Source organism: Hesperophylax consimilis, chromosome 3 (assembly GCF_061612785.1).
Source record: "Hesperophylax consimilis isolate HC1 chromosome 3, BYU_Hcon_1.0, whole genome shotgun sequence".
Classification (NCBI taxonomy): Eukaryota; Metazoa; Arthropoda; class Insecta; order Trichoptera; family Limnephilidae; genus Hesperophylax; species Hesperophylax consimilis.
The window spans coordinates 24,542,378-24,686,556 of NC_142838.1; the positions used below are offsets into that span (position 1 = coordinate 24,542,378).

At 34.8% G+C, this 144,179-nt stretch overlaps 4 protein-coding genes across 7 annotated transcripts; 2 read left to right on the forward strand and 2 right to left on the reverse strand.

Annotated features, from left to right (window-relative positions):
* The first annotated feature begins 10,868 nt into the window (after positions 1-10,868).
* tous (testes of unusual size) lies at positions 10,869-38,619 on the forward strand. The gene is made up of 22 exons (XM_089650699.1): positions 10,869-10,924; positions 11,479-11,628; positions 12,600-12,885; positions 22,188-22,304; positions 22,712-22,884; positions 24,615-24,730; positions 24,870-24,975; positions 25,228-25,367; positions 25,904-26,104; positions 27,097-27,314; positions 27,977-28,125; positions 29,065-29,479; positions 29,563-29,703; positions 29,802-29,942; positions 30,272-30,415; positions 30,613-30,844; positions 30,984-31,177; positions 33,400-33,496; positions 33,581-33,750; positions 34,297-34,479; positions 37,961-38,155; positions 38,488-38,619. Exons 1-22 carry the CDS (start codon positions 10,869-10,871, stop codon positions 38,617-38,619), a joined length of 3,756 nt encoding a protein of 1,251 aa, XP_089506825.1.
* A 216-nt stretch (positions 38,620-38,835) lies between these two features.
* Sc2 (trans-2,3-enoyl-CoA reductase Sc2) lies at positions 38,836-51,764 on the reverse strand. The gene is made up of 5 exons (XM_089650985.1): positions 51,625-51,764; positions 51,192-51,547; positions 49,674-49,890; positions 41,350-41,542; positions 38,836-39,434 (listed from the first exon to the last, which is right to left on the reverse strand). Exons 1-5 carry the CDS (start codon positions 51,628-51,630, stop codon positions 39,307-39,309), a joined length of 900 nt encoding a protein of 299 aa, XP_089507111.1. The 5' UTR covers positions 51,631-51,764; the 3' UTR covers positions 38,836-39,306.
* Positions 51,765-52,407: 643 nt separating this feature from the next.
* On the forward strand, positions 52,408-75,711 carry Hsf (Heat shock factor). 4 transcript variants are annotated; one of them, XM_089649490.1, is made up of 10 exons: positions 52,408-52,614; positions 56,677-57,132; positions 57,518-57,715; positions 58,385-58,595; positions 60,707-60,927; positions 61,311-61,705; positions 62,429-62,500; positions 66,309-66,414; positions 70,938-71,025; positions 73,617-75,711. In XM_089649490.1, the coding sequence occupies exons 1-10, from the start codon at positions 52,510-52,512 to the stop codon at positions 73,838-73,840; spliced, it is 2,076 nt and encodes a 691-aa protein (XP_089505616.1). In that variant the 5' UTR covers positions 52,408-52,509; the 3' UTR covers positions 73,841-75,711. The 4 variants fall into 4 exon arrangements, with proteins under 4 accessions (XP_089505616.1, XP_089505621.1, XP_089505639.1 ...); XM_089649495.1 differs by having other exon boundaries at positions 58,388-58,595; XM_089649513.1 differs by lacking the exon at positions 73,617-75,711 and adding an exon at positions 72,372-73,610.
* Positions 75,712-81,636: 5,925 nt separating this feature from the next.
* LOC149425154 (uncharacterized) lies at positions 81,637-86,378 on the reverse strand. Its single transcript, XM_089650988.1, has 3 exons — positions 86,189-86,378; positions 84,294-86,030; positions 81,637-83,868 (listed from the first exon to the last, which is right to left on the reverse strand). The coding sequence occupies exons 1-3, from the start codon at positions 86,204-86,206 to the stop codon at positions 83,617-83,619; spliced, it is 2,007 nt and encodes a 668-aa protein (XP_089507114.1). The 5' UTR covers positions 86,207-86,378; the 3' UTR covers positions 81,637-83,616.
* Between the last annotated feature and the right edge of the window lie 57,801 nt (positions 86,379-144,179).

Here is a 144,179-nt window from a genome sequence, read left to right on the forward strand (position 1 = left end):
ATTGCATGGGGTGCTCGCTGAGTGACAGGAATGTATTTTAAGGTAGATGTTTTTGGAGGCTTGGCATTGTCATTAGGTATTGTCATTGCCTTGGCTTCTTGGCGCATGGAGCGGACTGCTCCAATTGTGACAGGGCTGGTCCTGCTGGTATCTGCAGTTGCATCAACATTCATAATTATACACCTTTAAGTACTTGTATTAATAATTTTGATATTTCAGAGTGATAAAATAATATAAATTTTGTGTGTCAAAATATGAGCCTAATTATACTGTTGTGCAAGAAAAAGATACTTTATTTTCTACATATGAATTAACTATACAGCTAATAAATTAAAATAAGCGCTTTCATCGTGTACGCAGGGAGGATGGACTGCCACAATCCCGGGTTGTGGTTTCTTTCTGAATTCAGACGTGCATCTCTACATGATTATAATAAAACTAACTTTACCTCGCCACGCGTAGCTGCGGCTCAGTATATATGTGTAGATAGAGAAACAATAGCGCGTGTTGTTTTTACATCCAACCGATGAAGGTGTTTTAAAAAAATAATCATGTTTTACCTGTCACAGGTGACATCTATATAATATAGGTATATAAAAACACAGCCGTATTATATATATATATATATATATATATTGTTTGTTTAAAATCTTAAATCTCCAAAAGTTCTTCACCAATTGCTTTGAAATTTTAATTTAAAACAATACGGCTGTAGTATTTTAAATTGAGCCGCTATCACAGACATATGAATATTAATAGACGAGAAGATAATGGCGAGGGGTAAAATCAACTGTTGAAGAACGAAGGGGGTAAAGCTGACTGTGATTCGTCAATAAATCAATCTGACAGTAAATAGGCATCTCGCATTATGATATCACCATTTAGTTCTTTAAAGTAAAATCTGCTTTTGAATGAATAGACATTTTTACATGGGAGCGCAAATTACTCGCCACGTTATGAACAAATTTGCTAAGTCCAAATTCGGCAAAAAAAAATTCTTCTATTTTCAGAGTCGAATATTTTGTTTCCTTATTGAGTCAAGACACTTTTACGAATGTTCATAATTTACTTACCCCAGTAAACAGCACATCCCTGATTCTTGTGCACGCGGCTTTGTGTGTCGCGTCCATCGCGTGATAGTATATGTTTCTAAAACTGATCCATATTATACGATGTGAATCAGCTTACAACAAATTAAAATAATGCTTACCTATGGAATGTAATACGACAATTGGGTTTATTCTCTTTTTCACTTCTATTTTTACAAGTTTTCATAGCGCAAGCCATCATTTTGCCATGTTATTTCGTAAAATGAACCGATGATGCCTCGACCATAGTTCGCACAAGAATGATGACGTCACGTTTTCTAAATTTATTTGAGGCCATACGCGAGCCCAGCCGGCTCCAATGGAACCGGTATGGGGAGTGGGGAATAATACGCTTTTAATCACTTAGGGCAGGTCTACTAATATTCATATGTCTATGGCCGCTATCAATATTAACCCTTAAGTAGATGGCGATACGGTTTGAATTCCCGCTTAACACCATCCGCCTGTTTTGATTCATGCAAGAAAAAAACACCGCCAAAAAGTGCCTTTTATTTTATTTTGTGGATATTCAGGCATAAATATTTTTTTTTCGATCATTTTATAAATAACTTAATTTGCCAGATTATATAATAAAATAATAACCGAAAATGTGTTCGTGAGTAGGAGATTTTGAACTTTAAAGCAGTTTTCATAGGCTTAATACATTTTTTTTTCTGGGCTTATGAAAAGACTTATCTAAAAACTACTCGATTATTTCAAAGGCCAAGATGTATTCTACTCGCAGTATTTAATTAAAGCATCTGAAACATTTATAGGCGACCAAATTTTCAAACCAAAAACACATGATTTTGAATTACTACGTAGTGCATCGCCTTAAAAAACGAGAACTTATAAAAATTATAGTGCATCTGACATTTGGATGTGTTGTTTAAACATAGCTAAAACCATTAAAAAAATCTTTTCTATTTAGTGATCAGTCACCGGGAGATACCGAAAGCTGAAAGCATTTCTACATTTAAGTCTGACATTTGCACAGGGGGAAGCTTTATCTATATTTTCCCTGTGTAAAACTGCGAAAAGCACTTAATTATAAGCTTAGGTTGTATTTCAACGAGCTTGTAATTAGTCAAATTTTGACGTTGATATCTATAGGGTTTTCCAATAAGAGGTGTTATGTGTATTCAATTCCGGACATAAAATGATTTTTTATGGCCGGAATTGGATGGTATTCATCTGGACAACGTTTACTTTCAACAAGACGCTACGTGCCACACAAGCAACGAAACCATTGATCTTTTACGGGAAAAGTTTCCGGACCGTATTATCTCTCGAAAAGGTGATCACAATTGGCCACCGAGATGTGACTTCTTTCTTTGGGGCCACGTGAAAGAGAAGGTCTACGCCAACAGCCCAGCGTCGATTCAAGACCTCAAAGATGGAATTCGTGAGGCTATCGAGGACATAAGGCAGCCACTTTGCGATTTGGTTATGGCAAATTTCATGAAAAGGATATGGTCCTGTAGGCGTGGTCGTAGTGGTCATTTGACTGATGTTATTTTTCACTATTAACGGCATATTTTCCTCTTTATAATGAAATAAACAATCAATCATTTATATTAAAAAATGGAATTTTTCTTTGAATACCAAAATAACACCTCTTATTGGAAAACCCTGTACAACGCATTAATTTACGTTCTTCACAACAAATGAACAAATTTACTAAGGAGAATGCACAGCGGTTAACTTTATTTGTAGATCTCAATAAATTGATGGGAACGGCGCACTGTGTTTGGAAGACGACCTAATGAAATGCGATCTTAACGTATGAGCAATTAGCTACTCCTAATGAAGGTCTTCGTTACTAAACAATTAATAATAACACTTGATGTGCACGATTAATACCAGACCTGTTACTTGACACTTTATTCACATCGTTCATTTTGTAACATGATAATGTATTATGATGATAAGTCACGTAATTCAACGGAGTGATTATGAGGATTTGGTAGCATTGTGAAAGTATGTAGTACCTAAGTAGTAAGGTAAGGTATACCTACTTAGAATTCGTACAAATATGTGAAAATCTTGATTACAAAATAGTTTGACTTTAAACGCAGTTCGAATGGCATTGCTGCAGTAGTGCAGTACACGCTTTTCAGCCGGCCGCAGAAATCAACATTTTGAAGGCTTTATTTATGTCTTTGTTACTATTTTGTTACTATTCGGTATTTTCCGAAAATTCTAAAAGTACTATCCTCAACATGCTCTAATTACTATGATAAATTTGTAGATAACACCACAGACATAGGAATTAATAGACGAGAAGATAATGGCGAGGGGTAAAATCAACTGTTGAAGAACGAAGGGCGTAAGGCTGACTGTGATTCGTCAATAAATCAATCTGACAGTAAATAGGCATCTCGCATTATAATATCACCATTTACTTCTTAAAAGTAAAATCTGCTTTTGAATGAATAGACATTTTTACATGGGAGCGCAAATTACTCGCCACGTTATGAACAAATTTGCGAAGTCCAAATTCGGCAAAAAAACTAGGTTCTATTTTCAGAGTCGAATATTTCGTTTAAGTATTTAGTTAAGACACTTTTATAAATGTTCATAATTTACTTCCCAGCAACTAACCAGCTTTGTGTTTCGCGTCCAGACGTTTCTCGATGTGATAGTACCTATATGTTTCTAAAACTGATCTATATTATACGATGTGAATATGCTTAAAATAAAGTAAAATAATGCTTATATATGGAATGTAATACGACAATTGGGTTTATTCTCTTTTTCACATCTATTTTTACAAGTTTTCATAGTACAAGTCAACATTTTGCCGTGTTATTTCGTAAAATGAACCGATGATGCCTCGACCATAGTTCGCACAAGAATGATGACGTCACGTTTTCAAATTTCACTTGAGGCCATACGCGAGCACAGCCGGCTCCAATGGAACCGGTATGGGGAGTGGGGATAATACGCTTTTAATCACTTAGGGCAGGTCTACTAATATTCATATGTCTATGGATAACACGAATTTTCTTTGGACGAGACAACTCCATTAAATACAGTGTCAGTGGGATCTAAAAGGAACCACTCAATGTCCATATTATTTTCATATTTTCTGTTACTCCTCTTTCAAACTCTTTTGCTATTTTAAATATTGTTGGTCTATTTCATTTTTTAATGTTTTACTGTATGATATGCCAATGTGGATTACATTGCATTATAACCATTGATTAGTCAATGATTACGACCCTCGCATGTAGCCCGGAATAAAAGTATTTATATTATTACAGAATAATGAGGAACTATCTTTTCTGTGGGTCTACTGCTTTTGGTAGACCTTGGAGAATGTATTTTATAGTCGGGGCTCCATGGTGTTTACGTTCAGTGATATTCACTCCTCAAAGCAAGCTGCGTAGGAAGGCACTCCTATGTATGTAGATTAGAAGCAAGATCGGTCCAATTATACCTCAATGCCTCGGTCGACAAATAGACTCTATTTCCTCTAAGGAAACGTGTGTTCTTCATAAGTCAATGTTGTTGTTCCTGCCTCAGAGCAAGTTGTTCTTTTCCTGCTTTCAGGCGTAATAACCACACGAAGTTGAGCTATAATTTAAATCGTCATTTTCAACATACAAACTCATTTTTACCAATAAATAATAAATATTGATTTTAATATTTTTAGTCATTGCCAAATCGCTATTTTGATTAATCTTTACAACGAATTGGTGTACATTATGAATACCTAAAAATGTGCTTTAGATAAATTGAAGGTTTTAATATCGCTTCTCTTGAGTAGAATACAAATAAAAAATAAATTACTCAATAAAAAATATAAATGTAAACTACTAAAAAAAAAAAATATTTTTTCAATAGAAATGTATGAAAGCATAAAGGAAACAACTTTAATAAATACAATATTATAGCTAAAATTATCTGTGACAGTTTCACTTGATTAACTTTTATGCTTTCTTATAAAATTATTTACAAAATAAATAAAAACCAGTTATTTGCTTGAAATCTAACGTTTCAACCGATTTTAATGCCTATTACCTACGATATAAGGTATACCAAGAATATACACATTTTCGGCTTGTAGCTTCCTCTTAAGATTTATGCGAGTAGGTCCGTCAAAAGATGTAACCACGCCGTTTCCCCGCAGGGGTAGGCAGAGATGGCAGACCGCCAAACAACTCAGTCTTGGCACAAACTCCTTGCTTTATTTACATTCATACATCGTCTCATACATACTATTCTCCAAACTCGAGTATTTGGTTCACTTGATCGTGACATGTCTTCTTCTACCATTCGCATTCGCGTCATGTATTCTCCTTACTGTCCTTTCTTCGTTCATTCATTCGAGTTATCCTAACTAATCTTATCAAGCGTAATACGCTTACCTCAGCCTTACATTCTTTGTGAATCTCCGTATTTCACACACGTTCATATATGGTTTCATATATGAACGTGTGTGAACATACGCATACGCCTCAGGGATCTCGTTTCCACAGCAGCTAGTCTACTGATTTAAGTTCGACAAAATAAACTTTAATCACAGAAATTCCCCTTGCTTTCGTGCCCGAGGTGCTCACTTTCGAGATTTTAAAATAATTCGCATCGCGATCAGAGGCGGATTTGCCGGGAACTTTGTTGGGAACTCCTACAAGCCCATTTCACCGTCAAAAGTCTATCAACGACTCGTTGGTCAGCTCGTGCAGATGCATGCAAAAGTTTACGCGAATTGTGGCATGAAATCCATAAAGCGTTAGTCTCGATCGAAAATCACACAGAACAGAAGAAAGCCGTTATATGTGAAGCAAGAGGTATTCGTTTAAAACTGGAACGCTTTGAAACGGCCATCATGACTGTGTTTTGGGGATTTTTACTGAATCGTATTAACGCCACAAGTAAAAAACTTCAGAGTGTGGAAATTGACATCACCATTGTCATAGAACTGTATGAGGTACTTATACATTTTATTGGCGAAATGCGAGATAATTTCGATGATTTCGAAAACCAAGCCAAAAAACTGTCCTTTTTACAGGAATATGAAAGAGATTTTCGACGCAATCGAAAGCCTAAGCTACTTCCTGGCGAGAATAATACAGGTGAAGAGATGCAACAAAAAAACGGCCGCGGAAATTTCAGAATCGCTACTTTTTTAGTAATAATCGATTCCTTATCAGCAGAACTAAAAAAAACGACTGGGTGCTTACAAATCACTTTATAATAAATTTAATTTTGTTACTCAATTGACAAAACTAAGCCCGTCTGAAGTCGAAGAAAAGGCAAAATCATTGCAAATGATTTATTCTAGTGATTTAGAAGCCCATTTTTCAGAAGAATGTCTCCATGTTCGTGCTCACTGCAGTGTGAAAAATAAGGATCGAAAAAATGCTGTCAGTTTGTTAAAATGGTTACGAACTGAAGATCTTCAAACCATTTATCCAAACGTGGATATTGCTCTTCGAATGTGTGTGTGTACTCCCGCCAGTAACTGTTCTGGAGAACGATCATTTTCTTGTTTACGACATGTAAAAAATTATTTACGCACAACAATGGCGGAGCAAAGGCTGAACAATCTTGCTTTGCTTAACATAGAAGCAGATTTTTTAAGGAAATCGGATTGCGCAGATCTAATTAATGATTTTGCTGCACTTAAGTGCAGACGAGAATTGTAACTGCAAGATTTTTGTTTTGAGTTCAGTTTTTTTTATGTTAGATAATGCTTTACGTAAATTTTTTTACCAACGTTTTAATTTGTATTTTAAGTTTAGTTATTATATTCGAATATGTACCATAAGTTGATTTTTATTTAAAAGAGGTGCTGATTTCTTTTATTTGTTTGGAGACTTAATAATAACTTTTTATCCAGCCCGTATCTGGCAACCCTAATTATAACTGTGAAACACTTATATATTATTGTATGAGAATAAACCTGAAACTAGTTAAATAAATTAAACCTAAAACAGTTTTAAATGTTTTATTCAAATCCTTGAAACCTTAGAAAGTATTACAAACTAGCAGCTATTATAGTTAACTAAATTTCTGAATCGATTTCGATAAAAGTTGTCAATTATATAAAGTAAATTCATTATGTAGTCTATAGTCTATATCAGGGGTCTCCAAACAACGGCCCGCCAATGTCATCAATCCGGCCTGCGACAATCGACAATTATACAGTAATTGAACTAGCGAATTTAGCAAGCGTATTTTTTTACATTAATTCCACACAGGAGGCTTTGAGGAAAATATTTTTCTTCACGACCTATGTCATCTTAGGTGATGCTGTGTGGAGGGTCTTGTTAAGGAAGGGAAGGATAGGAAGTTCTGAAAAGGAGAATGTATGAGGGGTGGGTAGGAATCTGGGGATTAGTGTGTCCAGGAGTGACATACGTATGAATACATCCCTCCAACTGCGGTGCAAGGCGATCAAGATAGTCCGGCTGGAAAGGTCAAAAGGCCTCCCTCACCCAGTCTCTTTCGATCCGGCCCGCCACGCAGCAGGTGGGCAGACGTATCCGCCGCCAAGACCTGGACAAATCTCACCCCATGAACCATGAATGATAATGGCAGGAAAATTAAAACGGTTTTGACCCTAGGAACTTACTGAAAAGTTTGGATACTCCTGGTCAATATGATGGGTACTGAGAAAGGGGCGGCTACATGGTCTGGGGCCTAGGGCGGCCAAGACTGCAAATCCGCCTCTGATCGCGATCCATTCCTTGGTGAGATACTCATGTTGATCAACCATTTTTAACCCAAATTTATTTTACTATATAAAAACACAATTTTTTCGAAGACAAAATTTATTTATTTTTAAAAAAGCATAGTTTTCTTCCAAGTATTTATTTGTGATCTATGTTTTGAATTTTAAAAAATGCGTTTCCTTAAGAGTAAAACAACTAACCCATGATGAACCACAGTACTATGAGGGAAGATTCGGAAAAATGTAAAAAAATATCAGTTTTAATAAAATGTTTTGTTTATTCGAAACACCTAAATAATAAGATGATTACATTACCGGCCATTAAAACATCGTTAGTAATACATTTGCTTATTAAAATGCGAAAAGTTACAAAATAGAAACAGTAATTTGTAATAAAATTGTGGAATTGTGTAAATAGTGACTTTCAATTCATCTTGAACAATTATATTTTCATTTGAAAGGAAAATACATGATACAGGATTACCCAGTGATAACTTCGCTGACCCTTTATTGATAATGGTAATTTTAGCTTAGCGAATGATCATGAACGTTATGCGCTTCATCAATTATTCTTCATCAACATGCATAACTAGTTGCCATTTATCAAGTCAATAAAAGATGATGTTAACAATCGTTACTGGTCTAGGGCCGGATCAGAACCTTTAGTGGCGGATTTAGAATACTGTTTTGTGAACATGGGCTAATATTAATATTTATTGAAGGTAAAACATGTGTTTACAAGACAAGGTTGTATGCAAAGCACAAAGGTAACAAATTGTTATAAGTAATAATTATTAGCCTGAAACACAGATATAAATTGAAAAAATCTTCCGGGAAAAGACGGGAATTGAACCCGCACCTTCGGATTGCCGGAACCACTGTGCTACGTCGGTTTATTTTTAAATAAACCAAACCAAATAATCAATAAATACTAGTATTTCATTCAACCATTATTCCTTTTTTGATTTTTTTTCATCTGAAAACAACCACCTTTATGTTTGTAGGAAAGGTATTGTTAAATACTTAATTTCTCACTAGATGGCGTCGAGATATATTATATCTTCATTTAATGGTGAAATATTTTGACTTGTCAAATATTATTAATATTTATTGAGGGGAATCATATGTTTCCAAGATTTTTATTTTTTCCCGGAAAATTTTTCAATTTATATTTGTTTTTCAGAATCGATGCGTGGAACCGTAAATAAACCACTCACCGTAGATCCTTAGTATAAGTAAAATGAAAGCTAGTCTCACAATTTATTCCAGGGTTCATGATTATGCACCATGTGCAGTTTTGCACAATAATTATAGTCCATCATAAATCCTGCAATGCAAAATATCTGTGACGACCCCATCTACATAACCTTCAAAATATCGATCGGCCGTGAGTGCCCATCATCGGGATGCTTTAAAAACGTGCTTATTTTGCTGAATACTTAATCCAGCCCTGCACTGATCCTATGAACCGTGAAGAGACTTGACTTGACATCGGAATGAAGAACGGTTTTGCAAATAGGATTTATTATTACTGCTGAACAAGCTTTTATCAATCTAACCCGCCTATGAAAAATACGGGATGACGTAGGTATAACCTATTATTGACCCTCTCTCCTGCCGTTGGGATAACTTCATGTGATACTACTACATTATAATCTGTATTGGCCACGCCCCTAAAAAGCTTGATGGTATAGCGTAGTCTGACACAGGATTAAACCATGAATGACAGCATTACGCTAGCCTCACACGGTGCTATAATATTAATGGAGTATTTGGCCGTGGCCTAAATGGATTACATGTTCTAGACTCACACGGAAGATATAATATTCCCTTTCCCCTTAGCAGAGGGGGTAGAGGAAGTGGGGAGAGAGAGAGCTCAGAATATCATTTAATTTTACGACATCTGTCACCTTCACAGCTGATTCTATAATTTATTTATTTATTTAATTTTACGCCCAGAGGGCTTTTACATATAGGTATGTATACATAAAGGCAGTACAATTTAACATGAGAAAGAAATATGCATACATACGTGAATTAAAAATAAAAGCAACAAAAAATTTAAGTACATTGAAAAATAATAACAATAAATTTACGATAAAAAAATACATACAAGATATAAAATTACGGCAACAAAAATTTAAAGTACCGTGATCAGAGAATCACAACATTATTGTTACGGTATTGGTTCGGTATTGGTTTCGCATAGTACGAAACCGCTGTACCGGGGAATTAGCTAGTTGCAGGAATTCAGAACTGTCCGATTTGGATTTTAATATTTTATATACCTAAGTTAATTTGTAATGATGAAAAAAAATATTTTTTTTTATAACTACCTAACACTACAGATTATGGTGGTTTATAATACTTCTATGAATCATACATTATATAATGATTATATAACGATCCTAATTCATCATTTTAAAATATGAGCTCACACAGTTTATTCATTCGTATGATACTATATTATCTGTCTTGTGTGAGACGTTTGTATGGATTTGTATGCCGCGCGATAATATAGTTGTATCGGCCACGCCCGATACATATACCGCATTGATAGTATAGCGACGTGTGAGCCTTGAAAAAAGGACAGGTAAGAAAAACAGGTAAAAAACTGGACTGGTAAAATTGAATAAATACAATATTATTGATTATTTCAGGTTTGGGGAAGCAAAGCATTTCCAAACGGTAGTTTTAAATTTTTGCCTCTGGTAGCCAGAATTTTTTCCTCTGACTTATTTACTAATTTTTAATTAATTACGTCATGAAACATCAGTTTTCTATCCTAAGAAAATACAAAAAATAAGCCCAGTACCTATTACTTCTAGAAAATACTTGACAACAAATTTCTCAAGTAATGATAACTAAAATAGTCCTAAGAAAAGTATTTATTTATCCGGCTAATCCACTACAAATCAATGAAGACAACTGTTACCATGGTAAAGAAAAACTATTTTGTTTTGATTGGAGACGGCTAAGATTGTGAACGGCGTCCTTCTTGTCATTTTTTAAAAGAGAAACTAAATAATTTTATTATTAAAATAATGAATCTTCTGAAATTAAACTAAATTGAATTTCAGGACGATTTGTAGAAGAAAATGGCTCCACCGCATATTCAAGCACGCGTCTTTTGCGGTCTTCGGACTGATATAAGGTAAATATACCATAATAAAATTATTGTTTCAATGATTGCAGATCTAACTACATGTCTTTTTGGCCGCCTGCACCAATACTTCTATATCAGTGGCGGTCCGTGACTTTCAGTAAGCTAGAGGAGAAAGATTGCTAGAAGATTGAAAAAAAAAGCCTTTCAATTTTTTGAAGAAGATGGATGAAGACTTTGTAGTTTGGGGATGCTGCGCTTCCCTAAACTGAAAGAACCCTGAAAATCTTCATACAAAACATTTAAAATTTTGAAAAATGATCTGAATGTTCGTTTTTAAACGAACCGCCTGGCGTAGTAATTCTTAAGAAGATTTTACTTTCGAGGACTGAACGGTGATATGATAATTCGAGTTACCAGTACACTGTCAGATTTATTTATTGACAAATCACAGAAAGGGGGACGGTAACGCCTGCCGCCCACGCTCCTTACAACTTTGGCTTTTTCCCCTTATATATCTTTCCATATCTAGAACAGCGTTTCCCGAACTATTCTTTACTCTTCGAATAACACAAATAGCTACAATTAGGTTGTGATAATTTCAGAGGAAACGCACATTACGTGACCGATACCGAGGTGATCTACCCCGCTGGAGGGGTACTGATCCTCCACGACTATGAACAGAAGCACCAGAGGTTTATCAGACTGCCGGACAAGCACACGTCTGTGGATTCTATCTCCATATCGCCTAGTTGGTAAATATAACACCGTATCACTTATTCGATTCTTACGCATTACCTGACCTACACCGAGGTGATCTACCCCGCAGTAGGAGTGCTGGTCCACCCCGACCTTGAACAGAAACAGCGGTTCATCAGACCGTCGGACAAGCACACGGCTGAAGATTCTATCCCCATATCGCGTTGCTAAATATCATAGAATAAAGAATAACACGAGAAGTGCCTTGCCTTGAAGAATTGCCTAATTTGATTATTTAATTTAATCATGATTTCTAAATTCAAATGGGATGGCGATTTACAATTTCAGGCAAGTTTAAGAGAGAAAGACCGCGTGCAAAATGGTCTAGAATCAAAAGGTACGAAGTCAGTGGCATATTTGTTTCCATTCAAATTTACACGGAGGGCACTTCTAGTTTTCTTCTTTATTCTATGGAAAATATTAAACACCGATTTTTACGCGCAGCGTTTGTATCACAGATCATAGAACCAAATTCTGAGGATGGTATAGTTAAACCGGGCGTAATCCGGTTTACATAATATTTCTATACCACCCGTGGTTTTCCGTCAAAATTTTCACTATTCCGACGTTATGCCCGGCGTAACATTTATTTACGCGAGAAAGTACGAAAAGAAGCAAGATAAAATTGAAATTAGGACACTGTTTTGTCACTGTTCGATTGTGTCATTATTCTGTTATATAACAGTGGTTCTATTTTGATACTAATCTGTTTTATCACTGTTCTGTTTTATCACTGTTCTGTTTTGCCACTATTATGTTTTGTCACTGTTATGTTTTGTAACTGTTCTGTTTTTCCACTGTACTGTTTTTCCACTGTACTGTTTTGTCATTGTACTGTTTAGTCACAGTTCTGTATTGTCAGTGTTCTGTTTTGTCAGTGTTCTCTTTTGCCTCTGTTATGTTTTATCACTGTTCTGTTTTGTCATCAAACCTAAAAAACTTAATCTAAAAAAAAAACTGTTTTCAGCCAGTACATAGCCCTTAACGAGAGAGGAGAGGGCGACTCTAAGCCCACCATCAGCATATACGACCTGCACACGCTGAAGCGCAAGAAGGGACTCACCACGCCGAGCGATGGGGCCGGCACCACCAGCAAGGAATTTGTGGACGTACAGTTCACCTGCGACAACAAGTACCTGGTGGCCATCACTGGGGATCCGGACTGGATGCTGTATTATTATAACTGGGAGAACGGCAAGGTGGAGAGCCAGACGAAGGCGCAGAATCCCAATGGCACAGGGACTGTCACAAAGGTGGGTTTTTCTTCTTCTTCTTTCGTATAATTATAATTTCGTATTTCGGGAGGGGGGTCAGAGGGGAGCATATACATCGGTCTGTAGGGAATTAATGGAGCGGGCATTCGCTGACCACAACTTGGTAGTCTGCAAAGCATCGCATTCGCTCGTCGACTCTATATGCCCCACCTGTGCATCATGTATAGGGTTGCCATCCGTCCCGATATATCGGGACTGTCACCTTTATTGAGCTATCTGTCCCGACGTCCCGACAAAAGCCTTAAATGTCCCGATTGAAATTATGCAATGCAAATTTTAATTTTCCATGCGTCCCATAGCCCGTACGTGCCGTGAAGTGCCGTTGGACGGGCGCAGGCGGCCGGTAGGTGGCAGGTAGGGGGGAGAGAGAGAGGAAATCTGCCAAATTTATTGGCATGCAAACCAAAATCCAAATGAACAAACTTAAAAATGAGAATCCAACTCCTGAAACAACAGTTTTTATTTCAAGATTTGAAGAGGAAGCTGTAGCATTTTATAATACAGCTTCCGAGTATCTGAAAAAGTGGTCTGTTTCGTTTGATAAATATGAAGTGTTCGATTGGATGACACTATCTGAAATCCCAGAATGGGGAAAAATCGAAAACACTATTTTATACCTGATTAGTAATGGTGTGAAGACTTTCAGCGATAATCTCTTTGAGCAACATAATTATCTTAAGAGCTTTCTAGAGGCTAAGCTTGGTTCGGAAGAATTGAATTCGATCGATTCGGTTGCAGAGAAGTGGCTTTACTTTTTCAAAGAAACTGAAAATCCGGAAAGAAAATGCCTTCTTTTGAAATTATGCGAGTATTTATTTTCTATTCCTGCTCACAACGCCACAGTAGAAAGAATTTTTTCATTAATGTCGGCCCAGTGGACTCATGAACGAAATCGCCTGCTCCCAGAGACTGTGGAGTCGATTTTACAGGGTCAAGTCAATTATAACATGACTTGAACAGAGTTCTACAATTATGTTAAAAGGTACCCAGAATTGTTGAGAAAAGCGAAATCTTCTGAAAAGTATTGCCAGCCAAGTACTTCTGCTAGTACCAATTAAAGTAACCTATAAAACAAACATATTTACTTACTTATTATAAAATAAATAAATAGTTTAAGTATTAAAAAAAAAATTATTTGCTCCATCCTGAAACGTCCCGACGAGACCCTGACCGAATATGGCAACCCTAATCATGTAGGCACTATGGTTGTAGGACCACTTTTTTTATTCTATTCCACCATTTCATTAACGGAGGACCAGAGTTTTCGAGGCAGTGAGAAATTCAGCCGATTTTCAATGGAAAATTCAGAGGATCACAGATTAGGTTAGAATCGAGTGATATTGTGAATTTCAACGTGGTTGCGTTGACCGACAAATTCGCAGCACAATGTTCTGAAAAAATGTGTATTTGCCAGAGTGTTCTGTTTACAGATTTTAGTTTTGTGGGACAAACGAAAAATACAATTACTTGTAATGGTCGGGAAGATTGGCAATTTTATTAGCGATCGGTACCACTGCATTAAAATTTCTTGTAGTGGAAAATTATTCCTACCATTTGACAGGTAGGCAATCTACCTAACACGAAAAATGAATGTAATAGGTACCTACAGGAAAAACAATACATAGTCTCATATCTTTTGTACATTTGGGTGTTTTGGACTCTAGCGATTAAATAACTAGGCTCATGTCCGTATCTTGATAGTCTTAATATATAGATTTAATTGAATTATTGCACAAACAAAATTAAGATATGGATTATAGAACAAAAAAAGGCGATATTACAAAAAAATGTACCTAAAAGAATACATACTACACATATTACTAGATATAAAATAACGCTTAATAATAATTCTTGCTTGCCTTTATTTTATTTACTTCCAATGTTTTGATTTATTTAATACTATTCCTCTATTATTTTTATTAACTGAACAGACTATGCAACTCTGAACAGACTATGCAATAATTACAATAGCGTATTTTCCAAGGTTGATATTTTCAGTTGCGAACTTACCAAATACAAGAGGTCCATAAAAGACTATTTCTCTGATGGTTTGTGAATAATGTTTATGTCTCTATTGTTTATATCTCTATTATGATTTGATTTATATCTACAACCTCTCTCCATGGCTATAAAGGTGTTTTATTTTTATTTTTTTATTTAGTTACTTTTTTAAATAATTAGGTACATTTTTGTATGGCACATGAAATAAAATATATATATAAAATTAAAACAGATCATTGAAGTCCTCCTCACTAGGAGTTCCTGTGCTGAGGGGGACTATATATGTTAGTATACGTTTTCAGCAACTAAGATGATGTTTTAAATATATTAGCTAGTTCTTCTTCCGATATTTCTTTAAGCCAAGATTTGATGTCCTTAATGTAGTTATGTTTCGTTTTCCTTTGTTTGATGTTGAGAGGGAGTTTACTATATAATTTAATTGCTAAAAATTCAGAGTTTCTTTGACCAAAGTTGTTGTTTTGTTTTGTTGTTTTGTAAATTTTTCGTTTTATGTAATCTTTTGTTTTGTATAATTTTTTTAATTCATATTCCTTTCTCACAAATTTAATTTACTTATTCCATATTATGCTATCTCAGTAGAGGTAAAGTCACAAGGAGGAAATCCATAATTGGTTTTATTTTAGCTGTACAATACTTATGTACAAACTGATTAAATGTAAACTGTCGATTTTCCGAAAATTAATAAATAATAAATAAATAATCGGATAGTATTATTATGCGATCGTCTGGACGATGTAGGCCCTCTGATTGGTCAAATAAAAATTGTCTGTTTCGGGTAAATTGCGCTAACTTGAAAATGAAGACACGATTTCATACTAAAATAGGATCGCCTCATAATAATACGAGATTTCTTCAAAAGCATCGTTTCTGCTCATATAATTCTTGGATAATATCGAAGAAAATATGTTTTAGAAAGTTCATAATCCATTGGATTAATTACATTACAATGAAAAATATCCACAGTTACGTGATTATGTTTGACGTTTATAAAAAATCACGCGTTCCTTTAATATGGCCGATACGCACGGCTATAGATGGCCGACAGAGCGCACCTCTGGCGGTATAAAAACGAACCAAATGACTGGCGCGAATATTTTAATATGCAGCTCACAATACTTGACTACTTGACCATTAACAAGCGTTTTATAAAAAGATTTCTTCTGGAAGCTTATCACTTTGTAATGGCATTTTTCATTATTATTTTAAAAAAAATTGCTTATTAATTATATCTGATTTTATATTGACATGTTTTCTAATTTCTAAAATTTCAAAATTATTTATTTGCGATGCTTTATATCCTGAGTGAAGTATTTTTATCGAAAGTGTGATTATTATTCAAAAGATGATTTGCAAACTCAGATTTACTATTTCCATTTAGAGCCCTGCGATATTCTTTAGTTCTGACTTCAAAGTTTCTATTGGTTCTACCTTTGTAAAAGAAATTACAATCATCCCAATTGAGTTTTTAAACTCCTGATTTTTTTGTTTGAATTTTGCTATCTTTATTATTAAGAATATATTTGTTCATTGTTAATAGTGTAAAACGCCAGTTGAATAGTACCAGGATTGTTTTCATATATAATTTTAGAAGTATCGTTATCCACAAACAGAATTCTACGCCATTGTTTATTTCTATCTTTAGAAAGACCGTTTGAAGAGAATATGTTTAATTTTTTTATTTAGTATTTTAACTATCAATTTATTAGAATAACCATTATTAAATGTTATTTGTCTTATGAATATATTGTTTTATGGTTGTATGCTATTGGTTTTTTTCAGGTCTTAAAATACTTCACTATAAATAATTTTGAAATTTTAGAAATTAGGAAACATGTTAATATAAAAGCAGATATAATTAACAAGAATTGTTTTATAAACTCTCTTTTAAATATATTCCCACTTAACTGGTCTTTCCCGTCTAACGATATTGTAATTCCTAGTTATTATAAACCCAGCCTATTCTTACCCCTCCCTCCTCCTTCCACTTCTTCTTTCCAATTGCAATCAATATTTAATTTTTGACTTCGGTGTATACACAATAAAATGTAAACATTATATTTATTTATTTATTGGGCAATTTGCATAGCGCCGCTTTTGTGAGATATCACCTCAGGGGCGCTATGTTGTAATAATCTACCTTTATATATAGATTTTTACTCGCCTGATGAAGGTGTATATATAATCTAACTTTAAACTTTATTAGATACAGTAACAGTTGTAGGTAAAGAAATACCACCAGTTGGAGTAAATTTAACACCTTTTACTTAAATCGACTGCTAATCTCATCGCAACAATTACCCTCCTTTTATTCATAAACACGGGTACAATTAATCAATATGTAATAATCTATTATTTAAGTCTACTTTGTTATAACTATCTTTAATTGTGACAAACTATACGATATTGATTCAACTTATAGACATTGACGGTTGTAACACATATTTAAGCACTGCAAGTCTCCTATGAGCTAATTATATTAGGTACGATAACAGTTAATATCAGTTGTAGACATGTAGTCAATAATAGTGTTTCATTTGAAATAATCCATCACAAATAAGTAAAATTTCATTTATTCAAACAACCGTCATTCTTATTATGCGTAAATTTAGCATGTTATTATTAATTAACTCCTTCCTGTTCCGTGTTTTAACAATATATATACTCACCCTCTCTCTGTGAATGTCCTAATATTTATCTATTAAATGTAACTGTTGTTAATATCACTTAAAATGGGCGAAGCCCATTCAAGTGCCGCCCGCAGGGCCTAGCTTGAACCCCAGGGGTAATTTTGGTAGATATTATTTACAGACAACAAACACTTGTAGAGTATTTTTGGCAGATATATATCCCAGCCTGACACTATCTCGTAAAAGTTATGCCATCTCATTTTGCATTACGGTGAGACATATGATTTAAATAGTGCAGAGAGAAGTAACACGCTTTCAGTTTGCATTCAGACGTTTACAAGTTTGTTTCTCCCGTACACATTCCTATTATTAGTGTCAGGACTGATTAGAGAGTGGTTTGAATGGGAGAAGTCGGGGACTCTTGAGAAAGACAATGCATTATATCTGCATCGGAATGAGATATGGAGTCAAATTCGATATAATGTAGTTATTTTAGCAGTAACAATGTGATTTCATGATATTACACGAAGTGAATGGGAGAAAAAGTCAGATGCCCTAGGAAGACGTGAATTAAATTTGTGGTAAAATGAGATGTATTGATGATAGAAGAAAGAGGTGTAAGAAGAATGTATGACTTGGAGGTGAATGGTTGAAGAGGTCGAGGACGCCTGAGGAAGACATAACACAATCAAGTGAAACAAATACTTATGTAAATAAAATAATATTATTTTATAGTCAGGTAAGTACTTTATTTTGGAAACCAACAGACAGATCTATAAATAAAAAATAAGATAAAATAGAACAAGTGGGTGGATGTATAACAGTAAACTTAACTCTAATCACATAGCAATATTATTGTTTAACAAAGGGGTGAAATAATCCAAGATTAGATTTCTCCTCGGACCATTATTAATTTCATCATGATTTTGAATGATTCGATCCTCTATCTCGTCAGGTTCTATTTCTAACTGAAAAGGTTCATCTCCACAGCTACATTGTGCAACACAGCACATGCCACTACAATAGCTGTAGTGCGTTCCATGGACAATGTTATGCGCCTCCGCAGTACAAGGAATCTACTCTTTAGAACCCCAAAACACCTTTCTACAACATTTCTGCTGCGTATTTGGGATTCATTATATAGGTTTTCTGCTGGTGTATTTGTTCGTGCCAGAGGTGTGAACAAATAAGTCTTACTTTGATAGCCGCTGTCACCCAACAGAATACTGTTATTGAACTGGCCAGCCTCAAATATAGTCTTTATTAACGAATTATTAAAAATTGTTTGATCGTGACTGGATCCAGGCCACCGGGCCACAATGTCTCTAATAATTAAGTTGGCATCGCAGATCACTTGCACATGGAAAAGACACCTTTTCTATTGCGGTACACTTCGGCATTTTGTCCATCTGAAACAAGGATAAGTAACTTTAGTACTCCATTTCGCGTAATAGAATACTGTAATTGTATAGGTATAAAGTGAGGACCCTTTCTTGTCCACTACAACTTCATTAATAGTCTTCGTATTGATTGTAACGACTATCCACTATAGTAAGTACTAATGAAGGATGATATTCAAAGGTACACTTACTTGGTGTCATTGCAACATGCGTGCAGTCTATAGCCCCAATGACCCTCGGGAACCGAGCCAAATTATAAAATCCCTCTTTTAAGGGAGCCAGATCCTGAGGGAATCGAATATATATTGGACGGAGGTGGCCAATAGCCTCTGAGCACCTCTTTATAAATCTGCAAGCAGACAATCTGCTGACACCAACAAAATCTCCGGCAGACATCAGGTATGACCCAGTTGCGAAGTACCGCAAGGTCAATAATAATTGGACGATTGTTGGTACAGCATTAAGCCGGGAATACACATGCCTGTAGCTGGCACACTTGCATGCAAGCTCCTTGCACATGCCAGCTACTATCATGTGTATACGCTAACTTGCATGCCTGTACCTGCCTTGCAAGTAGATTGCACAACATTTGATTTAAGCCGGGAATACACATGCCTGTAGCTGGCACACTTGCATGCAAGCTCCTTGCACATGCCAGCTACTATCATGTGTATACGCTAACTTGCATGCCTGTACCTGCCTTGCAAGTAGATTGCACAACATTTGATTTACTGGCATGCAAGTTGAGGGAGGGGTCGAGGGGGGCTATGAAACCGGCATGTGTGAACGTCGTGACAAGTACGGGCATGCCAGTAGCTGACCTGTTGTTAGATTAGCCACACATTGTACTGCCAATTGCAATACGATGATATTTAATTCACTTTGAATGTTTTCTATTGCCAAAAAGCTTGAGACTACTCAGTCTCAGAGTGATTTGAGATACGTACTGTCTAGTGACTGGCATGTGTATACGTCTTGCAAATACAGGCATGCAAGGACGCAACTTGCATGCAAGTTTAACTTGCATGTGTATTCTCATTGCGCCAGTAACTTGTACATGCCATTAACATGCATGCAAGCTACTGTTCCATTTTACAGGCATGTGTATCGCCGCCTTTACTGGCATGCAAGTTGAGGGAGGGGACGAGGGGGGCTATGAAACCGGCATGTGTGAACGTCGCGACAGGTACGGGCATGCCAGTAGCTCAGTCTCTCATTAAATTAGCCACACATTGTACTGCCAATTGCAATACGATGATATTTAATTCACTTCGAATGTTTTCCATTGCCAAAAAGCTTGAGACTACTCAGTCTCAGAGCGATTTGAGACACGTACTGTCTAGTGACTGGCATGTGTATACGTCTTGCAAATACAGGCATGCAAGGACGCAACTTGCATGTGTATTCTCATTGCGCCAGTAACTTGTACATGCCATTAACATGCATGCAAGCTACTGTTCCATTTTACAGGCATGTGTATCGCCGCCTTTATTCCTGAAAACAAATTAAATATCAGTATTTATTTGGGTACACAATGACATTAGAAACGTAAAACGCAATGAACTGTTGTTATTTTTGTTAAAATATGATGTAAGTATAACTATTTTGTGATATATTTATATAAAATAACATACCGAGTGGTCCTTTGGGAGATTTTGTCTTTAATTTGGTCATGAATTGAATGTACAGCATTTTTCGTGAGTCGAAATCGTGATTTGAAATCGATATCGTCCAATACTTCTAAAAAATTTACGCGTTTTCTTAGAACTCGCGGTCTTCTCGTTCTTGCCGCACTCTCGTGTACTTCTGCATCTTCAATTGCTTCAATTATTTCGAAATCGTCAATTAAATCCATAATAAACACTGAACTCGGAAAAAATTCTGACTACTTCACAGGCAGCTGTCAAAATTGTGTTCGATTGTGTTTACAAGGTAGAAAACTCGGCTAACAAATCCGACATATAAACACTATTAGGGTGCGCCTGTTCTCACATTGCTGGAGGATTGGGGGCGGAGCTACGAAGTTTGCCGAGTGAACACGAAGGCTCAAAGCGGCTCGGAACTACGAAGTTTGCCGAGTGTACACGAAGGCTGGCAACAATCAACTTGATTTTGAATAATTTGTTTGAAGTCTTGAAGTTTGACTGTGGTTTGACGTTCGAAAATCTCTCAAGTATGAGGGAGATTTTGAGTTGAAAGAAACGAAACATGGAGAGAAACATTTTTTTTTAACCTAACCTAACCTAACCTAACCTAACCTAACCTAACCTAACCTAACCTAACCTAACCTTCTACTTCCTGGTTACGAAACCATTACTAGGATAGGTTATTGTACTTTTTATTACTAACCTCCAACTTACCTAGCTCTGGTAGGTTGTATTGATATTTGAAGGTTATGTTTGTATTATTTAAGCTTTCTGCCAGAAGCCTGACCTCACAATTGTTATTTAATCTTATATATTCTAGGTTTTCCGAATAAAATCACAAAGTAGAAGAAATTTGTGTTAAATCCGTGACCTATCATGATATTCCTTTACGATAGGCCTACATCACTAGTAACTCTTAAGATCATTTAAACTTGAATGCACTACTTGTATTTTTATGACAAAGTGCCTTCTTCGATGTAATTGTTATGCAGTCTTATGGAGAAATAACAACCAACCAAGAAAGCCAAGTTCTCATTGTCACAGGTTTAAATTTGCCGGGCAGATATGAAGTGAAGTTCGGATTTCGTAGCTCCGCCCCCAATCCTCCAGCAATGTGAGAACAGGCGCACCCACACTATTAGCTGCTTCAAGTACCCTATAGTGAATAGGGACTTTATCTTACATATAAACGTTTTTGAGCCTTGGTGAAATCGAAATAATACTTTATCCTATGTATAATGCTTATGACAGCTTATGAGCAGGATGGTGAAATACCCCGTAAAAATGAAGTCGTAGACTCCTTCCTACAACATGCGCACAATCATACACACAAGCGTACTAATAATTACACACATATTGCATATTGGCATATTGATAACTGCCTTTATTACTTCATCTTATTTCTTAACATTTAATTAATTATTAATTTCAATACATTCCATTTTATTTACATTCATATTTTGTCTTATAAAATTGTAAAATGGGGGCCTTAGCACTAGTAAGCACCCAGTGAGGCTCACATTATCAAATAATATTTAATATTAAATACTGGCAATGTATCAATAAACAAATGTTACTGTTTAAAGGTAACCTGCAATCCATCAGACCCTGCGTTGGTTGTCATAACAGGCCCCTACACATTTAAGCTGATGAATGTATCAGAAACAGTTTGGAGACAGTGGGGATGGACCAAGGCAGAAAATGTGAGCATGATCTTAACTTCCACTTGTTATAATACTTATAAACGCTAATATAAGTATCATGATAATTATGTCATGATTAGTTTCTTAGAACAGGCACTGCCTAGTTAGAAACTAGTGTTGACTGGGCCATTAAGTATTCACGCCTGTATCGCAGCTTATATTATTACACATCGTTGTGCATAAGAAAAATAATTTTAAGAAACCTAACATTTTGTGTAACAAACTTTCTGATAATTGAAGTTTATTATTGATATGGAGAAGGTTTGCATATTATTCCTGTAAGCACTCAGGCCATAGAACTATTGTGATATCTGCTTTCACATCATCCTGTCTTTAACAGACGCCTAGTTCCCAGGTATTCGTATTATGGCAGCGTAGATGAATTAATATGTTTTCAATTATTACAGATAATAATCACGAGTTGTATGTGGGTGACACCGGACCGAGTGATGTTTGGGACTAAGAATGGCATGCTCATGGTGGTAGAGAATGGAGAACTGAGAAACAATTGCGTGTATAAAGCATACGAAGTTACAGAAATGTGCATGAAGAAACAGCTGGAAATGGATGTGGTTGTAGAGTAAGCAATTTGTTTTTCGACTTTACTAAAAATAATATTTGCACACCTAATGTGATAATTTTGTGACTGGATTCATTGCGGAGTGTTAAATTAATGAGGGTTGTTTTTTCTAAATGTTGTGTGTAAAACTAGATAATGTTGGACTAATTAAAAGAATATAATACATATTGGACTTCAAATATTTGCACAAATAAAATAAACAAATATTTTTAATTGTTTGATGTTTTTCTAATTAATGTAGTTTAACCACAGACATAGGAATTAATAGACGAGAAGATAATGGCGAGGGGTAAAATCAACTGTTGAAGAACGAAGGGGGTTAAGCTGACTGTGATTCGTCAATAAATCAATCTGACAGTAAATAGGCATCTCGCATTATAATATCACCATTTAGTTCTTAAAAGTAAAATCTGCTTTTGAATGAATAGACATTTTTACATGGGAGCGCAAATTACTCGCCACGTTATGAACTAATTTGCGAAGTCCAAATTCGGCAAAGTAAATTTCTTCTGTTTGCAGAGTCGTAGTTAGTTTCAGAGTATTTAGTTAAGACACTTTTACAAATGTTTCATAATTTACTTACCCCAGTAAACAACGATGAGCACACTTGAGAATCGCTACATTGTGATGTGATAGTATATGTTTCTAAAACTGATCCATATAATACGGTGTGAATAAGCTTAAAATAAAGTAAAATAATGCTTACTTATGGAATGTAATACGACAATTGGGTTTATTCTCTTTTTCACATCTATTTTTACAAGTTTTCATATCACAAGTCAACATTTTGCCGTGTTATTTCGTAAAATGAACCGATGATGCCTCGACCATAGTTCGCACAAGAATGATGACGTCACGTTTTCAAATTTCACTTGAGGCCATACGCGAGCACAGCCGGCTCCAATGGAACCGGTATGGGGAGTGGGGATAATACGCTTTTAATCACTTAGGGCAGGTCTACTAATATTCATATGTCTATGAGTTTAACCAATGTTACAAACATAAGTTTAAGGGCGCCTGCAAACGAGAGACTTTAGTTGCAGCAACTATTTCATCGCAGTTGCCGCCCGTCTTCAAATTGAGTGCGCACCCGAGAGACTTTAGCTGCGGCAACTATTTCATTGCAGTCGCTGTCTTCAAATTGAGTGCGCACCCGAGAGACTTTTAGCTGCGGCAACTATTTCATTGCAGTCGCTGTCTTCAAATTGAGTGCGCACCCGAGAGACTTTAGTTGTGGCAACTTTGTAATACAAATACAAAAACACTAAAATATCACTTACATATGGGGGTAGTAAGTACTTAGAGGAAATATGGAAATTTGTGTTAAATTTGAATTTTGGACAGTCTACGAAGACCTTAGATATAATCGTTCAGCCGTGGAGAAAGTTGCTGTTGCCGGAAGTCGCAACTGAAAAGTCTTGCACCTCCATGGCAACACCATATACCGTAATGGATTTTTATGCCCTCAAATATTGCAATTCAAATGTCTCCGCAATCTGTAGGGGCTCTTACCCCTATCAATTTATATTTTTTTTATTGGAAATTGAGCAAGAAGTTGAAAATTCAGTTTTTGAACTTATTTTTAAAACGAAAAAAAAGATTTTACTGTTAAATTAAAATGTTTGAAAAATCTCGTATTTGCTTTTATCATATTATATATTTACAAAAATAGTGCATCGAAACGAAACATTTGCAAGTACTTAATTTGATAATTTAATGTTTGCTTTTAGGGAGAAAAAGCCAGGATCTGAACCAACGAAAGAGGTTAAACCGGAGCCATCTCAACAAGTAGTCTCTTCTGAAGATTATAAATATGAAGTGCGATGCCTCACTGTGTTTGCTAAAGGTTAATCTATTTTATGAACAAAGAAAATATTATTAAATAAAAACGCTATTTCTAGAATTTTTACCACATTAAAATGTTGCTTCAGCTAGTCCAACCTTTGATTTGAATGAAGTTAATTCATTTTTTTAATTTTTTATAGGTTTTGCATACTCTTGTTTGAATGGGACGGTTCACATGTTTGAAAAGGAATCTCCAAACGATTGGACTAAAAGAAACGTATTCACGGTAATGGATTCTGAATTCAGGTAAAAAATGTGCTTCATGCTTCCTTGATTCTTTCTTAAAATGAAGCTAAAAGCCCGAATTCTTCTTCATTGTGCGTAGATTCCAGCCAGTCAACTTAAGTTACTTGGTTCAGCACAGATGTATGCACACCACTTACTACCACAGCAACTATGACTACACCAGATGGGGATTAGTGAAGTCCACATCTTCCGAGGGAGAGAGGACCTTGGAAGTTTGATAGCCATTTACTTATGTATATGAACATTTTTCAGAATCGCCGAAGATATATACATTGACTTAAATACTGTACAGTTTCTGGCTGTGAATCCTAGTCAAGATGCTCTGATGATAACAACATTAAAAAGTCAGCTGTACTATGTGAAACTGTTTGAACAACATATCACTCAAGTACGTCTTTGTTACTACATATTTTACTATTTATTTATTGACTCCCTTTTTAGGGGCTTTTACATGCGAATAGTAATTTTACATATTATACATGGATAATAATTATACATAGTTATTATACATAACTCTATTGCTTCAGTAAAAACGTTTTGAATTTATCAGTGATAAATTGAAAATGTAAACTGACAAAAGTATAATTATTTCCCTCCATTAGTATTCTAGGCAGAGGGGAATACATATGGTAGTTAGCCCCAAAATTTCCGCACTGAAATTAACCTCGACTTCTAGCATTACGTAGTGGATTCCGAGAGCTTATCAATGCAAGCAACTCTGGGATATCAAATGCATCATTTAGAATTTTATATAGAATTAATAAGTCGACGAAACTTCTTCTGTCTGACAATATAAGCAACAAAAGAGTGTTGTATCTTAACAAATTCCCATTTAAAAGATAGAAAATGCAGTATTATAATGCAAAATGGTAAACTATTGGCTTCTAAAAAATGATGAATAATACTGAAATTTACAAATTGTAGATAGCTGAACTGCCATTTAAAGAGCTTGGACACAAGTTGCACCATGAAAGTATAAATTGTCTGACAGTTTGCTCGTGGAAGCCGATATTTATGACATCAGGAAAGTTGGATAGGAGCATACGCATTTGGAACTACGAAACTGAAGAATTGGAGTTGATTAAATTCTACCACGAAGATATTCACTCCTTAGCTCTGCATCCAACTGGTAAACATTAACCTTAAACATTTATATTACCTACATATTATTATACATATATAGGTTCTAATACATACAACTGAAGACCAGAGATGTGCAAAATGGGTACCCAAAACCATTTGAAATGCAAAATGGAAATGGGTCAAAACTTTTCCATTTGAAAATGCAAAATGGTTTTTAGAAAAGCATTTCAAATGCAAAATGCAAAATACCTATTTTCAAAATGCATTGAAAATGCAAAATGGTTTCTCAGGTCAAACAATTAAAATAATTAAAGAATTTTTAAACAATTTTGTCATTTAATGGACATCAATGTAGATCAAAGATATTACATGATGGTAAATCCAAAAACACCACGACTACAGATTATGAAACCACAAAAAATTTGCGCGGGACTAATGTTGCCAACGTAAAAACATAGAAACTGCTATCTAACATTTAATATTATAGCGTCATGGCCCCATGTTCAGTATTTGAATCGGTATTTTTTGTAATGGTATCACTCAATTATCAGGGCTCCTACCAGGGAGCAACTTGACAAATGAAAATTATCTCTCATAGAGAGGTTGAGGACCGACTGATATTTGGGGCTTATGAAAAAAAGATGAGTGGAGATAGTAGGAAAAATGTTCCAAAAAAGCATTTAAAATGGAAAATGCATTGAGAAAAGCATTTAAAATGCAAAATGGAAAATGGTTTTTAGAAAAGCATTTAAAATGCAATATGGAAAATACCCATTTTGCATTTCCATTTGAAATGGATTTATTTGAAATAAAGCACATCTCTGCTGAAGACGTTGTTAGATCTAGTGATAGATCCGTTGTAACTTCTTCCTCTTTCTCAAAAGCAACTTATGTTCCCAACAGAAAAAGAGGATACAAAGAACCTCTCCGTGCCAGGGTCATAGGTTAAATAATATTTATGCAAATTGAATTCATATTTCAAAGAAAATTTCCCTACAAGAGAATGTTAATACCAGTACCTCAAATCTTTAATTTTAGGGTTGTTTGTCATCATTGGGTTCTCTGACAAATTGAGATATCTGGTGATCTTAATTGATGACTTGGAGCAGATGAGAGACTTCCCAATAAGAAACTGTAAACTCTGCTGCTTCAGTAACAATGGCCATCTATTTGCTGCAGCCAACGGTGCTGTCATACAAGTGTTTTCCGCAGTGTCCTTCATCAATATATTCAACCTGAAGGGACACAATGAAACGGTGAGTTTAGTAATAACTTTAATTCTGTAATTAAAAAAACTATAAATTAATCATTTTTTAACATAATATAACCGGACATAGTTTGAGCAAAATGGCACAAGAATCACCATGAATTATGAAATCTATTTAATCAAAAAAAAACTGTTCAATATTGCGATCCCCCTTTAGAAACAGTTAGTAAACTATTTTAATTTTATTTGTTTAAAGGCACAGCAAAAGGCGGGTTTCCAATGGAAAAATGTTTTCAAAACATTGTACATTGAACAAAACATCGGGACCTGGCTACAATGTTCAATGTTTTATAAAACATCCTAAAAATAACAAAAACATTGGGACAGGGCCACAATGTTTTTGTTTTATATGAAAACGTTGTGGCCCCGACCCAATGTTTTTTTTTTGTCTGATGTTTTGAAAACATTTTGTCGCTGGAGACGCATGTGCTTTTAAAACATCAACTTTCAAGGTTTTGGTTAAATAATTATTGTAAAAGTTTATATTGTTTACGAATTTTCAAAGCATGTACTATTATTTTTCGAAGGGAAGATAGATACTTGTACTTACCTACTAACCTGATATAAAAAAGCTTTCATTAACGATAAACCTCAGCGCTGGTTAAAATTACTAGAAATAACACAAAAAATTGATTTTAAATCTCATGTTAGATTCGTTCCCTGTCCTGGACGGCAATTGATGACAAACTTGTATCATGTGGTTCTGAAGGAGCTGTGTACGAATGGTGCATGACTACCGCCAAGCGAGTTGGTGAGGTGATAATTAAACGAAATGACTTTACAGACTGCGCTGTAAGAAGGTAGGTGAAATCTTAGACGCTTTTAAATATTATGCAATGTGCGTGATTGTCATATAGTCATTGAAATTATCAATATTTATCCAGAAATATTGTGGCAAGTTCTGCATAGTAATTAAGCTACTAGAAGTGCCTTCCATACAAATTTGAATGGGAATAACTGGTCTCACTTAGGCTCAGTTGTTTTGCAGAAATTGCAGTGACCATGTAATCAAATGGCCATTTAGCGCCATTTTCTTTTTTGACAGCTGAAAGGTTCCCGTTAAATGCTGTTTCCAGTCTGTTTCAGCTGTTTAACAAATTTTGACTAGCAGAAGAGAGACAACTATCATGTTGCTAAGGGTTTCAGCTTATTACAATTTGTTAAGAAGCTGAAGAGCACCTAGAATCATCGTTTAACGGGGACCTTTCAAATGTGAAAAAAGCAAAATGGCCATTTGATGGCAATGTTACATTTGAATTTCTGCAAAACATCAAAACTAGGCCATACATTGTAGATCTCCATCCAGTTTGACTTTTGTAAATGCGGTTTTGTATTGGAAATTTAAGCCCCGATCGGGTAAATATTTGGATCATAAAACAAGCCTACAAGACATTTTTTATTTTCCTCTTTATTCTCAATTACGCTTATTTAGCAATAAAAACTTTTTAATTTACCATATTAATGTTCCCTTCGAGAGTCCTGCTTGATTTTTAGAAAACCTGCCGATCTCCCTCCAATCGCATAAGCATAAGGATGCGCTGTTCCCTCTCCACACTGTCCTACCGCCTTAGTTTAGACTTCCAACACTCCTTCATGTTTTATTTTTAAAAAGCCTATTTGGTGGTCAGATATCTTCCATCTACTCTACATCTCCTGCCCTTTAAAACCGTCCTTTCTTATTACCACTCTTAAATACAAATATAAATAAAATAAAATTTTGATCCATTCTATTTTTCCAGTGACGGTAAATCCATTTATGTGGTGGGGGTTGACGGAGAACTGAAAGAAATCAACAACAATGACGTCACAAGAAACCTCAAAATAATCGGCTGCAAGTTAGACAACATGGTGCTGGCCAGGTCCGATTTGATGATCTTTGTGACTGGTGGCAGTGGAAACCTTGCCTCCATCCAGTTTCCTCTGCTGGATAAAGCGGTGTTCTCAGAGTTCCACATGCACAACCAAAATATCACGGGCTTGGCTCTCTCTTATGATGATCAGACCTTGATAACGGTGGCTCAAGACGCCACCATGTGTATCTGGAAACTTACCAACATTGAAGGCAAAGTTATAGCTATGGAAAAGGACTTTGCATATTGTAAAGAAATACTCATCGATAAAGACACTCTACAAGACAGAATTTCAACTATAAACGTAAGCTCTTTTTTCATCATTTTATATTTCTCGTGTTTTTATCTTAGATTCCGTCCTGAGATACATACAAGTTTTTTTTTCAGATATTGTCCACCCGAATCAATGAGATAGAAACAGAGCATGCCTACCAAATGCGCCAAGTCAAAGCTGCCCATGCCGAGTTCTTACATCAAGTTCACACTGGGTACTGCAACGCCATTGAAGAATTGAAAGAGCGGAATGAGGTTGAGAGAACGTATTAATTACATCGGTTTTTTTAAATCTATGAAATTATCATTAAAATAATTTGTATTTTAAAACTATTTTGTTATTTATTTACTAGCAACTGGAGGTGGACCATGCTCATGAGATGAATGTTATCAATGATGAGATTGCTCAGATGAGACTGGATTTTGAAAAGGCACAGGAAAAAGTAGAGACAGATTTCAACGCAAAACTCATTTGCGAATATAACAAGTATCAGGCAAGTATTCGTGCGAATCTAGTCTATTAACAATATTAAATGTTCTTTTCTTCCTGAAAGATTGGGAGTCACTAAACAAATTTAGCCTTTTTGTGGCCAAAAGATCTCTTCATCCCAATTGTGCTGATCAGAATAAATGCTTTGACGCAGCTCCTACGCCAGTTGCACAGTCGACGTAATGCAATTAACCAAGGTTAGGGACACTAACTTGAGGAAATGGGAGCAGAGCTATATATAGCACTCACTTTACTGGCAGTGCAAATCTCTCATAGATTGCAAATTGATGTTTCTTCCTCGGTTATTTGTTAATTTTTTGCTGTACATTTTAGGCTCTCGAAGACAAGAATGCAGCAATGAGAGCAGACTACGAACAGAAGTTAGAGAATCTTGCACAGAGTAAACGCTTGGCCTTGCGAGAAATGAGCGATATGTACGAAGCGCAGTTGCTAGAAAAGATGAACATCATTGCAGATGTAAGTTGCAAATCTCAATAATGTTAGTTAATTCAGTGAAGGAGCATCCTTTACCCAGTTCCATTCTTCGACTGTGTGTTTTTAAAGAGGGTCTAATTATATTTCCATTACATGATCTCATTTTATATAGTTCTATTATAATATAAGCTGTTTGAATAATTGAACCATTTTAACAATTCTGCTTTTTTCATATCAAGCTCGAACAAAAAAACATGCTAGAGGCCAAAGAGCACGAATACATTAAAAGCTCAATTGAAAATGATGCAGACAGAGAAATTGTTGAATTGAAAATGAATTACGAAACCCAACTCAAAGATGAAAGAGATGACAACATCAAACTCAAGGGAGAGACGGGAATATTGAGAAAGAAAATGATTGTGGCACATAAAGATATTGAGGAGTATAAGCACCAGGTCAACTTGATGCGCGGTAAATTAATCATGCTCAAGTTATAAAAAAAATATTTGTCAGCCAAAGCTGAATGAAAGGATACCCAGTGTCTTACGAATTCCGAATTCCTTGCCATGGCAGATCAAGAATAGTATTTTAACCAGTATTTTGATTTTAGCTGAACACAAGCAATACCAAGGTATAATACAAAACTTAGAAAAGGATATCGTCGATCTAAAGAAGGATATCAGTGAAAGAGATTCCACAATAGAGGCTAAAGAGAGTCGCATCAACGAACTTAAATTGAAAACACAAGAACTTGAAAAGTACAAGTTTGTTTTGAATTTCAAGATCAATGAACTGAAAAATCAGGTGGGTTTTGGATATTTATTTAACTAATTAATCAAGTCAACTATTTCAATGTGAAACTGGCATAAAGGCAAATTATTTTATAATCAATGCTGAAGGAATTTTTTAATGTTATGTAGGTACGACTAATAAAGAAATACGAGTGTCCAGGGTGAAAGTGCAGTAACTTCGGGAGTTGATTCTACATGATGGTAGAAGTAAAAAAGATAAATAACTTCTTTTGAAATTTCAAATTTTAGATGTACTTTTCAGCTGCAAACGAAAAATTGCACCGGCGTGTGCGTACTGCATTATTATTGCTTTTGAATCATTTGAAATCGACCGGCCGATCCTAGAACTAACACCCGCTACCCCCCCTTCCCGCGCTTTACAGCTGGTAACAGAACAGCTGTGACCAGAACAGCAGCGAACAATACCCAGATAGTTGGATTGGACGTGGGAGTCATTCGGCATAGCCGGCGCGGTCTCCAGAATTGACGCCGTTAGATTTTTTCTTTTGGGGTACGATGAAGGAAAAAGCTTACACCAAAGAAGTAAATACTGTCGAAGAACTCCGGTTACGTATTCACGAGGCTGCAGATGAAATACGCAACAACGTACGAGTTGTAAATAATATCACTTTACGTTTACATACTTGCATGCAAGCTGAAGGTGGACATTTTGAAAATCTGTTAAATTTGTAAAAAAGCAATGACATTCATTTTTTATCGTTGTGTAAATTCGTATTATTATTTTAGTGCAGTTCTCTTTGTTCTTCGAATTTGGTTTAAAACATCATAAAATAGACGCTTTTGAAGCGCATTGTTATAACTTCAAACTTTCGGTTTACGCGTCACTGGGTTGGAATTTCGGAAAAAGTCATTTTTCTTTTTTACTTCTACCATCATGTAGAATCACATCCCGAAGTTACTGAACTTTCACCCCGGACACCCTGTATAATAGTATAATCACAGTCCTTCTCACTAAAGATTTCTGTTCTGAGGCAGACTGTGGGTTGCTGTGTCGATGTTACGTCATGATTTCATCGTCTTTATGTTTTTTAACTGTGTTTATTTTTATCTTCATGTTTCCAGACCTCATTTTCATGTTTTTTGATTTCCTAATCTTGATGCACAAGGGGGTACCCAAAAGAAACCGAACTGATTTTGCGGGGGCCTTAGTTTCTGTAGTATCAGGTTCTGCCGGTAGAACTGTGTTCAGCTACCTTCCCCCAGTCAGTATGCCAAGCACTGCGCTGGAGAAGTCGTCCTTTTGGCTGGTGTAAATTTTTTGGTGACTGTTGTTTTGTGTTCTCTTCGTTTTTGAGATGGCTAATTTTCGTGAACAGAGTTCCAAATGACTCAAACTTTTTATCCAAGGTCGTCACAGGTGACGAATCAAGGTGCTGTGGATAAAACCCTGAATCAAAGCGACAATCCAATGGAAGACTCCAAATCAATCAATTCAATGGAAGACTCCAAATTCGCCTCACCGGAAAAAAGCTCCTCAAAATGTATTTGGCTAGGCTGACAAAATGGAAGAGATTTTATTTCTTATCATAGAAAAGTTTTCACCGTTGGAGTCAAGTACCTACCTAAAGAGACATGGTATAGACAGCGTAGAATAATAAAAGAGTATGTATGAATGTGAATGAGGCAAGAAGTGTGCGCCAAGACCGCGTTGTTTGGCGGTCCATCCTCTCTGCCTATCCCTGTGAAGAAACAGCGTGATGATTAGTTAGTTAGGAATTTATGGTTTTTCTGGCCAAAAGATATAGGTACTTACATATTTAATTTTGTAATATTTGAGTATCTTTAAGGTTTGGTCCTTGTGTTGGTAGGTGTGTGATAGCCAGTAAGGTACATTTTTCCTTCAGTTGTGTAGACATTTTTTGAATAGAATATCCCAAGCGTTTAAAAAATTCTTTGTCTGTTACTCTGACTTAACTGATACATTTTCATCTTTCTTATTCACTCCTTGAAACAGATTGCACCAAAAGAAAAGAAAATCAGAGAGCTTGATACACAAATTCGAGACATGGAAACAGAAGAAACGAGATTATTAGTAGTTAAAGCCGCTATGGGTCTGTAAATATTATTAAAAAAATATTCTTGAGTAAAATAATTGTTTCACGCGAGATACATTTTGGTTCAATCTGTACGAGGTCTCATATTGCCCAAATAGAAAGTTAATATTATGCTAAACATGATAATTTTGAAACTAATTATCTTTTTTTACTTCATCAGATTGAGCCAAAAGCGTTGGAAATCGAAGATAAAAAAGGAAGAGTCTCCGACTTGGAAGGCTCTCTTGAAAAATTGCTAAAGAAAAACACTCGTTGTGGTACAATTCTATGTAGCAATAAAATAATACAATAATTTGTTAAACTCTTCATAAATTTATAATTTTTTTGAAAATTGATTTCAGAGTACAAAATGGTAACAATGAATGAAAAATTGTCAGCCGCCAATACTGAAATTGAAAAGGAGTTGGAAAGGTATGTCAGTTTGAAGAATGTGCTAAAAAAGATACAAGTTGACTTGTTCAGATTGTCTCCAATAATAAAAGACCCTGCAAAACTCAAATCAGCCATCAAGGTAGGTACCTACTTTAGAATTTTCAGATGTGAATATATGAAAGCAAGAACTCTTAAAGCAGTAGACCGCTTATTGTCCAACAAATAAGTGAAAGCCTTTCGAGAGCAGCGCCCCTGCGAGGCGAAGGTCCTTGGTGCAAGTCCTATATGTGATCGTATCTTTTTCAGATTCAAATTTTTGTTTAAAAATTGCTAATATTATCTTCAATAATTGAATATTAAAATTTGAGGTTTTAGTCATTATGTTACTCCGAAATATAAATGTATATATTTATACTCTTTAGTATAAGAACACATTAAACACACATAATAATTTTTCTAAAGCTGAAGATTTTGATAAAGGAGGAGAAACACGAAAACGACGAAGCCTGTATAGTACTAGTTTCCCAATTATAATTTTGACTGCTACCAATATTAAAGTATAAATTAAAATATTTTTGGAGATGCTCAACTCAATATGGAAATAACACGATCAAAAATTTACTTTGAAGATATCTATACAAATTGATTGACGAATATATCTGATTTGAATAGTTTTATATTCTAGGCAGTGCTGAAACAGAAGTACATGACGGACGTGGACTTTACGCATGAGAAGGCCATCGAGGAGGAGGTGGTGATGGAGTTTGCCCGGCAGAGGACACACCTGGAGCTAAGGATCGCCAACCTCACGCAGCAGCTGCAGGGGGCCGCCACCAGTTCTCGAGGCGAAGTTATTAGGATCATGGAGGTAACATAATTCACTTTTTGAGAGTGATGTGAACAAAATAACTATACTTCAGTTTGTCAAGCAAAAAGGCTGCTAGGAATTTGCAAGCCACAAGTTGGTGGTGGTTGCAAGTATCAAAATAGGTGAAAGGTCTCTTATTAGTCCATTAACCATATACAACAGACCTTGCGTCAGATCCGGTAGTTCTGAATTTTTGCTGAGTTGTTCATGATGTTGGCCCAATGAATAATCTCAGTTTTCGACCTTGAGCACTGAACGAAATATTGTCAAAAAATCCAAAAAGATAATAAGAAAAAAATAATGATAGAAAGTACATCATTTTAATAAATTTACTATCACACATTTTAACATTTTTATGCTAACTTGAAACAATATCAGTATGGCCCCTTTTTCGGCTAGTAGTCAATCAATAAGTAATCCAAGACGGTTAAAGAGATTGTAGGAAACCGAGCGTGACTTAGATCTTACGGCAAAGCCCTTTCCATAAAAATGCAACTTTTACGGTCCAGTTTGCAGCTTGCTGGATCGTTCTCGGTGGACAGCCGGCGGTAGGGATAGAAATGGGGAAATGTTAGCTGATGCTACGAAGCCGAGGTGCGGGTTGGGGATTGGCATTTTATACAAATTATTTAATATAGTACTAGTAATACAATACACATTTTTTTAAGATCGATAACCGAATAGTTTATTTAGAATTACCGTAATTGAATTAATTATTAAGTTATAGAGTATGTGGTGTAAAAAACAACTTAGATATGGCATAAAACTCTCGTTGGTGTAAGTGTGTTTCCCTCGACCGGTACTAACAACATTTTTTGCGACGCTCTTATTAACAACATTTTTTTGTAATTATTTGGCTAAAAATTGACAGAAAAGGGCAATATACAAAAAATTTCACCAGGAAATACAAGTCATAACATATATGTTTTTTGTTGGACAGTTGTACCCCTGGGCCAACTGGCACCACATTGTACTCGTAAAAAAAACTTTTTTTCTTGAGATTTACTGCTTAATGCTTTTAAACGAGTCACACTCGCACGCTAATTTCTGCTAGCCCGAGTGATGCTCGCCAGTTTCGACTTGCAGCGTTCTATTTTTAGCTAACACGAGTAACGCTTGTGAAAGTTAGCGATGTATTTTACTCAGTTTGAATTTGCCTGCAGCTCAACTGCATTGGTAGTGTTTTTGAGCTGCTTATTTCGTTCTTATTTATATTTTAATTGAAAAATGTATAAACTTTGAATAAAACATTTAAAAAAACCTGATTTTTTTTTAAATACTTTTTTTAGGGAAATTATTTTCTTCAGGGCCTCCTGTGTGGAGTTAATAAAAATAAAAATAATAAAACCTAGCATTAAGTGGTTAACATACATTTGTTGTGTCATTTTATTACATTAAAATAGTAAAGGTTCGTGATAACATTTCAACTGACGAATTGTATAAGAATTTACTTGAAGTCGGATAAATCATGTATTATGATAAATATAATTGTAATTTTAGAAACATAGAAAATAATTGTTTTTCATTCATTCATAAAACCGCTTGCAATTGGTAGTCAAAATAAATAAATAAGTAATGAATACCTGTACAAATGTCCTTGAGATGATTTTTCTCAAAAACAGCGCTATACAAATCATCCAAATATTATTATATTATACTTATTATATGTATGACCTAACATACATGGTGTCCGGGGGTAAAGTGCACTAACTTCGGGAGGTGATTCTACATGATAGTAGAAGTAAAAAAAATGAATAACTCTTTTAGAAATACTGTTTTTTTTCCAACAAAAAAATTTTTCCATTCAAAAAGAATAAAAACATTATATATTTGTGTTTATTTTCATTTTTATCATACTACGAGGCATATCCAGAAAGTAAGTGTACTGAGGCTCTCACGACAGAATGAATTATATTTTCGATATGTTGGCTACACTTACGTGTAGCCTGATTCTTCCCCTCCGCAACGAGACCTGTTTAAGGTCAGTACGTTGAGAAGTGTCAACGCGACAACAAGTTTCGTGTAAAATGTCAATCCAATCTCCCGCCAAATGCGAAATACGCGGCATCATCCGTTATCTCGTTTGGAAGGAAAAACCTCCGTTTGAGGTTTATAATGAGGTTAAAACTGCATATGGTGATAAAGCTATGAATTGTACGAGTGTGTACAAGTGGTATCGCGACTTTAAAAACGGTTTTCACCTCTTCACCCTCCACCAAAAAGTTCAAAACCACAATTTCAGCCAAGAAAATCGTGGCATCCATGTTTTGGGACTGTCAAGGCATAATTTTGATTGAATATCTGCCTCAAGTGGAGACCATCAACTCTGCAAGATACTGTGAGACCCTAAAAAAATTGCGGAAGGCGATTCATAACAAGAGGAGAGGCATGCTGACAAAGGGAGTCAGCCTGCTGCACCACAATGCCAGACCACACACGGCCAGCGCCACGAAGGAACTGCTTGCTTCGTTTAAATGGGATATCCTGAACCACCCCGCGCATTCCCTTAACCTAGCACCTTCAGATTATTATCTCTTTACCTCCCTGAAGCTGTACATGGGTGGAAAAACGTTTTTAACCGACGAGGAGGTAAAGGAGGAGGTGGAAAAGTGGACGAAGGTGTTGGCAGGAAACTACTTCGAGGAAGGTATCAAAAAGTTGATCCCCCGCTTCACCACCTGCATTGAGAGGAATGGCGACTATGTCGAAAAATAGCTTACATATATGTACTACGGTAACCATGTAATTTTTTTGTTTCAATAAAAAGATTTGTAACCTACAAAAATTCAGTACACTTACTTTCTGGATACGCCTCGTATATACATAAAATCCGATGTCCCAAGTGACAAATAACAACCTACTCGGTAAAAATTCTGTATCCGATTTAGAGATGGCGCTGTTTAAAAAAAAAACATGTTTGTACAAAAGATGGCCCTATTTTTCAAAAAAGCATTTTTTACCCGTAAAAACAAACGCATGAAAAGAATGCGAATGAAAAGTTGTGTCAAAATTTGAAAGCAATAGGTAAAGAACTTTAGGAGATTTAAGATTTTGAACAAACGAACATTTACATTTTTATTTATATAGACAGAAGATAGTAAATCAATTCATTTAAATGTTTTGAGTACAATAAAGGTGAAAGAAAAATAAAATATGTAATGCCATTTTAACATAAATCGACATTAATTTGCATTCTCTTAGCATTTTATTTCAATAATATCACTTTATTCAGTGCCATTTTACTTCTGTGTTTATCAGGATTATTTTCAATAGTGATTGGAAAAATCGGCAATACATTTTTCAGCCAATCAGCAATATTCGGCTTCACAGAAAAAGTTACAAATATTCCAATCCCCGACCGCACACACAGTCAGTTTTAAGTTGAGTTGAAAAGGAGTTTGCATGCGAGGAACTGTAAACAACTCAAAACCAATTACTAATAAAAGTTCTAATAAATAGATTTTTAAAAATTTTATTGCAGGAAAATAGCACATTGCTAGAGGAAATAAATGACCTTAGAAATGAACTGAGGGACACAACAGCCCAATGTTTAGAGATGAAAGCTTTACTTGGTATTTCCACCAAGCGGAAGACACCAAAACAGGCCAACTTGATCTTGCAGAGGGCCTGCGGTGATCATGATAAAATGATGGACGATTTCAAAATACAGTTGAATGTAAGTAAAATCGACTCCTACGTAATATTATAGAACACAGTAATTATGGTAAAATATTAGACTTTTCCCTGATTTTAAATTATACATATTATTGTTTGTGGCTTTGTAAAATCTGTGTTTTCAAAAATGTACTTACATAATAATATTAACTGGAATTCAATCGAAACCTGTTATGTAAAAGAAACGAAAGCCTTTTAACAACTAGAAATTCAGGGACAAGAGATCAACATCGGTTATATTATGTTTACGTTGCTGAACATATATAATAATATCGGCACAAACGATAATAATATTTACATCCCATAACTAATGAATAATTGTCTTGATTTAAGGAACGTGACTCGATTATTCAACAACTCAAAGAAGAAAATCAACGCATCTTACTAAAATTACAATGTGAACGGTCAACTGAAGCCATGGCGGTACAGTATGATCCCAAAGACTTGGGAGAAAACATTGAATGAAAGATACTGCTGAAATTTTATTGCACATTTATAATCTTTTCAATGCACCCCTCAAAATAGTTAGAGAATAATATACCTGTGTATTTTGATTATGATAAATAAAAAACGATTCAACGAATTCAACATTTTTTTTATTTTTGGAATGACACAATACATATTGATTCATTTTATTATCTTTTCATGGACCATATTCAATTATGAGAAATAAACTAAATTAATAAATAGTTTGGCCTGCATTTTGTACAGAAATAACAATACAAAAAGTATTTAGTTGAAATAAATTATTAAATGCCACATTATTAAAAAAAACCTGTGATAATATTTAATAATTAAATAATATCTCTAATTGAGCAAATAAAAAGGCAAGACTAGTCACACTGGTTGTGTATTATTTAAATACATAATATTGCAAATGTAAAGATGACAACGATATTGAATTATAAATTAATGATTAGAAAGAAATAGCCATTCGCCTCTAAATAGAGTGATTGTTTTTCTTTTGTATTTATAAAAGGTTGGCAGAAGCAGGGCAGCATAAACCTAATTATTTATTAATCCTTGACAACCACCAAAATATAATTTCTAATTGTTCTTATATTAATTGACTAAATAACAATAATTAAGTCTTGTAGCTTAAAAAAATACCTCAACAGGGATTAACAGAAAATTAAAAAGATTTAAAAGTAGTTAAAGCAAAAATGGGAAAATAGCTTTCCTTCCTTTGGGGTAGTTGGAAAATTCCTTTTTGTAATTACGATGCTTTCCAAGGGCCCACATTGACATTTGGAAAACTCCAGCCAGTGCGAAAATTCCAGCTGAAAAAAACAATTACATCAGTTCAGGTCATATATACAAAGGCAAAGTAGTTTAAAGGTAATTTAACTAGTGTTATTTTCTAGCGCCCATGTAATTTAACTTGTGTTATTTTCTACCGCCCATGTAATTTAACTTATGTTATTTTTTAGCACCCATGTAATTTAATTTAAGTTATTTTCTAGCGCCCATGTAATTTAATATGTGTTATTTTCTAGTACCCATGTAATTTAAGTAGTGTTATTTTCTGGCGCCCAAATAATTTAACTTGTGTTATTTTCTTGTGCCCATTTTTTTAAAATTTTTATTGTTGATACATTATTTTACAATATTTCATATTTTAATTCAGTAATGTTAGCCTCACTGGGTTGTTTACCCGTGCTGAGGCCCCCATTTTATAATATAAGAATTTATACATTTACAAAAAAGAAAAACAACATTAAAATAAAGATAAATTTAAACTAAAAATAAATATTAAAAATTAAAATATAATTATCACACTAAAAGAAAAATATTAAAAGAGAATGTAAATCGGCATTTATAATGATTTATGTGTTTGTGCGTGTTGCGTGTTTAATATTTTTTTTTTTGTGTTGTGTGTATATGTTTTATTATTTTATGTCATAGAATTTTGGTAATATTGTCTTTTTGTTCTTTAATCCATTTTTTAATTTTAAATTTGAATTTATTTTTATTTTCCTCAATTTTTGTTTCAAGTGGAAGACTGTTGAATGCTTTAATGGCGTGGTATTTATGGTGTCTTTGTCCAAAGGTAGTGTTTACCGTCGGAGTTTTTATGTTTTCTTTGTACGCTTGTCTGACCGGTCTATTAGTGATATTTTGTGTTTGTTGGGGTTTGTTTTTTTGGTCGAAAATGTAGTTTAGTAGTGTTTTAACATATAATTGGCGTATATCAAGTACGTCACAGCTTTTAAATATTTGGTCTGTGTCGGTTAGTTTATGTTTTTTGAGTATTACCTTTAATATCGTTTTCTGTGCGATTTCTATTTGAGTGATAGCTGCGTTTGTTGCTCCTCCCCAAGCAATTATTCCATATTCTATTATTGATTGGCATAGTGCAAAATATATTGTTTTCAATTGTTTTATTTTATATATGTTTCTTATATTTAGGAAAATGTGTATTGTTCTGAGGAGCCTATTTGTGATTTGTTTGATATGATGTGTCCATCTAAGATTATGGTCAATTACGATTCCTAGATACTTTATTTGTTCTGTTTTTTCTAGAGGGGGGCAATCGCAGATGTTGGTGTTTATGCATTAGTGTATTTTTATGGTGTTTGTATTGTTTTTTGGCTGTCCTGTGTTAGTTATGCTGTACGTTGTGAATTTTGTTTTCGATATGTTTAGTGTAAGAATATAATGTAATTTAACTTGTATTATTTTCTAGTACCCATGTAATTTAACTAGTGTTATTTTAGGGCGCCCATGTAATTTAACATGTGTTATTTTCTTGCGCCTATGTAATTTAACTAATGTTATTTTCTAGCGGCTATGTAATTTAACTTGTGTTATTTATTTCACAAAATTCGCAAAGCGAGATTATTATTTTCTTTTGTAGCATACTGGCCAAAAGCTTAAGATCTTTTTTTATATATCATGTTTTATTATTTGTAATGAATGAAAGAGACATCATGATTATGCCTACTAGTATAAATGGGTAGGTTTACTTTTGTTTCATGTCTTTTTAACGGTAGCTTCCTACAAAGTAACATGTACCAGTACCTACAATCTAGACCAATCATTATATTACACGAGACATCCACAGAATCTCTGCAAGAAGTATTACAAATAGGATTCAGTCCACCACAAGTTGGTGCACCAAACACTACATTATTAACTGGAAAACAGTGAAAGGATCAAATACATGTGGAAGAATTTAAAAGCTAGCCTTTATACCTGGAATGCATTGGGTCATCACGGTGAAGGAAGCCCAAGCTCCAAACTCATAGAAATAATTGGGGCAGGAGACAAAGTCGAATAGGCAGGTGAGAGGGTTCGAATCTGGCACCGGGATCTTGCGCACAGTGGAACCGGAGGGGCGGAGGTTCCTCAGCAGAATGTGGGTGCTGAGGTTTCCCAACTCACAGACCTAGAAAATAAATAAAATATTATTAAAATGCTAACTACACCTGGATCTTCCAGAATGCGACTTTTACATATTGCTCAATAAAATTTAGCCTTCAGGCCCATTCCCACAGTTCGTATTTGCAAAGTTAGTGTAGTTTCCCACATTTGCAGATTCGACCCTACAATAAAACAATTCATTGGCCTGGTATTTTTATAAAGATATTGTCTTGTTTGTGTATAATTTATGATTTAAGAATTCGTGACATTTTACTTCAAGCGGCGGCAGCTTTCAAATAGAGTTGTTCGCTCTCTATTTTATGATGACCCTAGTTAAACCATTATGCCTAAAAATATTTTCCAATATCTTTCCCACCCCTGTCCCATAGTAATAAAAACCCCAAATAAAGTTTCATCTCCCTTAAAATAATTCCTTTAAAATATTTGTATTGTTTAAGTCACGTTTGTATCATTTAGGATAGTTAAGTGCATTATTTTTTATGTTTAAGAATGTTGTTTTCCGACGAGCGGGTGGAACATCTTTATTTTTGTAATATGTCCTTCAAGAATTTAGTTTAAATACAGGCGTACCTACGCAGGAGCTAGTGTTGAAATAACTGGTAGGTACATGCGTACCTACGCAGTCAGTCGTGAGATAATTACTAGGTTTATGTAAACCTAGAGAAAACCATGAAGAATAAAAGAAACTTGACTTTTATTTCTTTCAGTTTAAGTTTGAGCAGAGGAAAATAAGATTCTCTGGAATTATATTGTGAATTAATAAATTTATATGTCAAGAAGAAGAAGTGTTTTCCTGCATTCCATCTGACGGCGTGTTCTCGTACCACGATAGCAGAAACAACACCCTCAGTATCCCTTTAAGGTGATGTCCGAGCAACAATTCTCATACATTCTGTTTGCATGCCACACTCGAAAACAACCAATATTATTATACATATTTTAGTACTAAAAATGAGATTGGCACAAATAACTAATCCATTGTCATATCACTGATAATAATCAAGTAATTGCATTAGCAAAAGTATTTATTATTCATCCCATTTATGTGAATGTTAGTGTCTGGTAACTGAAATACGCACCCTGCAATATAGGCAGGTTAGTGGTTCGCTACGTTTAATGACTTAGCAGGGATGAGGTTTGTCTAGGTCTTGGTGGCGGATGCGTTTATCCACCTACTGCGTGGTGGGGCGAATCGGAGGGAAACTGGTTGAGGGAGACCTTTTGACCTCTTCAGCCGGACTCTCTCGACCTATCTCCTTGTACCGCAGGGGGAGGGATGGATTCATATGTCCGTCACTCCTGGACACATTGACCCCCAGAATCCAACAACCCCTCATACCCCTTTCCTTCCCAGAACTTCCTCTTCTTCCTTTCTTTTCAATAAAAAGACTTTACACACAGCATTCCCAAAAATGACATAGGCCCTGAGAGAATTTTTTTTTCCTCAGGGCCTCCCGTATGGTGCTAATGTAAAATTAAACAATAATGCGTCCGACTCGTGATGAAACCCGACTCAAATATTTGGTTCACTTGATCGTGCCATGTCTTCCTCGGTCTTCTTCTACTCTTCACTTTGTGTCATATACATTGTTTCATAATAATATTATTGTTACTAGCAAACTCATTATTATTTATTACATATTATTAAATGCTTATGTACCCTGGATTGAGAACACGAGAAATTGTTTATAAATAAATGTGCCCCATAGAAATAAACAAATATGTGTTACTTTTTGACTTACAAATAATATACTGCAAGCAAAAAACTGAAAGGGCAAGGATCATTAGTTAGTAGGCATGTACCAACATAGCGTGGTGGTAAATATTGGATCTTGGTGAAAAAACCAAGCCCATTTCATATGGTAACATATTTTGTGTTTAAATTGTTAATTCAACCACGTAACTTAACACATTGTAGTCGGGCGCTTCAAACAATAGACTCTAGCCTATAGCAGGTGTTTTTCGCGATTAGCGCAAAAATATGTCGCTTTCTTGAAATTGACACAATTTCTAAACCAAATAATATTTTCGATTGAAATTTTCAAAGAAATCAGATATGACATTTGATCATCAAAAATAAATTATAATTGCTTTGATTACATCATAATTTCACCACATTTCAAAGCTGAATATAAAAACCTGATATTAATTTAGTAAATAGCATTCAATATTCAATATTTGAGTATTCCATGTAAAAGATAACATGTTTATTCATATCATATAGTTATATAATAAATAATAATATATATTTGCCATGCCCGCAATTTTACAATCGCTGGTTGTGTGAAATCTGATCGCGTAAATATTGAACAGTGTCGCCTAAGGCCGAAGGCGAACACTTAATAACTCATAAGTTTAATTGCTTCTTGTCAAAAAAGAGTCTTTTGCGGTTGCCTCGCCTAATTGAAGAGCCCATTCCACTTATGAATCATAGTATTTATTCTTTCAAGGAATCAGTACACTTCATATGTTGATAATCCATCACACACTGTAAGTGCATGTATCACATAAATTCCTCCAAGTATATGCTTGCATATAACAACAATGACAATTGAGTAAATAAAAATTAAAAATAATTTTTGTAGGGATAAAGTCCCATACAATGCTAATATATTCAAATAATAAAATACCAAACAGTAAACAAAACAGTGCGAGTGGTATGAAAAATAGTCCAATGCGTGAAATGACTCAAACTAAACTGGAGATTGAGATCGCACAAAAGCTCTAGATTTGTGGCGACGCCTTTACAAGCGGCACACTAGCCAATCTGGACAAGGCATATCAAATAACGTCAACAGGCTGTCGCCTAGCACCCAGGTAGCAAATTACCCTTCGAGGCGTTTTATTTCACGCTGATAACAAACCCGTATATTGCCGTTTCCCGCCAAAAACCGACAGTAGACAAAAACGGCATTTGCCGTGTCCCGCAATTGACCGACAGTCCGCGAAAAACGGCAAATGCCGTGTCCCGAAGACAATGTGTTAATAAAAAAATAAATTAGAAAAATACACTTATATTACTCAAATTTATTATCAATGATTGTTTTAAATATTTCGCTTTCATGCTTCTTCATTTCCTCTGCAAAACAATCAACGCATTATAACTATCATCACCTGGTTTAAGGCTTCCAAGAAAAATATCAGTAAATTGTCTATTTTATTACCTTGTGCGTACTTGTCATAAATAACTAGCTTGCGGGATTGTTTTGGTTTTCGGGTGTACAATTTTACTTGTCACAAACCAGTGATGCACAACCCGAGGCCCCATTCTAAAGACCCGCATGACAATTTCATACAGGACATTTGGCTGTAGAGAACAATCTAAATGTTTGGGGTAATTCTTGAAAACCCGGGCTGAGAACATTTTTTTATAGAGTTTTGGTTAATTTACGCTGCATTTCCTAAATAGAACCAAATTTGAAAAACCAGTTTGCATAACACGAAATTCAAAAAAATCAACAGAAACCTTAACTCTTACATTTCGCTGTCAACCCCCTCCCCCTCAATGAAAACAAAAAAACATCAATTGAAAAATAGGCAAAGCGGCCCCTCTGCTGAAAAAGCTGATGCCTATAAATAATAAAATTACCCCGTGCAGGGATGTGGGTACTCATAACTAGCTACCTACATGAATATGAATTTGTTCCTAATGGGATAGGAAATACCCGCCATCCGCCGTTGTGTGCCCGGCAGCTAACCGCAGCTCTATGCCGCCCCTTTGTTTGTCACTCACTTAGAGAATAATTCCTAACTATTTTTTCAGACCAACGTATTCAGAAATTGTGTTGACTAAATTATTTATTCGGTATTTCATGAAGCCTGAAATAAAATATGATTATAGCCATGAACTCACTATTGCCGTGATCGTTATAATCAAGTTCGACTGTATTTATGTTCTCTGCCAGTGTCAAGGTAAAAATAATTACATCCAGGCGGAATTTAAAAAAAATCACATTGTTTTAAGTATGAAAATAATATTCATTATTGCAAACGTATATGGAGTTCTTCAAAAACGGAAAGTCGTTTTCATTTAATTTATAAATAAAATTAATAATTATTAAAAAGTTAACATTTTTGATTTATGGTGATTTGATTCTCTAATTCTAATATTAAATTGTGATTGTGAATAATTATAATTGTATACTGTGTGTCTGGGGGGTAAAGTGCGTTAACTTTGGGGGGTGATTCTAAATGATTTTAGAAGTAAAAATGGAAAATAATTTTTTTCGAAATTCCAAGGTTTTAAGGTAGTTTTTAGGAAAAAATGTTGAATTTTTTGTCAAATATGTATACTTCTATGACAAAATATTTTTGTATGGGAAAATAAACAAACGGAATTTCTAAAAGATATTTATCTTTTTTACTTCTACCATCATGTAGAACAGTCATACTCAACCTGCAGCCCGCGGGCCGCATGCGGCCCGCCGAGCTATTTTATGCGGCCCTCAATACATTTAATATCAGGAACATGATTTACAAAATCTGGCATTCTATATCACGTTAATTTGAGATTAATTACGACTTTGAAGTACAGACATTGAAACCCGAAGAGGATAGTATAAGTATGATAAACTATCTATATAATATAAGAGTGTTGCTACTGCACACCATAACTGCACACGCTAGATCTATCTCTAAAAAACAAAGATTTGACAGACAAATATGATCGCAAATAATTTTGCTCGTGGCAACACATAAATTTTTGACAGTTCCAAAGTTAAATGGTTACCAGTGTTACTACCAACGAAGGCGATGTATCGCCATTTAGGCTACTAAACATAACAAAAACCTCTTGAACTTATATTTATATATCTATTTGATATAATTTTTTTTGCGGTCGGAAATTTTCGAAAGTGGAATTCCGTAGCTACCCCCCCCCCCCCCCAATGGATTTCGAAAAATTGTTTTGATGTTTTTGGCTGTGCGGAATTTTTTTTCAGCGAAGTTCTGTAACAACCCCCCCCCTCCTCATGGATTTCAAATATTTTTTGTGGGGAAGTATTATGTTTTACAGAAATTCTCTAACAACCCCCCCCCCCCATGGATTTCGAATAATAAAAGGGGGAATCAAGCTCACACCGTTGGCAACACTGACCAGTATAGTGTTGCGGCCCGCGTAGCTTAAGTTCAGATACGAATATTGAAAAGATTTAATTTGCCACATTGTACAATGAAAATATATCCATATATAAAAAGGCGTTCATCAGTATGAGATTTTGCAAATAAAAGTATTTTTTTAGGCCTGATGCTTTATTTTTTCTGATCTTATAAAAACACAAAAAAATGCTTGATTATTTATAAGGCCAAGTTGTGTTCTATCCGCAGTATTTAATTGAATCTTCTATAATATTTGTAAGCAATCAATTTTTCAAACCAACAACAAATGATTTTGCATTACTTCGCATTTAGGGATTGCAATCCCGCAAAACGGGATGACACATTCCTGCGGGATTCCGCTGCTTTCATTAATCTGCTGGATCCCGCACCTTCAAAGCGCGGATCCCACAAATTAAAAATTTGGCACTAAAACTTTCGCGTAAATTGAGAGTAACACGAGCACGACGTTGCCGTTCAGAACAGCGCGCCGCGCCGCCGACTAGCGGACGGTTGGCGGGCTGTCCTATCAGTTGTTCATAAATGGCACTGCGCTGCGCACGTCTTTCTGTAGGTGACGAGTGTTTTCATATTCACCGTCCGGCGTTTAACGTAAGTACCTAAATTTTAATGTTTTTGATTTAGTTTTGTTTTGTTTTATTTTAAAAGCAGATTGTGCCATAAATAGCAATATAATGTCGTAATGTTGCGTGAAACATTATGACTTAAAGCGGTTTTTGTTTTTGTTATTTGGATATGGTTATCGATGATAGAAATCAATTTTAATGGTGTAAAAAGGAAATAAATGAATCTAAATCTATACTTACATTAACCTCTTAAGGACCACGCCCGAGTATACTCGGGCGGCTAGAATTCGGAATTCATACTAAAGAAAATTTTTTATTATTTTCTCACACTATGCACCACAACATCAATATTCAGTCCCATTTTGGGTCCGAAATGGCTTTTATATGAGGATATATATTTTGAGTAAATAAAATTCATTGATAAAAAAAAGGTGTTTTTTTTTCCTTTTTTAATTTTTAAATAATTACTGAAGGGGTTAAACTTTATTTAATATTTGCAGGTAACAAGTAAATGAATCATGTCTAAGTCCATTGTAACTCAGAGTCCTGAGAAAGAGAGTAAAGGCGACGGTGATAGCGATTGATAAAGGCATTAATCGATATTGAATCTGAGATTAAATTCAGCGATCTCAGAAGATCTCATTGCTAACTTGCAGCCTTTTAAATTAGGAGTCGAGGCACTTTGTAGGCGAGAGTCAACGCTTATAACTGCGGACACAGTTCGATTTATTTTGGATAAATTGCAACAACAAAACACGGTGTTGAGTAACCAGTTGTCACAGACTTTACATGAACGTATTCAAGAATGCCGCATTGATTTAACAGGAGTTTTGATTTATTTGCAAAATCCGAAAAAGTACGACGAAGAAGTCAAAAATACAGATCGTACTTATACATTCTTCATGCCAAAGAAAGTTGCAATACGCCAAGAAATAAAAAAAATAATAGAAAGAGTCGTAGTTCAAGACGATGAAACATATGCAGATGACGTCTTCGAAAATACACCTATAGCTGGAACATCTGCTACTGATACAGATCCTACTCTAACGCTAAAAGAAGAATTAGAAAAACAGCTTCAACAAGAAAAATAAATATTTAAGAAAAAGCCAGATAACAAACAAAAGGATTTTGAGAAAATTTTGAAGAAAATAAATGACGTTCTTTGAGTCCGATGGTATCAGACCTGACGCTCGCCTATGAATATATCCTGACGGTTCAGCTTACTAGCGTAGAAGTCGAGAGAGCGTTTTCAGCATCAGGATATATTTGCAGTTCACTCAGAAGCAGGCTCGGAGATGATACAATAAATGCCATTTGCTTCTTAAGAGCGTATTTTCAAAAGTTATCACCATAGGTTGATATCAGAGTAATAGCATCTAAGAGAAAGTTGTGATTTGATTATTAGTCATTATATGAATAAGACTGAATTAAAAATATAAAACTGTTGTTAGGAGTAAGGGTAAAATTAAACAAAACTATTAAACTATGCCAAACATTTAAAGATGAATCTAAGAAAACAGATTACTAATTACTTATACTTAATTAATAGAAAACAAATAATTGCTGTTGCTTAATGTAAGAAATGTTTAAAAAAATTGATTTTTACACAAAATCTGTAGTTTCAATTTAATTTTATAACATAATTTCAAAGATGCGGAATCCCGCGTGATCCTGCGTGGGATTGAGTAATTCCGCATATCAATCCCATGGGATTGAATCAGCTGCGGGATCGCAATCCCTATTCGCATTGCATCGCATTAAGATTGTTTTTACTTTAAATTGGGTTAGTTTAATATTTTTCCTGTCCTAACTATAAAGCAAAAATAATAATGAATATCAATGTTTATTATATTTATATCCATACTTTTCAAATCAAATCTCGGGCGAAGTGAAATGTAAAATGCGCAAGTGGTTGATGTTCACAAAAACATCATTTTACAGGGGAGCTTATAAACTTTTTGCTTTGCTTATTATGACATTTATGATTATTGCACAAGTTTCCTCGGAAACGTTGAACCTTAAATAATGATCTTCGGCATTTAACACTAAAGATGGTGACTAAGGATCGAAGTGACACCGGGGCAAGATTTTTGGCTGCTATAAATTTTGTTTCATAGTTAAGATTATAAAAGCGGTCACGAATGTGGTTAAACTGTAGATAAGGGAGATATGGAATGGAATCGTGCCGACTGTCGGTGAGCTACAACCAAACTCATCAGAATATCAAAGCGGTGAAGCCAACAAAAGTTATGAGTTTCGTGTGAATGTAGAAAAAAGCAGGGCTTTGCTGGGCGTAGATGCGATTTGCAGTAGCATGAGTGAAATATACTTTTGTGTGTGCGGTTTCATACTAATAATGGTTCATGGCCCAACTCGACAACTTTGCAAGGATTGCTGAATGAAGTTAAAACCGTTTTAATAATAAACAAACCATAGGTATGTTGAATATCTTACCACGAAGCCGGCCAGACCAATATAGAACTGCAATTGCCCGGGGGGAGTGAATAGGGGGTGATTCAAATGGTAGGCCACATACAGGGTGAACATCCAGTAGTAGGAGCAGTTCTTGAACAGGTTCCGCAGCGGCATGGTGGCATGTGAGAAGCGATGGACGAAGATGGTTTCCAGCAAACGCTTTGCATAGTGAACCGTCCAGCAAGCAGCAGCCGCACTGCAAGTAAAGAATATTAATTCATCGTCAGGGCGCTACATTCCATTTCTACACGGTACTACTTCAACATTAATTTCATTGTTTAGAGCAAAAATATTAATTATTCTGCTATTTTTTTTTATATTACAGTGGATATTCTATTTTTGAAATACCCTTCGTTGCATAGATACAAAGTGACACAAAATTGTTATAGAAACTATTTCATATTCATTGGTTTTTCTTTGTTATCTGTTGTGCAATATAAAATACACATATAAAGTTAATATCATCGGAGGTGGATTTAAGAACATCACCTGTAGTGGCTGTAGTACAAATAACTACAGGGTAGAATTTACTACAAATTAACTACAGGGCAAATCGGCTTACCCGATTTAGCCACTTTTCTTGGAAGTGCAACATGGCACAAAAATATATGATTTAGGTGATTTAAAATTATAACTATTGGGATTTGTAAAAAAAAACAACATTTATTAAAACCTCTCTTAATATTTATAAATCTTGACCAAAACATTTTACTCTGTGCAATTTGTGTAGTGAATTATAGCCATTGGTATAAGTACAGCAAATAGTTTGAAAAACACTTTAAATAAGGTGCTAAAGGTCAACATTACATAAGCAAAGCATTCACTGGGTTGGTACTATCGAACAAAGGTGAGCCAAGGCCATGATTGGCAGGTTAATTACATTTAAGCTTCATGCATTATTAATACAGTATGATTGTACAAAATTTTTTCCTGTAGAATAATTGCGCTAAAAAAGTGTTTTAGAATATTCAATTTATTATTTTTAAATAAGAACTTTATTAGTTTTTTTGTCTAGTACCCACATATCTTGTAATTATTTTTGTATCGACTATCTGAGCAATAAAATACTTTCTTCTTGACCTAAATGAATGGATGGAAAATTCTTCCAAAAGATGAAACTATCCATTTAAGTTAAGAAAGTTGTTTGTAATCAATATTGATATAAAATGGTCAGATTGCAAGCATTGGAGCAGACAGGTGGAAAAATGCTATGCCTATTTTACCGGTATATCAACATAAGATGCCCTGAGGAACTAGTGTCATTGAGGCCATTCGACAATGGTGATATAGGAAGATATGGTAAAAGTGTACAGAGTGTAAGGTTGTTATTATATGTATAATAATGTGTTATAGCCATGACTCCCAGAAGTTTTAAAAAGACCTAGGTTTAAACATTCCTTTTAAATTTATGGGAATAATTTTTGTATGCCTTATTGAACCATATTGTCTGTACCTTCCTTACAAATAATTATAATGATGTATCTATCAACCACTTACTTGGCAACTGTGCTCATGGGGGAAGACACATCTCCATAGAAGAGCCACGGCCTCTGGTACATCCACAAATAAACAGCCAGGGGTCCAGCATACTCAACAAGAAAAACTGTCTTCCAAGAAATTTGTGGTCCTAGATCCTTCACGTATAACTTTCCTAAGTTTGAAACGCCCAGGGCTTTGAGGACGTCAGAATCTTTCAATGCTTTGCCTTTGACTTCCATACGAATGGATTGACGATCAGGTAGAAGGCTCTTTTTTAATACACATATTTTCTCCTTCACATCTTGAATAGTTTCTTCGGGGTGCACATGAATACGTCCGATGGATTTGGATCCAAAAACGTTCATAATTTCGATCTGTGTAAGGAAAAAGTTATATGAATTTTAACATAATAAACCGTGAAATATTCTAATAAGCATTGTCATTTATTTACCTCCATTTCCAGTTAGTTTTTTTCAGAAGCACTGACCAAATAACTTCACAACACAAAATAAGCCGGAAATATTATTGTGAAGATTTGTGAAGATTGACGATTTGGCATCGGTAGAGAACTTTGTTCACCTGTAGACTTCGTTGAATCCACTCTGAAGTAGGCAATGTCAAGTAAAAATCAACGGTATTTCAGGAAAAAAATAATCACCAGAGCATCGAAATCAATAAGTGCGTAAAATACCGAAAAACTTTTTGTGAGGTGTATATATTTTCACTATTATGAATATATTGATTGAGTTCTCCAGATATGGGGTTGCCAGTTGTCATGTTTATAAATTTATTTCTTCTTCTGATGACCTCTCGAGAATAGTTTATATATGCCAATTTTCGTCAGAGGTTGGCTTTTACCTTTCACATAAATTTATAGCTAAAAAAATACAAAGTTTTCTACTAACTTTAATGAAATTGAGAAAAATCGTTTTTCATTTCAGTAGTACATTGCTTGCTAAAAATTTTATAATTTTGTTGAATAATGCAACGTTACCGTCTAATATGAAATCTAAATATTATATAGTACACGATAGTCAAAAATGATTTGAATGTACTTGTTATTCATAAGTCAGGTTATTCGTAACCCGGGAATGTTTGTCTTTCTTTTTGAAAAAAAAAAAAAAAATTCTTGGGACCTTGGTAGGTAAGAACTGAACATTTAATTAAAAATAAACCCGGTGTTGAGTTCTCATGTTGGTCAACTTGCGTTTATATATTTTTTGGTAGTATTGCGTCAACCATTACGTACTTCATATTTGTCTAAATGTGTCGTGCTCTGCGGTGTTTTTCATAAGTTTTATTTATATTCCTGAATATATTTACATTTCCTTCAAATATGCGTTCTGTAGTTGAAATTGGTGCCAATGTTCCGGCATTCTTAGCCAAATTGTGGAAATTGGTTGATGATCCTGAATCCGATCATTTGATATCATGGTCACCCGTAAGTGCAAACATGTTTACCAAATTCTAGATTTTGTGATTTTAAAATAGTAATTTAACCACCTTAATTATTATTATAAAGCATGCGTGTTACAAATGAACTTACCAAAAAATGTCAAATTAGCGCATTCTATCGCATGATTATAAATATCCTGCCGGAGAAGTGCGTACATAGCAACATATACTATGTACCTATCTGTCAATAATAATTTATCAATACCCGTTCCATTTGCAATCCATTCATTTGTTATAATTGCAATTAATTATAGGTTCACTGTCTTTATGATATGAATAGACATAGTTCGCACCCAGTTGATATTTATGAAGTTTTTCACGATCATAATTAACCTGCTATGGAAGATATAAATACCAAATACCTGTGTTCGAATTCGGCGTTTTGTCCTAAATAAAATTACTATCTGTATAGCGTTGAATAAAGTCACAGATATGTAGAAAAAAACATTTTCCGGCGAGTCACTGCGACAGGAAAATTTCTATTATTTATCTCCATACTGACATGTTGTGACATCTTTTAAATTGGTATTTAAAGTTCTTAACACAATTTGTTTAGCATTAATATGCACCCCATGCGATCATTTAGTAAGCGTTTGGTGCATTAACAAATACCATTACGCTGTAATTCCATCTATCGCCATATTTGTATAGGTGTTTTCAAAAATGATAAAATAATGAAATAATCAATATCAAGGCCATTGAGATTCTGGGTAGGCACCTAATTGTATTTTATAGGCAAGAACTTTCAATTTTTAGATTTTGTTCAGCAGGTTATTCAATCAATAATAAATTGTCTAATAAGCATTAGTTCTTGTGTTGAAAAGATGCGCCTTCAGATCACATGACAACATGTGTAGGAATTGTCCCTTTTTGACAGTTGAATGGATTACCCTATTTATTTCAATTTAACCTTTTATGTTGCATATTGTTGATAATAGCATGTTGTTTTTAGCTAAACAAATAAGTAATATCTATTTCAAGAGTATTATCGAATGGACACTTATCTTTGTTGGTGTTTTACCCTGTATTTCTCTTATCTTTTTTTTATCAAGCTTTCTACCCACATAAATAATATCCTTTTGGGAAGAATTTATTGTTTCTATCAAGGTTTTAGACCTAAGAATAGCTAATTTTTGTCTAAAAATATAAATATGCGTAAGGGAAAAAAAACTTTATTATATTTTTTCCTGCCAGGAAACAATGTTTTGAAAAACGCGTCACTTTACAGATCTTACTAGCTTAATCATAATTTACTGAATAAATAGTAAATTGATCATTTTGGGAATATAGTATGTAAATTTCTACTTTGCTTGAAATAAGGAATTTTAATCTTGACTAGGTACTATTGTTTGTTCTAAAACAGTGATGATTACTTAGAATAGAAATTATTGATATTGACTATTGTAAGACTAATGATATGGATATACTCAGGTAGGCAAATAAGTCTAATTTATAATTTTATTAGTTACCTCCTGATGACCTCTGGCAATTTCCCAAACTTCCTTTTCCCCCACCCCTCCCCAATTCTTTCCGTCTCGCACAAAGAGTATGGATACTAGAGAGACAGCATGTGAAGTGTGCCCGCGCGCTCCAAGTGTGAATTTTGTGGAATTTTACGGAGACGGCTGACATTAGCTTTTACACCTCGGTCGCGTATTGAGCTCCTAGTAAAACGTTGATAAAACATAGAAAAATGGTCAACTGCGCCGTAAAATTGTGTAAAAGCAATTCTGTGAAGAAAATTAAGAAGAAAGACGGCCTTACCTTTCACATATAAGTATTTAAACACCGCTCAATTAGACATTTTATAGTTAATTTTTTGACGAGTCCATTTCAACTGCCATCAGCCAGCACGGACATCCCGGAATCACGCGGCGGACGAATGTCAATGGGCCGAATCAGTCAACTTATTTTATAATAATTAAAAATTACCAACAAACCTTTATTTTTTATTAATTATAACACACGTTTATAATGATTTGTCTTGTATGGTGACCTGATAAATCAACACATCGACGATTCAACACGAATTTTAAAAGTGGTATAAAGTCATGGAAAGTAATGAAACAAAAACTTTATTAACTGGGTTAAGTAGGTTAGGTTAGGTTTTTTTTTCCTTCGTTTTTAATGCCTTTATAATGTACTTTTAAAATGTGTGTTGAATTGTCGATGTGTTGATCAGGGAACCGTCTGTATATATATATACCTAGGTCGTACTTTAAATCCCAGTTTTGTGAACAATCGCGCATGAGCGCGCGTCGGTACGACGAGATGTGTGTCACTATTTTAGGTTTTTGATAAATAACTCTTAAAAGTTCACTTGTATCACATTTTATTTTTTTCCGGTGTAGATAAATATTCTAAGATATTCCGTGTTTTTTTATCGTATTTTTGGAACCATGGCTTGATGTTTATATTTATTCATTTTGTATCATGCCTATAAATTATTTAAAATTGTTATTCATGTCTCCTGTACTTATCTTTAATTTGATTTTTTTTCTTCTTTTTTTGTTATCACTGTAAAACTGTAGAGTTTTTTTCTTATATTATTTACGACCACTCCTTTTCTTAAAGTCAAGCACCAGCTTCCATAGGGAAATAATAATGCACAAAATTGTACTATGCAAATCTGTTGATTAAATAAAATAATACTACCTAACTCTATATTATCAAGTTATTCGTAATCCGGAAATTTTTGTCTTTCTTTGAAAATAAATCTTTATATATGTATATATAAGAAATCTCGTGTCATGGTGTTTGTGGTCGCACTCCTCCGAAACGGCTCGACCGATTTTTATGAAATTTTGTATGTATATTTTTTAGGTATGAGAATAGGTCGTAAAGTATATTTCTTACCAATAGGTGATTATGTGTCCCTCCGGGTCAGCTAGTATATATATAGTTGATACACTGTAACACTGTAAAGTTATTAAATTTGACTTTTATGTCGTTTTTAGTGTTTTTATTAGAGTTTTTTCATCGAACTCTTTCAGCCAGATTTTTATTTTTGATTTGTATTCATGAAACTTTTTCAATATTTTTTTTTATCTGGAGGAAGGATGTTGTCAATTTTTGTTACAAAATAAATTAAGTTTCTTCATCGCAATATAGGTTTATAACTTGCAATGTTTTCTGTATTTTTGATTCGTCTAGTGTGATGGATAAGTTTTAAGTTTTTTCTTATATTATTAACGACAACTCCTTTCCTAAAAGTCAAGCACCAGTTTACATTAGAAAAGAATATAATAATGCACAAAATTGTACTCTGCAAATCTGTTGATTATTTAAAATAATTCTACCTAATACAAAAAAAATCTATTCAAACTGATGAATTGCGCAATATTAGCACCAAGGAATGGCGTTGCGAGTTTCAGCAAGTTCATAACATTAGTTTTTCACCCAATTGCACTTGCTATACATTCCCTGAAGATTGATACCGATTTATTTGGACGCGCACTACACGATTCGATCATAATCTTGATTTAGCAAAAAAGAGTTACGTGAAATCAGATTTAGGTAATTAACAATAACATGTATGGTACAATAAATAAATAAACAATATGTATGTCTTTTTTTACTTCCCTTTCTGCACTAGTTAATTTTATATTTTTACCACCATTCTTTGTTTGGCAAATAATGCGTAATGCGCTGTATGCCCAAAATGTGATAAAAAATTAAGGATGTTTTTTTAATAAAAAATAAATAAAATAATCTGCAGCCCGTTCACAGTTCGGCCCTTAACTCTGACCCACGGCCCCCTCCGCGCTCGCTTACCGCTCTTCCCCGTCTCTATCCCCCCCACAAGGGCGTTGACAATTATGGGAGCTTCATTGGTTTTGCGTATTATTTAATACATCTCGACAAATTATGCCGCTTCCATTGATCCTAGTTCCATGGTCTCGCATATGCTGTTTTTATTTTGAAATATCAATGTTTTACTGGATCTGGGCAGGACTAACTGGGCTCAAGAGTCTTACAATAAAAAGCATTCCAAGCCTAAATACATTCTTTAGAATTGCATTTGATAACAATAATGTTTCACTTTCAGGGGGGAAAGATGTTCAGCATTCAAAACCAAGCCGACTTTGCCCGCGAACTCCTGCCCCTTTATTACAAGCACAACAACATGGCAAGCTTCATCCGGCAGCTCAACATGTACGGCTTCCACAAGGTCACCTCTGTGGACAACGGCGGCCTGAAGTCTGAGAAGGACGAGATCGAATTCTGCCATCCCTGCTTCCTGCGCGGACACCCGTTCCTCCTAGAACACATCAAGAGAAAGATAGCAAACCCCAAGCAGAACATCTCCACCTTTGGGGAGGAGAAACCCCCCTTGAAACCGGAGATCATGAACAAGGTTCTGGTGGATGTAAAACAGATGAAGGGAAAACAAGAAAGTTTGGATGCGCGCTTCAGCGTGATGAAGCATGAAAATGAAGCCCTCTGGAGAGAGATAGCCCTATTGAGGCAGAAACACATCAAACAACAGCAAATTGTCAATAATGTATGTAATGTTTATTCTTTTTTTTATTTTCTCGATCACATAAAGATAATTTAATGAAATTTAAAAGTCTATCTCAACCTTATCACATTTTAATTTGTTGTCCATTATGTAATTTATCAATTACATATTACAAACAAAAACAAGTTTCAGCAATGTTATACTCCTACCAATATATGTATTAGTGATACACTTCTCAAGATAAATTAACTGCATAGGTACATTAACCTTACTATTATAAAGCACCTTGAATTGCGATTGAAGGTTGCCTTCCAACTGATTTTATAATTGGATGCATCATACTGAAACTCTTACTTTTTCCAACTCTGGAGTTAAAATTCTTACAATATTATTTGAACTACAGTGTTTGCCCCCATTTTTATTTTAGCTCATCCAATTCCTGATGTCCCTGGTTCAACCTTCCCGCAATGGCCCCCTTAAATCCGGCATGAAGAGACGCTATCAGCTGATGATCAACAACGCTGCCCACAATGCCGAAGACCGAGGGAGAGACTCCAAGAGTCCTCGCCTCGAACCTGACCCGGATTATGAGCTGGATGAAAACGATGTTGATTTTGAAAATGTGGTAAGTTCTTCAAATACATACTTTATTTTTCTTCATTTTAAAATTTTTATAAGTGGTATATCAGATTGTGGCTTTATAAATATGTATGTAGTATTTTTCTTGCCCAGGTTTCACATGAAAAGCTTTTAAGGTAAGGAGAGATAAATTAGAACTTATCTAACCTCATTTTCCTTTGTATGAGGTGCTACGGTTTTCGAGATATCGACTTCTTTTCATTTCGAGCGTTGAAAGATTTTTCTGAAAGTTTATCTTGATGTATATAGCACCAATTCTACTTACGGAAGCTAGCAATGTACTAATAATCCACCCCTTTTCTGTTCAGGGCAAGGGACATGCACATGGTTTTTTGCTTTTGCAGCTATACATGTGCTGACAGATTATATGAAAATACATTGTTTATTGTCAAGTTTTAAATGATATACACCTGTATTGTGTCAAACTGGCTAGTCTAAAAATATTATATTCAAAAGATAAGATATATAAATTGTAAAAACATATTGTTGTACAATATTAGTTTTTTTTTTACTCAAAATAATTTGGCCTAATTTGAAATGTCTGGTCAATCTCTCTATGAAGACGTTTCAATCTGATTCAGAAAATAATTTTCACTGGCATTCCTCATTCTTAGCACTGCATGAATCAGAAATTATAGTTTTTATCTTTGCCCAGGAGAACGGTCCCACAATCCAAGAAGTGGACCACGAGCACTCAGAGGCCAACAAGAGGTCCCGTCTGTCGGCGGAGAACCTGGAGGCCTGCCCCTCCTACAGCCCGGCCACCATCCACTCCTACGCCTCCCCCTCCCCGGCCTACTCCATCAGCTCCATGGGGAATGAGAATGTGGCCGCGCATGAGGAAGTCGATGATCCCGGGATGCAAAGTAAGTTAATATAACTACACTTGCTACAGTAACAATCGCTCTCAACAAATCAAATCTGAGCCAAAAGAGAAGTCTAAATTTACTCTTAACGTTAAAAGATACTGAAAGTGTTATTAAAACTCAAAAATGTCATGAATATATGGCTTATTGGACACCTTACACAAACTGACATGAATATATTGCTTATTGGACACCTTACACAAACTGACATGAATATATGGCTTATTGGACACCTTACACAAACTGACATGAATATATTGCTTATTGGACACCTTACACAAACTGACATGAATATATGGCTTATTAATATTATAATACATTTTAAATTAACTTACCAATTAGTAATCAGAACTTAATAATAATGTGACTAGAGAGCAGTGTTTCAAAAATGAATAATCGAAAATTGTGCTAAAAATATTCTAAATTCGCTTAAGTTGAACTTGGGACGAGAATCGGTAACTGTAGGTACGCCAGATGTTTTCAATGTTATTCTTGGAAACTCTGAAAGCCCTAACAAGTGCCCAAGGTGATTTATTATCTCGTCCGCCGCCTTTTATTTCGGAACAATGCACCACTAACATAATCACCAGAAACAAGTGTACAAGGAGATGGAACGTCACAGCGGTGCTGCCAAGGTTTGTTATCTATGTGAGGATACTGTGACAGCACTTAATTAGCAGCAGACACATACCTGGACGGATGACGAACCTCGTGCTGGCACTGTTGGTGGCGCGGTGCACTCTTTCGCTGCAGTAGCTGGTCCAGTTTCCTCACCACCTGGGATTCTTGCTGCAGAGTCTCCATCCTCTACCTTCGTCGAATGTCACAGCGGTGCTGCCAAGGTCTGGAATCCATGAGAGGACATTGTGTCAGCGCTCTATTAGCAGCAGACACATACCTGGAAGGATGACGAACCTCGTGCTGGCACTGTTGGTGGACGCGGTGGACTCTCTCGCTGCAGCAGCTGGTCCAGTTTCCTCACCACCTAGGATTCTTGCAGCAGATTCTCCATCTCCGTGTCACCTGTTTCTGTACTTCATTTTATTTAACTTAATTTCAATTTCAATTTGTAATATTTATATATTTTTTTTGTAATATCTGCATTAACTGTACAGCGCCCCTGAGGTGATATTTCGCAAAAGCGGCGCTATAAAAATCATCCAATAAATAAATAAATAAATAAATATTGGACACCATACACAAACTTTATCTTAATCAAGATTACTGTCTGTTAATGAAGTTATGAGTTTGTTTTTGTCATAAAACTATAGTGAGGAAAAACAATAACCAATCTGCAACTTCAATATATAATTTTATTACTTTATTTATGTTAACACAATGCATAGACATTTTTTTTTTAGTAGATTTCTTGAATTCGTAGTGGGCTCTATCCCCATCGTCCCCTCGTGACGGACCGCCACTGCACATTGGCATAGAACGACATTACATGGAATGACAAAGTGGTCCATTCGGTCGAATCTTACATGTGAAAGAAGTCCCAAGATTTTTTCCAGTACCTATAGAATGTGCACCAAAATGCGGAAGATAAACTTTAGCGAGTTCTCTCCAAAATTCCAGATTCGAGACTTCATTGTGATTTTTCTGTATAAAAACCACATCAAATGCACCATTCAATATCCATGGAAAAATTACCCTGTACCATTTCTTACTGTGGATGCTAATCCGATAATGTGATACACCTTTGTTCATTAGATCAGTCTACCCATATTTTGACTGTATTGAGCAATACAATCTGGATGCGTCACCTGATAATGGCGTCATTTTGGAGAAAACCGTTTCGAAAAACCATTCTGAAAAATTCCATGACTTGTCGAAGCAATCATGATAACAGAGTTGTCAACCCAACTTGTTAGAAGTACCCTGTCCATTTGTGTTACTCCCTACGGAATGTTTCAAATGAACTGCCCGTTGAGTCAGATCAACGAATTCAGAAGTCAGAATTCACTCACCCTTGGCACGCTGATCGGACTAACCACAGCTTACTCCCCACGGAATGTTTTAATATGGTGAATCCATATTATTGCATATGCGTTCCCTAATGTGTTAAGTTGATATTGTGATTTTAATTTGATTATTTCACCTTTTTTCAGATGCTCCCATGGGTGATGAATTACCCATTGAATTCGACACAAGAATGCTGACTGGGGAGATGCCCATGAGCATAGAATGCGACGTTGATATATCACCAGAGACCTTGTTTGAAAGCACGAGGAAGGTCACAAAGGAGAACGGAAGGAGAGTTAGTAAAAAGAGTATGGAAGATGTTGCCAGCCCATCTAAATCTGTTCCCGCTTGCACCATTACATCACAGGTAATCAATAGTTGAATTAACATTTTTATTATTAGTATATTTAAAACTTATAACATTGTTATTCATATTAAACACTTCAAAGTATGAAGGCAGGCTTATAGCCTGGTGGCAATTTCTTTTTGCGGTTTTTAATAAAATAATCCAAATTGGTTAGTTTTGTCCTCCACTGAATGAATAGATTTGACCAGTTGTCAGTCCTTTCAGTGATGTGATGTGATTTCAGTGATGTGTATTTATGGTTAGTTTTGTTCTCCACAGAATGACTAGATCTGACCAGTTGTCAGTCCTTTCACTGATGTGTCCTGTATTTATGTTTGTAAATGGTTTGTTATTTTTTTATACCTATATTGTAGCTATTGGTAAATGGTTTGTTTTTTTTTTAGCCCCCATCTACTCTACCCACAAACATATTTGACAGCGACGAGACGAATTCCCAGGACGAAGTGGCGGTCTCTCTATCCGATGTGAACCAGCAAGCGGCCTTATCGGCTCTGCAAAATGCCTCTGATGTGCTCGGCAGCGAGGACAACATTGCCAACAGCAATGTGGACTACCTTACCACTCTGGCTTCTGGAAGCTATAATCCCAATGTCAACCTGATGAACTCCCAATCCAAGGGAAAGAAAACAAAGAGTGAAAAGGCGAGAGAAGAGACCTTGATAAGAAATATCAAAGAGGAGATTCTACACCCCGATGAAGAAGATTGGAGCAACATGTCTTTGGCTACAGTTTCAAATAATGAACCTACAAGACCGGCGCTCAACAGATTTCAATCAGTGTGAGTTTTCTTTTCTCTAATACATAACAGCATATTTATTATTATCTTATTTGATTTGTGGTAGTAAATCATGGCTTAGCTTCTTTTTAAACAAAACTAATATTATATTCTGATATATTAAACATAGTCTCTGTATCCTGAATTCATTATTCCTATACATTCTGCGGCAATATCTTATTTCTGTAGGTGTGTGTATTTCTTTCCTAGACGGTGACAGATTTCGATTGTGATTTATTTTCAGGGCAAACATGACATTTTGATAACGCTTATATAGTCGGTACACGGTTAAGCGAGTCAACTAAGATAATAAACAACTTGGACTTGTTTATGTTTGTTTTTTAAGTTGATTATCTATACCTCATCCCTACAGTTAGTTGGGTGTCATTGCCATGTTGTAATAAGCGATTGTATGTGATACTGCCTATGTACATTGTTACAAATAACCCTTTTTGAATAATTTATAATTATCGCTATGATGTATCCATTCCTAAGCCATTCCAACAGTCCTTGACTTGTTTTTTTCTTTGAAGATAATTGCATAAATCATTAATAACATCAAATTACTACTAAGTAGTAATAATAATACAGATGCATTATTATTTTTCTCGGATATAAAGCAATTTGCAATAAACATAGTTCAGTATAATTTAATATTTTTATTTATGTATGAATAACAGCATGAAAAAATGGGCGAAGATTTATAGTGTGAATTTTTATATTTAGGAGGAAGGATTTTGCATCCCTATGTCCAGACAGAAAAACCAAGAAACTGCAAGGAACACCTTTTCATCCCAAGTAATTAACATACAGTCCACCCTCGATTTATGTAAACGGTTCTTAGAAGACATTCCTGTCTGAGTCACATCAGCAGTAGGGCTTCTCTTCATTGTATACAGATACACAACTTTTGTTGATGTAATATTATTATTTTTGTTTCTCACGATTCATGTATTTTTTGCGAGAGTTTTTCTGAATGTTGTGAGTGGCCAAATCTTTGTCTCGTTTTAATGAAATCTTCATTGTAAATGTGTAAATTGAGGGTAGACAGTATTGAATCATTTAACTGTACATATATTATTTTTATGCTTTTTGGTTAATATTTTTGAGTTATTGACTACTTTTGTTATTGTTACATTCCGTTCTTCCTTTACATTGGAATTGAATGTACCATTATCTAACCAGAAAAATGTACTCAACTTATTTAATCAATCAGACGTATGTTTTTAATAAAGTATTTTGTAAAAATAACAACTCTTATAATAATGAAATAATTATTTTAATTTTCGTATTAAACTTTGACAAAAATCTTTTTCAATAATGTCAAATGTAGCAATTTATGTACTAACAACTTTTTGTAATGTATTATTTCTTTTGGTTTGGTGTTTGTGTTTACTGATTTGAGAGTGTTTTTTGAATGAAGAATTGATTGTACATAAATATAAACATTGTATATTTTTTAAATGCTTAGATAATAAACAATAAATAGTATGTATATACATATTATGACAGGAAATCCTTCATCAAGTTAATCGCTTCAATGCCGGCATATCCCTACCAAATATCTGGTATTTGTACCCGTCGAGTGCCGGCATATCCCTAGCGGACGTGTTAGCAGCTCAACTGCACTTCACTCGACTTTATGATATTTTTAACCTTAAAAAATTATCCTTTTAAAATGTATTTTATTCGCTTGGCAAGGACATGATATTTTTTAATATTATTCTATCTTGTGGTTTCGTCACCGTTGACTTGATTTTATGGTATTTTGAACATTAAAAAATTCTCCTAGCATATTAGCATGCTAAAATATATTTTATTTGTTTGGCAAGTAAATAATATGGCAACAAATACTTTTTTAAACAAAATAAGTTTTAAGTCCCTAAACACTTTACCCTTAAAATAACACCAAAAAAAAGAAACGTGTACCAAAAAGCGAATGCATAAAATAGTAAATCTGCATTGCAAATAAAGAAATATTTATAACTGATAAAGTGATGCTTGAACTTTAAAATGTTAACTGAAGCCAAATTGAGTAAATGTTGACCAAATTTACTAAACCCAATTTACGCGCTGACGCTACCCAAACAAACTACAACGCTTGCAATAAAATGTAGGCATAGGCCAAAACAAAACTTTTCTCGCCAAATGTGGATATACTCGTGGCTGACTATGTCCCTGCGCCCTGCCCCTTGACATCAAATTAAGTCAGGGTTCAAATTTTGTTAAACATTTACTACTTGTGAGAAAACAGTATTATTTTTGGTGTCAGGTACTTTATTTGACTACGTAAACTTACATACATATAAATGTTTAGTATAAAATAGGGTGTCAAATTTTGGTGAACATTTACCCATTTTGGGTTGAAAATGTATTTTTTTTAATGTTATTTTTTACTGAATTTGGTAAACAGTTACACATAAGCCAAATAATATTTCTTAATATTAATCTATTTTGTCGTTTCGTCATGCGCAAACACATTTATTTTATTTGTGAAAAGTGCATAGCCATTGTGGAAGCCTCTTTGACTTATTACTATTATATTATATGCAGTGGCGGTTCGTGACTTTTGGGTGTACTAGAGTGGTAATATCACAAAAATGGCATTGTTGATGTTGTAGCTGAAAAGGATTTTTTATTTTTTTTTCGAAAAGTCCGTGCGGCGCACGGCCAAACTGAAAATGATGTTTCGGTCGGACCTTCAACTTCAGTTATTCAAAGTAAATTCGTAAAAATTCCGCACATTTCAGCATAAATCAAATTTTCGTGGCCGATTATCGTCGCGGCCAGCCCTTTGAATTCTAATATACGACAAATAAATTCGTAAGAATATGATATATTTCCGTGTAAATCGAGATTTCGCGGCCGCTTCTCGTTGCGGCCGGCCCTTTAAATTCAGATATTTGAAAAAAATTCGTAAAAATACAATATATTATTATTATGCGTTAATCGAAATTTCTAGGCAGATTTTCGTCGCGGCTGACCTTTTAAATTCAGATATTTCAAGTAAATACATTATATTTCTGCGTGAATCGAAATTTTGCGCCGATTTCAGTCGCGCCGGCTTTTTAAATTCAGATATTCGAAGTAAATTTAGTAAAAATACTATATATTTCCGCATAAATTGAAATTTCGCGGCCGATTTCCGTCTCGACCGACCCTTTCAATTCAGATATTCGTAAAAATAAGAAATATGTATGTGTAAATCGAAATTTCGCAGCCAACCCTTTAAATTCAGCTAAAGGGTTAGGTGGCGATAAGCTTCGAATAACGTAAATCCAATAAGAAAAGTGTTTGGTGTAAATTCGTAAAACTAGACATTTTCCGTGTAAAATGAATTTTCTCAGTTCTTCAAACTCGGATATTCAAAATAAATACGAATTTCCAGTGTAAATTGATTCAGATTTACTAATTGCACTATTGCACATTGCGATTTACTAATTACAGATGCACTAATTAGGACGATGTATAACCAAGTAAAGATACATTTTTCGACGTTTTACCGCTACGCTTGTCTTTTAGATTCAGATTTACGAAATTTTATGATTTATTTTTGCAAAAATCGATTTTTTTTCAAATTACATGAATAAATTTTCATGTGCAGACAAAAATAAATTTCGAATTAAGAATTAACGAATTTCGAATTAATAACCCATATTGTGGGGATATTTTTTTGACGAAAATTTCGAATTATCGGGGTTTGAATTAATGGGGTTCTAATCTATAAGTTGGTATTCTGGGGAACAACTACTCGTGCAATATATGTAAAATTTTGATAAATACATAAACAAATTATCTGGTAATACAGTACAATTTACAAAAACAACAGTCAGTAATTTTGAAATTACTGTCGGCTAGCTAGCACACGGCACGTAAAATGTAATTTTACTGCTTGCACATGAGGGGTTTTGTATTTGATGGGAGCTTGGCATCCCAGTATTCAATTCATTTCGCTCTGGCTCATTGTGCTGTTGTCTTTCATGTGTTTTTGTCCTTAAATGATGTTAAATTAATACTAAGCTAACAATAAGATGGTTTAAAGCAGCCCTGGCCAACCCAAATTGCACCCCGGGCCGCATTGACGACCTAAAATTTACAAAGGGCTGCACGTACAGACATTATTTCAGAGGTAATCTGAAAGTACAATCAGGTAAATGTGAAGAAAACAATACTACAGCCAGATGTGAAAAGAAAACACACATTGAACAAACAAAAAATGTATTTTTATAGTAATCAACATGTTTAACAGGGCCGCACGTATCGGCCCGCGGGTTGGCCAGGGCTGGTTTAAAGTATACTAAAGTAGTTTCAAACTCTTGTAGATTCATTCAGATTCACTTTCAGTTACATGCAATTTATATTTAAATATTTTTTGTTTGTATAAATGTGCCTCATTGGTGTTGTTTTTACTAGCCAATGATGTATGCAAATACACCTTTCTGAACATGCTCATAATGACAAGAAAAAGCTTACCTAAAACTGTCTTAATTGCCAAAATAAATTAAATGTTTGAGAGGTATATGGATAAATTTTGAAGTTATTACGCAACTCTACTACAACAGCGTTTTAACTGCTAAAATCAACAAAAACTTGTTTTATTTTATAGTGAGGAGGTTGACGACCATCTGGAATCCATGCAGACGGACTTGGAGAGCCTCAAGGAGCTGCTCCGTGGCGATTCATATTCGTTTGATGCCAACACCTTATTAGGAGTAAGTTCACTTTGGTATTCTATCCTCTAATGGAGCCTTGTTACATTAGCTCCAGTATCTACAACTTATTTGATCCTCGGCTGAGCATGAGAGGCTTTACAGGTTTCACGGCGGGTTAGGTCAAAGGATAGGGATATCACATTTACATAAAATAAAAGAGTGTGGACTTTATAAGCTGGTTATGTTCGATAATACGAATGGTTACAAGGTTAGCATTTTAAATCTCCAGAACATCAAACACTAATCTGTGAATTTACAGCTCTATAAACTAATTTAATGGTGACAATTATATAACACGTAGCTTCTTACTGTGATTGCTTGGGGTATTTTCGGCCAGAGACTCTTCAGAAGCCTCTGGTCTAAGGGTCACTTCCTGGCCACGTCTGGCCACGTCCTCGTGGGTGGTTGACTGCAGGCATGGCTGCTGGTTCCCGACACTTGTAAGTCGGCACCATATATCGAGGGTGGCAGGCGACGCGGAAGGAGTAGCGACTCCTCGAAGTTAAGCAGGATTGTTCCTGTACTGCCCTAATGAAGGTCAGACCTTCCTATCCATTCTAAGGGAGATTTTTTCCTGCCCAAGATTTGGTTCAGCTAAAGACCGCAATTGTTCTGGCTCGTCTACCAAACAATAACTTTCAGATGATTATTCACCGTTTAGAACTCATTCAGTTGACATTATTCAGAAGCATTATTGATTTTAATGTTATCTATGCAACTGCCACATAATATAACATGGTAACCGGACAAATCACCACAATGACAATTCAACACACCTTTGAAAAGTGATGAAACAAAAACTAGGTTAAATAGGTTACGTATGTTAGGTTTGTAGGTTTTTTGTTTTTGTTTACATTAGCTCCACACAGAAGGCCCTGAGGAAAAAAAAAATCCTCAGGGAATATGTCATCTTTGGGGATGCTGTGTGTAGGGGCTTTTTAGAGAAAGGAAGGAGAGAAAGTTCTGAAAAGGAAAAAGGTATGTGTTGTTTTTATCTTAGGTTTGTCAACAGTGATTCATATCAAAGCTCTCGCAAATACAATTACATTCATTTAACATGGTTGATACTATCACTAATTAGAGACAAACACAACATTGATGACATAGTGCATAATATGATTCACAGTACAGTAGAACCCCGTTAATTCGAACCCCGATAATTCGAAAAAACGCGTAATTCGAAATTTTCGCAAAAAAAATTTCCGCTGAAAAATTTTTTCATACAAAATTTTTTTTAATTCGAAATTCGTTAATTCGTAATTCGAAATTTATTTTTGTCCGCGCACGAAAATTTGTTCGTGTAATTCGAAAAAATTTAATTTTTGCGAAAATAAATCATAATATTTCGTAAATCTGAATCTAAAAGTCAGCCGTGGCGGTAAAACGCCGAAAAATGTATTTTTACGTGGTTATACATCCTCCTAATTAGTATTATTATTTTGTAAATCTGAATCGATTTACACTGGAATGTCGTATTTTTTCAAATTTATTTCGAATATCCGAGTTTAAAGGGCCGAGAAAATACATTTTAAGCGGATATATGTCGTAGTTTTACGAGTTTACGCCAAATATCTGCATTTAAAGGGTCGGCCGCGACGAAACTCGGCCGCGTAATTTCGATTTACGCGTAAATATATCGTATTTTTACTAACTTTACTTCGAATATTCGCGTTGAAAAAATACGGCGTGACGGAAATCGGCCGAAAAATTTCGATCCATGCCGAAATATGACATATTTTTACGAATTTACTTCAAATATCTGAACTTAAAAGGCCGGCCGCGACGAAAAACTGCCGACGAAATTCGATTTACGCGGAAATATATCATATTTTTACGAATTTATTTCGAATATCTGAATTTGAAGAGCCGGCCGCGACGGAATACGGCCGCGAATTCTCGTTTTACGCGGAAATATATCGTATTTTTACGAATTCAAATTCAGATATTTGAAATAAAGGGCCGGCCGCGACAGAAAATTACCGCGAAATCTCGATTTACGCGGAAATATATCGTATTTTTACGAATATCTCAATTTAAAGGGTAGGGCGCGACCGAAATCGGCAGCAAAATCTCGATTTACGCGTAAATATATAGCATTTTTACGAATTTATTGCGAATATCTGAATTTACAGGGCCGGCCGCTACGGTAATCGACCGCGAAAATAAAGAAATAATTGGTATTAATACGAATTTACAACTAAAATACCACCCGGATTTGAAGAGGCGGCCGAGAAATTCGATTTTCGGCGTATTTTTTTTTTTTTTTTTTCATAAAATTTCGAATTACGTGGAAATTCGTTAATTCGAAATTTGATTTTTGATGTCCGCTGGATTTCGAATTAACGAGGTTCTACTGTATATTACAACAAAACACTGTAAGTAAAGAATAATGTACATGTATGCACCTATATGCATACATGTATACACACATACATGTACATTTCATAACAGTAACAGTAATTAGTTTTTAGAACAACACGATTGGTAGCTTTAAGTCTTGTTAACGTTTGATTTGAAGGTGTCCAATGATGACATTGACAAATCAATGGAATGAATTTGATATGTCTCGTTAAAATTACAGCACATTCTCGGTAAAGGTGAGTCCATACCCCAGCTTAGTTTGATATTTTTTATTATGTAACAGAATATAATGTATAAGTCGGGAACCAATTTTAGGAACGTTGAACATTATTTGATGGAGTAGAAAAGGGCAGTTTAATGTATGAGGGGTTTAAGGTATGAATGGTGGGTAGGAATCTGGAGGTCAATGTGTCCAGGAGTGTGCAGGAGTGTACGGACGTATGAATCCATCCCTCACCCTGTGGTGCAAAGCAATGGATCGAGAGGGGGTCCGGCTGGAGGGGTCAAAAGATCTCCCACAACCAGTCTGTACCGATCTGACCCGCAACATTCTAGGTGGGCAAACGCATACGCAGCCAAGATCTAGACAAACCTCACTCCATGAACTCAGACACTCCTGCTAAGTCACCAAACGTAGCGAACCACTCGGGGTGATCTATGGCAGGGGTGTTGGTTATCTAATAAATGGTTCTCGGAGTGGCGGTACCCATACCTGCCTCCCAAATTTAGGTTAAATGGTTAGTTTCATCGCTTTGAATAACTTTATATCACCTTTTAATGGTGTAATTGTGGTTTTCGGGATGTGCATTATCATTGTGTTGAGCTATTATGGAACCAAACACAGCTCTCGTATTTGAAGCTGTTTTGTGTTGGGTAAGTTTCCGGTGGATCTAAACTGTTACAAGTGCATGCAGATCCATATCTTGGGGTAATTGAATTGCTCAAAGTGTCACGTTACATTTGCAGAGGAAGTTTTGTATTTAAATCTCGTTTACCATTCTACTATAGTTTAAAAAAGAATCATTCACTCGAGTAAAAGCTTTTCCGTAGGTGTAATTTTAACATATTATGCTAATATCCCCAAAATAAATGATGAAAACCTCAGAAAGATTGTAGCAATATCTTTACCAATATTATTACTTCCCTAAAAGGGAACTCGATGTTACATGTGGGTAGAATAATTGTGTGCACCAGTAATTTCATTAACAACTAACTATTAACAACTTTAACATTTATTATATAAAATTCTGTTACTACACATATTGCTCTAGGAAGTTAATACTAAGCAAGAGACTCATTATAAAAGGTTTAATCCTCAAGGCGTGTCGAGTTAGATATTCTCGATAGTTGACAAAATGCAAGTCATGACAGTTGAATTTACGAATGGATAAAATGATGCTATAATGAATTTAATGGGCGCCAGCTCAGAATTACATAATTCTGAACAAATTTATATAATTATCAGAGTAATCCCTAAGATACTAAAGTATAAAAAATCAATCTCAATTTGGAAGGCATCTTACGTATAATCCTGAGTCCGCCAAGGTCGGCAAGCCTTCACAAACGTCCCGTGTCCCCGAGTATCTCGCCCTCACTGACGGAACAAATTCCTACGATGCACAGCGCTCTTCAGACTAGTAGTTCGCAAATCAAGACGGCAACTTGAGAATGCTGTCAGCCGCTACGGTAGGAACTCAAAAGCAAGACTGCTACAAGATCAATAACCAAACTCCATAACTTTATTATATTATTTGCCCTGATGCATTTTCTTTCATTTTTGCAAATATATCCACTCTGAGTTATGAGAGAGATAATATACCAATGAACACGTACATGCTTGAGAAGAGTTTCTGATTATTTTACCAGGGATCTAGCTGGAGGTATAATGCGATGACGTCCAACCTCTAATAAGGGAGACCTCAAGTAATTTGTTATAGGGTACCAGAACATGATCCATCGCTGCCTATCAATAAATACCTAAAACGTAATAAAGTAATAATATTAAAACAACTTATAATGCAGTTAAACTTTCTCATTATGCTGTTGATCGTTTATCAATTGCCGGCGTCGGTAATTCAATTTAATCATGTGGGTAATAATATCTGATTTACCAAAAATTCCGACCTAATCCAAGACTGAAATGTTTTCTCTTTTTATTATAGCTATTCACCCAAGATGAGCCGTTCTACAATCTGCCACCCATGAACCCGGCAGATTTGACTCTTGAAAAGAGTAAAGAAAACGTTGATGGTATGTAGATGATGAAAAAATTTTATATTTTCAATAATGTAGGCGCATTTGACTAATATTTATGCTAAAGGGGATTTATAATATATAGGTATATATATGTAGACACACATTTTAAAATTGCTTACTGAAAAAATATGTGAATTCACACTGTATTGTAAATTTTATTCTTACTCGCAAGTCTCTCTGATGGTTCGAATCCTTTGTTTTCTATTACAATTATTACAGCAGAAATTAACAAAAGTCTCTAATGGTTCGAATCCTTTGTTTTTCTATTTTTACAATTATTACAGCAGAAATTAACTATGCATATTTGAAATGTTTGAATGTCGTGTGAAATTTAAAATAATGTGAACAAATATAGTGTTTCCCAAATTATTCTTAGCACTCAATATTTGTAAAAAAACTATTGTTTTTTACAAGATTAAAAGTTTAAACCATTACAATTTACACATAAATGAAATGCCTGCTCAAATCATGTTTGAAGTGTGAATACACAATATGTGTGTCTGTTCCTGCATTTTGCAATTTGCTTGGTGGTGGTCACCTTTTCAATAATGTATGTCCCATACTGTATGAGTACTAATGTGATCAAGAGAGTAATAATGTTGCAACATTTGGGAAATGCTGTTTTGTAAATTATACATTAACCTCTTACTGCATTGTATATACATCTGAGATAATAGAAGCTGCCTAGGTGTCATGGTGAAACCAGTTTTTAAGTATGCAAACATTTTATTTCTTCTGTGAAATAATGCTTTATTTGTGTAGCTAAGAATCAATTAGGAATTTGGTGGGGCTGAAGCAACAGCAGAAGCAGCCCCTCAATGGGCTTTAATTCAACTACTTTATCCTATTCTTTACCCATTGGTTGCGCATTGCTAAGATTGTCACACTTATTGACAACTTTGTCGCTTTTAATATTGTTTAAGAATGGTTTTGTTTTCCAGAGATTGGCTTTTCGTACTTGCAATGTACGAGACAATTTCTTAGTTTGACTTAAAGGATGTTTGTATTAATAATCTAATTTGATGCTAGTTGAGTTGAAATATCCTACAAAGGCATACATATTGTGATAGAAACATTTGTTTGTTCAGAACTACACTTTTCAAACACTTCAGAATTTAATATAATCTATTTTTTCCAGATAAATTGGTTATAATGATACGTAAACCAGATAATGGCAATTTTCTGTACATTCCAGGAACAATAGGATAGTTAATTTGAGCCTCGCACCAACACAGATATAGAAATCATGCAGTAAGGGATTAAACTACTTCATTTTCCTGCATTTTGGAAACATGGCTAAACTTGCATCCAAAATTATACATTCTATTTTGTTTTTCTAGATTCTACCAAAGAATTGCCTCTCATAGATTTTGAGTGGCTGTTGAATAGCATTAACTCTGCGTAAGTCGAACCTACCTTTCCCCGAGGGTCACGGCTTTCTATACTCCCTTCCGAGGGTCGACTCGAGCCAAACAAGCAACCAAACAAACCACCTAAATCCATCCAAATCAACTTCTGATACAATTACATTAGATTTATCTAAATAAAAAATACCTCCTAATTATTAATAATAATAAAAAAATTTAAATTAGATTAAAATTTGATGGTATCATAATAATAATAAAAAAAAAAAATTATTAATAATATCTGTGAAGGATGAATATGTAGCGGCCGAATGTCAACATTTAAATTACCCTTTCAGCAAGCCGAACAATCTCATGGAAAATTGTAATTATTGATTTTTTATTTAAGCATTTAACCCATTGAGTGCCAATCAATGATATATTGTTGTTTTCTTAATTCGCGTTTCCACTTTCATTTTTTGGTTGGCAAAATGTTTTATTGGCACTCAAAGGATTAAGACACCTTATGAAAATATTAAGGTTTTCGTTGCATTCTTATCTGTATGTACAATCTATTATTGAAAGGTAAGAGATCATGTGATGGGAAGGGTAAGTGAAAACCTTCAAATTACAATTGTTTCTTTACTGTACGCATAGAAAAGGTTACTTTGTGAATCAGGCTATTTCAAAATCCCTGTTAGGAAGGTTTAGAACGTAATCATTGCTTTTAAATCACGAGGGAGTCATTTGAGACTGTATTCAGAAGTCATCACAGTGGGTGAACTACATATTTAAAGCTTCAATTTTTTACGTTGTAATATTTGTACTGAGGTTCTAAGTACTCGCTTAAGTACCTTGCATTATTTCGTAATTAAATTCCTCTATTATCTACATCGAGTCTTATTCAAACAAAAAGAAAAATGTCAAATGGGAGAATGTTTTAATTGGAAAGTAAAAAGGGGTCTTTGAATTAATTATTTGTAAGTTTGTTATTTCATAATTAACCTAGCAACTAACTGTCTTTTCCTTGATTGATTTTATTGTTAAGAAATTAATATGATTGGATACCTTTTTGGATTCTAAAACTACTGCACCATAATTGTTTTTTTAATGCATGCATCCTTTATTTAAGCTCCCTCAATCTCACTGACTGAAGGGAAGCAAACATACATGTTTAGCTTAATAACTGGATTGAAAAAACAACGAGAGTAAAAACGCTAAGTGGCACTTTAATGATTCCAGATTCTGCGAGTCAGCTGATGTCATACGTTCCCCCCTCGAATCTGTTTGATTTTGGCGACATTAGTCTGGACAGCGAAGCCGGAGGGGGCAGCTGGAGCCAGGGTCCGGACAGGCCTGCCACCACCCCCCCCGCCGTGGACGAATCAGCCAGCCTCAACACTCCGCAAGTTCAAATGACCGCCCCTGACTTCAATCGATCTTCATTCAAACCAAATCACAAATAATATTATACCTCGCCACTATCAAATAGAACCAACTACTTTGTTACTTTTCAAAGTTCATTGAAATTCAAGCGTATAATAACACAAGTGATTCAAATAGTTGTTAATGTTACGAAAAAGAAAACTGTATAATTTATGAACTCGAAAAGTTTAACTAATGTTTTATTATTGTTAGTTTATTTAAGCCGTGTACAAATGTATCAAATTATATTTTTCTGTAATTATTAACACATGATTGAATGATATTCTAACAATACATTTCCTTTACATTGCGAATGTATGCTTTTATTTTTCTATTATACACTAAAATCTTAGTTTTCTGCCTAATGAAGCCTTGTTTGATAAATAAAACAAGAAATTACTTAATTTAATGTTCAATATTGACATGTAAATGTTGCAATATTTCATTATCATAATATTAATTTTTGGATTGTGGCTAACTAAATAAGTATTGATGTGTAATAAATTAACAGTAAATATTGATATTTTTAAGTTCTCGTTAATTTATGTTTAATTCTGTATTTATTATATAATAATATGACACACGTCATTCTTTATTTTCGTTTTAGATATTATGTAACTCGAATTTTTTTGAAATTAAGATTGTAACAAATCCAATTCAATGTGTTAGGTTTATTTTGAAAGTGTATTTATTAATTAAATTTATAAGTATTAAAGACAGCACTTAAGTTCACTTAACCCTTTCAGACCTGAATTAAAGCTGGCAGTGGTAGGACATAAATATCTATACTTGATAACAAATGGTAGAGTTATTTTTAATTTTTTTGTACATTTATATATTTTTTTTCAATACTTTAGAAGTTATTGTTACTTTCATTTGAAAGAACATTAGGTTTCAGAGGATGTTTCACATAAAATGACAAATACACTACTGTATACAAAAACTATAATATTATATTACTAAAATATAAATTGCCTCAAATTTAAACATATCTTCAAACTTACATTAGTAAAATTGGCCATGAAGAAACACTAAAATCACCGAGCGATAGCAATAGAAATAGCGAGCAAAGCCAGTTATGCCAGCAATTGGAAAACAAAATCTGTTGAGTTTTTTTTCAATTTAGATAGGGTGCTTCTGAAATCTTGTGTGTTTTCAAATTTTCGTACAGTACGAAAGGGTTAAAGAATTTGAGATAATTTTGGAGAACTACGGATTGAATTTTGAAATAATCATACATTTACATAAAATTTAGAATATAAGTATTAAAATACATTTTGTCATCTTTTAACTCATTTTCATAAAGTTTAACCTTTAACATTTACCCCCTTATGAACGCAGAGTAAATGTTACGCGGCGAGTAAGGTTAGAACAGTGAACAACTTGACTTGTTACCATACCGCTTGTTTGGTTAAAACGGTCTTAAACCAGGCTCAAGGCCGGCTTTACCACACCAAAGTTGAACCTGCGTGTAAGAATCTATTTAGTAAGATGGTATGTGTATATTGGATATCTAGTTTTAAATATTCTTTTTTTTCTCCGAATAATTATAAGCAGAGAAGGTTCATAATACTTAAATGTAGCTAAGTATCTATCTACCCAAAGGTTTCCAGTGTTTTTTTTATACATAGATTTAAATTAACATAGTGTAGGTATTAATATTAAAATAAAATAAATTTCACCTGCCTACATAATGTTATGTAAATCTAAAGGTATTCACTTAAATCAATTCATGGTGTACTTGTTACAAATCAAATTTAACCCTGAAATGAACTCAATTTCTTTATGATCTGAGAAGATATGCAAGGACTGTAAAGGCGCATGGAATAGAATTTGTTTACTCAATTCCCTCCAGAAGGTGTGCATTAGGTCAACATTTTAAAATATATAAAATTCCACCTTTAACTACCAACTGTGAGAGCCCTTGTGGAAGAGGCCAATTACCGCAGTGTCGTGATACGGTTACCAACTGTGAGAGCCCTTGTGGAAGAGGCCAATTACCGCAGTGTCGTGATACGGTTACCAACTGTGAGAGCCCTTGTGGAAGAGGCCAATTACCGCAGTGTCGTGATACGGTTACCAACTGTGAGAGTCCTTGTGGAAGAGGCCAATTACCCCAGTGCCGTGACACGGTTACCAACTGTGAGAGCCCTTGTGGAAGAGGCCAATTACCGCAGTGTCGTGATACGGTTACCAACTGTGAGAGTCCTTGTGGAAGAGGCCAATTACCCCAGTGCCGTGACACGGTTACCAACTGTGAGAGCCCTTGTGGAAGAGGCCAATTACCCCAGTGCCGTGACACGGTTTCCAACTGTGAGAGCCCTTGTGGAAGAGGCCAATTACCGCAGTGTCGTGATACGGTTACCAACTGTGAGAGCCCTTGTGGAAGAGGCCAATTACCGCAGTGTCGTGATACGGTTACCAACTGTGAGAGTCCTTGTGGAAGAGGCCAATTACCCCAGTGCCGTGACACGGTTACCAACTGTGAGAGCCCTTGTGGAAGAGGCCAATTACCCCAGTGCCGTGACACGGTTACCAACTGTGAGAGCCCTTGTGGAAGAGGCCAATTACCCCAGTGCCGTGACACGGTTACCAACTGTGAGAGCCCTTGTGGAAGAGGCCAATTACCCCAGTGCCGTGACACGGTTACCAACTGTGAGAGCCCTTGTGGAAGAGGCCAATTACCGCAGTGTCGTGATATGGTTACCAACTGTGAGAGTCCTTGTGGAAGAGGCCAATTTTCTTAGTGTCGTGATACGGTAATAAAATGCGCGAGGGTTGCACTTACACTTGCGTAATTTATTGTAATAATTATTCCAATTTTGGATGTTTCCGACACAAAAATTTATTGGCAGCTTAAATAGTAATTTAAATACATATTATTAAATAGTACTAAAACACCAACATATACAATAATAATAATTCTTACATTATATGTATGTTATCTCTTGTATCATAAAAAATTGTAAAATAACCAATGTACAAACAAATAATATAGTATAAAATGCATAATGTACTAAAAAAATTCTATTATTTTGAAGTTTTTTCTAATACAGTACCATTCCTGAAGTAATGAGATAGAAAGAAATTTTATGTAACCTAAATATTTTCACAGAATTGTAATTGTATAATCCACCCACTGCCAGATGTTGAAAGGTTTCGAGTTAATACTAATAATAAATACGACATTTTGAAAAGCCGCATTCGGAAGCTAGAGATATAGATCTAGTTAGCTCTATGTGATCAGCATACACTTTGTGAGTCTTATTGTACATTTGCCAATGAGTTAGAGCTTGCGTGAGTGCCGACTTTGGCTATTTAAAAAAAACTTTATAAAAATCACCTATTTTTATCAGAACTGTAATGCAACATTACTGCTGTAAGTTTGTAAATAATGAAGAAAATTTATTAAAAAAAATGTACATTATAAATTGTGTAATGCACACATCTATATTTATATTCAAACCCTTTTTCGTTTTAAGTAATTTATATCTTGTGAAAAGATTTTTGAATCTGTTATTTAAATTGTTAATGCCGACAAGGATTTGAAGGCAAAATAATGATTGACATGTCAAAAAGATTACAATAAATTTATGAACCTAATGAATTGTTTCATCTTCAATTCACGTTTCTCACCTAATACCTAACACCCAAACCTGGCACTTATTTGATGAACACAGAATAAAGAAGAACACTAGAAAAGAAATACCATAGACATCAAAATTGATAGACTTGTCCTAACATAAAATTTTGGCACCAGGAGGTTTCCAGAATGCTTTGAATAAACTATGACATCTGTCGTACATAAGCTGCCGAAGAGCGCACATTGAAATAATCATATCCTGCCCAGAAAAGTAAGGCAGCGCATTGTGGGACTTTTTTGGGCAGTGTCTGAATGTTCATTTTTAACCGAACGAGCGACATAAAAATGAGTGAATTATAATTTACGTTATTTGTAAAAGCGTGTAACTAAATAATGTTACAAAATAATTAATTTTTGAAACAAGCCTGAACTTTTTTAACTCGATTTAGATTTTATAGTTTTTTACACAGCCAGTAATTTGAACGCCATTGTAAAAAGGATGTATGCAGATTTTATTTTCTAGGGCTAACTAGTGATATTACAATGCGAGTTGCCTGTATACTGTAACATTCATTTTTGAAGAAATCACAGAAGGGGAGACGGTCACGCCCCCTCCCCGCTCTGTGCAACTTGTTTTTCCCCTTTCCCTGATGTGCTGGTCTATCAATTGGGATTTCTGTGAGAAATACCTTCCACATAGATGGAAATCAATGTCGCCGCTGACATAGTACCTTTTGGTTCTAGCCGCAGACATATGAATATATAGACTAGAAATTAAAGGTGAGGGGTAAAATCAACTGTTGAAGAACGAAGGGGGTAAAGCTGACTGATTCGTCAATAAATCAATCTGACAGTATATAGGCATTTCGCATTTTAATATCACCATTTAGTTCGGTTAGGAGGAATATCAGGTTAGGAGGGTTATCGGGAGAAATAGGGCTTCAACACAGACATATGAATATTAATAGACTAGAAATTAAGGATGAGGGGTAAAATCAACTGTTGAAGAACGAAGAGGGTAAAGCTGACTGTGATTCGTCAATAAATCAATCTGATAGTATATAGGCATCTCGCCTTATAATATCACAATTTAGTTCTTAAAAGTAAAATCTGCTTTTGAATGAATAGACATTTTTACATGGGAGCGCAAATTACTCGCCACGTTATGAACAAATTTGCGAAGTCCAAATTCGGCAAAAAAAAATTTCTTCTATTTTCAGAGTCGAATATTTTGTTTACGTACTTAGTTATGACACTTTTATAAGTGTTCATAATTTACTTCCCAGTAACAACGATGCGCACACTTGAGAATCGCTACATTCGACCAATGTTGGAGGGTTGTCACAACCGCTCTGTTACTATTAATAATAAAATATTGAAATCTTTAAGAAAATATATAACATTTCACTTATAAGAAGATAATAGAAAAGTAAAACAACTAAAAAAACAAATGAAATTATATACAAACAGTTTTTACCAGCGATTCCTAAGAGTATTTGGAGTAAAAATTTGGACATCATTTTGCCTTCCGATGACACTTTTTCAATTAAAAACAAAAAACATGATTTTCTATCACACATCGCCACTCGGTATAACCTAGCGCATTACGTGATATGCACTCCTTCTCGTTCCGGCAGTACCGTACATACGAAACAAGCGCCTACCTAACACGTGGTACCTAAAGCGCAAAAGGCGAAGGCACATCCCTGATTCTTATGCAAACGGCTTTGTATTTTGCGTCCAGATGTATCTCGATGTGATAGTATATGTTTCTACAACTGATTCATATTATACGATGTGAAGAAGCTTAAAATGATGCTTACATATGGAATGTAATACGACAATAATTGGGTTTATTCTCTTTTTCACATCTATTTTTACAAGTTTTCATAGCACAAGCCACTATTTTGCCGTGTTATTTCATAAAATGCCTCGACCATAGCTCGACGCTAGTTTGAACAAGAATGATGACGTCACATTCTCAAGATTCACGGGAAGCCATACGCGAGCCCAGCCGGCTCCAATGGAACCGGTATGGGGAGTGGGGAATAATACGCTTTTAATCACTTAGGGCAGGTCTACTAATATTCATATGTCTATGGTTCTAGCCCATGATTCTAGCCCACGCTCTGATTCTCGATCAGTATCGATTGTCAATAGTTATGTCAATTTACATCATTGATGCTATTGAGAATTTATTGCTAATTGATTGTGAGACAATATTGACACTTCCCATTGGCCGTGGAAATGATATGTATTTTGATTGAGTGTATATAAGGCATCGACTGATGAATAATCATTTCACTGTGCGATTAATAACCGTTAGATCAATTATTCTATCGATCAAGCCTTTTGGAATTCAATTTCATCGCGAAACGAGATTTGTTTTACTTAAGCGCTATGCCCACTCAACCACTGACCGGTCACTTATAATTGCATTGATCGTCTCCGCACCCCTTCACAGTTGCTGACATTGCGTATCGCCATCCCATTTAATTTCATTTAATGATAGTGAAACGCAGTTCTGCATATGAAATTTAAGCGGAGAAACATGGCATTTTGTGTGTTATTTATTCTACATACATATTGATTACAAAAATATTGTTTTTCAGTTATGGTAAGTTTCAAGTAAGGTTTCAGTTGTGTCTAAAAGATGATTAACCCTAGATTCATAACCTTATCTAAGAGGAACATTATTCATAAACATTCATCTCACAGACGACTAAATTTAAGTGACGAGTTTTGGGGTACTTGTAAATAAAATAAATAAATTAATTAAAATAAATAATTTGATCAATGACTGTCTGGTGCAATTTGATGGGAGCACTCTCCCCAATAAAGACTCCATTGAAATGCTTGGAGTTACTATATCAGACCAGCTCAAGTATCGGGGATCCATAGAAGCCCGAGTAAATCAGGCCTCCAAAAAGTTGGGCGTCTTGTACAGGGCTAGGAGATTCTTCAACAGTGACCAGCTGCTGACCCTGTACAAGTCTCAAGTCCGCCCAACTATTGAATTTGGGAGCCACCTTTGGGCTGGTGCCCCAAAATACTTGATAAACCTGCTTGAGTCTGTGCAAAGGAGAGCGATCCGTCTGATTGACAATCCGTTGTTAACAGACCGATTGCCTTCTCTGATGCATAGACGCAATGTAGGCATGCTGTGTCTGTTCTACAGGTATTTCAATGGAGCCTGCTCCAAGGAGCTAGCAGCATTGATTCCTGATGCACCGGTGCACGTGCGCGAAACTCGACGGACACGAACTGAACACCCGTTCACGGTTGACGTTGGCTTCATGAGAACGGGCCGTTTTTACGACTCGTTTTTGTGTAAGTCGGCTCGTATGTGGAACGAGCTACCGGCATCTGTTTTTCCTCCCTCCTATAATCCGAGCCTCTTCAAGGCCCGCATTAACAAATCCCTTCCTACAGCCCCTACCTTACTCCGCCTCACAACGCCGCCCAACCGGGTGGTGACATAGTTCCCCTGTCTGTGCACTGCACAGGCAGGGACACTCTTGTGAGGTGTCACATAAAAAAAATAAAAAAAAAGTATGGTACTCTTTAATATGTTTAATTAGGTAACAAAAAAATAATAAACGATTTAAAATTAAATTTCATCGGTACATTCCACACATATGAGGCCGCGGTGGTCCATGCACATATACTTTTTGCATTGCTTGCATTGGAACTTTGTCATATGCCGTTTTTTATAATCACAATAACCACAAACCTTTTTTTGAGTACCACTTGGATCAGGTGTGGCAATGGTAGGCATTTAATCTAATACTTCGGCGATTTTCCTTTTTAGGCATCTCTCCAAAGTTGGCATTTCGTGTCTTTTACGTAACAATGTCGTTATCACTGTCGGAATCTGTCGGGACTATTTCATCTAATTCCACATGATCTTCGACATCACTGATTTCTACATCCTTTTGCTGACTGGTAAAATCATCATCACCAGAATCAGATAAACGATTCAAATAGTCATCAATTTGCCGATCATCCATTCTAAAATAAAATAAAAAGATTTGATGTAAAATACACACAATAATACATTTTGAACAATAAAATAAGATGTAACTATAAATAATAACTCATATAGAATAATATCATATACTTACTTTTACTCTGTATAACCAGAACTCATCAAAAACAATGTTTTCAAAGTAACTTGCAGTCTCGTCAAAAGTTTTTCTTTCCTCATGGTGGTTGGACGGTATGGTTTTAAATAAAAGAGTCATGTTTCGATAAGTATGATTTATTTGATGAATATGAATATTTTGCAATTTCAAGGGTTTCTACATCAACAAACGGTTTCTAATCCTTACTTGCTGCTTTTCAAAAATCATAAGTAATAACTTTCCTCAACTTCAGCTGGGTATGGACCGCTAGCATATCGTAATACAGTGTGACAATAATACTTTCTTCAACTTCAGCTGGATATGGACCGCTAGCATATATGGTGAGACAATAATTCTTACTTTGTTGTTTATTCAATCAATTGTAGTAAGAAATACTTTTCTTTTGTAGTGTTTTAAAAAGTTCTGTTGTCTTAAGTTTAAAAGAAATTATCGACTATAAAATACACTTACGATATACTTTACGATAAGGTTAAAAATTGGAATAACTCATGGATACAAGACATTGGCATAATTGCAGAATTATCATTATTATATATATGTATTATCATAATTCATTCGATATGGAAAATCATCAGCATTTTTAAAGCCCCAACAAATTTATACAATACATACGGTTTAAATTAATCACATTCGGTCAGATCCTTTCAGATCAACTGTATAAGCAAAAATAAATAAATAAAAATTAAGAACACTTTCAGCCATAATTACTTTCAACTTAATAAAATTTATGCATTTATTTGAATTTTTATCTCTATTATTTAAATAAAATTCTCATTGAAAATTTAAATACGTACAGTAGTTAATCCCATTTTATGTGATACCTACCAAAATTTAAAATAAAACTTCCATTAAATGGATTTTTAGTACTACATGGAACTACATATAAATACTACAGAAATCAAAATAAATACAAACTGTAAATGTCAAACATTTCAATTACCTACAATGAAGTACACAATATATTTTTAAAATGTTCATGTTTCAGTAACTAACATTAATAAACATCGAAACATCAATTAATTTTATTTCATATTTGCCCACCCTTTGAATAAGCTCACTAACCAAATTCGTTATAATAAATAGCTTCATCATTCAAGTTTTAATCTACTCTAAAATTATTACACATTTTTAAAATGTGCTGTAATATTATTATGTACAGGTGTTATACCATTTCTTGTATCATATTTCGGAAATAAACTTAATTATTTTAAAATAGCATAAATCATCATCAGCAATATTTTTAATGATCAAATAAATAAAAATTGTATCACAGAAAGCACTTACTTAATATAATATAATACCTACAAGATTTAGGTGCACATGAAAATAGTTCATTCTGAAAAATAATTCAGGTTTTGTTTTTCATAACATTATCCAAAATGCAAAAAAAACTTGTCTTGTCTTAGTAAAATATAAGTTTATACAAATACTCAATTACTTTCTCGATTTTTTTATTTTTTAACATACATTCAATTAATTATTCCTCTTGTCAAATGTAATGTGGGTGATTTATAATTGTAGATTTTACAATAATAATATCTTATTTATTATTATATTACAATTTATTTAAACAAATATTATTTGACTTAAGTAGGAACAGAAAACATGTATACTTTTATTATATATTTATTAATAATAATACATAATAAGTGTTTTATTATCATATATTTTTTTAAACAAATAGCTTTAATGGTATCCTCAGTGGGATCTTCCGTGCTGAGGATGTCATTTATATATAATTAAAATTTAGTAGTATGGATAATATAAAGTAATTATAAATATATTAAATAGATATACTATATACAATGGTAAAGTTGGCAACCAATTTTAAACAGGGTTCTTTTCAAATTTTTGTTCGAAGTTGTCAAATTATAAATAATACAAATTTAATAGATGAAAGGTGCCATAATACACGGCAATTTTTAATTGACAGATGTTCGCGCGACAAGTGTTGAGACATCCTCCTTAAGGGGTTCGGTCAATCACAACTGAACTGCTGTGACGTCAGCGTAAAATGGGTTAGTGAAAAATTTATACTTAACTGATAGAATGTTGTAATAAATAATTATTACAGGTGTTGAGTGGCATGTTAAAATATACGTTTTTTAAGCTTTGCAAATAAAGATTGTGACGGTGGAAGCGGCACACTTTTCTCCAATCTTCCATCATTGATATAAGGACTAGGCTTGGATACCAGAACAGTGTGGAGAGTGGGGATGCAATAGAGTGAGTTTGCAAGGTCCGGTGACAGCATGCGGCACCCTTGGACATCCAAAAAGTGTAGGCATTTGCATTCCAATTTTATAGCCCAAAGGCAACTGTCTGTTAGCAGATTGCAACCCTGTAAAGATATAATTGTATATTAAAAAAACATGATTATCACAAGAGATCATTTCAATAATCAATAAGATGAAATCAATTTGTATAAAACTAACGGTTGATTAAAAAATGTTTAGATAATGACATCAAGTACTGGATTAGTTGCGAGTCACATGACAAGCAACCTAATGACAATAAAGATATTTGTTCTTAATTCCATTACATGCTAGCCAATTTGGGCCATATATGTATAATGGTGAGGAATAAATACAAAGTGCAACTGCTTGTTGGTGACAAAGAAGGTTTTGGCACAGTTTTAGTATACAAAGGGAGTAAACACTGAAGTAAGTACTAAACCTAACCTAAGGCAGGCATAAGAGGAATGATGCGGATGACTTATCTAGAGTATTCTATGTTCAAAGGTAATAAGATAATGGTAATACTCACATTTAGATTAAGATGTTTCAGACGTTGTAATTTAGTTACAAGCACTTTGACAGCCTCATCTCGAGTGTTGAAGCAATTCCAAAGTTCAACTACTTCCAAACTAGGACAATTCTTAGCTACGTGCTGCAGACCTTCGTGGCTGATCTGTTGACATTCACTGAGGTTTAAGGTTATCAAGGACTTAAATGCAAATGCGTACTTCAGGCTGACGTCTGTCAATCTGTTGCACGCACTCACATCCAGCACAACCAGGTACTGAAGGCGATCTATCCCGTATCCACGTTCGGTACCATCCGTGAAGTTCTCACACAAGACTTTTACATCTTGCTTTCTTCGAGCATCCCTAACAATTTCTTCCTCGGCTCGAGATCTGAGCGAGATTTTATGTGGATTTTGGCCATAAAATATATAATCATCATCATCACCTCCGGCGGTAGTATTGGGGTTGACCGGAACTTGATTGCCCACCCCCATGCCCGTAAAGCCCACGTCAGAAGCTTGCCTTATCTTGTACATATATAGCATACGAAGCTGAAGAAGGTTTTTGAAAATAGATTGAATTGAATTATCGGTGACGGCAGCAAAACAAGTGTTCAAGTTCAGCATCCTCAGATTTGGCAACATTTCAGATATTAATATGATGGCGCTCTCCTCTAGATCAATACCATTTAAATCTAGTTCCAGTAGCTGGTAGTTTGTTTCTCGGCACAAGGCGGTTTTCAGTCCCTCTGTAGTGATATTATTAGATGCAGAAATGTCAACACTCTCCAACTTTTTTAAATTCCAGAGTTCGGCAATTCCCTCATCGGAAATATTTTTACATCCGTTGACGCAGAGGAACTTTAGGTTTTTTAGATTTGAACAAATTGATAAAAGAGCTTCGTTAGTTATCCTCGAGTTCCTTCCGATATCAAGTTTCACCAAATGACGTTGATTTAAGGATAAAGACATAATGCCGTCAACATTTAATTGGTCACAGCGATGCAGATAGAGATCTGTCAACTTCATATCGGGCAGTTGAGAAATGGATTCCAGGGCATCCCCATCAATCAGGGTTTGGTTGAAAACCAGCTTTGTAATGTTGCGAGCGTTGGATTTGAGGAACTTGAAGATTGACAGAAAAGTTAGAACATTTTCAGACGGTGATTGGGTTTCACCCGAGGGATAGAACTTCTTGTAGAGGCCAGGATGGAAGGATAGCGGGCAGTCTGACATGTCGAGGGCGCGCAGGGCACTGGAGGACGAGATGATACGGTGGAACAGGGCATCTGACAGATACCTGTTTGAGGGTAGATTAAGTTCTTTAAGGTATTTTAGACTTTTAGGCTTCAAATTTTCAAATAATCTTGCTGACATAAAGAGTTCTTTGCAGTAATTAATGGTCAGTATCTCTAAATTCGAACACTGATTGAGAATATTGATTAAGCCTTTTTCGTGCATTTCACATCTTATGAATTCTATTTTTTTTATTCGGTGACCATTTTCATTCCAGAAGTTTGACATTTGATGACTTGATATATGCAATTCTTCAAAAGAAAAATTAACATATTTATTGATAGCGTTTGGGCCAAAAATATCACAGGGATAGGTGTCATTTTCTAGAGAAATCCTTGTGAATTTTACGACAGGTTTACTTAAAAGGGATTTATCGGATCCAGCTTCGTACCACAGCTTGCAAGTCTGACTTGCAGCTATTCTGTCAGAGTGTGGTAAATATTTAAATAAGTAAATCAGCACCTGAAAATAAAAAAAATATTATTAAAAACACTGAAAATGAGAAAAATCTAAACACATTGAAAACATAAAGTCTGTGAAAGGATTAACCAACATCACGTGAAGTTGATTTACCTTGAATTTAAATGACAAGGAAAACCAAATAAATATTGTTCTGTTACCTCAATCGGAATATCCATTTTGTGATGTGAATTTAATTTTGTCCAGGGGCTACATTTATTTATGTATTAAAGTGAAGGTTAATTTTAAGTCGAGATGACTCATTTTTACATAAAATATTGAGAATTTGCTCAAACTAAGGAGATAAACTCCATGTCAACCGATAAAAAATACACTGGCCACACACTGGCCCACTGGCTGTCAAGTGTCAAGTTGCAAATGACATAACTTTTTTTAGGCTAATAAATTTATTTGTTGGCGGCATTCTATAAATGAAATAGTACTGATACGGTACTTACTCAGACAGAAGTAGTGATTTCCATTATTATTAGAAAATATTTCACATAATTTTCCTAGAATCTTAAAAAAATATATTTACCTCTAAAATAAACAAACCGAAATTACTAATTAACGACCAATAACGATTAAGTGATCAATAAACATCACATTTTCGAAAAAAAATAATTGTGAAGCTGAAAACATATTTATGTCCTCGTTCAAATGTAGGTACCTACCAATCTATTATGTCTTACGTGAGTAAAAGTTTTTGTTAAATAATCAAAATTTATCTTAAATTCTTACTTTACATCTGAATCACGGACAACGTTGGTTGCAGGTATCAGGTAGTAGTGTGAGTTGTTTATTTATGGAGTAGTCTATTGTAACACTTAGTACATGTACCTACCGATAATTAGGCAGGCGGAAACAAAGAAAAAACAGTTAAGTGTACCTATAAGTAGAATAATTTAAAAAGAGCTTTTGCTTATGTTGTGGTGTATAGTAGATATTTCCTCCAAGGGTGGACGGTTTGATAGGATTACTGCGGGGTAAGAGGGGACTTAAAACTATTTCTAATTAATTTGAACTACTATCTACTGTAACTAGATGGATAATTTACGATTGAAAATACCTACATGATTTTTCTTCACTCATTTATTGAATAATAAAGGTTTTTTTGGGTAATGAAGTTCCACCACGAATTACTTGTTTTTAAATTTTAAATAATAAGAAATTAAAAGGTTTAAAAAATATCAGCCTACCAATAATCTTATATTCTCCAAAAAACATAAAATCTAAAAGAAAGAAAAGCTGGAGCAAAGCGCGCCGCCTGTCTGGGCTAAAGCAACAATGTCATCGGGCGCGCCGCCTGTCTGGGCTGAAGCAACAATGCGATCGCGCGCACCGCCCGTCTGGGCTGAAGCAACAATGCGATCGCGCGCACCGCCCGTTTGGGCTGAAGCAACAATGCGATCGCGCGCGCCGCCTGTCTGGGCTTCCCCGTAAAAACAAATATGTTTTTAATAGTTATGGGCGTTTCTAAAGAGTTGACGAGCTTCCAGTGGGTGGAGCTGACAAGGTTTGATTTCACACGGACAAGTTTTGTAAATATAAATTTTAAATGATAAAAATAATTATCATTATTGTTGGCATTAGTTAATGAATTGCATAATTTGCATGTTGTTTTGAAATTCGTGGTATCTACGTACAGTATATAATCATCTGCAGCATGTAAGAGATCCCAAATAATCATAAATCGCAAATCCTTTTTTGGTTATTATTATTTTTTTCTTTCTAGAGCAATCCCGATAAGTTAAACAACTCCTTGTAGGACAGGAGGAATTTACGATACATAGGTGGGAGTTAATAGGTACAATTTTACATTGGTATTTTGATATAAAAATTATAAGTTTCACATACGAAACAGTACAAAAACAGAAAAATACAATATTTTTACTAATAAAACTTTTAATTAAAAATAGTTTTTACATTACAGTTATTTTACATCTCAGATTTTAGATTTAATTATTATTTTATTTTTTGCTACAATAATCCAGATGAGTTACATAACTAATTTTAGGACGGGAGGAACTTACAATACACAGGTGGGAAGGTAAAATTTTATATCAGTATTTTGATATCAAAATTATAAGTTCTTTATCTTCGGTGACGCCCGCTCAGACCTTCACCAATAATCTTATATACGGAATGGAGAAGGTACTACTTAAATAAACACTTAAAAGTAAATTTATGGGCTACGTTTTCTACACAACGTAATTGTAAAATGTCAGCTTAAATAATTTTTTATACTTACTATTTGGTACGTAAAAAGTATTTTCCTTGGTGCCGTCATTTTGTTCTGGAAAAAACTCCTTTTGTCTTCGATATTTAATGGTAGGGCCTATTTTTATTAATCTTAAATATAAATAACCTGCAACCCCTAGGATCATGCAGGAATCCCTCTAGAAACATTTAAGATTTTAGCAATACGTAGGTACATCAGAAATAACTGAAATGTGAGCGTCGGAGCAATCCCCGTTATCAATGTATTTTGTCACCTTAATAATCACAGTGGGGACTTGTTTTTTGTTGTTGTTTTTGATTTATTTATTTATGTACATAATATTATCATGAACCTCGATAACATATATTTATGTTATACATATTAAATTTCACGTTATATATTTAAGTCAAAATATAAACATATGATAAAATAAAAATTAGTGAACTAGAAGTAATTTCAAAATGTGGAGAGAATGGTTCAATGTCACACGTATTTAATAATTTATTAATGAAATTTATTTACGACAGCCCACCGTGTGAATCGTTTTTCACGAACTTTATTGTTATTATTTTGTTTTAGTATAATTTTTATTTTGGAAAAATGATGGGCAGATGATGGATACTGTTACGTTGTCCGAAAAGTTGGGAGGAGCTAAAGAAGGAGAATCACGATAAAACATGGTGGTGTTTGGTGTTCTTAAAAAGGATTGCCAATAATATATTATAAACATAACAAATTTGATAAAATAGATATTATCTTTTACAGAAACAAAACTAAATAAGACAGATTAATCTAGTTAAATTTTTATTTTAATTATTTGAAATAAGGTAAGTGCCTACATATAAAATAGTACAGTATCTACGTAATATGAGGGTTAAATGCAACGCTCGTTATAATCTACGTATTCATAGATGGTGTTAATTATCTTATTTTATAAAAATATGTTTTATTACTCGGTATTGCTTTACAATATCAAGACAAATTATTTGTTTGCGCCCGTACATACGCCATATGAATATGAGTAAATAGTTTCTTCCGTAAAAAAAACAATTCTTTCAAGAAAGGCATACACATACAATATTGGCTAGAATCATCGGTACAATATTGTATTTGTATGCCTTTCTCGATAGAATTAAGTTTTTAAACGAACAAAACTATTTATTCTTATTCATATTGCGTATGTACGGTCGTAGACAAATAATTTATTTTAATTTTGTAAAGCAATACTCTGCAAAAAACGTGTTTTAATAAAATAAATTAATTAACACCATCTACGAACACGTAGATTTACCGACTCTTGCATGGAAGCATAAGCTCGTGTTTGGAAAAGAAGTTGACGGTACGTTATTGTAGTTAATATAATATCAGTAATTAATAATCTGTATTGTGTTTTGTAGTAAGTACTTTTCAGTGAGAAAGCAAAAAATAAAATATTATTTTTTTGGTAAATGTTATGTAACTATTTATGTAGTACACTACTACTAGTATATTGTTATAAAATTAATAATGTAATTAGTAATAATATGTGATATTGTATAAATATTTGGAGAAGAAGTTGTCACTTATAGAAAATAAATGAGATATCGGTCATATTTTTAAGATTAATTTAAGTGGAAATAGTTTTTTGATGAATTGTCTTTAAAATACTTTTCTTTCATTTTTCTTCACGAAGTTCAATATTTGGATGTTGTCATCAATACTTTTAATTTCTTCCGGTAGTGTAAAACAGATACAACATATTATTTTTACGCTAAAATTCACTATTTTACTGCAGCACGCCTAAGCACGACACGACTGACTTTTACTATAGACACCTCACACTTTGACTTAAGACAGGTCTTATTCAAGCCTAGTATAAATAAGTTCAACTATTGTTACACTGGTATATATTTCTTTTGAATTATGCATTGTCTTACTGCACTTATATTAATAACTGCATCACTTGCAATAGTGTTTTGTGTACACATTAATTGTTCTATAGTTTATTGATATTATTATCCTGTGTACCACTGTACGCTTGTTATTCGATTATCAGTATATTGTAAAAGCCATTTTATGGCGTTTGAATAAATAAATAAATAGATATACAGCGGTTTCAACACTATTGGACACCAATTCACTATTGTACTACAGCCCGCCTAAGCACGACAGGTAAGCAGCAGTTTCAACACTATTGGAAACCAATTCACTATTCTACTGTAGCACACCTAAGCCCGACAGATATACCGCGGTTTCAACACCATTAGAAACCAATAATTAGGTAACACTGACATAATTAACATTATAATATATTTTACATTAATTTGTTGAATTTTACGGACATTCAAAAATACTCATTCCAATCGGGGCCGACCCTCTGCCAAACGGCGCCTGGCGCCAGTAAAAACCTACAGGTCGTAGTGTGAGGTATATATCTGCGCCTTGGCTCCTTGGAAAATTGGCCAATTGCACCTGCACAGGACCGGCCCTGATTCCAACCCCATCCCCTTTGTTGTTTTTCTGTAAACCTACGTGATCATTTTTTTATCTCGTGTAATTATATTTTATTTTCTCACTTTAAACTTGTACAGTACCTACCTACATAACCCTCATAGCTTTTATCTTACCAGAAATTCCTCTCCTTCCTTTCCTTAAAAAAGACTCTCCACACAGCATCCCAAAAGGTGATATAGGCCCTGAGGGATATTATTTCCCTCAGGGCCTCCTGTGTGGGTTTAATAGAAAAATTAGACCCATCTCCATTCAGGAATTACCATTAATTTAAGTACACCGTTTGATGTCGATGTGAAAAATATTAACTTGGAACATAACGCTTTTTCAAGTTACATTATTTTTCCTTTCAGCCATTTTGGTGATGTCATTTAAAACTATTTAAACAATCGCAGCGCCTTCCATATTTCTTGACACGCTGTGCCTACTCATTTTATTTTATTTAGCCTGAGTGTATTTTTTTTAAATATATCTCCTTAATATTATTATTTCACAAACGACCTCAGTAGGTTCAAATAAGTAAACTTAATTCACTATAAAAAAATCTTGCCGATAAATAATAAAGTTCCATTAAAAAACTTTTACCGGTAACGACGGTACGTACAGGTATTTTTTCAACTCATGGCCATTTATAAATATCTTCTATACTAATACACGTCATTGTATGTGTGAGAGCTTCAAATGTGTTGTAAATGTACATCTTGAGCAATTTATTATGAGGTTTCTAAAGAAATCTATTTACTAATAACCTATGTTTCGACATCACAAAATAATTCTTGTACTATCCAATACACTGTAGACATAAACCGACAGAAGTGTGTTGTGGTGGTGTACGTTTGCCCGTAGTAAGCTCATTTTTTTCCTTACTTCTGGTGAAATCGATAAAACATTTTCAAATTTTGAAAAAATTCGTTGGCCTGTTTTTGGTCCTAGGAGTCGAAAGGCATAAAGTATAAGTTTTCTTCCAAAATATAAAAAAATATTTTTGTACATCATACTTCTAATATTATACATTTTTGTATGCAGATACATGGAATATTATTGTAAAATGGTGTTATCTAGTGAATGTGTTACATGTGACTGTTTGTAGGTTTTTACAGCGCCATGATTATAAAAATACGCCCCTCCAATATGACCATAGACAAAAAGCGAAAATAAAATGCACAAAGAGAAAAATGAGTTTTGCAAATTTATTAAGAATCCTTTCAAATTATTGGTAATCCGGTTAAAACGGAATTGCAGGCCTTTAACGAATGAATTTACAGGTTTCCTGATAAATTTTGAGGAAATTACAAATATATTATCACGATGTCGGAACACGTGTTCAGATTCTTAATTAATTAGCAAAACTGATTTTTCTCCGTGCAGCTTTCTCGAAAAAGTGATTTTTCAAAAGTTTTTCCAAACATTTGAAATTCGAACGCGGAATGAACGGAACGCACGCGCGAGTTTTCTTCCCACTTGTTGGGACTTCCTCCCCCAGCGCTCAGTGCGCCGACTGCCGCTAGGCGGACGGCATCCCCTAGCGTTGGGGTATCGCGAAAATTTGCAAGTAAATTCACGAACTCTAGTTTCAAACCAAAATACAAACAGTTCTAATTTTAAAAGAGCGTAAAACACACTGCCAAATATGAACTAATCCGAAATTTATTTGTTCTACGTTTAAACTTTTAAGCATTTTGTTGTGGTGGTTTTTTGTTGTGTTATGGTATGCCTATGATGGACTATTGTTGTTGTGGTGTCAAAACGTTTCGGTTGTTTTGAAGCGATTTTACGGTGAATGGATACGGTGTGTTGTATTTGTTAATTAGTTGTGATATTGTGGGTGGTTGTTGTGATTGATTACTGGTATAATAGTGGGGTCGGGTGGACAGCCTGTCACCCACGTGGGTCGGGAGGGCGGGCGGCATGTCCCGCCGAAAACAGGCGAAACCCAGGTCTCTCAAGCGTGAGTTTGCAACTTCTTTTTCATGTTTTTAAAGTGTTTCACTCATTTACGTAATTTAAAAAAATATATTTTCCACTCTGCATTTATTATCCCCACGTTACGACATGTTACCCCATTCTCGTATTTTTAAAGTTTTCCATACCATTAAGTTTTTAAAACTGTTGTCATAATTTTTTTAATAACTGAAGCACAAATGTGTGATATTTTTAATGTTTTCACTTGTATTATGTTAAATTTCTACTCTATTATGTGACTTTAAAAGAGTATTTTAAGTTTTCCACTTAATTATTATAGTAATTATTTCAGGGACGACAATTGAGTTGTTAATATTACAGCCTATATATTCAGTTCTTTTAGTAGGTAATGAATTTGGATATGTCTATATTGTCGGTTACATCCAAATAAAACAAAGAATTAAGGGAGTTGCAATATAATAATTGCCTATATTGAAACCTGTTTTTTTTCTAGGTAACATTTAAGTGAAAGACAATGCAATGCATCATGTAAATAAGTACCTTGGAGTGCAGTATATGTGTTTAATAAATAGTAACCAAATAACAATCTAGAACATTCCACAAACAGTTTTCTATAAAACTTGGAAATCAGAAGAAAAAGTTTTTTTCAGTTACCACCTTGGACAATCTAAATGAAAACATATTATTTTGTAACATTTGTTTTACTATTAGTACTTTTGCACAATTTAAACATTTCTCGCATAACTATGAGTTTATATATTATGTGTACCTATACATATCAGTGGCGGTCCGTGACTTTTCAGTGAGCCATAGTGGTAAGATTTAAGAAATCGACATTATTTATGTTGTAGTAACTGAATTTTTTTTTCGAAAATTTGTTTATGTATGAAGATTTTCGTAATTAAATTCAAGTAAATTTCTATTTTTTTTTTCATTCATTAAACTTCAATTAAAGTTGTATTTTTAATCTTACCACTCTAGATCACTGGTCGCGGACCGCCACTGATACCAATGTAAATATGTATATATATATATATATATATACTTCCTAGTTCATCTCCAATTATTTTCTACCTGTGAAACGTATTTACCCTTTCATTCGTATCGGATTATATTGAGACGAACGATTTGGCCAGGACAATTGCTAACATAATAAATTTTTTGACTTAGAGATTATTTTAATTTTATAAGTAGCTGATCATCCTTAGGGACCATTGCTGCACATTTTTCGACAGGAATGTGCATTGAAACCTGGATCCATTTTTCTTCTTATTTATAGGAAGGGTTTAGTTGTGAATTATATTTATTTGGAAAAATAAAGTTTTTTTGCGATGATAGATGCCTATCGTGAAAGATTTGTACCTGGAGCCAGTGGAACTAAGGCACCCAAATCTGGGAAATGTTGTGAGGCTTTAGTAAGAGTGAAGTTTTTTCACCAGGGCGATACTGAGAGTATATCTTAACGAAACAGAGTTTATCTGCAGTGTTATATATTGAACACTTCGTTTCATTTCGCTTAGCCGTGAACTTTTGACCGCTCGTCCGTTTTAAATTCAGAAAAGGAGACACTTAAACCTTTACGCGAGTCCTCGGGGTCCAGGTGGCCGGGGGAGCGTTGTGCCCAGGGGTGGCGTTGGGACCCAGGAGGGGGCGGGGAGCGGGGGGGCAGCGAGTGCCCCCCCAGGGAACGGGACCCGGCGGGGCGCGCTCTAAAAATGCCAGCGTGTGACGTCAGAGCGGGCCGACCATGGGCGTGCTTACTCTTTCCCGTTAATTACCATTTTGGCTGGTAAAGTTTCAATGGAAAGGCGAGTATGGTATTTTTCGATTTGGCATTTCGGTATAGGCATTTAAAGCAACGTCGAAAAGGTTGTCTCGGTGTTGTGTTCATTACTTATTTATTCACAAATATCAGCCTAAAATGTGTACTTATTATGTCAATAATGCGATGTATGAAAATCAACCCAATAAAAATTTACCACTGATAACACTAAACAATGTACTATAAACATAATTTTTTAAGCATCGTCTCCAACAATGATAATTTTTTACTACTTTAAAACACCTGTTTATTCTAGTCTCTATCTTTTTCTGTAAACGTGACATTAAATATTTTTTGTATTTAAAAAAAATCTTGATTACTAATTAACTTTCTTATAATTCTTGTAGTAGTTTGTCGTGCAGGAATTTTGTTAATGATTATTCAAATTTAGAAATAATCGATTCAAATTTAATTGAAAAAATTCGAAATTTGTATTGTTGATCATAATGTATCAATATTTAAATGAATTATTTAATGTTATAAATAATATGTTTCTATCAGGGGGTATTTCACCATGGTGTTGATTGCTTTCAAAAGCACACTTCATCGAATATCGGTGATAACGCCTATTTTCGATTTACAGTTTATTTATATCAGTCCGAATTTACCGAAAAATAAATTATTTATAATTTATTTTTTTTAAATTTATTTTTCGTTACTCGAACCCACGAATAGTAATCTATTTATCGGATAAGTTATATAAGCCGATTATTCTACCCATTGCAAGTATGTATTAAAAAAACTTATCTTTAAACCTAACCTATGTAACTTATTTAATATTGTTTTTGTTTCATCACTTTTCATGACTTTATGTCACTTTTTAAAGGTGTGTTGAGTTAACCGGTCACCTTTCGATTACGCTCATCACTAATTCCATAGCTTTTTTGTACTTGTTTAGTCTCGTTATTGTTTAATGAGTGAACTCAGGCGGATAACTATTAAATATTCTCGCGAACCCTTTTCAAATGATTACTCCAACCCACAACCCTTCTCAAAATTACTGGCGACGTTTCCCCGGCAAGGTACAGAGGAGTACCTATCCTTTGTATCTACCCCGATGCTGTAGAAACGAGAGAGACTGGCAGATAGTACGAGTACCTACCTACCCCTGGACGTGGAAAAGATTCAGATGCGCGAGTAGGTACCTACCCCCTTTTGGTTAATTTACCCCCTAATATTTATTCTTCCTTTGATTAGCGACAGGGTAGTTATTATTATTGTTATAGTAACACTGCATTATCATAATTTGATCACTTCAGTGCACACAAATAATGTGTTGTGTTTTATGATGTAATAAAAAAACTTAATTATATAATATACATTATAATACATTATACTTATAATACATTATACCTAGCTCTCTAATTAAAAATTTAGGCGTATTAGATCTATCAAAAAAATTATATATAAAAATGCAAAAATCAGTCATTTTAAATACATGTAGGATAACGAAAGATTTTTAAAATATTTATGTTGAGGGATCAGTGGGATTTATAGGCCCTGTTAGGAGTTCTACCGAGCCGAACCCTCTGATATGAAAATATATGGATTCGGTGAATTATTTTCCCATTTGATCTCTAGTGAGTTGACGTGTTGTTCTTGTATTGTTTTGTATTTATTTTGCTTATATAATGCACTTGCATAATGTTGATTGACTAAATGATCATTTGTGGAAAAGTGTGTGGAAGGGTTTAGCTTTTCCTATGGGGAAGATTTAACCCGGACATAACATCGGAAAAAGTAATTTAAACCTAATCGGTAGTTCTAGTAGTAATGAAATACATTAATTAAATAAATACAAATTCTTCTTGTCATATCAGTGTTAAAGCCAAAAACCTTAATTTTTCTTCTTCATTAAATTATTATAGGTAGTAGAATCAGAAAATTCAAATTATCCCACTACTACCTACCTGTGAAATATCACAGAAAATATTATAATTTTAGGATTTTATGAAGCTAGCATTTAAAAAATATATTGACTTTCAAAAGAAGAATTATATATTTCGAATGTCAGTAAATTTGATAAATTGCGACATCTGTCAAGCATCCATCAAACGTTTATACACAAGAAATATACATTTCAAATAAATAATAATTAATTAATTAAATGATGTTTGTACCTACTTTACAGCTTGTCTGATTAGCTTTATACTTATCACTGCAATCATTGCATATCATTGCAAAAGTGGGTACTTACTATGAGAAGGTAGGTACTGTACGTAGATCATTTATCTCCATAAGCCGGTTAATTTGGCCATTAGTCCGGACCTGTCCGCCGCGACAACCCCCCACAGCTAATGCCCGGCGCACAGTGGTCCTTCTAGTAAGGAACCGAGGAAATAAACCTGGACTTTTGATATAGAAAGAATTTTAATGAAAAAAAATACACTTCAGTTAAAAAAATCAATTAATATTTAAATCGGTGCATAATATTAAAAAAAACCTACTCAGTCAAATGATACATAAAATTAGATAAAAACATACTCAAATGACAATAAGTGTAGTTTCATGTAGGTAACATTGAGAATTAATTACTGATAAACTAAAACCAAAGCTTTAGAACTATGTGAGCAGATCTATAAAATTATGTTACAAATTACACAAATTTATATAACTATCAATATTAAAATATGCCTATGTAAAATTAAGCATTTTCACTACAATATCAAGATCAATATCTTGTGTAGGCACTTTGATAAACTGGGTTTTTTCCGCCTCGTGACCAGTGTGCGGCGGTCACCTGTCGGTTATCTCGCCAATAATAATAATACATCAGTGACAGGGCCGACCACGGAGTGATGACGTCAGGGCCGGTTGAGCACCGGGCGCCCCGCGCGGGGGTGGGCGCACGCAGGACCAGACTGGGTGATTATATCGCGGTGGCCGTCGGCGTGATGATGGCGTTTATCACAAGCTGGGAGTAATCAATACTATTTGGTTAAATGCGGGAATAAAATACAATTACAACTGCGAAACTGGCAGTCGCTTCTGCCACCATAGCTGAGTGACGGCTAATTCAAGATTCAGCGAAGAATTACGCAATTATTTTTCACCACTCTTATTTGACTGAGCTCTCTCTCTAATAGGTTTAGAGTAAAACACAGAACATACGTAATAATAGGTACCATTAATGGCTAGGTTAAATGTAACGGCCCAGAAAATGCGAACCCCTACAAACTATTCAAGTAATATAATTATTTTTATTATTAAAACAGTTAATGCTGGTGTGTCTTAATCTAAGCCTTAATTTTACATATTTCTTCAGTAGATGAACATCCACCCTTCCCAGAAATAAATGGAGACCCCCTTCCCAGAAATAAATTTCAGATTAGCCATGCATATTTCACAATGCCAGTGCCCATAGAGTGCGAGTTTTTACTGTTTAATCGATTAACGCAAACAAATGATGTGCTATATAATTACAAAGGTAAGATCGCGTATTTAACCTAGATTGGTATACAGATTTTATCGAAATAGAACGTGAATTTTATTATTAAATTGTCATAGGTTATTAAACAAAATTATAATTTAATGAAAGTAAAATACTTTGCATATAACACTATTTAATAAATTAAAAATCGACATTTCAAAATCAACGGTTTCTTCGTTGGGATAAACGTAGGTACCTACATATACAAATATATTAAAATTATAAAATACATGCTTCGCATTCACCAATATTGAATTAAAATAATCTATATGTTTCTAAACCAATGGTTTCTTCGTCAGGATAAGCGTATACTGAAAATTAATAAATAATTTGTAGTTACTTACTTTTTATATGGCTCCCGGATCATTTACTATTCCATTGAATTTGTTCTCCATAGTGGTCAGTTCAGCCGGGACGCAAACCGTATCTTCATTCGGTCTCTTTTATTTTGAAGTATCGGCAGCAGCTATCCGTGGAAAGAGAAAATAAACATGGAAATACTGACGGAGGATAGCGGGCCAGGCCCCCCGGGAGCCGGCGGGCCCCAGGGGGAGCCGGCGGGGGGCTCGAGGGGGCTCGGGTGGCCCGAGCGCGTGGGGTGGGACCCACCCACATCGATCGCTCATACGAATACCCTCCAAACTCTCGAGCGAAATCATGATAGGTATATTTTGAATAAACAGGGCCATGATACAAATATTAACGTTTTGCAGAGGCATAACTTTGTGGCAAACTGCGTAGTTTGCAACTGTTAAACTCCATTTTGGCTCACTACGTGCTCCAAAAACCAGCTTAACAACATAGTTACCTACTGAATTCTTATTTTAATTTGAGGTTAGGTGTAATTAAGAAGGAGAGGAGTTTTCAGAAGCGCTTTGTTTGTTCTCACAATTTTGCGGTTTGTGTAATATCAGTAGGTATATATCCTTGCTTAAATTAAGAAAAAAAAACCTTGCCAAAATTTTGTAGAAACTTTCAACGACTGTTTAATTAATGGTATTTTATTTTACATAATATTTGGAAATACGTACAAAAAATGGTAATTCAATTTGCTGAATTAGTTGGAAGTGAACTCGTACCGGAAAAGCCAATATTATGAGTGTTTAATAAATCGACTAAGACTAAGAACTGTTAGGTTTTTGGGGTGTTGAACCGTTTTGAACTTATGCTTGCGACAGCCTTGTAGTTGTCAGAGGCGTGCACACCGCACAGGCACACATACACTGCCTATTCTACCTTACTCACATAACAATAGGAATAATATTGAAATATATTAAATTAAGAAATCAATCTACGTTTTAAAAAATACGCGCAAAGTTCCAGATACGAATCGCATTCAAAATGAGGAACTGAATACGCAAAATGACACAAGTGCATATACATTCAAATTGATATAATAGCCAATCAGGGAAAGGGAAACAAATCAAGTTGCGAAGAGCGCGGGAGGCGGTTTGACCGTTAACCTTGCTGGGATTTTTCAATGATTGAACCTGACAGTATACAGGTAAATGGCATTGTAATATCGAAATAAAATCTACTTACCAATTACTAGCTCTTCTTACAATGGCGTGCAAATTCCTAGCTGTGTAAAAAACTACAAATCCCAATTAGGGTAAAAGAAAGTTTGCCATTGTTCCCAAAATTGAATATTTTTTACACTATTTAGTAAGACACTTTTACAAATGCGTTATAGTTTACCAACCTACTCATTTTTAGCGTCGCTACGCCAGGCAATCCTTGGCAGAAAAGTCCCACAATAGACTGCCCTACAACTTGCCTTACTTTAGCGAAATTTACTTTTCTGCGCTGAGTCTGTGTGCCCTCTTCGGCTGTCAATGTACGACTGGTGCCAAAAATATGGTCACTTGGTTTGCCTCCAGCTCGGCGAAATGGTACCCAGATTTTAAGTTAGGGCAAGTCTATCAATTTGGATGCTAGATATTGAAATATTAACTGCCAATGCGCATTCAAGCTTTGTGTTAGTGTCAAAAAGGCCGTGCTACGAAACACAAAACTTTGTTACATCGATTAATTGGTACAATTTTATAAACGAAATTAAAAATTGTTATTTTTTTTCTAGCAGTACTCTAGCAGTGAAAACAATTGTTTTTTTAAACCTGCCATTCTCAGCGAAAACTTGTAGTAAGATGGTGAATTAATATCAATTGATTCGCTGTTTTTCCAACTGCTACTCCGATTAAAAACTCTGTACACGGCACTGGCAATTGTCACCATAAGGGCAGTTGTCATTTGTCCAAAAACCACAATAAGAAGGAGGTGCAACAACGAAACTTATTATTCTAAGAATCAATCAATGAAACGTTTACCTATTTCTAGTAATAATATTTATGGCAGTGTGAAGATCATGAATCTTTTACATAGTTAGTTTAAAACATCAGACAAATAAAAGGCCAGGATACTGAATTTTAAGTAAATCAAATGGGTAGAATTTTTCGAGTGAATTATTATTTAAGATAAAAAACTCAACATGAACATTTCTAGCGACTGCCATAAAACCTCCAGTGGAGTGTGAATTTCTTTATTAGGTCTTCGGTATAGGATGGTTCGTATTTTTTAAGCGATACAAATTTATTTTAACGATTTAAATTTCAAAAACAGCAAATACTATTATGATTTCCAAAAAACATAGTAAGAGTAAATAGTATTATTATAACTCGTTAAATATTTAAAATATAAGAATATATAAATTTTAATCAGAGGAATATCTAATATAGTTTGCAGAGTAATAACAGTCCAAAAATCACTATCAAAATTATTTAAGACAAGCAATAATAATAGTCATACTGGACTCCAAATCGACATTTTTCAAAACACAAAAAAATTAGTAAAAACTGAGAAAAAAAATCACTGTTTGGAAGAGTAAGGCGATTCCTAAAGATAATTTCCAGTAATAAATGTATACAAAGCAAAATACCACACGTTAATTACTGCAGCGGCATTCTATTTTTAGCCAACGATGGATTATTAAATATCTTGTCGGTTAAACAAATTTTTTACTTCAATACTCAATCTAAAAAATGTTTAATGGCCATATAGCAATTGAATTTTTAAGAAAAATTGAAAATCTGCAACAAAAAACACACATGAAACGCGGAAAATAAATTAAACGAGACTCCCCTTCAGGAAAAATCCAAGAATCAAAAGTCGTTGATATACGGAGCAATGAAGATATTTTGCAATTTATTAAAAATAGTAGAACACAAAAAACCTAATTAGGAAAATACGTGATTGATGATCCAAAAAATACATGTGTATAAGGATTGTATTAGGACATAGGAAATAATGCACCTATTTAAAATCCCACAAATAAGTAAATAAATCGTATAATTATTTCACGAACACCGTATTCATATTCATACTTTGCTTATGATTAGGCCACTTGGCCAATCATGGGCCGTGATAGAATACTAACACTAACGCTTAGGTGTAAAGACAAAGGTTGAAAAGTGTTAGTAATGTTTTAAAGTGTAAAAAAGTACGCTCCCTAATTAGGAAAAAAGATAGTTTTTCTTCATTTCGTTGCATCCAAATGTATGTTGGAAAACAAGCGGAAGAATTTTCATGAATATAATTTTACATAATCGCGTCTATTACAATATCCGGTAGAGAGTTTATGACGTTTGCGTGTACTTACTCTGATAGTAATTTGGGCGGGTGGGGGTGAAGGCGCGTTCCCATGGGAGCAGAGTTCCGATGGGGCGGGGGTGGGGGAGACTTTGTTGTGTGAAGTTATGGGACAAATGAAACTCGCTGGGCGGGCGGTCCCAGGTGACGCGGGGGCAGGCAGAGGGGGGGGGGGGACCCGCAGGAATTCCCTAGACCTACGGAGGCAGTGTTTTCCATCCTTGAAAACGACGTATGACATTTTCTTGAGTTGAAAAAGAGTTTTAGAAAGCTACTTTCGGGGGCTTTATGTGAACGAGTCTGCGTCGAATGGATTATAAATTCTTTAATGTTTAAAACGTGATGCTGGGTTTTATCTGTATTCTTTCGAACTAGCTCGCCATTCTTTGACTTTGAGTGACATATTCAGCAAAAAACTTTCTTTATTCCGAAATTGTCCCTAAAGTAGTTTCATCAGATTTATATACAAGTAGGTATGTATCTAAAAAACGTCGATTAAAACACTCTAACCCAAATATACAAAAAATATTTGAAAGAGCTTAAAACCTTAATACGCAATTGAGAAACGGGGGCTAATTTAAACGAGTCCTTATCTTACCCGTCACATTTAAAGCATTGTTTTAAATACAGTTCCCCCATACAAAACACACAGGCCAAATGCGTTCGTCGTTTGAGAAATTTTTAAGATGTTAATCCCCCTTCAGCGTTATCTTTCCACCGCTACCATACACGTGCTAGAACAATACATATTCAGTTAGCTGTAATACATGCATAATGTATTTGCCTACAGTCCTAAGTATGAGGCAACGGGGTGACACGTCAGGCGGTTGTGACCATGCATTAGCGAGAGTCTGTGCCTCCATCAAGCGAGGTTTTCCAAGAGCCCTGTCTCGGACGATTTGCAACCTAAAAAATCATCTCCCGTCGGCTGCTTTTAAACTTATTGTACAATCTAACTCTTTCCGTTTTATTTATATATTAATAGATGAGGGAAAGCAGTAACTTTAATGTACGTACTAATAATACTAATAGGTACTACCCGACTCCCAATGAGTTTCGATACACTATAGAAAAAAGCGTCCAACAAAATTATCTTGAAGCCAGAGTTGACCGTTCCTTGACACACTCATACAGGTTTTCCTTGTATATATGTCAACTGTGACTACATTAGCATTTACTTTCTTAGTTCGTGTATCTACTTAATGTTTCTTCTAAGTCATTTTCTCATGACTGAAGAATGCGATCTTCATTGATCACTCCTTTGGTAAAGCACGTTGATAATATAATCAATGGAGATGGGTCGTGAATCTTTGTTAGTACTGAACCGCACACACCAAAGTGTCTCCAACAGCGTTTACCCATACTACGAGTACTAATCGTATCTACGTACAGCGGCTTTTCTACCTATATAGCATTCATTGGCTATGTCACTTTGACAGTCCGTGCAGTTTGGTCGTAGCTCAGCGACAATGCAAATGTTGTAGATTTTCCTATTTCACAAGGCTTTTTACAATCCATCACCTCTTCCCGGAAGATGTCCACTTATTGAAGAAGGATAAGCAGATTTGTCTATTTCGATGGGGACCGGATAAATCATCACAATGATAATCCATCACACCTTTAAAAAGTTATATAAAGTCATGGAAAGTAATGAATCAAAAACTTTATTATCTGGGTTAAGTAGGTTAGGTTAGGTTAGGTTAAAAAAAGTTTTTTTTAGTTTCTAATGTCTTTATATCACTTTTTAAAAGTGTGTTGAATTGTCAATGTGTTGAGTTATCATGGAACCTATTTCAATATATCTCCATCGTTTGACCGTGTTTTGAGTCCGCATGGAAAGAGGGATAATCAGATTTGTCTATTTTGATAAATCTCCATCGTTTGAAGTCCGTGCTTTGAGTTCGCATGGAATGAGGGAAAATCAGATTTGTCTATTTTGATAAATCTCCATCGTTTGAAGACCGTACTTTGAGTTCGCATGGAAAGAGCGATAAGCAGATTTGTCTATTTTGATAAATCTCCATCGTTTCGAGTCTATGCTTTGAGTCCGCATGGAAAAAGGGATAATCAGATTTGTCTATTTTGATAAATCTCCATCGTTTGAAATCTTCCTCAGATTGGTAATGTGTCAATCCGCCGATAATATTTTATCAAAGGAAAATATACTAATGTTATCAGGCGTTTAATTTGATACTAGGAAATGCGTGATCAGTCGAATTATTAAATGTATCAACACCGAGCCACATTTTATCGAAACCTTTATTTTTATTTGAAACACAACACTATGACGCACACAATTCAAATAAAGTGATAACAATGATGACGATTCAGAAAATTTCACGTGACTTGGAAATTATTTATTTATAGACTCAGATGGGTTTGCATTGTTCATCATATTAACAACAGAATACTGAAGGAAATTTGTTTGCTGACACAGCAAATATTCACGATGTGTGAGTTCTTATGCACCATTTTTAGATTCGGATTTATAGCAGTTTTCTGTTAGAAAAACTGTGAAGCTTTAAAGTATTCATTGATTGCAAACCTCATGGCTGAGGAATGTCTTAGAGTAGTTCGGTGGCGGTTCAGCCATTCTAGGAGATCTAAGGTCGTCCGTATCACAATAATTCTATTTCAGACTGCAGTGCCAAGAGTTCAGGTGTCAATATATCATGTAATATGGCAAATTGGGAAGGCACCATCCAACCAATCCTGCTGGATTAAAAACATAAATAAATTCGACCTCCGATTGGAGCCGAATATGAAAAGAAAAAATTTGTGAAACGTAAAACATTCTTATTAAATTTCTTATCACATATAAGTGAAAATCATTAGTTACGCAGATATGTTATCCCGGTGACCGGATAAATCATCACAATGATAATTCATCGCATCTTTAAAAAGTTATATAAAGTCATGGAAAAGGATGAAACAAAAACTTTATTAAGTGGGTTAAGTAGGTTAGGTTAGGTTAAAATTTTTTTTTGTTGTCTAATGAAATTCTAATGACTTTATATCACTTTTCAAAAGTGTGTTGAATTGTCACTGTGTTGAGTTATCATGGAACCGTGTGACGTCATACGTACCTTGATAATGTCAAGTAAGGTCTATCCCACTCCGGTATGGAATCAACAAAACCAAAATTAACAAGATTTCCCAAAAACATGAATTCTTTTGAAATAATTTGTATACCGGAGTGGTAAGTGCGAGCCTACGCACTCTAAATTCCTACAATATTGTCCATATTCTAATACACGCGGCCGAGGATTCATGATAACTCAACACAATGACCATTCAACACATCTTCAATACACACATTCAATACACGCGGCTGACCGACCCGTGAGGTAGTGATGTAAGTTCAGATGGAACCCGGCGACCAATCAATCACTGGTCGTTTAAGTCTCTTACGGTTTTGATCATTTTTAAATGAAGATGTATTTATTCTACCTATAATATCTGAATGTTTAAAGGATTCATGATAACTCAACACAATACCATTCAACACACCTTTAAAAAGTGATAAATGTCATCAAAAGCGATGAAAAAAATCAACATATAAACCTAACTTACGTAACCTAGTTTCTGTTAAATTGTCATTTTGACGATTTATAATTATTAATATTTTTCCCTCGACTCCTTATTGTTTTGAACTGTGTGATACGCCTGCAATATCAAAAATACACTTCGCTTCCAAGTAAACCTGTAAAAAATGAAAAATATTGATACATGGTTTCTAAAATGCATTCGTTATTATATAATTTTTTAGGAATTTATTTGATTGAGTGTCCTTGGACTAGCGGGAACACCCATTAATAAACTGATAAAATAGATTTATGTTAAGTCTTCTGCTAATCGTAATTTTTTTCTTTATCTCGTTCTATTATAAGTAATACATAACGATTAATAATATATTATTAATATTATTAATATAATATATACTAAATAATGATTAAGGGCCCGGAATTTGAACAATTTATCAAATTTCCAAGCTGATTTTCAACTACTGTGCAGGTTCTATTCAAGATCTGTTATTATGTCATTATTTGCGAGTTTTTTTACATACGTGAAATAATAACAGAACTTGACCTGTTACAGAAATTGAAAATTATTTTTGAAATTTGACGAAGAGTTCAAAGTGAGCACTTTTTCGAACAGCAGAATTTCCATAATTATTTTTTTTTAAAGAAAAGGATTTACTTTGAAAATTAAGTACGGAAATAATTCTTGCGAATAAAAAGTTTGACATGTAATATCCTTAGGAAGGACAGAGTTGGTCCGTCAGACGCGTTAAGCCACATTGAGGACGGTCACATCAGTGAGGCTCTCTTGCTTGCGCATACTTCTTCTACTTGGACCCCTCTAAATCCACCCTCTCCCACCTTCACACTTAGCCCCATTTGCATAAAAAGTCAAAGGGGGTAATGCGCGTTGATCCCAACGCAGAAATACTTTTTAAATCAGAGATTTTCCAGGTTTAGTGAAAATGTCGGTAGAGTGGGAATCTCATGAAATATGCGAAATTGGAATTAAATACAAATTTGACCTCTTAATTCTTATGCGCCGGTTCAACGGTGGCGTAGTTAAGTCGACCTTAAGCCCGGTTTAATAGTAAAGTTTTTCACCATTCAAAACGAAAAAGCGTTGTAAAAGTAGGTAAGTATTTATAATTAGATATTTAATAATTTAATTATAATTTTAATATAAATTTATAATTTTTTTGGACACGAGGTCTACTGTTCTAGTTTAGAACCATTCAATAAGAAACTCGAGCTACGCCGGTAGTACTTACCAATATTTTTATATTCCTGAACGTGTCTTTAATACAAGCGTCAGTCTTGATTTTTTCGTTATTTTCATACGCGAGTAGTGCACACAATTATGGTCAATATCCTGCTGGCCAGGAAATCGTAAACAATTTTAGATTTGTTGCTTGCTTACGTGGCTTGAAATGTTGATGTGTTTCTGATGTCCGTTGTCGTAATACGCTTTCTTTCCTCTGGTCTCCCTAACTTGGCAAATCCCCTTTGCATTCGTCCTCGTCTACAAATAATGTATTTTTGCCAAAGGAATATTATATTTAGCGGGTCTTTGATACGATTTAAATACGTAATTCTTTGGGGAGCCCTGGAAAGTAAGGGCTGTGCCAAAATGAAAAAAAGGAATCTGTAAAAGAGCCAAACCAAATTTAAAAAATAAATACTAACTGCCTTTCAAATGAACGTGGTGTTTATTTTGTATAATTGATAAACAATCGTTTATGTGAAAACCTTAATAATAGAAACGTAAAAAAGATATTGACTAAGTTCATGGAAAGATTAACACATTGTTTATACAGTCAAAGAGGGTTGTTTATCTGTTTATCTGAGGGTTGTATAAACTTATTTTGAAGATATTTTTAAAGTTCTAAAAAGTGGATTCGAAGTTTAAAAAAAAAACACATTCCTTTTGTTTGGGGAATCTGTGAGAAAACTTTCAATTTTCTCCTTTTTCCTCGTTTACATAATTAAAAAAAAACATAATAATTCCCAGAGAATAACCAAAAAAATTACTTATTGATTCGTTGATTTCTTGGATTTATTTTTACCCACACATGCATACGGCATTTATGTTTAAAAAAACTTCGTTGTCTTGAATTGTTAATAAATTCACGCAGTAACAGACAATAAAAATACAACATGCCTGAATTTACCTCACTTTTTAAGGTGGGAATCTCGAGCGTTAGTCGGCAAAAATAAGTTGTTGCCTGCTCTTTCGCAGCCCAGTTAAAGGCATTTTTATAAGTAGGAATTAAAAATAGTGTCTGGATAGTCTTTATTCAATGTGTGACTAAAACACCGTTTAATGGTAGGGAAGTGTATTTTAACATTGAAATATCATTTCAATTTGATGTTATCTTAAATATAATCCATACAAATATAACAAGCATTTATTTGCCAAATCCTGCTTGGTCCGGAATCCATCACGGAGATTTTTTTATCATAAAATCTCTAAATGGAAGGTTATTTCATTTACAGTGGATGTAGTTAAAATAGATCGAATAATGGATATGATAATTTGTTTTTATCCGTATTTTTAATAATGTCAATAATTTATTAAGCCATTTCCGGTCCGGCCCTAGCGCCCTCCACGGGCCGGCGGTCTAGGGGGTGGCGGGCGTAGGGCGGGGGCAGGGGCCCGGGGGGCGGGCGCTGCGCCCCCGGGGAAATCTCCCGCCGGCGCTCCTATCGCGGCCTCCAGGAGTTTTATGGCTACCAGGACTAGTGACTAGTGCCTAGAGCCGGCTGCACTCCTGGAACAGTGATGTACGAGTTTCCCTTCGCGGGTTCATTCGGCTGACTAGTCTACTGTGCTTAGGTATTGTGTCTAGTTCGACTGTATATAGTGTAGTGTCTGGGTCACGGCTGCATGCGACGGTGTCGGGATGATCACTTGGTGCATTGTTTAGTAGACTATAAATCTAAACAACGATAAATTTAAGCTAGATTTCAGAATTTTTTCACGTTGTACAAGAAACTTAAATTTATTTTTTTAATCAAAAATGGTTGCTAATTTATATATTTGTGTTTGAAATTATAAAATATAGCCCATTAATGAAGTCGATTTTTGAGTCAACGTGGCTTCTAAAATTTTGTAAAATTAATTTATTTTATGACCTATATTTTATAATTTAAAAAATAAAGTAGCACATACTTAAGTTTTGCATGAAAAGACCGCGCAACCGTTCCTCCTAATTAAACATTTTCGCTGAATATCATAAATTTGTTATAAAGCCATATGTAATAATGAAATATAGAAATGTAACCAAGAAAGTTTAATTTATATATCTAGCGTGGTCAAATTGTATTTTTTCTGAGTAAGACAGTCAAACGGTTAACTTAGCATCGTAAGATGTGTACAGATTTTCAAACTGAAATTTAGAATAGCAACTTTTATAAGTTCGTAACGTCCTTTCCAAATTGAGTTATAAAATCCCTGAAACGTTGATTTAACATAAGTAATCTTATGTAATTGCTACAAAATTTCAATATTTAAGGTAAACGTTCCACCTTAAAAGTAATTGCTGTGTAAAGTTTAATGAACTGAGCAAAAATAGAATTTTCACGCTTTGCTCCTTTGCAGTTTTTTTTTAATAGTAAATAAAACAAAACATTGGATAAAAAGCTTCACGTAAAAAATATTTTATTTAATAGCGAAATCCGTTTGACAGTTTCTTTAGATTGTTACGTTTTGGAGGCTTTCATTTTCAGTTCTCCTAGCTCCGGTCTGTTCACATCTGGGAGGCTTGTTCGGTCCCAGCTGGGGCGGGCTGGGGGTAAATCGGGTGAGAGGGGGTGGTGAGAGAGAGCTATCTCTGGGGAATCCCCATGGATCCCCTAGCCCAGGGCAACCCGCCTCCTTTCCACCCCCGCCCCTCGCCCACCATCCGACTTCTACAATGTTGTCCGAATGAATTTTTAATACCCTTTTCTCAACTTTGGCTCGAAGCACTGCAAAGTTTTCTCGGCGCAATTAGAAAGCTGTGGTTGAGGAAATGGATTGCTTTCTACTTTAACTGTGGAATTTTCTTGGGATCCCAAGGTGGAGATTGATGAGCTGGTTAAGGAGGAAAATCAATGTAGTGATTGAATAAACCTACAAGATTTTGGAAGTGCATGCTTGGCACATATTACACATTGGAATTAAAAAGACAAACGTCTTTTTAAACCCAATTGGCAATGTTTCATTATATAATGACCACAATTTATGTGGTATTATAGCTAAGTGGTATTTTTATTTAGCAATTATAATGACCGATCGGTGGCCGAGTTGACATCGCGCTTAGGTCCCACTCAGGCGTAGTGTGTTCAATTCCTCGGCTGGCTAAGTCCTCCATCACAACACAAGCAACATTTTCAGCTTACTATGGTGGTAGTAGGAGATTTTAAAATAATGTCAGGTTAATCGTAACCCGGAAATGTTTGTCTTTCTTTTAAAAAAAATGAAATTAAAATTAAAAGATTCTTCAAGAGATAATTTTTTTTAAACTATTAAATTGATTCATTGAAGATATTTCTTTGATCAACTTCCACTTAAAAATTTTACAATCCTATTTGCCAAGTTTAAACTTATGGATATTTTTTTAATACAAAAAAATACCTTAACCTTCTGTACTAATATATTTTTAAATTTTATTTATCGTCATATATATTTTTTCGATGCACATGATCTACTCATTTACAGTTTAAGTTAACTGTATGAAAATTCGTCGAGCGTAAACGAATATAATATAATCATTTTTTTTAAATATATTTTTACAGCCAACTCTATTCTTTAATTGCACCAACTCTATTTTAGTATACCATAAACAAACTCCGGTTACTTCCTATTTTCTTAAACTCTCATGCCTGGCGATGTGCTAATCTAATAGGAATTATTAAGACAATGCATTCAGCAGCTTAGCACCTCGGGGTAGGGACCAGGGTATCAACCAGCAGATGAGTGAATTATTCACCTCCGCAAGGGAGAAACCGTGGCAATGGTGAAACGGCTGGGAGCTCGTAAAAAGTTTACATTGAGCTTTAAACTCCGCTATGCAACTGCGCCACGAAAATGAGACTCATCTTCAGATGCTGGAAAAATAGGGGAGGATGGACTTAAAATTAATTGCTGACTGTTAAAAGTATCATAGGTTCGCTTACTTACTCCTTAAAATCATTCCTTTTTTATGTTACCTAACCTAAACTAACCTGACCTAACCTAACCTAGCATAACCTATCCTAAAGTTACTGAAGCCCCCGTATACCCAATTCCTACCGATTTAAGTTTTTTAGTTTTAAAAAAAAGATATTATTTTTACATTCGTTATGCCGAAACGTTAATTATATGAAATAATAAAAAAAAAAATTATACACGCTGCGTGTTACCTTAAGAATTGTGATAAGAAATGAGGGAAAAGATGGATTGCCTAAATGTATATAGAAAGATGCATTAAGGCGATGCCATTCGTAGTAATGCAAAATCATGTGTTTTTGGTTTGAAAATTTGGTCGCCTAGAAATGTTTCAGATGCTTTAATTAAATACTGTATTGTACTTAAATGTAATTAAATGCTGCACTGTTAGTATTTTTTAGATGAGTCTTTTTATTAGCTCAGAAAAAAATAATGTATAAGGCCTATGAAAACTGCTTTAAAGTTCAAAATCTCCTACTTACGAACCCATTTTCGGTTATGATTTTATTTATAATGTGGAAATTAAGTTATTTACAAAATGATCGAATTAAATTACATATTTATGCCTGAACATCCACAAAATAAAATAAAAGGCACTTTTTGGCCATGTTTTTTTCTTGCATAAATCAAAACAGGCGGATGGTGTTAAGCGGGAATTCAAACCTTATCGCCATCTACGTAAGGGTTGTTATTGATAGCGGCTCAATTTAAAATATTACACGACGTAGTGCATCGCCTTAACCTGAAAATGATGCAATCAGGCAAATAGTGAGGCTGGTAGACATCCACACAGTTGACAGACAAATGCATCAGAATAATGGACACCACAATTATAATATACATATTTTTTAATCTCCATCTCTGGTCTCCAACAAGACCCGGCGGATACCCTATTCACAACGAGTTTTAGGTTTTTTATATAAAAAAATATGGACATGTAACAATCCTGATTTTGAATTTGATTCTCTATTTGGGAGGCGGGTACGTATACCGCCGCCCCGGGAATCATTTACTGGATAAAAAACACCTCTGCCAAAGGTCACCCCAAGTGGTACGCTAGGTTGGTGACTTAGCAGGGGTGCCTGGGTTCATGGGGTGAGTTTTTTCTTGGCCTAAGAGATGCATCTGCTCAACAACTGCTTGGTAAGCTGAATCGGAAGAGACTGGTTGAGGGAGACCTTTTGACCTCTCCAGCAGAACATCGCCAGTGGGAGGGATTTATACATCCTTTACTCCTGGACACACTGACCCCCAGATTCCTACCCAACCCTCATACATTTTTTTTCCCAGAACTTCCTCCCCTTTCTTTCCTAGATAAACCCCCCACACAGTAACCCCAAAGATGAAGTAGGCCCTGAGGGGAATTATTTTATTCACATGTGGAGCTAATGCAAAAAAATTCTGATTTTGAATTTTGAACTTCTTTGTCCAAAGGCACACTGCATGCCAAATATTGTGCGTTTCAGCAAGTGCTCTTTTTAATACATAGTAGCATGGAACATAGTGGCATGAAACAAAGTGGCATTAAATACACAGTGGCACGGAACAAAGTGGCATTAAAAACATAGTGGCACGAAACACAGTGGCATTAAATATATAGTGGCCTGAAACATAATGGCATTAAATACATGGTGGCATGAAACAATCCTTGAGGTATGTAAAAAATATTATGTGATTGATAATTAATAAACTGACCAAAACAAAAACAATTTATTTGACCTAATCAGCTATCCCTCTTCCGACGAGGTTATAAAAGTCACCTTTTTCCCTAGATATTTTCCTGAAAACTCATGCTGTTGTCGAAGTATTTCAAATTTTCCTGGCTCTCGTACATGTAGGTAGGTAATTAACAACCCATACAATTTATGAATAGAATTCTATAAGCCAAAAACCAATCAATCGCTGTGCGTCCTGTACAATATATACAAATATTTACCGTACACAATACATTTTAGAAAACAGGATTTATTTAAAATTTTCTTGATATTTCGTGGACGGTAAAACCATGACCTTATTACAAATAAGAGAATCAAAGTATACAAAATCCAAAAGTATTTCTGTTATACAGAATATTATTCAAACGTTCAATTTAAAAAATATATATAATTCTTTACTACAGGAGTCATGGAAATCAGTTATGTGAGTTATTTGATAATGTTAGTTGGTGCGGTGGCCACATATTGTGTGCTGTGTAGCGGGGCGGTTAGAACACTCCTTATAGGCCACGAATGATAACAAAGATCACGACGAATTAATAAAAAAATAAAATAAATGATTTGCTGCACTCAGAAGAAGGTACTCGTCTTATCGCCTTTGTATGATATCATAAGTTAAGGGTCTGAATACATATGAATAACCAGGTACCAGAACATTTCCCCTTCTACCTCTTCAAATCAATTTTTCCAATTACATAAATACATAGCCAGTTCCCCGGATAGCGAGAATTTTACAGGGTTTATACAACACCTCGAACAGAATTATGCATGCTTACATTTTGGCACCAAAACGAATACATGCAAATCCAGTCCAGACTATTCGCCCTGAGCTCCATAGCGCAATGAAGCCAGCTCAGGCAGTGAAGCTCCGCGAAGTTTTACGATGGCTCATCGCCTCGCAAGTCCCAATCCTCCTGCAAGACGGTTCTACTCGGTGTAATTGTAAAATAGTAATGTATTTTCCGGAGAGTGGTGCCTGCGCCCTCTGGGGTCCTGCGGGGGGGAGGGGGTCGAGCTGTGAGGGGTGTGGGGCGGCAGTCCCCCGGGCCCTCATAGACTCCGCTAGAGAGGTTCTCCTCACATCAGACGTACAATAATGTTGATGTCTGCTGGAAATTGTTGATGCTTGTATTGTTAGATGAAATTTTATGGGTCACTTTTGAAAAAAGTATTTAAAAAAAATGCCGGTAGGGATACTGTAAATAATTAATGGGAAAAACAAGGTTTTCATTAATTTTATGATCCATCTCAAATATTACTTATTATACTCCAAATCCAGAAATTCAATGATGTGTTCCATAAACATCAATATATTAAAATTATTTTTATTTTTTAATTCAACCTCTAAAGACACATAATATATGTTCTTTCTTTCAATAGGAACACGAGAAATGTTAATCAATACCTGACAACCGGGCTTCATGCTTGGGTATGCATTTAGCGATATAATTAATACCTGACAACCGGGCTTCATGCTTGGGCATGCATTTAGTGATATAATCAATACCTGACAACCGGGCTTCATGCTTGGGTATGCATTTAGCGATATAATTAATACCTGACAACCGGGCTTCATGCTTGGGCATGCATTTAGTGATATAATCAATACCTGACAACCGGGCTTCATGCTTGGGTATGCATTTAGCGATATAATTAATACCTGACAACCGGGCTTCATGCTTGGGTATGCATTTAGCGATATAATTAATACATGACAACCGGGCTTCATGCTTGGGCATGCATTTAGTGATATAATCAATACCTGACAACCGGGCTTCATGCTTGGGCATGCATTTAGTGATATAATCAATACCTGACAACCGGGCTTCATGCTTAGGTATGCATTTAGCGATATAGCAAATTTTATCAAACCAGGCATCTTTACTTCATAATCGGGGGCCCAATAAAATGTGTTTAAAAAAATTATATTAATTTTTAAAATTGTTTTTTACTTTGTAGTATTTTCATGTAGTATTATTCTTTCCTAATGTAATATGTTGCTTGGGCTTGTAATGATCTGCCCTTTCTACTTCAAACCTTTCCTTCTCTTCTTTCTTCGATACATTTTCCTTAAGTCCCGTAGGTAACTTTTCCATAAGACTTTGGTTATATATATATCCGGGGTAGGAAGGTCCTCCCTGCCGTCTTTTCTTTATTACACACCCCTTCAAGTGTGTACATCCTAGTTTGTCTACGTGACGTACGACCTTGAACGTACTCATTTCACGTGACGGTTCAGTATAAAAAGGCTTCACCGAACGTTGTGTTGGGTTTTTGTTTCTCGGTTTAGAAACCTAGTTATTTATGTTTTGTGTGGTATCCCTTGGTTCTTTTGAGATAGAGTGAGTTGAATCCATTACCGCTGTTTTTCAAAACCATTTCATAAACCTTATCTTCTAAGTCGCCTGCTCACCCCCCCCTAGCTACTCGATTCTACCTATCGTAGGGTAATGTGAATTAATAAAGTGTTAGATTTTATATATGTGATATACATACGATAAATTTATGGTGTTAGTTGTCGGCGCCATCCATGTATGTATTTTGGGAGGGGAAGGAGAGGAAAGGAAATGAATTTTTTTTCAAGTTAAGACTGGCTCCTCCGCTTACCAAACAAAACTGATGGATGATAATTCGAACAAGGCAATCGATATCTGCGTGTCTGGATATCACAACCGGCCGGGTCTCCCCTTGTTCCAAATCGGCAACCTTCACGCCAGAATAAAGAAAACCAGGTCTCTTCACCAATTTCAGAATTGCCCCAATCTCAAACACCTCCAGGATAAACTACTTTACTGAGTGTAGAAGGGGAAAACCATAACATCCCTTTATCACGAATCTAGTCGCGAAAATGTGACACGCAAGGTCCTAAGTTACGTGCCACCTCCAGAAAACGTTGTAACTCCCACGTCGTCGGGGATTTACATCCCTTTCTAGGTCAATACATATATAACACACGACGATCTTGTCGACATTTTGCCCGCTTATTAACGATAGGTTGTGTGCCTACCCATTCAGCCAATTATCATGTGAGATATATGTAAGGTCTACTCGATATGCCAAATTTGGGATGAGGACTGTCTGTATTTTAATATTTGGTTCCAGTATTTATTTTATGAGGTTACTAGCATCCTCGTGTATTAGGTATGGGTAACTCCTACTGAATACCTATCCTCTCAGGTAAGGTATAAACGGATAATTGGTTTGATGTTTTGCATTTAATTTAAAGAGGCTGCCTACCTCTCGAAAGATACCTGTTGAGAAAAGTTGTTCGGTTGGTAGTTTTATTTCGGAGATTACCATCTCCCTCTTTCGACTTTAGATTTGTTTTCGTGCATCCCAATTCGTAACTTAGAAAGTCAAACAATAGATGAAAAGTATTAAATTAGAAAAGTCAAATAACAGAAGAAAAGTTTTCATTTTGTTCCGTCTGGTTGCATCCGAACGCTTTCAATTTGGGACGGCATACGCTAGCAAAACTTCCCCTTTGACTGACTGTACTCCGCGCCTCTCGGCCTATATATGAAAAGTCATTGGCCTGTCTCTCACTCACAGCTGATTGACAATCCGTCTAGGGTATTCCTTTTAATGATAACATTATTTGGGCGGCAGGTGTCGTAAACTTAGTTGTATCCGTCTTTTAAAGGGGGTCCTCTGGAATTTAATAAATAATATAAAAAACTCACCCAGTTAGGCACCTCTCATTCTCAGCGTGAAGCTTACCTGGTTACACTATATAGCTAAATCACTTTAATTTTCGACCTCCTCCCTACGCTTATAAAAGGGTAATTAAATATTCCTGTAAATAAAATTGTACCTCCCTAATCTGTTAGGATTCGAACCCACAGTTAATAATCTATTTGATTCTCTGGTTTTCGGTCTCCGTGGATAGAATGCCATCTCGCCAAATCAATAACTTAGCCCGATTAAACACTTCCTGCCTTTATATGTTCACTTTGTTTTAAAAACGCGATCATTATTTTTATTATTTTCATGTTTTTAAGACAAGCAATCTAGTTCGAACTGTATACGAAATCACTTTTAAATCAACACAACTTTATAACACAATCGCGATTGCACAACACCTGGCGCCCCTGAGGTGGGTTTTTACAAAACGGCGCTCTACAAATTATCCAATTGTTCCTTATTGTCATTATTATTAATTGTTTTCTCACTGAGTCCAACCACTTTCACTTCACACAAAAACCGGTTCAATAATATTTCACTTTAGTTCAAAATTCCACAATATTCTCTAATACCATTTGAATTCAATAATTAACTGTAATTTCAAACAACACTTCTGATTTGTATCCATTTCTCGGGGCTGTCAATGCACCCAAGTTCAAGCCTCGACTGCCCGTCCCTGCGCCCTGTTCCGTGTGAATGTGTTTACTCCAGGCCTGTCTGTCCATAAATCTCCCGTCGTTGTCTAAACAAAAATTTTTTTTGAGCACGTTCGTTTCGTTTATTTTATGTGAGTGTCCAAAACATCACAGCCTCCCTTTAGTTCTAAGCCCAGCGGGTAATCTCGCTTCCTCGTGTTAGTCGATGGGATTAGAAATAACTATAGGTAATTTACGTTTCTCGACTACCTCTGTATTTATTTTTTATTTTTATTTTAAATTTTATTTTAATTCTTCCAAAATGTTGAGCGCCCCTGTTCTTCGTTTCTAACCTAGCATCTGTTTATTTTTTGGTTCCCGTGATTATCGGCTTGTTCTGCTGGTGAGTTTTTTCCCGCCCTCAGCTTTTTCAAGTGTTTTTGTGTCTCTATGGGTAGAAATTCAATATGTCATGTCACACTTGTTTATTTTTGAATTTTAAACTCCGAGTTTTGTTTATTACATAATAGTACTTGACTTAACTTTGTGTTTTTTCATCTCAATGCGTTATTTGTATTATATTCGAGTGTTATTTATTTCCATGTTGATTTGTTTTTATTTTGTGTCCTCGGCTGTGATCCGATGGTTTTTTGTCCGTCTGTGTTATTTATGACTTAAACATTCTCTGCCTTTTAGATCTGGAATAAACAATAATTGTTTACAGTTATTCTAATATCAATGGTATAAAATATGCCATATACTTCACGATATCCGATGCAATGTTTATTTTAGATTTGTCCCAGCTATCTTATTCTTGTGTTATAATTAATCCGATTTCGATGTTTGTTTATCCTTTGGCTTCGTTGTTTATGAACATTTTAGATGTTTTTTGTCGTCACAATGAATTCAATGTTTTCCGGGTCTGTCTGTTTATTCTATTTTGCCTTTGAAGTACGATGTCTCTGTTATCATTTTTGACGATAGGTACCATTTCTTTTGCTGTTAATGTGAATTAATAAGGTTTATGAAATCCATTTTTTTTCTCAACAACAGTAATGAACTCAAGCCAGCTTTTATATCTATCTCCTCCTGGTTTGCGGCATCAGATGTAATGATCTGCCCTTTCTACTTCAAACCTTTCCTTCTCTTCTTTCTTCGATACATTTTCCTTAAGTCCCGTAGGTAACTTTTCCATAAGACTTTGGTTATATATATATCCGGGGTAGGAAGGTCCTCCCTGCCGTCTTTTCTTTATTACACACCCCTTCAAGTGTGTACATCCTAGTTTGTCTACGTGACGTACGACCTTGAACGTACTCATTTCACGTGACGGTTCAGTATAAAAAGGCTTCACCGAACGTTGTGTTGGGTTTTTGTTTCTCGGTTTAGAAACCTAGTTATTTATGTTTTGTGTGGTATCCCTTGGTTCTTTTGAGATAGAGTGAGTTGAATCCATTACCGCTGTTTTTCAAAACCATTTCATAAACCTTATCTTCTAAGTCGCCTGCTCACCCCCCCCTAGCTACTCGATTCTACCTATCGTAGGGTAATGTGAATTAATAAAGTGTTAGATTTTATATATGTGATATACATACGATAAATTTATGGTGTTAGTTGTCGGCGCCATCCATGTATGTATTTTGGGAGGGGAAGGAGAGGAAAGGAAATGAATTTTTTTTCAAGTTAAGACTGGCTCCTCCGCTTACCAAACAAAACTGATGGATGATAATTCGAACAAGGCAATCGATATCTGCGTGTCTGGATATCACAACCGGCCGGGTCTCCCCTTGTTCCAAATCGGCAACCTTCACGCCAGAATAAAGAAAACCAGGTCTCTTCACCAATTTCAGAATTGCCCCAATCTCAAACACCTCCAGGATAAACTACTTTACTGAGTGTAGAAGGGGAAAACCATAACATCCCTTTATCACGAATCTAGTCGCGAAAATGTGACACGCAAGGTCCTAAGTTACGTGCCACCTCCAGAAAACGTTGTAACTCCCACGTCGTCGGGGATTTACATCCCTTTCTAGGTCAATACATATATAACACACGACGATCTTGTCGACATTTTGCCCGCTTATTAACGATAGGTTGTGTGCCTACCCATTCAGCCAATTATCATGTGAGATATATGTAAGGTCTACTCGATATGCCAAATTTGGGATGAGGACTGTCTGTATTTTAATATTTGGTTCCAGTATTTATTTTATGAGGTTACTAGCATCCTCGTGTATTAGGTATGGGTAACTCCTACTGAATACCTATCCTCTCAGGTAAGGTATAAACGGATAATTGGTTTGATGTTTTGCATTTAATTTAAAGAGGCTGCCTACCTCTCGAAAGATACCTGTTGAGAAAAGTTGTTCGGTTGGTAGTTTTATTTCGGAGATTACCATCTCCCTCTTTCGACTTTAGATTTGTTTTCGTGCATCCCAATTCGTAACTTAGAAAGTCAAACAATAGATGAAAAGTATTAAATTAGAAAAGTCAAATAACAGAAGAAAAGTTTTCATTTTGTTCCGTCTGGTTGCATCCGAACGCTTTCAATTTGGGACGGCATACGCTAGCAAAACTTCCCCTTTGACTGACTGTACTCCGCGCCTCTCGGCCTATATATGAAAAGTCATTGGCCTGTCTCTCACTCACAGCTGATTGACAATCCGTCTAGGGTATTCCTTTTAATGATAACATTATTTGGGCGGCAGGTGTCGTAAACTTAGTTGTATCCGTCTTTTAAAGGGGGTCCTCTGGAATTTAATAAATAATATAAAAAACTCACCCAGTTAGGCACCTCTCATTCTCAGCGTGAAGCTTACCTGGTTACACTATATAGCTAAATCACTTTAATTTTCGACCTCCTCCCTACGCTTATAAAAGGGTAATTAAATATTCCTGTAAATAAAATTGTACCTCCCTAATCTGTTAGGATTCGAACCCACAGTTAATAATCTATTTGATTCTCTGGTTTTCGGTCTCCGTGGATAGAATGCCATCTCGCCAAATCAATAACTTAGCCCGATTAAACACTTCCTGCCTTTATATGTTCACTTTGTTTTAAAAACGCGATCATTATTTTTATTATTTTCATGTTTTTAAGACAAGCAATCTAGTTCGAACTGTATACGAAATCACTTTTAAATCAACACAACTTTATAACACAATCGCGATTGCACAACACCTGGCGCCCCTGAGGTGGGTTTTTACAAAACGGCGCTCTACAAATTATCCAATTGTTCCTTATTGTCATTATTATTAATTGTTTTCTCACTGAGTCCAACCACTTTCACTTCACACAAAAACCGGTTCAATAATATTTCACTTTAGTTCAAAATTCCACAATATTCTCTAATACCATTTGAATTCAATAATTAACTGTAATTTCAAACAACACTTCTGATTTGTATCCATTTCTCGGGGCTGTCAATGCACCCAAGTTCAAGCCTCGACTGCCCGTCCCTGCGCCCTGTTCCGTGTGAATGTGTTTACTCCAGGCCTGTCTGTCCATAAATCTCCCGTCGTTGTCTAAACAAAAATTTTTTTTGAGCACGTTCGTTTCGTTTATTTTATGTGAGTGTCCAAAACATCACAGGCTTAGGAAAGGTACGATAATATCGACTTACTTAGATGCTTTAAAGTATACAGTTCGAATAATTAAATCATTAATTCACTAACATATTCGTGCAAGAAGATAGATGTGGACTTTTGAAACTGTCGTACGTAATTTTTCAGAGCACGATAATTTTCACTTTCCGAATGTCAAACTCTCTCGATATATCATATTAGATTTTAATTACCTGATATATTTGCACAAAACACAGAAAAAAATTGTTAGATAGGTTTTTAGCGTATACTTTGACTCCCGCAGCATGTAACAGAGACAGAAGCAGCTATATAAGCCACTGTTGTAGGTAATAAGGTCTCTCTGTTTGCAGCTCGAATTTAAGAACTATACTCTGTACAATATTTGTTTGTTACAATAAACCATCATTATAGTCCAACCGTGTACCATCATTATACATGCTCTAGGAATCTCGGCACGAAGATTAACAGTGGCGTAGCTGGTACAGGTTTATAATCATCGAATTATAAAGAATCACGCGAATTCGCAATAAAAAAATACGTGAGTAACGAGTTACAGTCGTGGGAAATACTAATGTTACAAGTATTTCGGGACAGGTCGGTAATAATCCGTCAAGAAGATCATCACCACTGGACTATGACGGCCGGCATAGTCCAGTGGTAACGCATTGGACTGCCATTCCGAAGGTCGCGGGTTCGAACCCGGCGTGCGCAAATAAATTTTATTTGATTAATTTGTGTTATTTCACAATTAATTAATTATAATTAATTAAAATAATATATAGTTTATTTGCGGCACGTTCCAGAGTGGAAGATACTACCAGTATCGCCCTGGTGTAAGACCACCATTCAAAATTGAAACGTTGCTCCAAATGGCTTTAGCCGTGTTTAGTGACTAGATCTGAATAGCCAGGTACTTCCCCACCTTCCTCTTTCCCTTCCCCACTTACCTTCAGCCTCACAACATCCCCCAATTGGGGATGCCATAGTCTCACTGGCTCCAGACGGGAGCAGTTGTGACTCATGTGAGGTATTAACTATAAAAAAAAAAAAAAAATCACGGGAAGGCGTGAGGGCTCTGAGGCAGCAAGCTTCTTGTGAGGGGGGAGAAACTGCAAGCAGACGAGATCGGCAACTAACTGGGACACTGAGGAGCAGCAAGGCAGGACAGAACCACCAGCAGTACGGGTACCACCACGGGTCAAGGTCGAGGATCGGTGTCCAGGTTACAGGTGTGATCTGGGGAGGAGTCATCAGCACCATCAGGAGTTTCCAGGCACAGAAGTGGTCAAGGAGAGCGTCAAGGGTCAAAGAAGAGGAGTCTGGACCAGAAGATTAACCTACAGAAGTCCTATTTTTTTCTTATCTTTTTTTCTCTTTCTCCTTTTTGACTTGTTTAATTAATTTATCAAGATTTAGAGCGTTTGAATTGAACATATTATTACGCCAGTTAACCATCCTAGTAGTAACGGTCAAGGGGAAAATGCTGTAAAAACAAGTAAAAACTTTCTTAAAAAAATTTGTGGGCACAATAAGTTTCCATCGGATTATAAAGAAAAGTTGGGAAATTTTTGACAAACTACAGGAACACGGTTCAGGCAACAACAGGGTTTCAACCATTATTATTATTATTGGGAAGAAAGATTAGATCAGTATTTGACTTTTTAATACACAAGAAAATTGGGTAAGGGAAGAATAATTCCGGTTCTTCTCAACAAAAGGAAATCTTACAAAATGTCAGTAAGAGTCAAGTCAATCAGAAAAAAACAATATAAAGGTAGAAACAAATTAGGTTTTGTCATAGGTCAGAAAGTAATGACTAGGGACTTTTGATCTCAAGGGAATAGGTTATGGGTCCTCGGCAAAATTGTTGATAAAAAGGGCAAAAAATATAATTCATTAAGATTAATAATTCTGATACGGTTTGGAAAAGACTCGTAGACCAAATAAAGAAATTGCATGTTTCTTGGCAGGAAGAAGAATGCCCGAGTTCAAAAGCGTCTGACACAGGTACACTGACAGCGGACGAGTTGAACCTTTCAGGTATATTACGCAATAGGAATTTCTCTGATTCTTGTTCTCCATTTTTCAGATTCAACCCATGGCAAGGACGTCTACGTCCGAGGTGATCTCTCCACAGATCCGGAAGGGGTGAAGGGAGAGGAGAAGAGAGGAGAAGAAAATAAAAGAGAAGAGACATACAAGAAAAAAAGTGATTGTGTTATTATATTGTGTAATTATTAAACCATATATGTATGTACATGAAATATGTAGCTAGGGAGAGGCAATTAAATTAAGTAGGGGAGGATGTGAGATAGGTTTTTAGCGTCTAAATTGATTCCCGCAGTATGTGACAGGGACAGAAGCAGCTATTTAAGCCAATGTAGTAGGTAATAAGCTCTTTCTGTTCACACCTCGCAACTAAGAACTATACTCTGTACAAAATTCGTTTGTTGAAATAAACCATTATTATAGTCCAACCGTGTACCATCATTATAAATATTCTGGGAATTTCGACACGAAGATTAACAAAAATATTTTTTTAGATTTGTCTTTACATTACAAGAACTATTAGACAGTGTGGTAAGTAATTATTATTATAGTTGATCGTACGTATTCCTCAAACATGGACATTTGATGAGAGGTCTGAAACGGTACGACACCTGATTATTATTATAGCCCGCACATTTGCATCGGAATACATCAGCTGTGGCGGTCGATACCTTTCCTTCTCCCCCCCTCCCCATTCTGTGGTCATCCGAGCCCCGGAATCGCCCGGGGAAAAGGGACCGACTCCATGGTTTTGGTATTAATTTTATGATATTCAGATATATGATACATTATTCATATAACATATAGGAGTATCGGTGCACATGGAATGATATCTTAAGTACAAAGCAGAGTTCTGATTATATGAAAGAAATTATAATTTTGCGTTGAGTAGCAATGACTTATCAATATCAATTTGGGAGCAGGGTATCCTTCGTTACCGGAAAATATTTATTGGATAACCAAAACCTCTGCCATAAGTCACTCCAAGTGGCAAGTTTGGTGACTTAGCAGGGAGGCCCCGGTTCATAGGGTGAAGTGTGTTCACGTCTTGGTCGTCTTGCACCGCAGCGGGAAAATGGATTCATACGTCCACCACTCCTGGTACTCCACACCCTCATACCCGTTCCTTCCCAGAATTCCTCTCATTCGTTTCCGTAAAAAGACCCCCCACACAGCGTTCCAAAAGATGACATAGGCCCCGAGGGAAATTATTTTCCTCAGGGCCTCCTGCGTTAGTTTTCTTTTTTTCCCTCCTCCTTTAATGCAAAAAAATCACTCCGAAACAAATAGGATAACACGATATGTATATCGTCCCCAAAATTTTGAAGAAAACAGTTCACAGGAACTTTCCTGTAAGCCAAGCTACAAAATCGGTACTCGATCGGGCTACGTTAGGGGCTGGAAAAAAATATTTTTAAGTGATACCTGGATTAAATGGCTAAGTGTGATCCTATTAAAAAGTGATAGTTTCCCAATTTCCTGATAAAATATTAGTTTTTCAATATATATTGAGATATTCTTTTCGTAATAAATATTGTGACGATATACGACTATATCAGTATGTCAGTATCAATATCAATATTTGCATGAACACATGTTCCACCGTCCTCATAAAACATTCGCTTTTCCAGAAAAACGAATAATTTGACTAGATTTTTAATAAATTGACAGTATTATATCAGATAATTGCAAATAAAATTAGGAAAACAATACATTTCTTCAGATCCATAAGGAACTTCCTTAACTTACAAATTCTAAAAACGATTTATTTTGCAATCACACAATCCATCATTGAGTATGGTATCATTGCATGGGGAGGGGGTACTTCATCAGCTCTAGATCCTGTTGAAAAGGCGCAGAAAACAATTATGAAAATTATTCTCAAACTTCCTCAAACTGCGAGCAGTAACTTAATTTTCCACATAATGAGAGTATTTGAAGTTCGACAGATCTATGTAAAAAATGCTCATGCATCTCTTTAAAAACAAACACGTACTTTACGAGAAAAAAATTAACTTAAGATTTACGCGTAATTCGAACAAAGACATATTGCAAGCTCCAACACTTTCTTCCACCTTTGGTCAACGTTGCTTTAGATACTGTGAAAATATTCAACATGAAGTCAAACACAGAAAGAGTTTAAAAAAAAAATTAAAATTTGGATTTATTCAAATGATTGAGCATAAACTGGTGCCCTCACCCAGTTGTCACTGACAGTTATTGTAGTATGTATGGTGATAAAACTTGCTGTATTTGTATTGTGTATTTGTATTGTGTATTTGCAAACAATAATGTAACCTAACCAAATGCCTTGTCATTGATAATTATTATAGTATGTATTGTGCCAAAACTTGCTGTATTTGTACTGTATATATGCTAAAAAAAATGTAACCTAAAATAATGTACTGCTGTATAGGAACCTATATTAAACATTTATAAGTAAACCATAGACAAAATGCAAGAAATAATTAACAAAAAATCTGCCTCAACACAGGTTCGCCTAGTGAGGCAGGTTATGCACTACACAAAATATAGTATATTATGCCATATCTTTATAACACTCATACATATTTATATCAGTAAGTTTTCTCCATGTATAATCGGGCTTTATAAATTATTACTAATAAATAATGCAGCTGCGGTATTTCAAACAGAATTAATAATAATATATCATTAAAGGAAACTGAGTGATGCCGTCAAAAGGGATAATCCTTTGATGAAAACTTCGAGCACACTATTGAAGTCACAATTATTGTTTTCATAAACTTATTTATTTTCGAGGGGTAAGGCCCCCTACAAGCAAGCTGGAGGTCGTGGGTACAAATCCCGGCGTGCACAAGTAAATTTTATTTGATTAATTTGTCTTTTTTCACAAATTACTCGATAAAAAATATAGAGTTTATTTGCGGCACTTTCCAGAGTAGAAGATACTATCAGTATCGCCTTGGTGTAAGCTGACTATTCTGAATTGAAACGTTGCTTGAAATGGTTTTGGCCGTGTTTGGTGAGCAGATCTGAATAATCAGGTACTTCCGCACCTTCCTCTTTCTCATCTCTTTTCCCTCCCTACTACCTTCGGGTATGCCATTTGGCTCCAGATGGTTGGGAGCAGTTGAATGAGAAAAATATATTAATTATTATTTTACAAAAGTATGACTTTACTTTTGCAAATTGGAATTGACGAATTACTAACGAGAGGTTAGGGCCTCCATTTTTTGTATTAGAAATACTGGTCAGTCCACTGGTCGCCAGTCCCTCGGGACCCTCAGTCCAATGGACGTCCAGAGGTCTGTGTGTTGTGCGGGCGGGGGCGAGCGGGTTGTGGGCGGGAGAGTTGAAGGGGTGAGGACCCGTCCAGGACTGGAGCAAGGGATGGGCCGCGATCAGAGCTCAGTTAAAAGACTACGTCGATTTCGAAGATGATTTTGAAGTGGGTTTTCTTGGATTCTTTTCTTAATGAATAGTTATTCCTGCTGATTGGGAATATAAGCAGAAACATGCTTTCATTGTGATGAAAAAAAACACGCGAGGCCTTCGTCACCTTTTGGGATGATGTGTTTTTTTTAAAGATGAGAGAAGATTTTATCGGGATTTTTAAAAGACCCAAGTAGAAGGGATAGTAAAAACGACCAGATTTCTACAAATGACAGTCAAAGTAGGGGAATATAATATATTGAATTGGTTACTCGTCTTTGCACAATAGTCAAGTGATTTTTGTCTGTCAGAACAGTAGGGCGAACGTGAATTACTCATACCTTGTGAAAAAGCTACCAGGTTTACGTGATTTAAAATTAACTCATTTATCATTCCAACATCGGCCCTGCATAGAGGAGGGCCTTCCCGTGGGACTTCCAAACGTCGATTCATTATTGGGGCACGGGTGCCCTGGGGACGTCGGCGGATGACCAGTTGCAGGGGGGCAGGCGGGGGCCGGGGCAGACCCTGGGGGCAGGAGGTAGGGGGGGGCAGCGGCAGTCAGTCCAGCAGACCCCCCGGGTAATGCGAAGTGGTACAGAGCGGCGGTGTGTGCTGTACTTGTCGCCTGGTCTAATTAAACGACCACTGAATTTAGAAGTCTGTTTTCAAATAATTAAATGGCCAATTGGACTGCTGGTTAATTAGCGAATTATGGCGAATAACCAAGTTTTGTAGGAAAGCCAATAATTGCATATATAGTACGCTAGTTATTTTTTTTTATTATTTACCATAGGTTTGAAGAATTATTTGTTTGCAGACAGTTGAAATGAAAAAAATACAAAAATCAAAATTAAAACCCCTAGATTTTTTACTAAAATATTTGAACTCGACATTTTGCATGTTTAGCAATAATTTTGATTTTTTGGTTTTTGATTTTTTGATTTAAATCTGTAGATTTGAGTAGTTATTACAAACTACCAAATTATTAATAATTGCGAATCAGAACTTGATTTGCAGACTAAGCATATAAAATTATTAATAATTGCGAATCAGAACTTGATTCGCAGACAAAGTACATCAAATTATTAATAATTGCGAATCAGAACTTGATTTGCAGACTAATTATATCAAATTATCAAGAATCAGAACTTGATTTGTAGACTAAATATATAAGATTCTAAAATTAAGGTACTCAACGTAGAATTAAAATTTACACATTATTTAATATCATTATATTTGTCGAATGATTCGCTTGACGTATTCGTATCTCGAAGAATTAGTCAGATGGCACCCCAGGCACGCTGCACGCTGCACGCGCGGCGCTTGTTTCCGGATGTGGCATGGCGGTTCATATTTTGGAAACATTCCAATTCGTAACAGGTGTCCCGGGGGGGAGGAGGGGCTGGTAATTTAAAGCGACGCTGCGTCTGCGTGAAAGGTCACGCGATTCCGTCAAGCAGGGGTGCAACGTAACATCGATATTTACTAAGCAACGATGAGCGCTTACTCACCAAATCTATCTTAGTCTTACACGCTCTAAGAAGCGTCTGTTTTCCATTTTCTAATCCTTAGCAACATATATGGTATTGTCGGATGGGGTGGTTATGCGAATATATTATCCATTATAAATTAATTTGTCACGGTACAAAAGATGTTTTTGATGCTGTTTTTTATTATATTGCCAATCTAACCACCTCCAAAAGAAAGGATTTTAGAGATATTTGTCTAAATTTGCATTTTAAACGTGTACTTTTAAGTTCGAACCACTTATCATAGGACGTGTTATTTTAAGTTTGCTTTGAGAGTTTTAAAATGAACTAGATAAAATCAAAGAGTTATTTTGAAAATGTTCTCTTTTCAGTTTTATTGAATCCAGAGTACATTTCTCATCTAATATCTAGCCTAATATAATAAGAATTCGAAAATACATATTTTTGCCTTTGAAAATATTGGTGTCTAACTAAAAATATATTTAATGCACAAAAAAATAAAAAATAAAAACTATGTATTTGTTTATAAATTTTTGTCGTGTACAAATACATGTACGTTTTAAAATTTTATTAAGAAAGTCCAATTTTTATATAAATAATAGTAAGGTAACTTTTCCAGATAATCAGTTATCCTCCAATTAAAAAAAAGCATTTTAAACATTTTTGACATTAAAGTAGTCATAAATTGATTGCGATGCGATCGTTCAAAATTTTTAAAGTTTTTAAAAGCACTAATCAATAGTTTTTTTACTCAAAGGCGATGCACCACGTCGTGCAACATTTTGAATCAGGCCGCTAACAATAACACTCCTTATGTTGATGGCGATAAGGTTTAAATTCCCGCTTAATACCAGCTGCCAGTTTTGATTTATGCAAGACAAAAACATTGCCAAAAAGTGGCTTTTTTATTTCAGACACAAATATTTAAATGTTTTAGAATCATTTTGTAAATAACTTAATTTGCCATATTATACAATAAAACCATAACCGAAAAGATGTTCGTAAGTAGGAAATTGAAAGCAAAGTGTTGGATTCTCGTCAATGTAAACTGAGTAAAGCAATCATTTTTGATATCCGTGTTACATTTTTGATTTTATTTTTTGATGAAACAAACTCCTTTATTGATAATTTAATAATACAACGATGAAATATACACGATGTTAAAAAGGGTTTTTTATGCTGATGTTGGGTAGATAAAGGAGTCTTATTTTGCCTTAAAACTAATAAGAGGTGAAGAAATGTACGATCGGGATAGGAGTGAGAGAGGAATAGGATAGATAGGATGTTCCCGGTACATCCTATACTCGTGCAATAATTTGTGTTCGTACGCATTACCACGGTTCGATATTTCTGAAGGTTATTGTTAAGGCGATGCACTACGTCGTGTAATATTTTAAATTAAGCCGCTATCAACAACAACCCTTACGTAGATGGCGATAAGGTTTAAATTCCCGCTTAAAATTATCCGCCTGTTTTGATGTATGCAAGAAAAAAACATGGCCAAAAAGGGCCTTTTATTTTATTTTGTGGATGTTCAGGCATAAATATTTAATTTTTTTCTATCATTTTATAAATTATTTAATTTGCCACATTATACAATAAAATCATAACCCAAAATGGGTTCGTTAGTAGGAGATTTTGAACTTTAAAGCAGTTTTCATAGGCCTTTACACTATTTTTTTCTGAGCTTATAAAAAGACTTATATAAAAAATACTCGATTATTTCAAAAGTCAAGATGTATTCTAGTCGCAGTATTTAATTGAAGTATCTGAAACATTTCTAGGCAACCAAATTTTCAAACCAAAAACACATGATTTTGCACTACTACGTATGGCATCGCCTTAAGAATGAAAATTAAGATGAAGTATATATGCATGTATTTTGGGTCCCTGACAAAATTTTTCTTGGAGTATCTTATTTTTTAACCTTTCTCGTCTCAACTCAATGTCATGACTTCGTAGAATTACTGTAAAATGGGACAAATTAACGAATAATATTTTAAAACTACCTCACATCCACGAAGCCCTTGTGAAGGTTTCACCTAGAAAACTAAACCTGTGTCACGAAGGACCCTGGGGCAGTCTTGAGACGAGACAATACCCTAAAATAAACTCAGAATCTTAACAACGTAAGTGAAGCAATCGTCCACAAAAATATGCGATGCGTGTATTGGATAGACCTGCGGTTGAATTTGCCTCTTCAAATCCCCAAAATAAAGTGGGATTTTAAAACTGTCTATTTATATTTGTTTGATGTTTCTGTGCGATGTTTGAAGAAAAGTAGTTCCGCCCTGCTCATAGGGCCGGCAGGAATACAGGAGTACAGATTCCCTACGCTATCGTATGACTGATAATGTAATTGTAACACAATCGGGCGTTTTTAATTCCCTTTGTTTTAAGAAATTAGTATTTTTTTAATTAATTCTTCAGAAGGGTCAGATTGAGACAATATACAGTTCCATGCTAACTCAACACAGTGACTATTCAACACACCTTTAAAAAGTGATATAAAGTCATTAAAAACGATGAAATTTTTTTTTTAACTTACCTAACCTACTTAACCCAGTGAATAAAGTTTTTGTTTCATCACTTTCCATGACTTTATATAACTTTTTAAAGATGTGATGATTTATCCGGTCACCCAATATACATACAGTTCAGCTTTATTTGCTTTTGCACAAAATATATTTATCCCCCGATACGTTCTTCAAAATTTCACATTATTAATAAGTTACCCTACGTACTAAAACGAATCGATGTTATATTTTGTAATGGTATTAATGGTATCACGTTTTTTAGATTTCAAAAACAAAAACAGTTTTTTTTAAATACAATAAAATAAATTTTCAATTTTCCCCACTTCTGAAGCTTTAATGCCGTAGAAAACATCACACAATAAAAACATCTCAATTTGAATTATTTCCCTTAGTCAAAAGATTTACGTTCAGTCTCTGAGGAATTCTATCAAACTATGCGTGCCATAAAAAGGTGAAAAGTCGTGATTAGTCGACATTACGTATTAATCTGCATAATTTGGGCTTCTCTAGTCCGCGCCCCAAGCCGCACCTATAGCCCCTGGTGGTACAAATCCACACCCAATCACATTATCATACTTCCCTCTTATTCCACTAAAGCAGCCCACCAGCCCACCCACATACATCTATCTTCTACTCGTCATCTTCTTCTCTCTGGAAGATTCCTGGAATTCATATCATTATAGCCTCGTGCTGGTGTAGCTGACAATTTGTCTCTAGTGATTTAAATGTATTATAATAGTGTATAGTCACTCCAAAGCCAAAACATGTGCCACTTCGATAGCTTTGATCTCGAGCTGAGAACTCAGTTTTATTTAAATTTGTCGACTTAATACTTGTCTCAATACTTGTCGAAACACAGAAATCTGTAAAATAATCCAGAGCTTACAAATTTGTTTTATTTATTTACGAATGGTAATTTATTTGTGATAGTATTAGAGGTTTGCTTTTATTAGTAGTTTATCAATTTTCCTTAGGTTAGTTCAAGTTTTAAATATCATAGAATAAAGAATAACACAAGAAGTGTCTCGTGGGCATGTTTTGTGATTCAAATATAATCCGAATTTGGGACTAAATTTCTAAACTAACTGGTTATTAAATATTGAATAATTATTCACCATGATTATGAAATTCAAATGGGATGTCGATATACAATTTCAGGCAAGTGTAAGAGAGACAGACCGCATGCTAAATAGTAACATTTGCGTACATTCAATTTTATCTGGAAGGCACATCCAGTTTTCATCTTTGCTTAATTTACATACATTTTCTATAAACTATCTAGTATAGTATCCACAATTGTCTGAAAAATACCACAGAAGAGAAAAAAAAACAAAAAACATGGCACTGACAAAAAAACAATTTTTTTAAATAAAAATACAAGGCGAAATCACGAATATTTTAAGGCTTTTTAAAAAAAAAAATTGTAAACTTCTTTACTTTCTGTACAATGGACGATGATATCGGCGAAGGTGTTTTCAAAAAGAAACAACAAACGTTCACATTCTGTGAGACCATATAAGTAGAGGCTGGTTTGGAAAGACCCTTTGACCTCTCCAACCGGTCTCCCTTGACCCATCGCCTTGCGCTGCAGCGGGAGGGATAGATGGATGGGACACAGGCCCTGAAGGAAATTATTTTCCTCAGGGCCTTCCTGTGGGGTTAGTGTAAAAAAAATCTTTGCTTTAATTTCAAAAGCAGAAATTCGTTTCATCATCGCTTTGAAATTTTCATTTCAAAGCGATGATGAATGGATGATGAATTGCGATATATGATGGCAGATGATGAAATTCATCCGTAAAATAGCACACAGCAACGAAGATGGGAAAATTCGTATCTATATAAATAAAATTGTAAATGTTCGTTTTGCCGGTTGCTTTGAAATTTTGACACAACGTTGCAATCGAATACGCTTGTGCTTTTATGTATATATATTTATTTATTATTTATTGAAAATACACATATATGACAGATTTACAGAAGAAAAACAGATGGTTCTAAAACCTAATTACAATAAAATATTTTCTATTTAACGTTACTACCCAATTCAATAGAGAAAAACGTTTCTCGTGTTTGAATTGGGGAGTAGTGCCATTACATTATATATTGAAAACTGAAAACTTACCTTTTTAAGCTGTCGTACCCTTAAATTAAATATATCATTCCTAAGAGAAAGTCCAGTTATATTCAATTTTTCAATAAAGTCCTAAAACCTGTATCTAAATTTCGCCAATAAACAATTAGATAATGTTAATTAAGTGTTAAGCTGCTGCCACACGCAAAGCTCACATCAAAAGTTAATGTACAGCGCATCATCTTTTCTACCGACACACGACGCTATCAAACATTTCTTCCTATGGTAGGAGAGGGGGTCAGTTGAATTCGAGAGCGGCCGAGGAACATAATTTCATCTGTCAAAGTGACAACTTTACTTACTGACAGCTTGAGCACGTTTTCGAAATGGATGATACTTGTCGCCTATTGCTGGATTTGTTGGACAGCTCATCCTCAGATGATGATGCCGCCAACTATATAATTATAAATGCTATTTATAAAATTTTTAGATTTTAAACAATCTGCGCGTAAATAGCGCATTTTCACATAACCTGACATAACCTCTCCGTCGGATCAGGAAATTCGCAGTTCGCACGCCGATCGACGAAAGCGACATATAATAAATTATTGTAAAATAAGCTCACGTCGATTTCCAAAAATGTCGAAGGCAAAGGCGGCAAGGACCAACACCAGGGCAGGGAACGAGAAGAGAGCACGAGAGCTGACGAGAGCAAACCAGATTACCCAGGAAAACAATTGAAAACAATCAACAAACGAACAAACTAGAAGCTTCTCTATGTAGGTATCAGGCCGTCCAACTTTATCAAAAAACCGAATGATATTACCATATAAACATACATAAACGCGAAAATTTGTTTACTTCAAATTCAAATATTGATTATATTTATATTTTAAATATATGTTAAGTATGTTTGCCAAATAAAGTTTTATTTTTTATGTTTCTAAATTTACTAGCACACATGACGATATGAGCTAACATAATAAATAAGAAATGCATTATTAGGCTGCTTATGTCATGGCTGTCAAAGGGAACACGGAACTTAGTTGGTAGCTCCGTAATTAAAATGACCCCCTCTCCTTTTTACGGCGGAGAGGGGGACGCATAACTTTTCAAATATCGCGTCGGGAGCGGTTACGTAAAATAAATTCGGTTAGCGAAGTTCAGAACCACACTTATAGCGCGTTATCTTTTTACGTGTGTCGGGTCTGTATGGGATTGTATGGCGAGCGCTATTGTGCTTTATATTATCTGTTGATGTGAGCTTTGCGTGTGGCAGCAGCTTAAATCTCAAGTGACCTACCAGGTAAGTATTGTACTGTATAATTTCTCCATAAATAGTTAAGTAATAACATAGATCACTGTAGAAATGTATTATAAGTTTGTACAGCGCCCTTGAGGTGATTTTGCACAAAAACGGCGCTATACAAGTCATCCAATTATTATTATTATTATTGTATAGATGTTACCTGTAATAGGTAAAAACATGCTTTTTGTGACAAATAGCTACATCTGTTGGACGTAAAAGCAACACGCGCTATTGTTTTTCTAATTGCACGGACAGACTGAGCCACAGAAACGCGTAGCGGGTGTAGTTAGTATTTGTAATAAAACCAATGTGTACCATCCTTGTTAATTCCCAAATGTTATTTGAATAAACTATATTTTAGGAATAATAGTACCAGTACCATCTGAAGATGACTATAATTAGCTGAGAACGGTAACAGCTGAAAACGGTCCAGATCAATACCATCCAATTCCGGCCATAAAAAATCATTAATCATCTTTCAATAGCGATCCATTCACCGTAACTGTTGTTCCAGCCTCATTTTAGAAAAAGTAAGGTCCAATGACTCCGCCGGACCATAAACCGCACCAAACAGTCACACGTCGAGGATAAAAAGGCTTTTCAACAATAACTCTTGGGTTTTCCGAGCCCCAGATGCGACAATTTTGCTTGTTGACGAAGCCACCGAGGTGGAAATGGGCCTCATCACTCAAGATGATTTGAATTTGATTCACTCAAGTGAATTTTAATAATTTAAATGCGCTGTTGAAGCGTGTATCGTTCCATTTTTATTAATGGCGTAGTTTCTACTTATCAAATGTCAAAAAATTACAGCTTCAAAAGTAACATCTACCGAAATAGCGAGCTATTCAAAATAACACCTCTTATTGGAAAACCCTGTATTTACTAGATTCCAAGGTACAATAACAATATATGTTTACTTCAATGATTTATTTCTTCCACCGTGTACAAAATCTTCAAATTTAGGTGTATTTAATGACAACAAAACCTTTTCCATTCGTAAATTCACCTCTAAAACAATCCCGTTTATAAATTAATTTATATCATACAGTAGCTAATTACGATAGTAAAAACAAAGCTTTCAAAAGATTACAATGTTGCACGTCCACTAATGCCCGCTGTCACGATACGATGGGACGTACGATTTTATTGTAATTATTGTATTTTTCTTTGTTTTCCATTTTGCGTCAAAGTGAGACCCTCGGGGCAAGCGGCACGCAGCCAGCCCCGACACCTTTGATTTTATATCCAATGATTTATTCCTTTATTAGGGTAGGGGAAAGAGGGGTGATGTGAAAAATGAGGTGAGATTGTAACCGTCGGAGTGATAATGTATTGGATACACTTAGACACAATACAATGTTAATTGATGTATTTACGTAAAACCCACTGTAAATTAAAAGTATATTCGATGCGTAGTAGCATAATTTAGAGCGAAATGCAATAATTTTTCTTCTCTTCAGAGTATAATTATATTTCGTATTTGTTAAAAACATTATACAAAAGTTATAAAATTATGTGTAAATATATTATTTGCAACAAATCTTGATACAAGAAACAATAGAAAAGGTTTTTAGGAAAATCACGACTCAGCTTCAACAAGGTATTACATTTCTTCAAACAAGTGATTCCATGATTAAATATATAAATAAATATTATTCTTGCATTGTCGAAATTCAGTGTGTGACATTTATTATAAAATAAAAATAAATTGCTCAGTCTTTCGTCTTATTTATTATCAAGCTTTTCAATTTTCCATTACTACTTCTTCAATAAATATTTGCCATTTGGTAAATAAAAGTCTGATTTTTTTTCAACGTAAAATGTATCGTAAAAATAGACAAACATGTTTCAATCCGTAAATCCAATGCATTAATTTTTGGAAATGATATTCTGTCAAAAATAATGTCGCTCATTCAATCTAAAGCGGAACGTAAAAAAATAATGTATACTTCACCCATGGATAGTTAATATTTTAAAAGTATTAATTTCAGTAAACTAAATCTCACACATCAAAAAAACTCTCAATTTAAGGGATTTAACATTTTATTGGAAAGATGCATGTTGCACACTCGAGATAATGTCGATCTTATAAAAAGGGTTGAACGTCTGAAAGAAATTATTTTTGATGTACGTGTAAGGGTTGTATCTTGTTATTTCTGACACGTATTTTATAGTCCAGTGGAATTTGCGAGGGTTTGTTTGATCATCGGGGTGGGTTTCTGAGAAAACTGAGGGTGTAATTTAACCATGAATAAAACTATCACGCAGTCGGTCAGCTGGCTATGGTGGTCACTTATTATCGTTATTGGGGCGAGACGGCGGAGGCGATTGGCTCCTTTTTTGCGGACACTGAAAGGATTTACCCCAACCAAAGCGACCGGACTGTTAGGACACGTTTACACCAATTTATTCAATTTGCTAGAATATTTCCTTTATGGTTGTTAGGTTTAATGAGTTTGACACGCGTTTGTTACGATTTATGTTTAAAGCAAGAATGTAAATATTTTTTTAATAAATAAAACAAAACATTTTGTTTTATGTGAAAAACAGTTTTATTTAAGATCCCTTCCATATATTAATTCTGAACTCCTTTTTATATATATTTTAACATTGTAAAACTGATAAAAAATAATTATAAGCAATAATTAGTCGCCTGAAATATCAATACAAATTGAAAATATCTCCCGAGTAAAAATAAATGCCGCCAACGGGAATTGAACCCGTACCTTCTGATGTCCTCAATGTTTTCAATTTGTATTGATATTTCAGGCGACTAATTATTGCTTATAATTATTTGTTATCCTTTACGCTATGCATATAACCTTGTCTCATAAACATCAGTTTATCATTAAAAAAAATTGTAAATCTGTTTTGATTTCAGGAGACGACGAATGGGAAGATCCAGATACAGGAGCACAAGACATGGCAGCAGATGAACAAGAATCCGAGATGGCGCCGCTTTCTCCTTGCAGGGATCAGAGTGAACATGGCGAAAGCAGAGGTAATCTTTCACTTTTTTTAAATATAATTCAATAGATTTATATAATATTATATAATCCACCTATCCTAATTAAAAAGTGTACACACAGTCTCGCACTCCCTCTGACTATCATTTACAGGAAATCGTTGTCTTAATCCGTTTTCCCAACAAGATGGAAACATGCAAATATTGTACCCATACCTAAAAGTGGCGACCTTCACGACGTCACAAACTATAGACCCATCTCCATTCTCTGTTCATTTGCTAAAATTTTCGAAAAAATAATTTGTCCAAGTCTGAATTATCATCTCAAAAATCTTATTACTCCAAAACAGCATGGATTTCTCTCTCAGAAATCAACATCCTCTAATTTACTTTGCTATGTCACTACCTTAACCGAAGCTGTCGATAAAGGTCAACAGATAGACAGCATCTACACTGACTTTAGCAAGGCCTTTGATAAGGTAAATCACAGATTATTAATACATAAACTAAAACGCATGGGTGTTCATGGTACCTTGCTAAACTGGTTTTACTCCTATCTAACTGACCGTGAACAAAGAGTAGTATTTGATGGTTATGAGTCAAGAGGATTAGATGTGCCGTCTGGAGTACCTCAAGGGTCCCATTTGGGCCCGATCTTGTTCCTTGTTTTTATAAATGACTTGTGCGATGTTATTTTGGATTCTGAAATTTTATTGTTCGCCGATGATTGTAAGATTTTTAAAATTATCCACACATTACTTGATTCAATACTTCTTCAAAATGATATAAACAGAGTTTCTAAGTGGTGCATTGACAATAGAATGTTTCTGAATTCTTTAAAATGTGTCCACATAAATTTTACACGTAAACGCAACTCTATCTCAACTCAATATTTTATCGACGGTACTAAACTCCAGGAAGTCACAACCATTTGGGACTTAGGCGTAATATTTGATAAAAACTAACTTTCACACCTCATATCGACAGCATTATTTCTAGATCCCTGAAACTAGGATTTATCAAACGAAATAGTAAAAATTTTCAGAATCCCAGATCAAAAATAACGCTGTACAATTCCTTCACCCGCAACGTGTTGGAGTACGCAAGTTCTATATGGAGTCCAACCTACAAAGTTCATATTCAGCGAATAGAGCGGGTTCAAAAACATTTTATGTACCACCTAGCGTATTGTGATAAGCGAGCTCGATCACTTCCTCATTACACCGATAGACTAAATTTCTACAATGTACGCACCCTTGAACAGAGAAGACTAAATATTGATTTTAATTTTATTTTCAAAATTGTTAATGCTCTAATAAACTGCCCTTTCTTACTCTATCAAATTATGTTCAACGTTCCTAGAATTGGTACAATTACACCCTACCTACCCTACATTATATTCCGTTACATATTAAAAAATATAAAACTAAGCTGGGGTATGACTCACCTTTACCGAGAATGTGCCGTTATTTTAACGAGACATATAAAAGTCATCCCATTGATTTGTCAATGTCATCATTGGCCACCTTCAAATCAAACGTAAACAAGACTTAAAGCTACCTATCGTGTTGATCTAAAAAATAATTACTGTTGCTGTTATGAAATGTATATGTACGTGTATGTATGTGTGTATACATGTATGCTTGTAGGTGCATACATGTACATTATTCTTTACTTAAAGTGTTGTGTTCATCAATGTTGTGTTTGTCTGTAATTAGTGATAGTATCAACCAAGTTTAATTAATGTAATTGTATTTCGAGAGCTTTGATATGAATCACTGTTGACAAACCTAAGAAAAAAAAAAGATTATACTAAAATATTAAAATACCAAGAAAAATGAAGGTATTTGCTTCTGTTGCTGCCTAAAAATATTTCTTATTCAACAGTTGAAAAACATAAAGAGAAAATAATTAAATTTGGTCTCCATATTAATTTAAATTTCAAAGATTGATTGAAATGATGTCGCAAACTAAAAGTAGATGAGTTGACTTAAATATGAAGTGTTAAAACTCTTTCTTTGAGAGTTTATGCTACTCCAAACACAATTTCAGATGTTCAACGTTATAGTTTAAAAAAATATTTTTTGTTAATGACTTTTAAAGATACAGAAGTACAAAATAATCACAGTTCTCTTCACTAGGGGTTGTTAGTCTGAGGCGGACAGTGGGTTGTTGTGTTGGTGTAAATTCATAATTTTTATGATTTTCTAATCTCCAAGTGTGCAGGTAGACCTCATCTTTATATTTGATAATTTCTTCTTTTCATGTTTTTTGAGTGTAAGTTGTTGTGTTGGTATAAATTAACATATTTTGTTATTATTATTTCTTTATCTTTATGCTATGGTATATATATTTTTAATTTGTTTGCTTGGATTTAATGGTTTTTTACCACAATTTTCAGGGTTTTTAATCTTTGGAATGTTAAGTAAATTTGAGGTGCTTGTCCTTGTAGTATATATGTGTTGGTCAATAAAGTACCTTAATCACCCATTTTTTTTCTCTATAAATTTGAGTAGAACGTTGTAAGAGCATTACGCAATATAACAGTTGAGAAAGTCCAAAATCGTTTTCTACGATACCTCAATTTTCGTCCTCATCTGAGTCATGAGGAGTCAGCCGCGTTTTTCAAGATTTCGTCACTTGAAAGTCGTAGAAACTCCGTGGATGTTCTATTATTACAAAAATAGCCTGCTCCATGATAGATTGCCTGAAATTACTTGAAAGAATTCAATTAAGGGTGCCCATCATACAAACCAGATAAAACCACATATTAAACATCCCTCATTGTAATATTTCTATTTTTGAGACCGATAATTCGTGGTGGAATTCCATTATAATATATTATAATAAAACAAATAAAAAACCTAATTCCACTTAATTTTATTTTGACCGTAACCGGTTTCAGCTCGTCAAAGCCTGAAGATGACCAGTCTGAAGATGGCTTTGACGAGCTGAAACCGGTTACGGTCAAAATAAAATTAAGTGGAATAAAGTTTTTTATTTGTTTTATTATAATCCCTCATTGTAATACTAACTCAAAACAAAATACATTCATTCACCGGGCTTCCCATACTTTCATGAATTCGTACAACACATATGACTTCCAAGATCAAAAAAATTATACAAATCCCCTCATAAGTATGTACTCCAACTAGATGCTGATTAACCAATTTAACATTTATTTTTATTATTTTTTATCGTTTTCACAATGTCATTTAATGTAATGAAATATTATATGTATCAAATAATATGTAAACTTTAATTTATGTATTAAATACGTCTTTCTCGACACAGGTTTATCCTAGTGAGACAGACATCGAAAAAAAAACGGTAAAAAAACTTTATATTGATAATAAAAAAAAAACTTATTTAACACAACACCTCGCATTTTTAAATCTAAAATAAAAAAGAATAACATTTACATTAGCATGTCACCCATCACATAGACTAGATCCATCCCATACCCCTCCGTTCCTCCATCCCATCCCATCCCCATAGGCCAACGTAACTTTTTTCTCTTTTATATTCACTAAATAATTAAGATACATCAGTGGAAACCTATTATTGGTTGTATTTTACATTACTTATATCGTTATACATTATAAAACATTATGACGAACAACAACAGAACGAAACAGAATTGTATATCTCGGCCCGCGTCCCGATTCATGTGCCCGGCCGGCGGCAATATGCAAATCAAGCAGGGCCCGCGGTCCCGCCGGGGCCCGCAGAATTATTAATTGCTCTTGGGGGATATTTGGCTTTGGTGCCTCGCGGTAATCCCTAAATATTGATAAGGTGCTTGTTCTGCAGTCCCGGACATTCCCGGAAATGCGAATATATTATTACTTTTACCAATGAATTAATCCACTTATATTAACATGGCAGGTTTATGGAAAACGATCCTTTCATAAAAATCCCGAGACTATTGTTTTTTAAAGTCTGTTATATACATAAGTAAAGTGGGTTCATAAACTTCTAGTAACTTCTTTCTGCCTATTTGAATAATATATTATATATGATTAGCTGACCCGGCAAACGTTGTTCTGCCATATAAATTATTTAAAGTGAATATTTCGGTTGTTAAATAAAAAAAATAACGAATGTATTGTAAGTGTGTGGGATGGTATCTATGGCAGAAAGATGAATGGAGCACTGAAGACGATGACTGCCGATAAAAACAAAAAAACGCCAACCATTTATTTTCTTAATTCAATGTGTTTCATTAAAGTAACTTACATATCCATCGTTCGATCTTTTAAAAGTTAAATGAAAAGTGAAAAAAATCAATATATTTTTTATCCTAAAGTAGGAAAATTAAATAAAGAAAATCAATATTAATTTCGAAGAGCAATTGAGTGTACAGTATTTTTTGTCAGTCCATCTTTAGGTAACACAAATAAGCTCGATGGTTTGCCCACGCGAGAACATGCCAATTATAATTGTCCATGTGAAAAACATGGTATGCCAAAATTTAAGCAAAAAAAAAAAATGATTTCACACGCAAATTTTCGGTATCTTGTTGGATTTGTATGTCTGTTCTTTCTGCTCTACTATTGTGCATGTTTGTTGCTTTTTTGTTATAACACATGTAAATAAATAGATAAATTAAAATAAATCGTACAAAATTATGCACGCACTGCTCTTGTTATAAATAACAAATAATGCCAAATGAAATGTAAAAATGTCGCGACGCTTCTCGTGAATGACTTGCGCATGTGTGGATGAATGTTCGATGAGGCGAACGTAGCGCCATCTGTTATTCAACAACGTAAATAATTTCGTTCTGTTTGAAATATTAACGAAGGTTAAATTTTTTCATAAATAAATATTAAAATCACGATTAAAAATTGGTAGGGTGGGGGTAGGAGAGTAAAAATTTAAGGTTATAGATATTTATTGATACCAAATAATACAAAAAATATTATTTGTCAAAAAAAGGGGAAAAAAATTCTGGATAGGGACACCCTAATCACCTAACGGTATGAAGTATAGTTTACAACCTATTCTCATACCTAAAAATTATACATAAAAATCTTTCATAAAAATCGGTTCAGCCGTTTCGGAGGAGTGCGACCACAAACACCGTGACACGAGATTTTTATATAATATATAGAAGAAGATTTCAACAGTATTTTATATACGATTTCAACAGTATTTTATATTCGATTTCAAAATTATTTTACATACGATTTCAACAGTATTTTATATGCGATTTCAACAATATTTTATATACGATTTCAACAGTATTTTATATACAATTTCAACAATATTTTACATATGAATTCTACAATATTTTATATACTATTTCAACAATATTTTATATCCAATATCAACAATATTTTCAATACGATTTCAACAGTATTTTATATGCGATTTCAACAATATTTCATATACGATTTCAACAATATTTTATATACGATTTCAACAGTATTTTATATACAATTTCAACAATATTTTACATACGAAGTCTACAATATTTTCCATACGATTTCAACAATATTTTCTAAAAATGTCAACAATGTTATATCCAATGACAGACTAATAACGATATCTTGGGTGTTTTTTTTTAATACGGTTGTATTTAAAACCATATTTTTTATGTAATAATATACTAAATATATCCAATCGAATTGTTGGTAAAAAATGGTGATTCATGATTCATCCATTCATCTTCAATTATATTTGAAATCATATATATACGATTTCAATAAAAATAATTTTAATAAAAATGGCGCTTTTAATGAATTTCACATTTTGTTTTACAATAATTTATTTGATATTTAACAACACTAATTTTTGACAATCCGGGACACTATATGTTTATGCTACGATATTTAAATTAGCAAACAGAGTGTGCCATTGTGAAACATCCACGAAACGATGGTATACAAATGTCAAAAGAGTAGTTAATCTGTGTGAAAAAATTTGAAGTTAGATCTTAGAAACTAAATAATATTTCACATTAGAAAAAAAATCAACCCCTAGAAAAAAAGTTTAAAAAGAGACTATAAAACACATATTTTCAATTTTCGACCTAGTTGCGCCATCTCTTGGACCGGCTAGCCAATAAAAAAGTTTTTTTTTTGGTTTGACTGTGGATTGAACCTTCATCTCTTCTAGATCTTAAACTGTTGTGAACTGAAATCAACCGCGCTAGCAACCTCGCCAAAAGCCGTTCAGCTAGCAACGATATTTATTTCGGGTAAACTACTGTTATATCATGCAGTTTCAGAGAAATGCGAATATGTCCGCGAGCGTGTACGTGATTGCCACCACAATTAATGCATTGTCATCGACAAAGAGTCTATCTACAGAGTTTTAGCTTGATCGGATGTCGGGAAGTGGTTTAATTTCGACTTCAAGATTTGCATTCAATTGTTCGCGTAAACAAAAGTGAAATTCAAAAAGATGTATTAAAAAAATCAACGTTCAATCCATCTTGTTAATTAATCAAAATAAATTAAAGTAAAATGTTTTTCTTGAAAATACCATAATTAGCTGAAACACTACAAGGGTACCCGAAGGGCTAGCAACAAATAAGGCTTGAATAATCTACCTAACACTGTGAAGCCTGCATTAGCAGAGCCGCCATATTGCCTTCTGTGCATTTCCGGTTTCAAATCCGACCAACTAATTATTATTTGCACCATCTAGCGGCTGCTAGAGTAAATAATGGGTCCAGATTACAACCAGCTTCCAACAGCTGATCTTGGTGCATTGTTAAGGCTTTAATTGCTTTTCGTTAAATTAAAGTAACGGAACATTGCGCCTGTCGTAACATGTTACGTGTTAGAGAGCGGTGGTGTAACCTTGTTACTTGTTACGCATAATGTGAAACGTCTGCATTATAAATGTTACACATGGAAGCATCCGGTGGTCGGATGTTTATTTATTACTCTACGGGATGTTACACCTCAGATCTGTGGATTGAGGATGTTTGAATGTACTTTAATGGAAAGTACTATGTTGAATAATCACCATGAAAGTTGTGTGTAGATTTGTCAGCGGGTTTGCAATATAAGTGACGAAAATGGCAAGCTTGCGACATTCGGAGATTGAATAGGTAGGTAATCATTTGAAAGAAATATGCGTTTAAATTCATAAATCTGTGTAGGTACTGCGTACTAAATCTATAAAAAAATACTAAAATAATTTAGATCTAAAAAGAAAATACACTTCAAATTTTGACGGTATCGTAGATGATTTGAAATAAATAGTCAACACAGATAACGATGGTGCAAATTATATACTTACGCTTTCTTACGGGAGTACACACAAAATTTGATAAATAAAGTTAACAATTCACTAGCTCTAAAACATAGCTTACTAACTTGTTTGGTAGTCATCTGTAAACATGTTTAGTTTCTTAAAGTCTTTTAACAAAAAAGATAGGTAAATATTCGGAATCGCTGGACAAGGATTATATGAAATATTTTAAAATAAAACCTTCTGATTTACCTTAATTACTATAAAAGGAATCTGACTGCATTTGGGATATTTTTAATTTCAGCATTTTAATTTTTAATTACGTAAATCGAAAATTCACTTTCGTTGTATGGGATGACAGCTGGAATGATTTCTGTTGATGACATTTTCTCTGGTTGGTATTCTTGATACGAGTAGCTAGAATTTGAATCATTTCGGAATACAAATTCTAGTTAGGTACTGTTTTGGCCAAACTCGAAAAATAAAATATTTTTATGTTACTTATAAAACTTAAATTATTTATATTAAGGTAATATTATAATTATTGTTTTATTTAACCTAAACTATAGTAACCTAACCTATAATAATCAAACCTAAACTAACCTAACCTATAATAATCAAACCTAAACCAACCTAACCTATAATAATCCAACCTAACCTAATCTAACCTATATCCTAATAATAATCCTACCTAACCTATAATAATCCAACCTAACCTATATCCTAATAATAATCCAACCTAACCTAACCAAACCTACAATAATCCAACCTAACCTATATCCTAATAATAATCCTACCTAACCTATAATAATCCAACCTAACCTATAATAATCCAACCTAACCTATATCCTAATAATAATCCAACCTAACCTAACCTAACCTATAATAATCCAACCTAACCTATATCCAAATAATAATCCAACCTAAACCAACCTAACCTATATCCTAATAATAATCCAACCTTACCTATAATAACCCCACCTTTTTTAATTTTTCTATTTTATAAAACATACCTAAATATCTTTATTTTATTTTTCGAGTTTGGCTAAAATAGTGCCTTACTAGTATTTGCACATGGTAAAAAATATAGCCACTCGTATCAGGAATACAAACAAAAGAAAATTTTATCAACAGAAAGCATTCCAGCTGTCATCCCATACAACGAAAGTGAATTTTCGATTTACGTAATTAAAAATTAAAATGCTAAAATTAAAAATATCCCAAATGCAGTCAGATTCCT

Coding starts and splice junctions, on each gene's coding strand:
- Hsf (XM_089649490.1), top strand. CDS start 52,510: ATGCGTTCTGTAGTTGAAATTGGTGCCAATGTTCCGGCATTCTTAGCC. Junction 57,133..57,517: donor AACAGCAAATTGTCAATAAT/GTATGTAATGTT, acceptor TTTTTATTTTAG/CTCATCCAATTCCTGATGTC. Junction 62,501..66,308: donor GGAACACCTTTTCATCCCAA/GTAATTAACATA, acceptor TTTATTTTATAG/TGAGGAGGTTGACGACCATC.
- Sc2 (XM_089650985.1), bottom strand. Junction 41,543..49,673: donor TTGGTCTGGCCGGCTTCGTG/GTAAGATATTCA, acceptor TTTATTTTCTAG/GTCTGTGAGTTGGGAAACCT. Junction 39,435..41,349: donor GATGACCCAATGCATTCCAG/GTATAAAGGCTA, acceptor TGTTTTTTTCAG/CTGGAATTTTCGCACTGGCT.
- tous (XM_089650699.1), top strand. CDS start 10,869: ATGGCTCCACCGCATATTCAAGCACGCGTCTTTTGCGGTCTTCGGACT. Junction 24,731..24,869: donor CCTCACTGTGTTTGCTAAAG/GTTAATCTATTT, acceptor AATTTTTTATAG/GTTTTGCATACTCTTGTTTG. Junction 30,845..30,983: donor CCAGGTCAACTTGATGCGCG/GTAAATTAATCA, acceptor TTTTGATTTTAG/CTGAACACAAGCAATACCAA.
- LOC149425154 (XM_089650988.1), bottom strand. Junction 83,869..84,293: donor TGAAACATCTTAATCTAAAT/GTGAGTATTACC, acceptor ATATCTTTACAG/GGTTGCAATCTGCTAACAGA.